General features: G+C 37.9%; 1 protein-coding gene across 1 annotated transcript; it reads left to right on the top strand.

The window, feature by feature from the left end:
• Positions 1-657: 657 nt before the first annotated feature.
• On the top strand, positions 658-109,348 carry VCAN (versican). The gene is made up of 15 exons (XM_056112474.1): positions 658-895; positions 14,641-14,716; positions 21,232-21,609; positions 24,773-24,947; positions 25,153-25,280; positions 39,277-39,570; positions 46,249-48,873; positions 65,043-70,208; positions 73,767-73,880; positions 76,516-76,629; positions 82,543-82,701; positions 84,192-84,274; positions 102,586-102,730; positions 107,032-107,214; positions 107,353-109,348. Exons 2-15 carry the CDS (start codon positions 14,647-14,649, stop codon positions 107,478-107,480), a joined length of 9,762 nt encoding a protein of 3,253 aa, XP_055968449.1. The 5' UTR covers positions 658-895; positions 14,641-14,646; the 3' UTR covers positions 107,481-109,348.
• The last annotated feature ends 12,548 nt before the right edge of the window (positions 109,349-121,896 follow it).

Here is a 121,896-nt window from a genome sequence, read left to right as displayed (position 1 = left end):
AAGACGTAAGCCTGACACTTCCCTCCAATGGGCCGGGGAGGCTCAGTGGTTGCGTAAACACGCTAGAACCAAGTTCTTTACTGGTTTAACAGACTTTTCTGTAGCTCGACAAAGGAACTCTGATGGTACTCAATTGTCTGGTGCTGGCCCGCTGCGCCGGAGCCCCGGGGCTCCTTTCCCCAACCCAGAACTGGCTGCGCAGGGGGGCGGGGAAGTGGGGGTGGGGAAGGGGAGGGAAGGCTGGGGTTTCCGTGCGCCCCGCGCGCTCTTACTCGGTGAGTCGCTGAATGGGGAGCGCTTGTGTCCCCAAGCCGATTGGTACTCTTGGCCGGGAAGAGACGCCGCGAGGTGGGAGTGCCTGGAGAGGGAGGCAGGCGGTCCCTGCCTTTCCGCCCCTCTGCCTGCTTTCCCAGCCTGGGCTCTCAGGAGTGGCTGGAGCTGCCGAGCGCTTCGGGAGCTCGTGAATGAACCCTCCTCCTCTTCCTCCTCCTCCTCCTCCACCACCACCACCACCTCCTCCTCCTCCTCCTTCTCCTCCTCCTCCTCCTCCTTGCCGAGTCTCCTCCTCGGTGCTGACGGTACAGTGATATAATGATGATGGGTGTCACAACCCGTATTTGAACTTGCAGGCGAGCTGACCCAAGTCTTTCTGGGGAAGAACTCCAGGCGGGCGGGCGCAACAGCGGCCAACAGTAGGTGCTGGGGACAGACGCTGGGGCCGCGATCTGCATCCAGCCCCGCATCCTCCCGCATCCTCCAGCACTGTCCCGCACCATCCGCGCACCTTCCCCAGGCCACCGCATTTCCTATGTGACCCGCCCCTGCAACGCCGAGTCCCTTCGCGTAGCGCTGCGGTGAATTCTTATCCCTAAACTGCAATAAGCCTCCTTCCAAGGTAATCACGTTTCTTTTGTTTTCGCCTTATAAAAACTTATGGGGAGTGGGGGTGGGGGAGAGCGAGCTTTGTGGGGGAACAGTATATTGCAATTAGCAGAAGGCTTTTGCAGCGGCAGAGAGAAGTAGTTTGTAAAGGCGAAGTTGAGGGGATATATACATTGAAAAAAATGCAGGTAACTTTCAGAAGGACGTTTTAAGAGGAGTAGAGAGGGACCATGGTGCTGAAAAGGATCCAGACAAAAGAAGCTAGGGGTGGGGTAAGGTGGGTAAAGGAGGACAAATGGAATTGGGGGGGGGGGGGGTAGGGGATTGTAAAGAACCCTGGAAAAGTCGTGGTGCCTTGGGGTAGTGAAGAGGGAGGGACCCCAGGCATCTTGAGACTTAATTTTTGTTGTTAACCTGCTAGAGGCAAAAGTTTGAATGGGGACTCAGGAGACTTGCAGACTTAAAAGTCTCCGAAACCTCCCCGGTGCAGGCCACCTGGTTCCTGGCCCGTGGTGTGTGGTCAGTGGCCAGCGTTCCTGGAAAGCTCGGGGGAAGCCCCTGACAGGGTAAGCCGGCGCCCCGGCAGCACGGGACCTGCACGGGCGTGACCCCCCTCTTCCCGCAGCGGTCTGGGAGCAGGAGGTCTGGCTGAGGGTGGCTGCAGAGTACCAAGGCGTGGTTTTTTGTGTCACTTGGGGGCTGTCAAGGTCTTCTTCCCCCGGCGCCCCTGGGTTCTTTTGTCCTGCGCTCGGTGCGCTGGGGCCGACCCGCAGCGAGCAAGGGCTGGGGGTGGGGTTGTTGGAGCGCTGCGGAGGTCTGGGAGGCCCCTGGGCGGGAAAAGCCTGTCCTGAACCAGCTGGCATGTGCGAGAATTTTATCTCACCCCAAGAGCGAAGTGGAGTCTTTCTGTTCGATCTCAGAGAGCGAACCAGAGCCCCGAGCCCTCTCTAGACAAAGGTGGTGAAGGGATTCGAATCCGGGGCCTTTAGAATAGCCCTCCAGACCGGGTGTCTGCACTCCACCTTTCTTTCCCCATTTCCCCACCTCCTCCCCTTTCTCGGTCCGAGTTGAGCAACTTTATTGGCGAGTCTAGAGGCTGCGAAAAGCGTGTTCCGGGAGCCCTTGGGGGACACCCGGGGCTGGAGTGTCCAGCCGCCCTGCGGAGGCGTGGGCGCTGCCTGCGGGCTGGGGGGTTGGGGGGGAGGAGAGGTCCGGGCGGTCCCCGCTAACTTTGTGTCACTAATCGTGGAGCAGTCCGTGTGTGAGGGAGACGAGAGCAGGGCTGGAAACTAGTGTCATCGCCTAAAGTATTCTCCCTCGGGTCCAGCTGCGGCCGCGCAACTCGGGCGAGCTCCTGGGAGATGCTGCGGAGGGAGGAGAAATGTGCAGGGCGCCTGGAGCCACGTCCCGCCGCGTGCTCTCTGCGCCCCTTTTCTCATCTTTGTCTCTCCCTGTCTCCATCTTCTCTGCCTCTCTCCCCCTCGCCCAGACTCTGCTCTGTCTTTATCCTGCGTCCCCTCCCCCACGGCTGACAAATGAATGGTTAGTGTGAAATCCCCGCCGCCTGGGTCCGCCGAGGCGGGCAGGAGAGGGAGGAGCCCACGAGGCGCAGCGCTCCTGGGCTCCGCCCACAGGCTCCGACTGCGGGACCGTGAAGCCCCGACGTCTAGGAAATAGGGCGTTTTTATGGTGGATGTGGGCGCCCTCTGACGGTGAAACTGAGCAGGGAGGAGAGAAAGGAACCCCCCTTCCACAAATCCTGGAAGCGCGATCACAGCCTTAGTGTCTAAGGATCGAGGACTGTAGCTTCCCTTTTCCCGTTAGGTTTGTTTTCCGAATCTGTAACATAAATCTGGGTGTTTGGTGGATCCAGAAAGGATAGGTAGATATAGCTACAGATAGAGAGATCTCTCTCTATTTTTGTGCCGATAGCATAAGTATCTTATCCCAATGGATAACGCACATGATTAGGGTCAATGGGGGTGGGAGGGCCTTGATACTCTAGAGTACGTATCTTAAGAAAAAAAGAATATTATATATTTAAAATATATATTTTACTGTATTTTAATATATATTATACTGTATTTTATATATATACTGTATTATATATGTATACTGTATTTTAATATATATATATTTGCTTTTTTACTTTTGCAAATCTTACTAAGACTTGAAAGCCTTTTGAATTCGATGCCAGGGCTCCGCAGAAGAAGCCCTCTAAAATTTTTTTTTATTTTTTTTTTACAGTTGTAGATTTACAATTTTTTGTGCTTGGGTTTCAATTATACAATGATCAGATACCCATCCCTCCACCAGTGCCCGGTTTTCACCACCATGGATAATATCCCTCCCACCCCCATCCCCCCATCCCCCCCCCCCCCCTCTGTGGCAGGGCAATCCCCTGTGTTCTCTCTCTCCGTTTGGGTGTTGTGGTCTGCAAAAGAGGCATTGAGTGGCAAACATGTTCAGTCCATAGTCTACTTTCGACATGCATCTCCCCCTCCTGGGAGGATCCTCCAAACATCCTTTATTTGGTGCTCCCTTCTCTATCTGAACTGGAAGGCCTCTAAAATTTAAACTTCCCCGGGGCAATCACGTTTCCTTCTACTTAGCACGAAATTTAAACTTCCTCAATTTCACCATACCCCTAGAATGTGGAAATTTGGGAAAAGAGGGCGCCAGGAGGAAAAAGAAGAGAAAGGAAGGTTGCCCGGAGTATGAAAGATACCGGGATGGGGGCAGATGCGAGAAAACACCTTGGAAAAGGGCGGAAGGGGGGATTCCGAGGGTTGGAACTTAATTTCCCTTCTCCTTGTATGCTAGACTTTAAAATCAGCGGTAACGGTCCTCACTGAGGTTCCGTGGCGGGATGCAAACGCAGGGAAGAAACGTGCCCCTGAGAGGGGCCAGGACCATCGGCTAGCCGCCCAGCTTGCAAGGAGGCAGGAAGCGCAGAGGGCTTCCCCGAAACACCAGGGCACTCCAGACGCCGCCACGTGGGCCGCGGCGGCCGCTCCCCGCCCGAGACGGGCGTGACCGTCGGGCCCCGGCACAGCTGCACTGCGGAGCGAGGAGTCTGCGCGTCCCCCGCTGCTGGCCGCGCGCCCCAGGCGGCCCCGCCCAGAGCCCCGGGGGCGTGGCTTGGCGCCACCCTGGGAACCCGAGCGCACCCGCATCGCGGGGACTCCCTCGTGACACGCGAGGGTGAGACGCATGCAGATGACTAGTTCTGGATTCTCGCGAGTAGTGGGAGAGGCAGAGGGCATGTTGCCGTTCTAGAGGGGCAAAGTGAAAATCCACCACGAAAAAAACTGGTTGGCAAACGAAGTGAGCCGAGTTTGTCTTGGACTCCTATTGACTTCTAAAACGTTTAAGTCCATTTAAAGACGATTTATAGTCAGTTGCAGGATAATCACTTTCTAGACGGTCCAGAAGGGCTCTTCGAGGCAGAATAAATGATTGGCATTTGGCAGGGACTGGTCAGAATCCATGGGCTCAGATCATAAAGGACTAGGGACTCAGATCCCTGTGCATCTGGAGATTTGTTTGTTTGTTTGTTTCTTGGCCACACCTGACGCTACTCAGGCTCTTAGTTCAGGGATCACTCCTGGAGGGCTCTGGCATCAGGACCTTTTTTAAAAATAGATTTTTAAATCGAATCACTAGGAGATAGACCTTATAAAGCTGTTTATAATTAGGTTTCAGTCATATAGTGTTCCAACACCCATTCCTCCACAGTGTACATTTGCCTGCACCAGTGTTCCCAGTTTTCGGCCCCCTAGAACATGCCTCTGGTTTTCTTCTCTCTGTCCCTCTGTCTCTGCCTCTATCTCTGTCTCTCTGTCTCTGTCTCTGTCTCTGTCTCTCCCTACTCCCTCTCCTGTCACTCCTTTTGGGCATTGTACTTTGCAATACAGATACTGAAAGGTTATCATGCATATGGCATCATAGTTTTAATACAGCCATATAGTGCAAACTCAGCACACAGTTATTAGATGACAGAGCAGTTGACACATGCGCGTGACACAGACTAGGTAGGAGCCAGCATTTAGAGTATCATTTGTAAACTCCCTTTATTTAGGAAGAATGGAGTTCTAGTAATCTTTTCAATCGCGAGTTCTAATATCTAATTGATTGCGCTTTTTCTTTCTTTTTGGTTTCTTCTAAAAGCTGTGACTTAAATTATTTTAAGTACCGGTTGGCAATTATGTCAAAACTCTCATGAAAAATTCACATAACGTCCTAAAATAGCATGTTGTGTGTTTAATATACAATTAATAAGGCACCAATAGAAGCAACAGCTAGTTTTCTGAAACAGAATTTGTTCCCAGTTTGGGAAGCCTGTAATTTGATAAGAGTATATTACCAAACTGAATCTCTCAGACGCTGACATAAGGCTAAGAGCTGGGAGCTCTTAGGTAAAGAAAGGATTGTTTTACAATTGTATATGCTTGTCTGGACTAATACTGCAAAGAGTTCCAATGGATTCCAGTGTGATTGAGCAATTGCTTCCTCCAGCAGGAAGTCAACAGTCCTTAATCTTTTTGTGGGCGGTGGGAAAAGGGATGAGATTCAAGACAATCACTGTTTAAGATTTATATGAGTTCAAAGTTTTGTTTTTCTTAGGAGATAAAAAAAACTAAAAGTAATTCCTAACTTGTATTTCCTGCTTAAAAAAAAATAAAGTTTGAAAAGAATCCCCTAGATTTACATGTTTACAGAGGTGGGTTTATTCTTTTTCTCTGTGCTTGTAATCTGGAGGAGAATGCCTCTGATAGCCGAGATAACTGTATCTGCACACTTTTAAGTTCTATTTGGAAAGGACCTAGAAAGCTGACTTAAGGGTAGATATGATTACTGCTAAGATATAGTCATTGTTGGCCTTTTCCTTATGTTATTTTGCTTAAGTATTTTGTGGTTAGTAAATGGTCACTAATTGACCCTTAGAACTTTTGAGAGCACAGATATGAACCTGTGTGGTGTCTCTCAGCCTTATTTAAGTATGCTCTCTTTTCTTAGTGGGATTTGAATACTTTTATTTCATTATGAACAAAGACCACTAGATATTGAATTTAAAATTAGATATAGTCCTGTAACTGATCAAAATTTCTCAAGACAGTGTTTCTTTCAAAGAAAACAGATTACTAACAGAGGTAGGCTGTTATTTTCTCATCAACCTTGAGAAATTACTAGGACACACTAATATTACTGTTGGGGTCTACTTTCTCTGAATTGAGAAAACATGTTGATTGATGTATAGTTCTGCACTTTTCCAGAAAACACAGGTCCTATATTTTCTGATATGGAATTAGAACAAGGGAAGTAGAGATAAATGTTTTGGACAAGCTCACCTTAATTAGTAGATTTTTGTCAGTTCCTTTGGTAACTTAGATTTAGTAAATTGCATATATACATTATGGATGGTTGTGTTTAAGTGGTCAGTGAAATGTACATTTTTTTTGGCAGGGGGTCACACCTGGCGATGCACAGGGGTTACTCCTGGCTCTGCACTCAGGAACTATCCCTGGCAGTGCTCAGGGGACCATATGGGATGCTGGGAAGCGAACCTGGGTTGGCCGCGTGCAAGACAAACGCCCTACCTGCTGTGGTATTGCTCCAGCCCGGAAATGTACTTTTTTTTTTTGCTTTTTGGGTCGGTCACACCCGGCGATTCTCAGGGGTTACTTCTGGCTCATGCACTCAGGAATTGCTCCTGGCGGTGCTCGGGGAACCATGTGGGATGCTGGGAATCGAACCTGGGTCGACCATGTTGGCTGCGTGCAAGGCAAACGCCCTACCCGCTGTGCTATCGCTCCAGCCCCTGAAATGTACTTTTGATTTATGGTGTGGCTTAATGACCAAAAAAAAAAAAAAGCCCAACCCAGAAATAGACTCAACTGTACATAGAAAATCATTGTGAAACATGTATTCAATAGAAGATTTAGGGATTAACTATTAGGTCTACTAAAAATCCAAGTCAAAATATATCCAGTCTTTTATGAAAAAATTAATATGAATCAAGTATAATGGTAGGGAATGACATTTATAAAACATGAATAAAGGAAAAGATAGAATTTTTGAAACAACAAGTTAGGAATAGAGAAACCCATTTTTTGCATAACATAAAATCTAGATACCATATTTGAAAAGATTAAGGGGCCATGAGACAGCATAGCAGTTCTGGTGCAAGCTAGGCCAAAACATTTTATATTCTCCATGAGGGGCTGTATTTTTGAGGGAATCCCAAGCGGTACTCAGGGAACCATGACCTCTCCCAGTAATACGTGGCCAACCAGGCGAGGCAGTTTAGTAGCAGTGTCAGAGGATGCAAAGCTGTTTGTGTTCTGGAGAAGTGAGGTCCTCAAGGGCCACCTCAGTGCTGCTCAGAGGGTCTCCAGCACTGGGCCCTGTGGTGCTAATGGAGGCATGTAGTAGTGAGGTTCGGGCTTACCTCTGGTGCATGCCAAAATATGCCCCTGACCTCTGACCTATCTCCATAGAGAAAACAATGTACCCAGTGGTGTAGATAACATGAATATAATTATTTGAAAAATGGGCATATTCATTCAACAAATATTTACAAGGTTCTCTGCATTATGGTTACTGCAATGAAGAAAACATCAAAGACTATTCTTCTAAAATTTATATTAATGTGGGTAGAGGAAGTAAATTATATATATGTGTGCATGTATACACACACATATATGCACTTATATATAAATAACATGTGTGCACATTCAAAATGGTGATATGTGCTATGAAGAAAATAGAACTTGTAAAGGAAATATATGCAGTGATTTTTAAGTTGAGTTATGAGGAAGAAGTTTTTTTAGGCAGAGAACAGAGCAGTACTAAAGGGCAGTAGCATGAAAAGACTAACCTCTTCTTCAGAATCAGCATCCGGTAGTAGGTGAGTGATAAACTCACATGACACCTTTACTCTTGGGAAGTAAACTACTGAGATTCCATGTATTAACTGTGATTTTTTTCTCTGCATTATGGCCATTTCTCTTGTAAGAAAGCACCTAGAGCAATTTTTTAAGGAATATTCATTGCATCCACTCTGGGGCCTTGGTAACCTAGACAATTCGTTGTCCAGGGTTACTAATTTGAAGACTGGAAGACCAAACCATTATGTCTGCTTCCTTAAGTCACCCTTTGCTCAGTGGGGTTTCCCAAAGATGAAGGGAGAATACTAAATGTGTGTTTACTAGAACATTGACTCTCTCTGAGGCAGCCATCCTGGCCTGACCCTTATCAACTTTGCGGACATTTGTCATGGATAGAAGTTCTGTTGACCTTGTCTCATGTCTCCGAGGCAATTAAACAGTCTCAGTCAGCTGTGCTTTGATTGTTCAGTGACTTTCTCCTCTCATTGATTTCACAGGAGTGAAAGCTAAAAATAGACACTGCCTCTCATATCTCCTAGGTTTTCCTAAGCAGACAGACTTGTTATCACAAACAGATTACACTTACAAGACAGACCCGGAAGAGCAGAGGAATATAAATGGGGATTGAAATGGTGTTAAAAACAAAGAAAGAGACTTTAGAAACACTTCACTTTTAGCAATTTCAGTGCAGAGGGCAAATAGTGTTACATAATGACCAAGAGCTTGGACATAAAGTCAAGAAAATCTGAGAAGTAGGATGAATGCCCATGAATTCCCAGAAACTGGTGATGGTAGTTCTGAGGCAGCTGAGGTCAATAAAAACTCTGAAATATTTAGAATATGGAACTGGGGTTGTTAGATCTGATTTTCTCAATGAAGACAGAGATCTTTGACTTAGAGAATATATGGAATTTTGATATTCAAATACATTTATGCAATTATATAACAAGTGTATATATTTAAATAAATATGATGACTGCTTATTATATGTAAATAATAAATGAATGGTTTCTCCTTTGTATTTTTCATGTACTATCTTCCTTTCCAATCTTGTCTTAGAGGCAACTTTAGGAAATGTGATGAGCCTAACTATTACATAAATGAGGGATCATTTTCTCATTTCCTGGGGTAGGGGTCTGGGATCTGGACATTGTTGTATGAATGAAGTAGGGCACAAAGTTAGACTTTGGACCAATACCTTGGGGAAATTCAGTAGTGGATCACATTTTTCCTTCTGTTTTTGTTATGAGATGTATACTGTTGTATATTAACTAGCATCCCATATTATTGAATTAAGGTAATTATTGAACTGAACTACTTAAATGTATTTCAGTTATTATTCTACTTACACATATTTTTAAAGCATCACTGTCATTTTGCTTTCATTCAGAGTAAGTTTCTGAGAAGGAAATGAAAGCATTGGTCATGTACTTGGTGTATAAATATCCTCAAGGGTCTACTGTGAACCTGGCATTGTGGAAACATTCTGAGAATCAGTAAGGTGAAGATTATACTAGTGCTGGCTTCCAGAAGAAGATATTCTCTCTATTCTAGAGAGAAGATAAAGCATGTAAAATAAATAATACTTTAAAACAAATAGCAATGACATTTAAGTCACTTTGCCATAATAATAAATTTGTATACTGAAGGTACCGACAGAGGAACAAAGGCATGCGGGTCCTGGGGCTGAGATCTCCAAGCCTGCTCGGATTGGGGCTGAGCATCCTCCACCCAGATCCTCCACATTCCAGTAGGCAGGGGTCACACCCACCAACTGGCCCTCTGGCGCTGTGTAATCCCATCAACGGCCAAGACCCAGAGACTATAAAACCCAGCTCCCGAAGTGCGAGGCCGCATTGGTGGCTGCGCGACATCTTATTATCTCACTCTTACTTTGGACAACCTGGCAGGGTACCAAATGTAACCTGCCCAAACAGCAGAGTCTGGCCAACTCCCTGTGGCATACCCAATATGCCATATACCAGTAACAATGATGGATCTCATTCACCTAACCCTGAAAGAGCCTTGAATATGGCACTTTTTAAAAAATTCTAAGGGCTAGGACGAAGGAGACGTTACTGGGGCCTGCTTGAGGCAATCGACGAACAACAGGATGGTCGTGATCATGATACTGATAATATGGTATTAATCCAATGTATAATTTTCAAATCCAAGAACTTTGTATACCTTTCTTTTTACTCTTTGTGATATGAAACCAGGAAAATGTTATTTGTAGAAGACCTAAATTAGTAGCAACAACATCTATAATAACAAATACTGAACACTGAAATGCTATATATTACTGTTATATTTAATGTAAATTATTTTATTATCACAATTGCTCTAATAATTAAGTGCTAATTTTAACTATTAAAAAGCTACGAGAATGAGGAAGTTAGCAGCCTAGTCAGAACCACAGAGTTTAAGTAGAGGATAAAGAACTAGAATTGAGGGCTATTTAAAAGTGGAGCCAGATTTTTAGCACTAGGTTTTCAAAGTTTCCTCAAGAAAGGAAGAAAATAATTGAGAAGATGTTTCCTTTCTTTTTATTTATTTTTTTGGGGGGGCGGGGAGAGTGGTCACACCCAGCGGTGCTCAGGACTTACTCTTGGCACTGCACTCAAAAATTACTCTTGGAGATAGAGAAGGGACCACCAAGTAAAGGGTGCTTGGAGAGCCTGCTCAGGATGGAAAATGTGTGCTGAAAGTAGACTATAGACTGAATGATGACCACTCAGTACCTCTATTGCAAACCACAACATCCAGAGAGAGAGAGAGAGGAGAGAGCGCAAAAGGGAATGCCCTGCCACAGAGGCGGGTTGGGCGGGGATAGGGCTGGTGGGAGGAAAACTGGGATCATTGGTGGTGAGAATGGACACTGGTGGAGGGATGGGAACTCGAACATTGTATGACTGAAATGTAAGAACAAAAGTTTGCAAAATTGTAACTGTACCTCATGGTGATTCATTATAAATTAAAATATATATGTATATGTATATTTTGAATACTCAAAAAAAGAGGAAAAAAATTTTCCTCTTTTTTTTTTTTACTCATGATGGTGCTCGTGATACTGTTTAGGATGCTACGGATTGAACCCCCATATAAGCAAGTGCCCAACTCACTGGACTATGACCGTGGCCCCGACAAGACATTTTTTTGAAGTGCAATATGGCTTGCTATTTATAAACCCAATATAAGAAAGTTTTGTTACTTGAATTCAATTCCTGAAACTGTAGCACTGTCCTCCTGTTCTTCATCTATTTGCTTGAGTGGGCCCAGTAATGTCTTCATTGTGAGACTTGTTACTGTGTTTGGCATATCGAATACTTCATGAGTAGCTTGCAGGCTTTGCCGTGTGAACGAGATACTCTCAGTAGCTTGCTGGGCTCTCCGAGAGGGACAGAGCACTTGAACCTGGGCCGACCGGGTTGGCTGCGTGCAAGGCAAACGCCCTACCCACTGTGCTATCGCTCCAGCCCTCAATTAATAAATAATAAATGTATTATCTTTAAAACTTCTTATGATCCAACTTAAAATTCAGTTTTTTTTTTAAACTTCAAATATAGGCATATGAAACTGGTCTATTTACTGTCACCTGAATTACTGTAATGATATTGTACGTAAATGTATATTCCCTTTTGTGATAACTTACAGGAAATTCAGACATGTAGAAAACTAAGTTTCCCAGTTAATGTTTAATAACCTATTAATATATCCTAACTATATGATAAACATAATTGTCAAGGCTACTTAAAGATTATCAGCTGCAATCTTTTATTGTGATTATAAACAACCTATACTTGGAAAACATGAGATTTATAATGTGTCAGATTTCTTAAATAATCTTCAGGAGCTATAATAATTTTACGATTCTGGGGTTGAAAAGAAAGTCAAAGGGTGAGGTGCTTGCCTGGCATCTGAGCCCTGGTTTGATCCCTGGCACCACTATACTTCAAGCCTCTCTAGGAGTGATCCCTGAGCACAAAGCTAGGAGCAAGACCTAGGCACTGTCAGGTATGGCCCTTAAACAAAATAATAAATTTTATTATTTATTTTTTTAATTTATCATTTATTAAATAAAATTAAATTTCATTTATTAGAGATGTTCAAAAAATTATTTCAGAGCATACATAATGTAATCAAAAGGAAATTTTTAATTTTAATTTTCTGATTCTTCTCAGCATCATCTTGGGTATCTTATGCCCTCAAGAGTACAAGATAGGGGCTGGAATGATAGCACAGCGGGTAGGGCTTTTCCCTTACACGCGGTCGACCCGGGTTCCATTCCCAGAATCTCATATGGTCCCCTGAGCACCGCCAGGGGTAATTCCTGAGTGCAGAGCCAGGAGTGACCCCTGTGCATTTCCAGGTGTGAACCAAAAAACAAAACAAAACAAAACAAAAAGAGTACAAGATAGTTACAAGTTTCAAGAGAAATATTCTCTCGTAATAATATCTATTGAAAAAAAACAAACAGATTTTCACTTTTTTTTCCTCTTTTTTTTAAAAGAAGTTTTATTGGATCACCATGAGATACAGTTACAAATTTTCATGGTTGCATTTTATTCAAACTGCTTGAGCACCCATTCCTCCACCAGTGCACATTTTCCATCACCATTGTTCCCAGTGTCCCACCCACTACCCACACCCCACCCCACTCTCTGCCTCTGTGGCAGGTAAAATCCTTCCTGCTCTATCTGGTTTTGGGCATTGTGATTTGCAATACAGATACTAAGAGGTCATCATGTTTGGTCCTTGGTTTCCTTTCAGCACACATCTCCGATCCCTCCGATCATCATTTACTTAGTGGTTCCTTCTCTGTTCCGAATGCCTTTTCCCCCAGCATATGGGGCCGGCTTCCAAACCATGGTGTGATCCTCCTGGCCCTTATCTCCACTGTCCTTAGGTGTTAGTCTTATATTATGCTACTTTATATTCCACAAATGAGTGCCATCATTCTATGTCTGTCCTTCTCTTTCTGACTAATTTCACTTAGCGTGATACTCTCTATGTCCATCCACTTATATGCGAATTCCATGATTTCATCTCTTCTAATAGTCACATAGTATTCCACTGTGTAGATGTACCAGAATTTCTTTAACCTAATTATCTGTTCTCAGGCACTCTGTTTTTTTTTCCAGACTCTGGCTATTGTAAACTGTGCTGCAATGAACATACAAGTGCAGATATCATTTCTACTCTAATTTTTTTCATCTCCAGAATATATTCCCAGGAGTTAGTATTGCTGGGTAATATGAAAGCTCAATTTCTAGTTTTTGGAGGAATGTCCATATTGTTTTCCAAAAAGGCTGGACCAGTCGGCATTCCCACCAGCAATGAATGAGGGACCCTTTCTCCCCGCAATTTTTTTCTCTTCTTAAGATGAATACACATTTCCAAGAAAAGCTTGCCCTCCTATCCCCAATGATCCTTTTAAACAGCATTTTTCAACTAGTGGGCTATATCGCTGCTATGGACCATCAGGATATTCCAAGGGGACCAGAGGTAAAAATAATGTAAATGCGGTTCACGGCAAAAGACAAGTGGTCCTACTATAGAACAAGGGATGACCGGAAGTAAAAAAACTTGAAAGGGAGCCACGATTCGAAAAAAGATTGAGAAAAACTACTTTTAAGTACATATCCTTTATATATATATGTGTGTGTATACATATATATATACACACAAATATATGTATCTGTATATACACACATATATAGTTTATATGAAGGAACAAAGATAATAAAATTGGAATTAGAGATTTGTCATAAAGATGGAAAGGTGGTACTCAGGTAGCCACAGAATACTATAAGTTGCTGGGAAAGGAACATCTGTGAAAATTAAATAATCTGAGATTTTTTTCTGAGTTTGGCTCTTTGATTTCTAGATGATCCTCAAATAACTATTACTTCTTTTCCTTATAATAATTACTTCATGGGAATTCAAGCTAGAAGAGACCATTCTCAGAGCTACACTGTTCTGTCTTACCCAAATTCATACAGTATTCTATGGACAAAGACAGAGCCAGGTTAGAGTTTCAATATAGAAGATACTCTGTGTGTGTGTGTGTGTGTGTGTGTGTGTGTGTGTGTGTGTGTGTGTGTGATGTATAGATATCTAATTACACAATACATTTTTTTGGATTTTTCTTTTTTGGGGGGCTCATACCCGCCAATGCTCAGGGGTTACTCCTGGCTCTGCACTCAGTATCACTCCTGGTGGTACTCAAGGAACCAGGAGTGAGACTGAGTGCAGAGCCAGGAGTATGGGATGCTGGAGATCGAACCCAGGTTGACTGCATGAAAGGCAAATGCCCTACCCGCTGTACTATCAGTCCAGCCCCTACACAATACATTTTGTTTGTTTAGTCTCCTAGAACTTAATTTGATGGTGTGCTTTTAAAAGTCTGCTGAGGTCTTTATTCTGTTTTGTGGCCTCCCTACTTCACATTCAAGGCAAATCCCTTTTAGTATCTTAACTACTCATCACCTTCTCTTATTTCATCCTCGACCAAGCTTCCTGTTTCTAAATAGACTTTGTGGTCACTACTCCCTCTTTGTGCTGGCGAATAGCCACTATTTACTTATATTGTGGTCTTTGTTATTCTTCCTGCAACCTATTCAGTTGTGGTTGCACATTGTAATATGTATCCACATCAGGCTTTGGAATTACTTTGGTAACTCTTACATGAATGAGTAGATTGTTGGCATAACTTCTGTTGTAAGTCCCCTCCATTTTTATGAGATGCTGCTTCATGTACTGTTGTACTCTTGTTATTCCTGTACATACAGTGCACAAATACCATGTAATTTATCACACCCCAACGGCAAATCTGAATGCTTATTTACTTTACTTTTTTCATTTCTAGGACAAGATGTTGGTAAATATAAAAATCATCTTATGGATATGCTCTATCTTAATAACAACCAATTCCCAACAAAATGGTGAGTTTGGCAACAATTTCTTTGGTGTGTTATTAAAATAAAATTTTAATTACTGAGTGGGAGCGATAGGTAGAGATTAATTTGGGAGCTTGAGTGATATTACACCAGGGAGCACGCTTGACTTGTGCAAGGCTAACCAGAGTTTGATCCTGGCATTCCATGTGGTTCCCCAAGCCCCACCTGGAGTGATATCTGAGCGCAGAGCCAGAAGTAAGCCCTGAGCACTACCAGGTGTGGCCCCCAAACAAAAATAAACTAACAAACAAGATTAAATTGTTTTCTATTCAATGCTGATTAAGCTAATAATGGTATTAGGCTGAAAACTAATTAGGCAGAAGTTTGAATAAATTAATCAAGTCAAAATAATGAATCAGATGCTGTCAAAGCATGTGTGTTTTCTCAGTTGCATCCCCACTGCATGTGGATTAATATATGTCATGGATTCTATTTTAAGATTCCATCTTAATACTACTGAAGTATTTTCTGTTAAAAAATGCTATAAAAGTCTCTGGAAAATAGAGTTTGAGAAGAACTAAGAAGATTAAAGAAGATTGGCAATTACTATTCTGTCTCTTTTATAAGAAAAGTAGTGAAGGATCCCTAAGGAATAAGTCAACCCTCCACTTGAAACTGAATTAGACTTCATACTTAGAACAAGGAAATTACTCAAAAAGGCAATGCAGAGAAATACATGTGGCACAGCTCTACATCACATTTAATTATAATAAATATATCATTGTTATTTGAATTTTGGGGCCATTGTCCATGGAAGTTGGAGCCAGCTTCTGGATGGTTCTGTGGTTACTACTGTGCAGATTGGTGCAGGAGAGTGAACTGAGGTCGGACGCATGCAAGGCAAATGCATTACCCACTATACTATTTCTTCATATAATATTTTAAGAGTATAAATATCAAGCAATATATATACTATTTATTAGTAGGCTTTGCAATAATTATTATATACAAGTAGTCCATTTTGTCTTAATTCTCCAATGAGATAGTTTTTTTCATTCTCCTTGTTTGGCAGAGGAGGACACTGTCATATCAAAGCTCACCTACCTAATGTAGAAACTGTACAGTAATTTGGTAACAGCATAGAGGGCAACACAGCCAGTCTAGTCCCATGGACCATGATTATTAGGAGAAATAATTAGTTTGGGGTCAGTTTCAGAGTTATTTTTTTATATAAGGAACAAATATTGAAAACATAAAGCTCCCATTTGTCAAACAATTGTCAAGTTCATAGAGATGTGCAGATGTAAATTTGTTTTATTCAGTTCAAATGCTTTAATCTTAACCTCTGTACTTTAAAGTTAAATCTTTAAGTTTTCTCCATTTATTTCTATCGACTCAAAAGGTCATTAACTAACATTAAGGAACATCTTATCTACTGGTTATTGGTTTTAACTCACAAAAAACACTTTGCTTTAGCTATATGGATTATATTTAATATTTAATGTTGACCAAATTATTGAGTGTTCTTCCAATTTTGATAAATGGAGTCACATTTCCATGAGTAACTGAACAAAAGTACTGTGTTTACTACTTGACAGAGTGATAAATTCCCATCTTTTCAATTGGACATTTGGTCAAGTCTTTATATAGTTGGTCAAATTGTGTAGTTAGAATTTATATCATACTTTCTTTTTAGAATTTACTGACAGAGAGAAGATTAATAATGAATGATCCATTAATTAAAGATTTCTCCCTTTACTCACTTTCAAACTCAAGCCCATCTGGTGAGAGCAGTGAATTTTGTCTTAGCATGCTTTTTGTTACTTGCATTGTCAGAGTTTCAGACAAGTTCTTGCAGGTAGCAGGGTTGTCATTGTTTTTATAAATAATGCACAGTCTAAACATTATGCTTTGAACTACTAAATTTCTTTACTAAAATATTTAGACTTAGTGGACTTAGACTTAGTTCTTGTGATTCATGGCATTAAAACCCAAGACATTGTACACAAAAGACTTGACCACACAGTTTTTTTTTTGTTAATCCTGTTGCTAAGACTGGGTTCTATATCACTTTATATTTATATACAGCTGAAGCTTTTAATTTTCTTATAGCTATAAACATCCAGAACAATAAATGCTTTTGGGAAATTTGCCTTGAGACATCACTTTGTTCCAATATATAACTGAGTAGTTCTGTAAGTTTCAGAAAGCTCATGATCAGATAGATTAGACTGATCATTTTTTTCTTTTTTCCCTTCCTTCCTTCCTTTCTTCCTTCCTTCCTTCCTTCCTTCCTTCCTTCCTTCCTTCCTTCCTTCCTTCCTTGCTTCCTTCCTTCCTTCTCTTCCTCTCTCCCTCCCTTCCTCCCTCCCTCCCTCACTCCCTTCCTTCCTCCCTTCTTCCCTTCCTTTCTTCCTCTATCCCTCCCTTGCCCCTCCCCCTCTCTCTATTCTTCCTCCCTCCCTACTTCCCTCTCTCCCTTCCTTCCCTCCTTCCTTCCCTTCCCTCCCTCCCTCCCTCCCTCCCTCCCTTCCTCCCTCCCTCCTTTTCTCCCTCTTTTCTTTTCTTTTCTTTTCTTTTCTTTTCTTTCTTCTTTGTCATAGTATTTTCACTTCTTTGTTTCTTGGGACTACTGGCAAAAAATACAAAATTTTAAAAAAATTCTTTCACAAAATAATGAAATCCTCTTAAGAGGAATATGAGGGGCTGGAGAGATAGCACAGCGGGTAGGGCGTTTGCCTTGCACGCGGCTGACCCAGGTTCAATTCCCAGCATCCCATATGGTCCCCTGAGCACCGCCAGGAGTAACTCCTGAGTGCAGAGCCAGGAGTAACCCCTGTGCATCGCCAGGTGTGACCCAAAAAGCAAAAAAAAAAAAAAAAAAAAAAAAAAAAAAAGAGGAATATGAGTCAAGTTTGAATTACTTTCCACAGACGATCCCAGCGGGATTTACCAATTTATATGAAAGATCATGAGTAAACAATAGGTTTAAGTTTAGAGAGAAATTTGGAAAATAAGTTGAGAGGGACCCGGGCAGACAATTTAAAGGACTAAAGTGGTGCATTATGTGCTAGGTTTGATCCCTGACACACCACATCATGGTTTCCCTATCCCTCCTCCCCCCTTCCCCCCTCCCCCCTCACTGTACAACCTCTACCTCACCATCTTGAACCCCACCAGGTATAGCCACGGTGGTCCCAGCACCATTGGGCCTAAGCAGCACCACATTGTTGGGCTAAACATTAAACTATCAGACCTGCCCTGCTGAGCCAACTACTGCAAGGGCTGGCCCAGAGGACTTCTGACATTGCTTGGGAACCCCAGAGAAAAATACTGTGGTCAAGACTGAAAAGGAACAAACATTAAGAATTTTCTTTGTTTGTTTGTTTTGGTTTTGGACCATACTCAGCAGTGCTCAGGGCTTACTCCTGGCTCTTTGCTCAGGGGTCACTCCTGGTGGTACTCAGGGGACCCTATGTGGTTCCAGGAATCAAACCCTGCTCTGCCACATGCAAAGCAAACACTTTACCCACAGTACTTCTTTCTGGCCCCTAAGACTAAGAATTCTTACAGAATTTAATTTAGGATTGCAGGAAGAACTCGATAAATACCAAATATAAAAAATTCTTTGATTATATCTAAAAAGACATGTGATATGACCCAGGTCTAACTGGCAAGCTGGTAACATTTGTGTTACTTCTTTTTAATGAACCAATCTTACTAAGGGATTGAATGAGCCACATTCTGAGGGTGAATTTTAAGTAAGAAATTTTATTTTGTAAACCAAGGAGACCATTACAAATAGATGTATTCTAACTTGCTGTTAGAGTACAAAAGGCTAATGGCTTTAACATTTTAAAGATTAGCTTAGTACTGTTAATAGCAAACTTCATTTTTATTTAACCTTGTTAAGTGTCTTAATCCCATTTTGTTAAACTATAGATTAATAAAATGATAAGCACACAACCATTACAAATTTGGAATGTTAGTGATTTCTAGCACAAATACAACAAACATAATATTGTATTAATTTAAATTTGTGGAATATAAAATATTCTGTATGCCAGTGTTCTTGAAGAAAAAGGAAATATCAATTTGGGATTTTTTTTCTTTTTGGTCACACCCAGCGATTCTCAGGGGTTACTCCTGTCTCTGCACTCATGAATTACTCCTGGCAGTGCTTGGGTGCTTGGGGGGACCATATGGGATGCCAGGGATCGAACCCAGGTCAGCTGTGTGCAAGGCAAATGCCCTACCCTCTTGCCTTTGGGATTATTTTTTAATAGTAAAAAGAACATTTTTTTCTTAAAAACACAGCTCATTTATAATATATTCCTACAATATTCAAAGTTTTCTATCCCTAATTAAATCTACAGGTCTACATTGATAGCTCTGTCATTTCTGATGCATATTGATATTGACATTGACACCTATCACTTGCCATATGCCACTCCTTCACATATCACCATCGATACCGTAAATATTAGATTTGCATTATTTTGTTAATTGACACTACTATCCTACTCCAGAGGCTTCTGTTAGCTTTTTCACTGTAGTCACATCAGATGGGAGTTGATTGTGTATTGTTATGATCAACACATTGTCAAACTAATTAGTAAAGAGTTAGAAATAGGCAAAGAAGAGGGGGATGGGATCTAGACTCCTATAAAAGGGAAAAGGACATTCAACAGATTGATATTTTCAGAGGATTAAGCGAACAGAAGCAAACTCTCCCAATGCCCCCTAACATATAATCAAGAGGTAGTGTTTCACTGCAAAGTGACGGCTGCTGGATTTGTCTTTATGATGAAAGGCTTGGTTCAAACGCAGAACCAAAGCAGGTCCTTCAAGTGTCAGACTTCCCCCTGTCCGTGTCTACTTAAGTACTTTAAAAAATTTTCTCCTCCTCTTTGAACTTTTTTTTTCATTTCCTCTATGGTAATGCATCAGTTATCTTAACAAACATTTTTCATGTCTAACCTGTAGACATAAGTTTTAATTTCATCTGCCTTTCTGATCACCAGCCTAGCTAGACTTTCAAATCTGTATTTCCTGCCCTGTCCTCCTCATGAAGAGTCACTCTGTTTTTATTAGCACCAGATACCAGCAGTGCTAAACAATGTCAATGAAATAATACTCCTGGCAAGGTCAAACTACCCCACCCTTACTTTCTATGTTATTTGAACTATGATTTAATAAGTACATGACTGAGGTCTTACTTTTCCATTAAAGAATTAGGCTGTCTATATTATATCTCCTAATTATCAAAGTGATATTTTGTAACTTAGAACTAGTATAAAGCATTAAAATTTTGTACAAAATTGTACTTCTCGGAGCTGCTTTCAAGCTGCTTTTTGGTAAACTTTATTTCCTTTCCCAGTCATTTTTTTCCCTTACATAATCACTTGCATTTTTATGCTGAAGACCTTTAGTGAATCACATGTTAAAGATTAATCTATCACTGTGTCCTGCATTTCTTAACTGTTCTGTTAATGTTATGCATTTAGAAAATCACCAAGCTTGTCCTTCCTTCCTTCCTTCCTTCCTTCCTTCCTTCCTTCCTTCCTTCCTTCCTTCCTTCCTTCCTTCTTCTTCTCTCTTACTTCCTGTTTACACTTTGTAAGTTTCATTTGTACATCTTTACACCAAAATATCTGTTTATACATACTACTCTGCTGTCCAAAGTCGGTTTTCCCACTACTACCTTGTAGTAGAACTTTAGCTATTCTACCTTCCCTCTCCTCCTTGTTTTTGGCAATCACTATTCTGTTTCAGAATCTAGGATTGTCCAACTGTTCTTTTGTTTTCTTTATTTTTCACCTAAGTGAAATCATATGTTGCCTTTTTTTGGACTCAGTTATTTCACTTAACTTGAAATATAAATTCTTTGAGTATAAATCTCTCAAGGTTCTCATAATGCCTCTATTTCATCTTATAGCTGAGCAGTATTTTACTGTGTATTTATTTATACCATATCTCCTTTATCCCATCACCTATCAGTGAATACTTAAATTGTTTCCACATCTAGCTATTGTTGACAGTGTTGCAATAAACATAAGAGTGCAACTATCTTTTCAAATTAGTGTTTTCATGTTCTTTGGACAAATGCCCAGTGGTGAAATTGCTGGATCATAAAGCAGTATAGCAGTATATATTTGTTTTTTTGGAACCTCCCCACTCTTTTTAAGAGTGGCTGCATCAATTTACGTTCACATGGATACTCCTCCAAACCTGAATTATTGACTCTAGTTTGCCCTCATATTTTGCCTTTGACTGATTGGTTTCTTATATGTGCCTTATTACTTTTAATTTAGTTTGTTTCTGTGATATATTCGTTACAAATACTTAAAAACAAATTCCATTTTTAGGTATAGAAATGAGCACTATAAGTCCTTACCTTTGTTATAAAACATTACTGAAATTGCATGCTATTTTCTACATAAAGCCATTTTTATTGTGTTCCTATTTAAAGATGTCACTTTAAGGGCTTCTTATCAACTCATCTATTTAACTCAGTTAATTTTTTAAGAACCACTAATTTTATTTTATTTTTCTCATAGACAAAGTGGGGAAAAGCCCAACTGTTAAGGCCTCCCTCTCTGGAAAAGTTGACCTTCCGTGCCATTTTTCAACCATGCCAAACTTACCATCCAGTTATAACACCACTAATGAACTTCTTCGAATCAAATGGTCTAAGATTGAAGTGGACAAAAATGGGAAAGATTTAAAGGAGACCACTGTGTTTGTTGTCCAAAATGGAAATGTCAAGATCGGGGATGACTACAAAGACAGAGTGTTGGTGCCGACACTTCTGGAGGATGGAGGTGATGCCACACTCACCATGCTCAAAGTGCGTGCAAGTGATGCAGGTCTCTACCGCTGTGATGTCATGTATGGACTTGAGGACACACAACACACTGTATCATTGGCTGTAGAAGGTAAGTTTGTCTTAAATATTTAAGAAGATAGTATATGTTGATACCTGGTTCAATAAGTTTAGTAACTGGCGAGGGTTTGAACAAAAGGTAAAAATATGCATCAATCCAGAAATTCATGATTTTCATCAAAAATTAACTGTTATTTTTTTTGAGGGGGCCAAGACAGGTGATTTGGGAAGCAGCAATTTTACTGAGTGTAATATACTACCAGTAATAAATATCTCAAGACAGGGTTTAAAGTATCATTATTCACTATTATCAGTGATTACTTGCTTTACTGTAAAGACTGATCTACAGTTTGTTTTAATTTTTGTGCATGTGTGTTTATAGGCATAAGCACGTGCACATGTCATACAAACAGAAAATGTTTTCCTTCTTATTCTCATTCTTATAGAATTATTAAAATTGTTGCATTTGTTTTTAAGAAATATAAATTCTCTCTAACTAACACTGGTGAAATAATACACTTGGTTAATTTAAACAATGTTAAATACCATTGCCTTAAAAGAACTAGGGCTAAATAAACATTTTAATTGGATTATAAAAAGAAGTCACATATCTTTAAAGGTTGATATGTTATAAGTTATACATTAAGTCTTACAAAAGACACGTTTTAGTTTTATACCCCTTCCAGAAGAAGTTTCTTTGTCATTTGAACTTAGAGACAAAGCAAAAAAAAAAAATTGTTTTAATTGGGTACACACAAGCCATAGCTCTTGGAAGCATGATATTTGGCAAGTTATTAAGCAAAGTTTTAATAACCAGGCATGATAGAACAGATTTCCCTTCCTACCCTCCATTTCCCTATAAAATATTTTCCTTTTAGAAATACATACAAAGGGCTTTATTAAAACATTCTAGCATAGCCAAAGGGAAATACTTTGAATTTTAGATGCAACACATTAACTTTCTGAATTTTTTTTGCATTCAGGATCTATTTTTCACTTAAAAAAATCCAGTTGTATATTATCTACACAGCAACTAATTCTCCTAGGGCCTTCTAACATTCTTATTAATATTAGTGAAACATTATTTCATTTTATTGTTATTTTTCTCTCCATACATATGCACACCTATGTATACAAGTATTGTATATATATTATATATATACACATCAACTCTGTATTATATATACACTAAAAACTTCTATGTAAATGTTTTAAAAATTCTAATAGAAGTTTTCCAATTTCTTAGTATTTTCATAATTAAAGAATTAATCATGGCACCTTGGCCCCAGAGATAATGAAAATTCTCCACTTCAATCTTTTACTCCCCATGAGGTCTTAAAATTGTTTCAACAATTGCAAAAACAATACAGTCTACTTTTTCTGCCTTGGTCATGAAAGCTCCTTTATCGTTTATCTTCTTTTACTGCATTTCTTCAATACACATAAATCAGCAAGAAAATGATTTGAATCTCTAATGATTATCAAATTTAAAACCATTCAAATTTTTATTCTAAGTTATAGAGATCTTTATGAATTACTTCTGATACTTAGCAGATAGCACGATATATATTTCCTATTTTAGAGCATTTGTTAAAGGTACACATTGATTTTATGTGCACTTGATCTATCGTGGAAGAGAGAGAATCTCAGAATGGACACGTGGGAAATAATCTTCTTATAGCTAAGAGGTAAACTCTGGGGAAATTATTAGGAATAAAAAGAGAGTGGAAGGTATCTTGGAAATCAAAACTGCATAAACAAAAGGTAGTATTAAGTGATAGGACTTTTAATAAAATCTCATCCCATAAGACCCAGTTGCATTAAGTGTCTTCTACACTTTTGTTTGCATGACTCGCTTTGCAGACGTTTAGAAATAAGTTAACATCTATAATCTAGTTACATAGAAATGCTTTTGTTGAAGTAGGAGAGGATCCATGGCTGTGCTCCTCACCAACTCTTTCTTCCTTCAGTTTAAGTAAGAATCACTGAAGGCCAGAGAGACACATTGTCTAGTTATCTTGCCTTGCATACAGCTGACCCAGGTTTGATCTCAGGCATCACACACATAATTTCCCTTGAGCACCACCTGAGTTCTCTGAGCACAAGCCAAGAATAAACCCTGAGGTGAGCTAGGTATGACCTCACAGCTAAAACAGAATCAAACAAGAACCATTCGTTTAGCAACTCCTAAACTAAAAGAAAGTAGAATTTGGGGCAAACACCAGAATGAATAATTTCTTCTTGAGGAGTTTGGAGAACTTCAAGCGTTCTGTGATATAAGAATTATACATTTCATCTGTCTTAGAAGATACACGAAGTTTTGCTTGTAAAATAATGATTAAGAAAAACATATACTATTCTATAACCTTTCTTGCATTTTTCAAAAATTGAGTCACAGTGAAACACAGTTATAAAGCTGTTCATGATCTAGTTTCAGTCATACCGTGATCTAACACCTAGCCCTCCACCACTGTCCATTTCCCACCTTCAACTACCCCAGTTTCCCTCTCACCATACTACCCCTTCCCCCAGCCTGCCTCTATGGATCTCTCTCTTCTCTCTCTCTCTCTCTCTCTCTCTTTCTCTCTCCTTTTAGGCATATAGTTTGCAATACAGATACTGAGATGTATCTTGTTTGTTCCTTTACTTTCATCACTCAGTTCTTATCCAGAATGATCATTTCCAAGAAATTAAATCATGGGTTGTACATGATTAAGGAAGATAATTGGAAGTGAAGCAAGAATTCTCACGATTCTGTGTTCTTTCTAGCTTAGCATATTGTCGTTGGAGGTGAAATTCTTAGAGTCTTATATATACAAAAATGTAAAATATCTTATGAGCACTTTTGAAACTGGTGAAATATATTTTGGCTGTGCTGGTGTTAAATATTAACTCAATAGTACCTTCTGTTTTTACTTTCAAATGTAGCAGTTAAGAAACATAAAATGACATTTGCAGTTCATGTTTTTTTTCTTTCTTTTTATATTTTTTATTGGTTTGGGCTTACCATTAGTGGTATGGGAGACCATGCAATGGCGGGGAGTGAGCCTCACATCATAATTTATTGAAAAAGGCTGCTGCTATGGAGAATGTACAAGCAGATTAACTTGCTCTGGGTTCTATCATATCCAGGAAGACCAGGAAAGGAGACAAGAGGGAATCTAGTATGAAGGGACATTTGTACAGACTTGGAATGGTTTGCTCTGTCTTTGCAGGAGTTGTATTTCACTATCGGGCAGCCACCAGCAGGTACACTCTGAACTTTGAAAGCGCCAAACAAACCTGTTTGGATGTTGGGGCAGTGATCGCCACCCCAGAACAGCTCTATGCAGCCTATGAGGATGGGTTTGAGCAGTGTGATGCAGGCTGGCTCTCTGATCAGACTGTGAGGTGAGAGGTTTGAAAACGACAAGCTGACTCTATTTGTCTGTCTGTCTGTCTGTCTGTCAGCCTGCCTGTCTGCGTGTCTGTCTGTCTATCTGTCTGTCTATCTATCTATCTATCTATCTATCTATCTATCTATCTATCTATCATCTATCTATTTCTTTTTTCAGTTAAAATAAAGTGATCCTTATTAGCTCTTTATTTCCCCCAGATATCCTATCCGGGCCCCTCGTGTAGGGTGTTATGGAGATATGATGGGGAAGCAGGGAGTCCGGACTTATGGATTTCGCTCACCTCATGAAACTTATGATGTGTATTGCTACGTGGACAATCTGGATGGTAAGGTGTTTAAATTTCTCTAACTGCATTGCGATTCACCAGATTGACAAAAGATGGTAGCTCAGTGGTAGTGCACATGTCCCAAATGTGTGAAATCCAGTGCCTGACATCACAAAAACAGCTGCAACAACTAAATAACTGGGTGTAAAAGAACAATTACATTACCAATATCTCTAGCAAGCATTTTAATATGTTTGTGCTCTGAGAAATGATTTGGATGTTAGGTGGCTTATTAGTTATGATTCAATAACAGAACATTGTTCCTAAGAAATTAAGAATATAGTATAGGAATCTAAAAATTAAGACTCATTAGTCATCAATGGGGCTGGAGCTATAGCACAGCGGGTAGGGCGTTCGCCTTACACGCAGCCAACATGGCCGACCCGAGTTCGATTCCTCCGCCCCTCTCAGAGAGCCCGGCAAGCTACCGAGAGTATTCGATATGCCAGACACAGTAACAACAAAGTCTCCAATGGAGATGTTACTGGACCCGCTCGAGCAAATCGACGATCAACGGGAGGGCCTTTCCCTTTACCTTTTAGTCATCAATATTAGGAAGTTTAATCTGTATTTCCTGGCATGGTAGATTTGGAGAACTTTGTGAGTATTTAGTGTAGAGTAAGGTGATTAAAGAGCTGAGGAGATTGGTTGAAGGACTGGGTCATTAGGCGTGCTAAAGACAATGCTGAGTGAACACTTTTACTTTGTTCCTTGTTATGAAGAACTGAATGGATGGATTTCCAGCTTTGTCACTTACTTGTGAGATCCTAGGACTCTCTCTGGGAGTTTTCTTAAATTTAGATTTATATCTAAGGTATTTTAGTATAACATTTTCTTGACTGCTGTGTTTGACTTAACATTACTTTGATGGATGTAGAGAACAGAAGGGAATGGATCCTTTTACAATGAAGGGTGGCAATACCCAATAATACAAGAGAAGGAGGACTAGGCCTCTACGGGTGAAGCTCAATGCTCAGTGACTATTCTAGTGATGCTGGGGAGTAAATCTGGGTTGGCTGTGTGTGCAAGGCCAGTGCCTTAAACATTGTACTGTCTTTCTGATCTCCAAGAGTTGATCTTGAGTCATTGTAGTTTACACTGAGATTTCCTGACTAGGGGCTCTCATCTTTCTCAAGATTAGTTCTACATATGTGGTATTTAACTGTACTCTCGATGTTTTATAGTCATCAAATGCTAAATGCTATGTAGATGCTCAGGTTGACTCTTAAAATGAAAGAAGTTTATACCATATAATCTATAGACTAGTTCATAGATAGGTTTTGTTCGTTTGTTTGAAGAATTAGTGATGTGAATCCTCCCTGGGCTTTAAAATTCCTATGTTTATTGGAAGAATTTCTTACATACAGTGGTTCAGCAGATGAAATTTTGATTCTAGGTAACAGGAGAAACTGTTTCAAAAAAATTTTTTTTTTCAAAAAATAGTTTCTAAAAGAAACTTTCCATCTCCTGTGATGCTGAGACTTGATGAATACTTTTAATTATTCTTTGTTGAATCATAAATGTGGATTCTTTTTGGAAAAAACTTATTTTTACCAAGATACTGTGATTGTTCATATTAGAGTTATTTCAGGCATACTGTGTTCCAACACATCTTTAACCTTGATGACATCTATTTTTCTTTGGTTTTTTGTACTTTTGGTGCCATATCTAAAGAAAAAAAAATCCAAATCTCAGACATGAAGTTTTTTTTTTATTATTTTGGTTTTCTGGGAGCAAAAAAAAAAAAAAAAACCCAGCTCCCGGAAGAGAGCAGCGCAGAGTCTCCTGCCCCCGGGCCTGGCTGTCCTCACCGGGGCCCCTTGGAGGGGAGCAGGTTGAGTTTTCCTCCCCTCCCGATCAGGGCTCCGGCAGCTGAAGACCTCCAGAACCTGCCACCACCATGCTGAGACCACTCTCTGCACACATGAAGGTACCGGTAGGGGAACAAAGGCATGCGGGTCCGGGGGCTGAGATCTCCAAGGCTACTCGGATTGGGGCTGAGCATCCTCCACCCAGATCCTCTAAATTCCAGTAGGCAGGGGTCACACCCACCAACTGGCCCCCTGGCGCCATGTAATCCCATCTACAGCCAAGACTCAGAGACTATAAAACCCAGCTCCCAGAAGCATGCGGCCACATTGGTGGCCGCGTGACATCTTATCATCTCATTCCTACTTTGGACAAACTGACAAGCTATCGAATGTAACCTGCCCACACAGCAGAGTCTGGCAAACTCCTCGTGGCGTACCCAATATGCCAAATACCAGTAACAATGAAGGGTCTCATTCTCCTAACTCTGAAAGAGCCTTGAATATGGCACTTTTTAAAAAATCTCAGGGCTAGGACAAAGGAGACGTTACTGGGACCTGCTCGAGGCAATTGACGAATAACAGGATGGTTGTGATCGTGATCGTTATTTTGGTTTTTGGGGCAGGGGGTGCTGGTCAGAGTTTACTCCTGACTTTGCGCTCAGGCATCACTCTTGGTAAGCTGGGGGACCATATGAGATTTTGGGGATCAAACCCAGGGTCAGCCACATGTAAGGCAAGTGCCCTATCTGCTGTACTGTCACACATTCCAATGCATAAGCCATACTTTTGCTTTGGGAGAGTTATTTTTGTGTGTGTGTGTGCCAAGACTCAAACCCAGTTTCACATACATGCAAGGCAAATGTTTTACTGCTTAGCCCTTGGAATTTTTTTGTTACTGTTTTTTATTAATTTTTAAAAAATTTATTAACTTGAATAAAATAATTTATTAAAACCACTGTAAAAACAATTTATTAAGAAAACTGTTCTTTCCTTTTTTAATGAATTTGGTACCTTATTGAAAATTATTTGATCAGAGAAATGCTCACTGCTGAAGGAATGGGTGTGGCAACATTGCTTGACTGAGATTTGATCATGAACTGTATATTTCACAGTGATTTCAATGAAAAAATTTGATCATACACATAGGCTTACTTCTGAAGTTTCTATTTTATTCCATTGACATATATCTGTCCTTATATACCACATGTTTTTGATTACTACTGCTTTGTATCAATTTTGAAATTAAAAAGTATAAGACCTGCATCAGTGTTCTTTTTCAAAATTGCTTTAGTTATCTCTGTCCTTTGAGTTTCCACAGGAATTGTAGAACCAGCATGTCAATTTCTATCAAAAAAATCCAGCTAGGAGTTCTATACTAATTGCACAAAATATAGATAAATGTAAAGTGAATGTTTAGCTTAATATTGAATTTTAGTTATAAATATGGAATATTTTTCTTCTTTTCAGATTTTGAATTTTTTTCAAAAATGTTGTGTTGCTTTCTAAGCTTACATTCTGCAGCAGTATTCTTTTTGGTACAACTCTAACTTGAACTAAAAAGGGTTTTTTAACCCCTCAAGTTTATAGAAAGCAACTGCCAGATACACAATAATCTTATTTCTTATATCCTTCAACTTTTACTGAATTTATTAGTTTGAATTGAATCAATAGAATTTTTTTTACACAGTCTTTTTCACTTCTATGATTTATTTCTTAAATAAATAAAAATGCCTTGATATAAGCTCCCTGACACGTCTGTTACTTATTTGTATCAACGTTTTCATTAAGATTCTCCTGAAGTTCTGAATGAAAGCTTCTTTGGAAATATAATGGTTATTAGCGATAGCACAGCGGTAGGGTGTTTGCCTTGCACGCAGCCAACATGGCCGACCCTAGTTTGATTCCTCCGCCCCTCTCGGAGAGCCCGGCAAGCTACCGAGAGTATCTCGCCCGCACGGCAGAGCCTGGCAAGCTCCCCGTGACGTATTCGATATGCCAAACACAGTAACAACAAAGTCTCCAATGGCGATGTTACTGGGCCCGCTCGAGCAAATCGATGATCAACGGGAGGGCCTTTACCTTTACCTTTTTAGTGTCTTTTGTGAGAAGTTTAAAAAATTATCTGAAAAGCAAGAAAACTACATTAAGTCTACTGTGCTCACCTGTTTCTGTACTGTGCCTATCACACCATATAGCTATTCAGTTTCTTACATGTATATTTTTGAATTTAAATTTTGTTATTTTCAAGATAATATGGTAACATAGGGTCAATGTTTAGCCATTGGTCAAAGTTGCTGTACTATCAGGATACCAGCAGACTTTCAAAGCCTGGTACCATGGTCATTAGACACCTAGAAAAGGTTTAGACCCTCTCTCTTTTTTTTCAATTTTTTTCAATTTTTATTTTTTATTAGTGAAACACCATGAGGTACAGTTGTAGACTTACAAATTTTTGTGCTTGGATTTCAATTATACAATGATCAAATACCTATCCCTCCACCAGTGCCTATTTTCCACCAGCACGGGTCCTAGTATCCCTCCCCGCCAATCTCCCCCCCCCCCCCATCCCTTTCTGCCTCTGTGTCAGGGCATTCCCTTTTGTTCTCTCTCTCCTTTTGGGTGTTGTGGTTTGCAAAAGAGGCATTGAGTGGCAATCATGTTCAGTCTATAGTCTACTTTCAGCATGCTTCTCCCATCCTGGGAGGATCCTCCCAACACCCTTTATTTGGTGCTTCCTTCTCTATCTGAGCTGCCTTTTCCCCTAGTGTGCGGCTGGCCTCCAAGCTATGGAGTAAACCTCCTGGTACTAATCTCGGCTATTCTTTGGTGTTTGTCTCCTATTTTGTTACTTTATGTTCCCCAGAAGAATGCAGTCTTTCTATGTCTGTCCCTCTCTTTCTGACTCATTTTGCTTAGCATGATACTTTCCATGTACTACCACTTATATGTAAATTTCATGACTTCATCTTTTCTAACAGCTGCATACTACTCCACTGTGTAGATGTACCAAAGTTTATTTAACCAGTCATCTGTTCTCGAGCACTCAGGTTTTTTCCAGATTCTGGCTATTGTAAAGAGTGCTGCAAGGAACAAACAAGTGCAGATGTCACTTTGACTATACTTTTTTGCCTCTCTGGGATATTAGACCCTCTCTCTTGCTCTAAAATCTTACTGCGGTCAGTGAGAGAGAATGAGGTCAGACACCTTGAAAATGATAAAAATCTTTACATTTTAAACATTTAAATCTTTAAATCCTTCAAGTTAAGATATGTGAGAGCTTTTGGAATAATACAGTGAGAAAGATGTGGATTCTTTTCTCGCTGAATATTACTTGATCTAAAGAATGTTAGCTTACTATCTAAGAAGAGTAATGATAGTTCTGTAATACATGGAAGTTACAAATGTTCAAGACCAAGGTCTAAGGCTACCTTTTACTTCTAAATTGTCCTAAACCAAGTAAGAAACTTGAAAGGTGTTGCCCCATTGTTTACTTAAGTACTGTTTTGGCCCGAATATCAAGGAAATGTAAAAAGGCTTACAAATCTTGAACTTCCCTATTGTGGAAAAAATTCAGGGAGTGCTGTTTGCAAACGATCAAAGGAAATCATGATTTTAGTTGATAAGAAATAATTTTCAGGCCAGACAGTTCAAAACAGAAAGGCTATGAGCACAAATAAACAAAAGACACATAAACATTTATTACTTCACCCAGCAAATATACCCAGCTGGAAAATAGTAATGAGATCTTGGCTTTGCCTACTACAGAAAACAGGGGAGGAAGGAATTGAATAATTACCTATGAACTGCTGATGTAAATTACCCTTTTCAACATGGTGATTATAAAAGAAAGAAAGACCCTAGCTTTCCCCTAGACCAGGGGATTTTAATTTTTCTGAATTGCTCCTGTATATAAACTCTAGCTTTTGAACACCACTGGGTCATTTTTAATGTTTTGATTTGTTTCATCGTCGCTTGTTTTTCCAGTATGTCATTTTTAAGTTTGCCAAAAAGTATCTTTTCCATTTAGCACACAGAAGTGTGGAAAAGAGCATGCATGGTCCAATTTCCAGAGAGTCTTGCCTCAGTTAGTTTTCAAATTACAATATTGCTTTTCTTAATATTTTTGGAGGTGCTCATTCCCAAGTTTAAGGTATTTGTAGAATGTCACCAGATATTAAATTCTCACCAGATATCCCCTGCCGTTTCATCTGGGATTTTCCTGGAAAGTTGAAATAACTGGCATCACTCAAAGCCAAAAGCATTATTTTAACTGGAAATTTGTGAAAATATGGGTTGGTAGGTTACATATATGTTTCTTTTTTTTGTTCCTTTTTTTTCACATATGTTTCTTATACAAAATTTTCTACGTGTGAAATCCCCTTTAATGTACTGAATTATATCTCATTTATGTACTAATATTCAACTACATATATAAACCTCAAGGAATTCTTTTAACTTGATATTTTAAGTATTGCATCATTTTCTGTAAATAAAAGATATTTTGTATATTTTCCCTGATATTTTAGCTGTTTTTAAATTAAATAGCCTTTCATAGGTTGATACTTACAAAATATGCTTCAAATATATCTGTACTCTAGTTACAAATTTGATAATGAATAACACATAGAATAATGGACAGCTGCTTTGATGAGCCTACCTCAGGAGCTTAAGAGCAGATTCATTGTCAACTTAGAAAAATGATGCTGGGGTCTGGAGAAATAAATAGAGTGGTTAGGGTGCTTGCCTTGCACCTAGAGGACCTACATTTAAGTTCCAGCACCAATATGGGCCACGAACACTGCCAGTAGAGATGTTTGAGCACAGAGCCAGGAGTAAGTCCTGCGCACTGCCAAATGTGACTTAACCACCCCATCCTCATGTCCCTCCCCAAACGAAAAGAAAGTGATGCTGTATTTCCAAGAGGGTAACCATCCAGTAAATTGTAAATGTGTAAAATTATTCAGTTGTGAGTATTCAGGGGTAAGAGCATTATCTGATCCTATGCTATTCCTCTCTTCTATTCTAAGCATCTTCTCACTCTATGGTGCTGTGATTAAAGTTGGAAGGAACTTTTAATTCTTATATTAGGTCAAAAAAAATCTTTAGGATAACCTCAGGGTAGGATTTATATAATCTGATCAATTAAGTCCTTCTAAGAGAAAGTAAGCCAAATGCAGTGTTGCTTGATTTCCCTGATTTCTGTTCCCTTGATTCTTAATTTGGTTTAATTTCTGAACTTCAGATTTTATCTTTGCCTCTTCTTAATGATTATTCACTTATTAACTAGGCTATGAGTTATAATACTGCTGCTGGCCCAGACTTAATTTCTACCAAATTACATTAATGCTATTCATGGCACACTGTTATTTAGAAATATATAATTTTTAAACATTTTTCTTTTACATTTATTTATTTATTTATTTGTTTGTTTTTATTAGTGAAACACCATGAGGTACAGTTGTAAACTTACAAACTTTCATGCTTGGATTTTAGTTATACAATGATCGAGTACCCATCTCTCCACCAGTGCCCATTCTCCACCATCAATGATCCGAGTAGCCCTCCAACCCCCCCACCCAATCCCCCCCACTTCGCCTCTGTGACAGGGCATTCCCTTTTGTTCTCTCTTTCCTTTAGGGTGTTGTAGTTTGCAATAGAGGTATTGAGTAGCCATTGTGTTTGGTCTATAGTTTACTTTCAGCACGCATCTCATATCCCGAGTGAGTCCTCCAAACATCCTTTACTTGGTGTTGCCTTCTCTATCTGAGCTGCCCTTTCTCCCAGCATGTGCTGCTGGCTTCCAGGCTGTGGAGCAGACCTCCTGGTACCTCTCTCAACTATTCTTGGGTGTTCGACCCCCAGAAACATAATTTGACTGGTAAATCGTTTCAATGAATTTTAAAATTGAAAAGTAGATCAACAGAAATGTTGAATATGTCAACCTCTTAACAAATATTGTTTCCAGAAGTGGTCAGTGTTGAGTGAAAAATCTGTAGTTTTCTATGGGATAAGGTTGAAATCTTGGCATCTATAATTTATTACTCAGGAGAAAAAGTTCTGCTCTTGTCTACTGTATCTTGGTTGACGGCTTGTAGAATAAACATCTTCTTAAAAATGAGCTCCTTCTGTACTTGCTGTAATTGGATTAAATATCATCTTAGACCTTTCATTGGGAACTTTCCTGTAGTCGCAGATCCCTTTGCTCTCTCACAGTTTTTGACTACATCCTGGGAAGCAATGAGCTTCACATGTTTTTTGCTTGGCACTCTCTAGGTTTTTTTTTTTTTTCTGTCATTTAAACACAATTTTTGTTGGTTTTCTTTTTTTTTTTCCCTTTATTTAATTTTTTTTTTAAAGTTGTAGATTTACAATTTTTTGTGCTTTGGTTTCAATTATACAATGATCAGATACCCATCCCTCCACCAGTGCCCATTTTCCACCACCACGGATAATATCCCTCCCACCCCCATCCCCCCATCCCCCCTGTCTCTGTGGCAGGGCAATCCCCTGTGTTCTTCTCTCCTTTTGGGTGTTGTGGTCTGCAAAAGAGGCATTGTCTCTAGGTTTTTGACCCCTGCTTTGACTCCTCTGGTTATCGGGCTACTTCCAATGATCTTGGCTAAGACACTATGCAGACTAAGGAATACTTAATTCAAGTTATACTTGTTATGAATCAATGGAAATTCCTCCTTTTGACAGAAACATCCACCTGTCTTGAGCAGTGTTTCTCAAACCGCTACATAAAGTACACCTTTGAACTGTTAACAAGGATTCTATAAAAAATTGGTGTTTCCTGATCAAATGATTCAGCAAATCATGACTTCTTTTTGGGCCGTTATTCTGTGTTATTGGTCCTGTGGTCCTGTCCTCCCATTGTTCATCAATTTGCTCGAGAGGACCCAGTAACATCTTCATTGGAGACTTTGTTGTTACTGTGTTTGGCATCTCGAATACATCACGGGTAGTGTGTTATTAATATCAACAAATATTATAGTAATGGATTATTAATTAGTGAAAAAAATGTCAGAAGCTGGTCATATGACTTGGATTTATTTTCTAAAGGCATGTTTTAGATCCTCTTCTTTTGTGGTGGAGGGAGACCTACTCATATTTCAAAGGCCTACAGTATTCAATAAAGGACACTTCTGGAAACTATATTCTTAGAATTTTCACCATCAGTTGGCAATCTTCCTGATCCACATCTTTAGCAAAAGCTCATAAAAGTTCCTTTCTGACTTAAACAGTAGATCATCTACAATCATATTATGTTGGATTAAAAAAAATCAAAGGATTATCTGATTAAAATCAAATCAGAGTCCCAATGAATTAAAAAAATACTTGCCAAAGGTTATTTTAGTTTTGTTAATAAAAGATAAAAAAAAGTTTTAGAAGTGGAGAACACTTAAAACACATTTAATTACTGCTGTTTCTGTATTAATTATTGATTTATAGTTTTTGTTCTTTCTTTTTCCTTGTTTGGGATTCAGTATAAAAGTGATGCCAGATTTTTCTGACATAATGTACAAAAGTAGAAGATAAGACTGGACTTAATATTTTCATTTGTGTACACAGGAAAAGCAAAATTTAACTTATTACTCTGCCTATAGATGTTTATCCTAAAAGCTCCAAAATTGGAAAAGATAATCCCACAGTGTAGATACTTCTCTTTATTTTTTGAAGTGGGAAGGTAATTTTCACATTAAACAGAAAAGATTTAGGAAGATGTATTTATTTTGGAAAATAACTAAAGAGAATATTTTTTCTTATTATTATGAAACAAATATAATTACATCATATATAATGACAGGTCCTACTTTAGCTTTATAGATAATTTCTTTCAATTTCTACTTTAAACTCAATGCCACTTAAATTCTTCTTTTATGCAATCATATTACAGGAGACCCAATGGTATTGTCTCTTTCAATATGTTTTTTTTTTTAAAATTTTAAAGTCATTTTTGTTGTGGTACCAGAATTTATAATACTGTTAATCATACTTTTAATGCATCACTGTCACTGTCACTGTCCTCCGTTGTTCATCGATTTTCTTGAGTGGGCCCAGTAACGTCTCCATTGCGAGACTTCGTTGTTACTGTGTTTGGCATATTGAATAGGTCACAGAGAGCTTGTCAGGCATTGCCGTGTGGGCAAGCTACTCTCAGTAGCTTGCCGGGCTCTCCGAGAGGGGTGGAGGAATCGAACTCGGGTAGGCCATGTTGGCTGTGTGCAAGGCAAATGCCTTACCCGTTGTGCTATTGCTCCAGCCCACTTTTCATGCATAATAAGTCCAATACCACACCCTTCATCTTTCAACATATTTAAAATACTTGTTTTTGCCCCCTAGTCTGAAAAGTTTTTATATAAAAAAAAAGAAAGACAGGTGTCTTGGTGATAAAAAAATTAATCAAAAGTAACGCCATTATGCTATGATTAATTATATTGATAGAAGTGTATTCCCAGAGCAATCAAATATGATATAGTTTGATAGTCTAATTTAACAATTGTTTCTATATGACAAATTCTGTTAAGTAGATTGTCATTGGTAAGGGAATTCTTTTTAACCAACTTGTACCTTCTTTAAACTTTCTTTTTCTTCTTTTTTTTCATTTTGGGTCACATCCAGCGATGTACAGGGATCACTCTTGACGGTGCTCAAGGGACCATATGGGATGCTGGGAATCGAACTCGGGTCAGCAGCATGCAAGGCAAATGCCTTACCCACTGTGCTGTCGTTCCAGCCCCTTAAACTTTCTTTTTAATACTCAAAACACATTTGCTCTTTAAAATAAGGACATTATTTACCCATGTATACATGCTGCAATTTTCACTTATTAGCCCTTTGGTCTGGTTATATTTGAATAAATGATCTCTCCACAAAATAAACTATTATTACTGTTTGGAGAACAGCAAAAATAGTTTTGCTTTGCTCAGTCTATTACCTTTCTTTTTCTCTGCTCTGGTTGTCTGATCACTCACTTTACTTAAAGAAGCAGTGGTTTTGCTTCTTGTAGGCAAATCCATAATGTAAGAAAGAAAGGCAATCAAAAAAAAAAACATTCCAGGGCTGAAGCGATAGCGCAGTGGATGTGTCGTTTGCTTTGCACGCTGCTGACCCGAGTTCGATTCTCAGCATCCCTTATGGTCCCCTGAGCACAGCCAGGAGTAATTACTGAGTACATGAGCCAGGAGAAACCCCTGTGTACCTGTGTATCGCTGGGTGTGACTCATAAAAAGAAAAAAAAAGACCCAAAACATTCCAGCTGGTCTCCTGCCCTCTTTCACGCTTGCATTCCTTTCCGACCTAAGTACAATACTAAGGTGAATGAGCCTGCTAGAGAGGCTCTTTCTCTGTCTCTCCCTACATCCTTTTAGCTAAATCCATGTAGGCAAGATGATTTACCTGGCAAATTACAGTTATTCAAAATTCTGCAGCAATTCAATTTTGTTTGATGTGCAACTTGGAATGGATGGAAGAAAAATTTTTTCTTTTTTTTTTTTAATGAAGGTGGGAGGCAGAGCAGGAGGGGATGGTAGTGTTGGGCCACACCTAGGATGCTGAGGTAGTATATCTGAGTATGCTCAGGGATCACTTGGAGTTCAGGGGACTTTATGTGGTGCAAGGGATCAAACTGGTGTCTGCTCAAGCACTATAACCATTGTATTATCTTTCTCTACCTCTGCACCATGTTTTCTTAAATGGAACCTGAGATGAAGAGCCAGGGAGAGAGTTCAAAGGGGGTAGGTTAAAGGGATATACATGATAAACTTTCAGTATCTATATTGAAAACCATAATGCCCAAAATGAGAGAGAGAGAGAGAGAGAGAGAGAGAGAGAGAGAGAGAGAGAGAGAGAGAGAGAGAAGAGGTCCCAGGCATAGAGGCAGACGGTGGTGGGGGTGGTTTGGAGGAGAGGAAGGGAAACTGGGGGACATTGGTGCTAGGAAATTACACTGGTGGATGGGTGGGTATTGGAATATTGTATGACTGAAACTCAATCGTGAACAGCTTTGTAATGCTCTATCTCATGGTGATTCAATAAAAAAAATTTAAAAAAACAAAAAACAAAAATCAAACAAACAAAAAAGAAATATTACGGAGCTTATAATAGTATGGAATTGCTAGTGTCACTTGTATATATTTAAAATTGATTATGGAAGGAATCTCTACAGGGGTAGTAGGAACTTCAGTTTTTAGAATGTGTCTTTGAATATGAAATGTTGTCCTCTGCTGGTCTGGATAATTGAAGACAAAAACCTATCCATTTTTACCTTTAGTTTATTTTTACCAATCAGGTAAAAGTCATTTTTCTTTTTCCTTCTTCAAATAGCCCTTACTGAGAATTGGCCTAGTTTCATCAGTAGCGATTTAATTGAGTGAGAAAAGCTGATATGTGTGATTTGGCTGTTTTTCTTGTGACTAATTTCTCTTGTTTTATAAAGCTATCACACATTCAGAAAGAATAATGACTTTATTCCTTTTCAACTATTGCTTGTTCCATCTGGATTGAGTCAGGTGAATATCTGAACAATGAGAGCTCTTGAGCTGTAGTTGACTAACACATCACAGACTCTGAGAGCAGCTGTGGTGAGACGGAAACAGCCGCCCCAAGAGGGAACTAACAATATTTTTGCCTTCTTTCTACTCTTTTCTCATTCCTGCTCTGTTTCCTTAGATGCTCTCTAATCGTGCCTCTGACTTTTGACCACTTGTGTACCTATGTGAATGCATCATTTATGTGGCATTGACTTTATCTCAACTAATTGTTTGGGTAGTTACCCAAATAAAATCCCAGTTTACAAACTCTTTGACATTCTCAGAATATTTCATTGCGACACCTCCCATGCTGATGAACATCCTCTGATTATTATAAATGTCTCACCTTTCTTGATTAGTAAATAAGTGACATAAAGTTCTCTCTAATTCAGCCAGAGGTCCTGTTACTTGTGTTTTCTTCCTGAGAATGGGAAAAAGGTCACTCTGATAGGCAGACAGGCCACAAAAGTTACTTATTTGGGGCACAGCAAATAGAAAAATGTGGCTTTCCTTAAGGGGACTTTATTGATTGTCTGGTTGAGTGGGATCTGATGCTATCCCTATTCCCTCTCAGCCTTGGTCATACACTAGATCTGATATGCATAATTCTCATGGCTGTTGTGTACCTCCGAAAGGGTGACAGAAAATAGTACTCCATCCTGCTTCCATCCCTTTCCATTATTTATTTATTTATTTATTATTATTATTTTTAATGAAACACTGTGAGGTACAGTTACAGATTTACAAACTTTTTTGCTTACATTTCATTCATACAATGATCGAGTATCCATCCCTCCACCAGTGCCCATTCTCCGCCACCAATAATCCTAGTATTTCTCCCCCCTTACCCCCCATCCCTACCTCCTCTGTGGCTGGCGCTTTCCCTTTTATTATCTCTCTCCTTTAGGGCGTTGTGGTTTACAATGCAAGTATTAAGTGTCCATCATGTTTGGTCTGTAGGCTACTTTCAGCATGCATCTCCCATCCTAAGCAGGCCCTCCAAGCACCCTTTACTTGGTGGTTCCTTCTCTATCTGAGCTGCCTTTTCCCCTAGCATGTGAGGCCAGCTTCCAAGCTGTGGAGCAGTTCTCCTGGTCCTTATCTCTACTATCCTTGCATCCCTTTCCATTTTGAAATGGCCTTTGTGATAGTTTAACATAGCTTTTTCTTTTCTAGTATGGCATGCTAGTAAGTTGATTCCAGGTCCTTCCTTTAAGGACCACCACAACAAAGTATTTCTAGGAGGTACATATGGATAGATGATGAAACTTTACTGATGTGTTTTTAATTTTCATTTTATTATTTATTAAAGTTATTAAAGTTATTTTAAAATAATTGACTTTAGTATAGGTAAGATGGTTACAATAGTGTTAAATTATGTGATACTGATGTATAAAACTACTGCACCTCATAGCCACCAAAGTGTCCACCACTCCCTACCCATACTGTGCCTATGTTATCTTGTATATTATTTATTTGGAATCATGTGTATCTATCAGTTAAAATAACAAAACCTGTCATTTTAATTTTCTGCTTCAAAATTCAGAAACTACCACTTTACCATAAGAAAAATGATGACTTCCTTCTCCCTGTGTCCCAGAGCACAAAGGAATGAACAATTAAACTTAAGGCTTTTCCCCTTTATTCTTCTAGGTGATGTTTACCACATCACTGGTCCCAATAAATTCACCTTTGAGGAGGCCAAAGAAGAGTGTGAAAACCAGGACGGGCGGCTGGCGACGGTGGGAGAGCTCCACGCAGCTTGGAGGAACGGCCTAGACCAGTGCGACTATGGGTGGCTGTCAGACTCCAGCGTGCGCCACCCTGTGACTGTGGCCAAGGCTCAGTGTGGAGGTGGTTTAATTGGGGTGAGAACCCTGTATCGTTTTGAGAACCAGACAGGCTTTCCTCCCCCTGATAGCAGATTTGATGCCTACTGCTATAAAAGTAAGTATTTGACTTCTTTTTTTTAAAAAAAATTACAGATTCAAAAAACTACTTCAAAAGCAGTCATTGATATTCAGTTGGCCATTGGAATAGCTTCCATGTTTTGCAGTGAGTGCTCAGAGTGATAAACATTAATGGCTTTGAAAAGCAAACAAATGGAACAGAAGCTGTGTGGGTAGGGTTTGCAGGCATAGCTCAACAGTAGAACATGTAGAACATTGCCTTGTCTGGGTGAGACATGGGGTTGGATGCCCAGCACTGCAAACTACAAACAGAAAGACTTCAGAAAGAATAGATTTAGGATAGGTTATTTGTATAGGAAAGTAGAGGGGAATTTGACAAACAGTTCTTTGAATGGAATGAGAAAATATCAGGTTAGGGCCTTACCTATGCCCTTGAATCACTTAAAATATTTCTGGGTAGTTATTTTATATTAATTGTAGTCAAACAATTAGATTGTTTGTGTTATATTCAATATTACAAAGCTGTTGGTGGCTGAGTTAAATCCTTGAATTCTGTTTCTTGTATCTTCATGTGTAATCACTCTTTAAAGTGACAGAGAATTTAAATTTTAGTAATTGCAGGTGAGTATTTGGAACTGACATGAATGACCGTGGCTTATAAAAATGAACCATATAATGTATATATATATACAAAATTTCTACTCTTCTCATTTTATTTTAAGCAACAGAAATAAGTGCCTTCTAATATGGTTATCATATTGAAATATATGTTCTTTTCTGGAATAATATTAAAAGGCTATATTTCAGTTAGGCATAGTACTTAAAATTCATTGTTAAGTTATATTCTCCAATATTTATGGTACAGTTATTTATTTTCAGATATCCTTAAATTATTTTCAGAGGAGTAGTTATATGATACAATCTCATGCTTGCAGAATTTTTAATTAAACACTCAAACAAGCAAGAAAGTCTGTAGTCTTATTGTGAAGTTTGCTTTGGGTCCTACATCATGCCAGCTGAATAAAGATTCCCTAGAATTTTTGGTGACCCAGTTCAAATTAGCACCCTGTTAACTTTAAAAGTTACTGAATTTTAAAAATCTGTAATTCATGTGAAATGACTATAAAGTATACTACATTTCTGTGTAATTGTTTTCTAAAGTAAAATACACAGATTATTCATCAACCAAAATAACAGAGTTGGATGTCTATACAGTCAGCAAAATAGATGTACTACACAATAGGAGTTAACCCTTTCCATTGTGCTAACACCTATTTTGTGGACTATTTAGAGCTCCAATTCTCTAACTTTGGTTGATTTTGTTTTCAGCTGAGATGACTTGCTTGGATCTTGCCTCCTAAATTCAACTTTCTGAGTGTTAAAACCATCAGTTGTGTATTAGCATGATGCAAGCTTACCAGAAAGAGCCACTGAAAATAATAATTATTGTTCCTAGGCTCTGGAGAAAAACCATCTTTATTTTCAAAAAAACTAATGACAAGAATAGCAAAAACCTCATTCTTAAAAGCACAATATGATAGGCATTTCTTTATTCCGCATTCTCAGAATAGTGACTTTTCAAGTAGTTCAGGCTCTAAAATTAGTTTTTCATTAAGTAACTAAAACAATTAATAAGCAAAATTGGATTGTAGTTTGTGTGTGAGTTAGAAGGGGTTAAGAGGTGAAATTGGGGAAAGATTTTGGCTAACTTGTAGATTATGCTTTATAAAACTTTAGAATTACTCCCTGATGGTAAACTTTAAAGCAAAACCTCTATATAGCCACAAAGAATTTATCTGGATGTATTTTAAATATTTGACTCAAATGAGCAATTCACACGCATGTGTGAAATACCAAGATACTTAGATTCAAATAAAGTAACCACCTACAAAAATCTACATAAAATTTGAACCAAAAGTTGAGGTTTCAGTCCATGATTTCCTCCAATAATAGGCTTTTTACTTTCTCCTAAACTCTATTTCTAAAAGTAATTTCTGAGAATTAAAACTTGTTTTAGTATAGAGATATAGGAATAAAGCCACAGTTTTTCTTGTTTGCTTTGAACAGAATGGGAAGTGTTTTTAAAGCTACCTCGTGGTGAATGAACAAAATTAAATTTCACTTTGTTACAGTTTTTTCCCTTATAAAAATCACATAAGAGAACATTAACCATTACTGACAATAAGTACCATTAGTTTATTCTTATAAAACAGTTCTAGCAGTTTATTGAACATACTCATTCACTTGTCTCTCAGTAACTCTTCCTCCAAAGGAAAAACGTTTCTTGTTTATAGGTCTCACTTTATAAACCCATAATTAGTAAGTGAACTTTCTCAAATCTTTGTTAGTTTTTACTTCTCTCTGCTCAAGATAGATGAGAGCCTATGGTGTAGAAAAAAACCTAAGTATCCATGACTCATATCTATCTTATTTGGTTTGAAATTTACCCTCCCTTCTAATATATGGTCTGTTAATTCTTTTTTTGCACCCTTTACCATAAACTGACCACAGACATCAAAAATTCTTTCTCCTAAATGTTATTTTACAGATGTTCTCTATTGGACCAGGATATGGCCCAAGTGGTCTACCATGAGTCCAATACCTTGAGGGTTAATTTGATCCCCATTTCCACGAAGCCTCCATGATTTAGTATAACCATTGTGGTCCCCAAGTATCACAAGGCTAAACAGACTATTTTTCAAAATGCTCTATGTTTATGATTTAGTGTTAGTACAAATGCTAAAAGACAATTTGTTTTTTTCAGTTTGTGAATTTTTTGGTGGGAAGTTAGGGACCTCCCAGCAGTTCCAAGGAAGCCTGGGCATCCCTGAATGCAGTGCAGTTTGGGCCCTGTGGTGCCAGGGATTACCTGAACAACCCAGGGTGGTGCTCCAAGGTCTCCAGGGCCGTACTTGGTGGTGCTCAGAGGACCATGTGGTGCCAGATATTAAACTGGGTTTGGCTGCATTCAAAGTCTGTAACTTAATCCCTGTACTATATCCCCAGTCCCAAAGAGATGAGTTGAATCTGAATCTTCTTGTTGTAACTTTTACTTTTTCTTTCCAACTCTAAACCCAGAGTCAACTTATTGATTGTTCACTCAATTTGTGAATTTTCCTGACTACAGTTAACTTACATATTACAATTTAATCCAGAGGAACAAATTTAGTTCTGGTCAAAATCTGATTAAAATTTTGACTCAAATTTTAACACAGAGGAACAAATTAGATTTTGGTTAAATGCATGTATTTTGGCTATGAGTTAAATTAACTATCGTGCTGCCAATCAGTTTTTCCTATTTTATTAGGAAAATATGTTTCACACCATACAGTAGAAGCACGGAGATGATAGTTCATAAAATACCCGGAATACAGTGATGTGAAACATCTGTAGCTGACAGCTGCAAAGCTGGAACAGAGCTTTTGTGGGAAAAGAAGCATTCTGATATTTTGTTGTCTTCTTTAATAATATAATTGAAGGGACTCTGGTAGTTCTCCAAGACAGAAACTTCTGCATGCTCCTTCTGGAAGGACACTTTTAGAATAATCTGGAACCATGTTTTTTTACCATTAAAATAACCTTTGTTAATCTAGTGAGATTTTTTCTTAAGATACCTTTTTGTTGCTTTTTCAAGGTTTTTTGGGGAGATGAGGGAGGAGATGGTTCAAATGGCACAATGATGGACACACTAAATTATAATGGGAATCAACTGTTAAACTGATGAAAACGCCATCTGACCCTCAAAGGAAGTCTGAGATTTTTATTTCCAAGTACTAAAATTAATTTACTTAATTATAGGCAGCTTTTGGAATGGGTTCTAAAATTATTATAAATTCTTGTATCTGAAAACAAAATTGTTTAAATCCTGGTAAAGGAGATTCTTTGAGGCATACCTCCTATATTTTTACTATGCTAAAGAGCTAGAGGAATAATAGAGAAGTGGAGTCATAATCAAATCATGTTTAAAGTGATTGAGTTTTTAAAAAATCTGGAGCCTTCATTTTTTATTCATTATAGAGAAATTCTCATGGCACTGTAAAAAATTGCTAGCTCAGAACTTGGGTTGAAATATAGGAAGAACAGATTCACATGCCCTCTGTATCACATCCTCTTAAGTCATCAGCCAAGGATCTACTCAGATGGAAAGAGCAAAATTAGATTTTTAGTTATTATTAATAATAACACGATTACATTTTTTCTAATATTCAGTAATCTGTATTGTTATTATGTTTCTATGGGAACTTTTCTCTGTACGTTCATTTTACTATTTCCCCAAAGAATATAGTTATGAGGCAAACATGATATTTGGCAGTTAAATGAGGTAACCGTTGTGGAATTTCAGAGGATAGAAAATTGAATTAAAATACAATAGTCAAAAAAAACCCACTATAGTCATTGTTTTCTTATGTTATTCATGACTATCAAATACTTGAATATTTCTTACAAGAAATGAATACAGAGCCATCTTTTCTTTGAAAGGCAAGGGAATATATAATATGTTTTATACTTTACATACTTGTTATTCATTTAATTTTGTTTTGGTTTTGAGCCACACCCAGAAGTGTTTATGGGCTACTTCTGACTTAGTGCCTGGGGGTTGTTGCCCTGTTGGTGCTTGAGGAATCATGTTATACCAAGGCCTGAACCTTTATCTGCTGCACCGCCTATCGGTTAATCATATCCCTGGCTCTGAGAGTCCTCTTCTTAACTAGTTTTGTTTCACTAGAATAAGATAAATAGTATGAGAGTTTAAAGAATATATAAACATGCCATAATATAAATGGTCCTTGAGTTTACAAAGACAGGACCAGAGTGATAATATAGCAGGTAGGACACATGTTTGCACACGGCCAACTCAGGTTCGATCTGCACCCCATATAGTCCCCTGAGCACTGCTTGGAGTAATTCCTGAGTTCTGACCCAAGAGTAGCCCTTGAGCATTGCCAGGGTGGCCCAAAATAAAAGAAGGATGACTTTAGGCTTTCAAATTGTCTGGGACTAATCACAGCTAGTAATAGTTCATACTAAACAACAACAAAAAATGAGGCCTATTTTAGGCTTAATCTAATTTTCAGTAAAGTCCAATTATTCTATCAATTTTTAAAATAAAATTCTTTTTTTTAGAGAAGTTTTAAGTTCGTGGTACATAAGTGGAAAGTAGAAATGTCCCATGTGTCCTATGTTCAGACTTATGCGTAGCATTCCCTATTTATCAGCATTGCACATCAGAGTAATATATTAATTGCAGTGAACAAACTCATTTTATCATAATATAGTTACCCAAAGTTTTAGTATAGTTAATCAGAGTTTATAGTTACCATTGGAGTTCATTCTGTCTTGTTCAACTGTGTTCTAGACAAATCTAGAATGATATGAATTTTCCTTTCTGGTATCATACAGACATAGCACCGCTTTTCTAGTATCATACAATTTTACCACTTAATGTCATTGAGTTTTGATAGAGTAGATGGAGCTGAAAGGTCAGTTTTGTTTCCAAGGTTTCCTGTCTATGATTATTAAGTATAGGTGCTAGAGAGCACTTTTATCTGAGACAACAGACATTGCCCATACAACTAACTTTCAAAGTCGTTTAGGAAGCAGCAAAATAGTTTTTCTCACTATGGTTCCTTCTGAATTTAGGGGCAACTATTTTTTTTTTTAATCTGATTGTATGTGTTAGACTATCATCACAGTTTCCCTATAGTGAGAAGGACTTTTGTTGAAAATGCTGTCACTTTTATATGCAGTTTAAATTTCTTTAAACAAGGAAAACTTTTCTTTGTAAATCTGTGGAGGCACTATGATGTAGCATTTTTGATGGCATGCTATTTCTTATTTCCTGAGTATATCCTTTCCGATGTTCCAACTGTTTCCAAGCATCATCTAAATTAGTCAATAGTCACATAAAGTATAGCCTATTGATACTTTACTTCCTGTTCAACATTTGTCTTTCATGTTCAAGTTTAACCTGGAACTGAGTCCTTTAAAATTGCAAACATAGTGTGTAGAACATAGGACAAAATGCCAAGTATCCTCTGCTGAAACATTTTATAATTTGTTAGTAAAAAGGTACACACAACAAAGTTGAAAGAACCAGCAAGACAAATGTTCAACACCTGGAATCAAGTGAAGACTGTTAATAAAAAAAAGTTTTATATCCTGTTTTTATGAAAGTCTCCACATTATGGACAATGTAATGGTTTATATGCCATTCAGTTACATTTGATGTGGCTTTTTGTTGTTTTGCAATTGGATTCACTCCCTATCCCTTGAGACACTCTGCAGCTTGATGGAGAAGGAGAAATCTGAAGTCAGGGTACAGAAGCCTCTAGAATGAGTTCTCCTAGTAGATTTCAAGTTGCTCCATAGTTTCTGATTTAAAAAACCTATCTGCTGTTTCATTATTCTATTTTTTTAATTTCTCCTTATCTTAAAACTATATAATGCTCATCTTCCTTGACCACAAACTTTCATATCTATAGGCAAACCCCATATTTATGGGTTTATTACCCTTACAATATAAATCAAGTCATCAGTTTGTGACTATTAATTGTTCAGTCTTTTGGACTAATTCAAGTGTAGTTTTTATACTCAATTCCATCACAAAACACTTCGACTCACCCCCAAATACCTAGGAACACTTAGCAAACACTGGACGCACAACATTTTTTTATTAGTGACTTGTCTAATCAACTCTTTGAAATTATTTTTCTAGCTAAACAGAATATAACAGAGGCTACAACCATCGAATTTGAAGAAACTGCATCATCCAGTTTTTCCACAGAACTGGTACCTGACAGAACTACACCTTTTATACCTTTAGTCACTGAATTACCTCTCATTACAACAGCATTCCCACCTGTGGGAAACATAATTAATTTTGAACAGAAAACCACAGCTCAAACTGTCACACACAGAGTAGTCACTGAATCACCCTTATCTGCTGCAAGTACCAAAATGCCTTTAGATATGAGCTCCTATTTACCTTCTTTAGCACCTCTTGAAAAACCAGATATATCTGAAATTACGGAACAAGTGCCCCCAAGTTCAACTGTCATCTCTCATCACACTACAGATTCAAGAGATGATATGACAGAAGACATCCAAACTCAAGAATCAGTTACACAAATTGAGCAAATAGAAGTGGGTCCCTTGGTAACATCTATGGAGATCTCAAAGCATCTTCCTTCCCAGGAATCCTCTATAACTGAAACACCATTCAGATCTACAACAATGACCCAGGAATCCAAAACTGAAAAGAAAACAGTAAGCCCCTTTTCTGAAACAGTTGCCACAGATAGCTATGGCTTTACCTTGGGAGGAGATGATGGTGAAGACAGAACATTTACAGTTAGATCTGCTCAGAGCACGTTGGTCTTCAGCCAAATGCCAGAAGTCATAACTGTATCAAAGACTTCAGAAGACACAACCCCCACACAACTGGAGCATTTAGAGTCTGTCTCAACATCTACAGCTGTCCCACCTATAACTATGCCTGGGAGTGATGGATCACCCAGGACCTGGGAGGAGAAAGAAACTAATGGTTTTGACCAGTCTGTGTCCACCACACCTTTGCCGTCACTGCATCAAACGGAAGTTGAATTGCTTCCTTATTCTCATGATAAAAACTTAGTTGGGAGAAAGACCACAATTGTTTATCCCTATCTAGAAACCAAAATGCCACAAGGAAAAGAAAGAACAGAAACAGAAGCAGGGGATTTGGAGGAAGAACTTGTGACAACTCCAATTGGCTTAGAAACCAGTGGCTATCAAGATACTACCAAGTATGATGAGGGTATCACAGCTCAGCATTTGACCCAGAGCACTCAAACTCTAGAGGTGGTCACTGTATCAAAGTGGTCATGGGATGAAGAAAACACAACATCAATGCTTTTAGAACCCACCGAACACACAGGCTCCCCAGAATTGTCCACTGCCTTACTCACCACGGTGGGCATGAGTGAGATGGGTAAAGAAATCCCAAGTTTCACTGAAGATGGAAAGGATGAATTCACTCACATCCCGGATAGTACCCAAACATCACTAGAATCAACTGAGGAAGACACAGAAAGAGCTCCATCTATCACAAGCACGGAGGGCCCTGTTGTTTATCCAACCACAGAAGGGAGTGCTTCTGGTGAAGGGGAAGATGTTGAGGTCTCAAAACCTGCATCTGTTGTGCCTCAATTTTCATTCACTTCAGATGATGAAGGATTAGCATTTGTTAACTACAGTAGTACCCAGGAACCTACTACTTATGTAGATAGTTCTCATACCATTCCTCTTACTGTAGTTCCCAAGACAGAATGGGGAGTATTAGTACCTTCTGTTTCATCAGAAGGTGAAGTTCTAGGTGAGCCCTCTCAAGATATACGTGTCATTGACCAGACTCACTTTCATTCAACAGTTTCTCCAGAAATTTTAAAAACAGCAACAGAAGTTATGCAGGGAACAACTGGAGAATTCCTTTGGAAAGAACAGACTCCCAAGATAACGGTTCCTGCTCTCAGTTCAACTCCTGGAACAACCCAGGAGACAACATCATTTCTGGATGAAACAGACAGTGATGGATCAGCCTATACAGTCTCTGAAGACAGATCGGTGTCAACATCTGAAGGAGTCCCAGGTTTAGAAACAACTCCAGCTGGAAAAATTGACCAGAGTATGTTTTATCCACCTGGGGCTGTCACTGAGCAAAAAGGCAAAAAAGATGAAATCACACTAACCTCAAGCGTGGAGCCAAAGGAATCTTTAAGTGCAGAACCTGAACCAAAAGATAAAATAGAGGGTACTAGTTCAACCCCTTTTAGCATCACTGCTACCGAGTTTATAGAGGAAACCATTACTGAGGAAAGAGAGAAAACATCCCTAGATTATATTGATTTAGGCTCAAGAGTATTTGAAAAGCCCCAAACCACAGAAATTTCAACGATTAAAGCCACAGTTCCAAGTGACACCACCACTTTCTTCAGTTTAGAAGACAAACTTCACACCATTTCAGCTCCCCAACCATCATCAGCGTCCACTGAGAAACCACCTCTCATTGATAGGGAACCAGGTGAAGAAACAACCAGTGATATGATGATCATTGGAGAATCAACATCTTATATCTCTCCTACTCCCCTTGAGGATATTGTAACCAAGGAAACAGAAGCTGATATTGACACTGAGTATTTCACAAGTTCAAGCATTCCTGCTTCACAGCCAACAAGACCACTCATTGCGAACGAGACAGAGGTTTTCAGACCCCAGACACTTTCTACAACGCAACCCTCAGTGGGGACAAAACTTCAACCTGAAATAAATGTTTATATTATTGAGGTCAGAGAAAATAAGACAGGTAAGTCCTTGCTTTCTAGACATACCAATCAAGGCAATCAGCATTTTATCTTGAAAATTACTTTTGGGGAAAAAAATCAACATACCAAATGCTGCCATTAGAAGATATCTGGAGTGTGAAAATTTTCTATGTTTTTAGCTTCATATATTTTACAAGAATTGGAAGAATATGTTAAACAATTTGGAAGAATGTTAGATATGGTTTTATTTTAAAAGTCATAAGAAGCCCTGCTTTGTCATCTAATATAACCAAATCATCGCTGTTACATCACTTGCAAACATGCAGAACAAACTGTTTTAATTTCAGTGTCTTTCCATGCATTACTACTCAAGTGTAGTACTTGACTGTGTTAACATTCCATTGGTCTTTAACTATTAACCTTCAATACTCACGTTGTGAATGGATAAAGCTCTATTGCACTATTGCATAGTTCTAGGATTGACAGAGTGAGATCTAAAAGTTTTCTTAGGTTTTTCTCTCCCAGAATTTTGCAGGTTTAATACGTGATATGTGGGGTATGTAATTGGTCTGTGGTATAAATGTTGTTTTTCACATGGTTGACATTTTAATGCTGTTGTCCTTGAATATTCTAAAGATGTTTTACACTTTTAGAATAAATATGATCTAATTCAGTACTTGGAAATGCTACAGTCCATTGCATCAAGTATAATTTCAGAAGGAGGATATGCCAATAATGTTTTTTTCTTCCCAAACTGAGCACTGTTTATTAATTGCCTTATTTCTAGGAATATTTTTAATTGCTTTATATCTAGGAATATCTGTGATGCCATCTTTCTGCTCATATATTTTATTTATTCTCTGGCAAAATTCTTAAAAACTTTTTTAAACATTGATTAATTCTTTTAATTTTCATTGTTCAACATAACGTAATTCTTCTTAAAGGTGAGACCAAGCCATCTTTTACATTTGGTAAACTGAGTTGAAGCTATATAATGCATTGTAGTTTACCCGTCTTTTGAGGTTTTGTGTGTTGCTTTTTTAATTGAGATCAATGCTTATACTTAAATTGTTATATTATGGTTTTAGTTGGAGGAATACATGAATAACTTCTCATTTTCTTTGAAATAGATAGCTCCAAGAAGTTAAACTACAGAATGTTTCTTGACCTGATTTTTTCTTTTACTCTTAGGGTGTCCTTCCTCCCTTCCTCCCTCCCTTCCTTTCTTCCTTCCTTCCTCCTTTCTTCCTGATGCTATCTTAATGAGAGTGCCCTGTAGTGCACCTGTTGGGACTGGCAGGTAGCTTTGTTGCCAAGAGTGTTGGGTTGCAGTGTTGTAGGTGGAAACTTTTTATGGGTTTCAGTGTGATTGTAGTGTCCTGAATTTTCTCAGTGTCAAAGCCCCTGTGAACAGTGAATAATTGAAAACCACATGCTGAGTATTAAAATTAACTTCTAGGTTCGAAGATTTTCTTGGTAAAGGTACTATTTCCTGGAAGTCATATTTTATTTCACTTGTATTTTTTTTTCTGTAACTGATGTTGGAGAGAGAGGACAGGTTGCCTTGTGGGGAGGAAGACTGCTCTTGGTTGGGCTAAAAAGGATAAGAAGATGCTATTGTGTCACTGTCACTGTCCTCCCATTGTTCATTGATTTGCTCAAGCGGGTCCAACAAAAGTGTGAGACTTGTTACTGTGTTTGGCATATCGGATACGTCGTGGGTATCTTGCCAGGCTTTGCCATGTGGGCGAGATACTCTCAGTAGCTTGCCGGACTCTCCAAGAGGGGTGAAGGAACCAAACTTGGGTTAGCCATGTCAGCCCTGTGCAAGGCAAACTCCCTACCCGCTGTGCTATCGCTTAAGCCCACTATTGTGTAAATAAATGAAATGATAGGAAAGAAATTGCTATCAGCATTGAATTGAAAAATTTTAAAAAATGGATTGACTGACTGTGCAGATGTTTCCCCCAATTTAAATTACTCTCTCATTAGTGTGAATACTAAGGTGAATCAGATAATACAGAAAACAGTAAAAGATGTTCTTCATTAAAAAACTCTTCTAACCAAGAAAGTGGGTGCCAAGGTTAGGATGATCAAATTACCAAAGAAGTGAAATTGAATTCTCCCAGGAAGAATTAGCAGCTCTCAAGGAAAACAAACAAACAAACAAAACAAACTTAATTTATTAGTGGTTATTGAAATGGAAGGTCTAAGTCACCAAACCCAAAAACCCTTTATATAAAGGTGCATATTTATTTATTTGAGTTGTGAACTCAATTCAGCTGGACTGGGAGATATGACTGTTTCCTCTTCTAGTTTTAAAGCATGGGAACATAAATTGCCATCTAATTTTTGTTCAGCATTAAGTAGGTAAAAATTAATCTCATGGTTATCTTGAACAGGACAGGGTGTGTATGGGGGAGAAGGGTAGTGATGGTTATGAGATTGAGAAGCAATGAATCAGATACCTCTGCAGCTAATTCTGTTTCTTCTTCTATTCTTCACCTCTTTCTTCATCCTATATTGCTCTCTCTCATCTTGTTCTTTATTTTATATGTGCAATTCTTGTTGAGTCTAAAAGGATTGTTTATTATCATAAAGTTTACTCAGATCAAATTTCTTACCTCTATAAATTTTATTTGTTTTCCATAAGAAATTTGTTTTTTTTAAAGCATGTTGAACTTAGGCAGTGAATAACCCCAAGCTGATGTTAAAATAATGAGTCTAATGCAGGTGGATATAGTAATAAAAATACATATGTGACTTAAAAACAACATTTTTTAATGCATCAAGGCACATTTTTCCAGACTGGAAAATCCTTGTTAGATGTATGAACTTGCATAAATCTATTCACAAGCTTAAAATCAACTCTCTCCATACTCTATATCCCAGTAAGCACAAATACCACCCAGGCTACACCAAACAAAGACATTTACAATTTATTTTTTTTTCCCGGCTCAGCAAATCATACAAATCTCAATTTTTTTCACTACTCTGAAACAAAACATGCTACTTAGGACACTTTTATGTTTGATTTGCTTAAATGGATCTTAATAGCAATTTAGGGGTTCTGTTGCTGGAGGGAAAATGTAGTTAGCAGTTAAAAAAATCTGAAGGAACTTTTCAGCTCATAAAAGTTTTATGAGCTGAAAATGCTATGGGGTGTACTTAACAGTGGCTCAGGGGATACCAAAAACATGACTCCTGTCTGTTTCAGGAGTAATTTGCACACCTGCATCTTGAAAAATTATTGAACGGTTTTCTTTGTTAGTGTGTATGAAGTCTATGAGGTCTGCGTGGTTTAAGGGTGTAGAAAGAGTTTCCTCAATTCTGAAATTCTCTCTCTCTCTCTGTCTCTCTCTCTTTTAAGGAATACTCTCCTTCCATTCTTATGAACTGTTACAATTTAGTGTAATAGAATTGTGAATGTTTATTAAAACAAGCATACTGTTCTTTTTAAATCAAAGAGTAATTTAGAAATATATTAAATACAAATATTATGGGAATACTCAGAGTTGTAAGCTTAATTAGGTGGTTTTTTTTTTGTTTGTTTTTGTTTTTGTTTTTGTTTTTGCTTTTTTGGTCACACCCAGTGATGCAGGGCTGGAGCGATAGCACAGACTTAGGGTGTTTGCCTTGCACACAGTCAATATGGCCGACCCGAGTTCGATTCCTCCACCCCTCTCGAAGAGCCTGGCAAGCTACCGAGAATATCTCATCCGCTCGGCAAAGCCTGGCAAGCTCCCCGTGACGTATTCGATATGCCAAACACAGTAACAAGTCTCACAATGGAGATGTTACTGGGCCCGCTTGAGCAAATCTATAAATAATGGGAGGACCGTGACCGTGACCGTGAAAGCAAACATAAGAACTATACAGTTTATCGGGTTTACTTGATGTTATTATTTTGACGGGTGCTCTTTTTTGCTAGTTTTATTGTTACAGCTATATAAATCTAAGAGCAAGACCGAAATAAACCCATATTAAACTACGGTAGCAATAATATGAAGATTCTGTTAAAGTTATTTATATAATATTAAAGATTAATGAGATTTTGAGAATAGCAGTTTGAAAGAGATCAATTTGACTTTTAAGTTGGAATTCATTGTTCTAGAAATGGTGCCTATATGATTAATCACTTCTACATTTTTGTTTATACACTGGAGAAGTGTACATAAAGAAAGGTTTACTTGATAAATGTGATATTGAGGAGAGAGGATAAAAGAGAAAGGAAATTGGCCCTGGAAACAGAACAGGTATATCTGCAAGTCTACAATTTATATAATTGATTTTACAAGTTTTATTTTTTGTAAGTTTAAATTTTATTTGTTGGGGCCATGCCCATAGCACTCAGGGCTTAATCACTTCTAAAGGAGCTGGGATGTGGGGATGGGGTAGGGGGATCTGGGGTAGGGGGGTGGGGGCAGGCGTAGGAGGTGTGAATCTAGGGACCAAGGGATAGAATCTAGGTTGGTTGTGTGCTAACTAAACGCCTTCTCTGCTATACTATTGCTTTGGCCCCTATAATTATTTTTTAAATTTTATGCATTTAAAAAATGCATGGGTCTTCACTTTTAAAGATTTATGTAGAAGAATTACTTTCAGATTTAAAAAATAGGGTCAGATTCTTTTCTTCAAACAAAATCTTTATTCAAGATCTCAGTATTTTTTTTTTCTTTTTGGGTCACACCCAGCGTTGCAACAGGGGTTACTCCTAGCTCATGCACTCAGGAATTACTCCTGGTGGTACTCAGGGGATCATATGGGATGCTGGGAATCGAAACTGGGTCGGCCACGTAAAAGTAAACTCCCTACCCGCTGTGCTATCGCTCCATCTCCCGGTCTCTGTATTTTGAACAGATAAAGTAATGATTGCCTAATTTGAGATCTGGAAGTTAGGAACCCCACTTTCTTGGGACTTCTTTGTTGCCTCTGGTGTAGCTACTAAGATTATGTGTACCTCTGAGCACAGCTAGAAAAAAGAATAAAACCGTCTAGATAATCCAAAATAAAACATAAGCAATTACTCATTCCTCAATAAATTGAATTTTGTTTTGCTTTGTTTTGGGATGACACCCAGAAGTGCTCAGGGTTTACTTCTATGTGCTCAGCGGTCACTCCTGGCAGGCTTGGTGGACCAGATGTGGTAATGGTCATTGAATATGGGTCACTCTCAAGCAAGATAAGTATGTTTGTATTATCACTCCAGTTCCAATAAACTGAAATTTTTAATAAAAATATTTTTAAAGGTGCTCTGATTGTCAATACCTTTATCTCATTATAATGATGCACATCTAGTAGCATTTATTGTTGAGTAACTGTAATTCTGAATGAAGCAAATGGAGTGGTCCCTAGGTTCAAAGCCAGGAATGAGCCCTGAGCACAGCCAGGTTTTGCCCAAAAACCAAAGTAAAAAAAATCAAATAAGTTTCTTCTGAGTACATTTGTATGTACAGCACTGCCATGCGCATTACACACACACACACACACACACACACACACACACATCATCTATAGTAGATTTCTAAAATCCTTTATGGAGTTTTAAGTTTATTTACTTTTTAGCAAGCAAAATCATTTTTATAGAAAGAATTTTAGAGAGATGTGAGGTGAGAGAAAGAGAGGTAGGGTAAGGGATAGGAGGAGGATGTTAGCAAGAGGGAACACAGACTTCCTCAGAGTGGAAAAATTCTAGCTGTTTTATTAACTTTTTAACTTAAGAAAAAGTATGTAAGAAATTAGAGCTTTTTTCTTCATAGGTTGAAGTTTCATAATAAAACATATTTTCCCCATAAATTGGCTAAAGGGGATTTTGCTATCTTCTTCCTAACATAACCGAATGGCTATTCTTTCTGAAGATGGCACTTGCAATGATAATTGACTCTTGTTAACAATATAAAAATGGACATAGGGCATTACACAAAACCAAACAGCACTTAACTACTGCTCGCTGTGACCATAAAAGAAAGGAACACCATCCTCCAGTTATTCAAAGGATATCTTTAGGTAGAGACATGACAAGACTAGTTTTCTGACAGACCTAAGAAGAGGTACAAAATGAACATCAGCCATGGGCCACACTTCCAAGGATTCTAAAGATCTACCAGGGAACCAATATTAACCCAACCACATGTAATTGTGTTAGAACACCTTATAATTACATACTAGATAATGTAGTACTATGGATGGCAGGAAAGAATGAAACTATTCCTAAAGCTTAAAGGGAGTTTAATTTGTACTAGTCAACGAAGACAAGAAATATTTCATTAGAAGGACAAAAATTAAGGTGGTTCCTAATGAAGAATAAATTAAAATTGAATTGCTGGTCTAAAGTTATTTGCCAATTGTTTCCAATTCAGATTTACCAGTGGGGCTAGGAAACACGAAGAGTCACCAGTTATTTTTCTGAGTAGGAGTTCTGTAACTGGAGTTACAGAAGCAGGTGGTCAGTTGACATAGTGCAAAGAGCTTTTGGAAACAGACCTGAAATCACTGTCAATGAAGGAATTTGTAGACTGTTTGGTCTTGAATAAACTTATTCATTTTTATATGCCTCAATTGTCACAACATTAAAAATAGATAATGACACTACAAGCTCACCAGATCACTCAGAGGAGAAAACGGAGCCACTTTTAGTCTTGCTAGCCACTACTGTAGACATAGCATATGTTGAATACTCTTTAAGTGACTATAAAGTCCAAGTATTGATCCTGACAGGAGGGGACTGTTTAGTACAAATTCATTCCCTTTAAGCTTTAGGAATGGTTTAATTCTGAACTATATGTAGGAAAATGTATGTATTACACTAACTGAAAAATGAATTCTCTTAAAATTAAAGATAATACAACTCAAGGCATCATATAACTATATAGTTTCTTCTTGACAGCAAATATATCTTTAGAAAGTTGATCCTTTATGGACTGTATTTTTGTGGGGAAATGCTATTTTGGGTACAAATCAGAAGCAGCTGTTGCTCTTATTTAAAATTTAAATATAATATTCTATGATACTCAGGTGTAGAATTCATTAGCTCTCTGCTATTTTTTTTTGCATGTGTGAAAACCAGGCTTATGATTTTGGTAGCCATCAATTTAACTTTGTTCAAAGAAAGAGATTTTTGCAAATTATTGTAATTTTTTCCAGGTACTGGTCCAGCCTCTTCTTTGCATATTCATAGACTGCACAAACATTCCCTGCTGTCTTTCTGATGTTGTCAAGGAAACTCTCCAGTTCTCAACACAGGGATTACATTCTTCTTTCTTCATAGTTCTTAGATCATTCATTTGTGCAATGAATAAAAATTGTATTCACAGGCCCAGACAGTGTTTAGAACTCTCTTTGGTGGTGAGTGGGCATAGGGGGTGTAGCCAAGGGGAAAGATCTGTGATGGTAAGAGAAGCAACAGGGATAAAAGAAAAGGGAAAAGAGATGTTCCCTAAGGTTTCATTTTGACGGGTAAAGCTACAAAGTTTAAATCCTTTTAAAAAGGCATGACCTGTATTGGTCAGTGTATAAAATTTGTTTCATTACAGATAACTTTGTCATATACAAACATAAGAGTTTTGACAAAATGATTGCATGAATTAAACCTCCAGCTGGGTGATAGGTTTTGGAGGAAAAATTTTTTTTCATTTTTATCAGAGTACCTTTAATTTTTAACAATATAGTTGAAACAATAGAGCATGTGAAATATACTCAGCGTAAGAGAATGATATGTGGACAACTGAGGAGAGATTTGTTTGTTTGTTTGTTTATTTATTTATTTATTTATTTTGGTCTTGGAGCCAGACCTGGCGATGCTCAGAGGTTGCTCTTGGCTCTGCATTCAGGAATCACTCTTGTCTGGGGAGACCATATGGGAATCAAACCCAACTGTGTTCAAGACAAGAGCTCTTTCCACTGAACTATTGCTCCAGCCCCAGGAATCTAGTTTATTTCATTCAAAATTGTTATTCCTTACATAGTTCTACTTTTGAAATATTTTGTGTTTTTAAATGCAACCCACATGATTTTGGTAATTGTAAATACTACTGGGAAAATCAAGCTGAAATGACACTTAGACAGGTATCAGCAATGTTCATATTTGGCACATAAATTAATGATACAGCCAGTTTGGTCTAAGGAGTTTTAAAAAATATATTTAGAGGACTGAGGGTTTGAATGGAATATTTATGAAGCATTTAAAATTAGGGGTAGGAAGGCTCCCCTTGAATATAAGTCAGAAGTGGGAAAGAGGAAGATACCGAGAAGCCTAGGGCTGCTGGGATTCAACACAAAGATGCAGAAAATGACTGCAGAGGAGAATTAAAGAATAAATGTGGACTGACCAGGTAGTAGAGCAGTTGAAGAGGTATTCTAGAAAAGATAACAGAAGATTAGTTACATTGGCTTTACAGAAAGCAGTGGCATGATTAAAAATAGTATAGTGTTTGGCAAAACTTAGCTAAGTAATTTTGATAAGAGGATTCGGAAGAGAAACATATGTGTATTTATGAGAAACTTTTTTTTTAAGTCAAAGATTTTACATTTTAAAAATTTGATTCTGATCAAAGAACTTTCTTTTTTCCATGTTAGGATATCTGGCTGTCATGTATGTATCTGTCTGTCTGTCTGTCTATCTATCTATCTATCTATCTATCTATCATACTACCCTATGATTTTTTTTTATTTATTTGTTAAACCTTAAAGGAAACATTTAGGAATCCAAATGTATAGCACAGCGGTAGGGCATTCGCCTTACAAGCGGCCAACACGGCCGACCCGAGTTCGATTCCTCCGCCCCTCTCGGAGAGCCCGGCAAGCTACCGAGAGTATTCGATATGCCAGACACAGTAACAACAAAGTCTCCAATGGAGATGTTACTGGGCCCGCTCGAGCAAATCGACGATCAACGGGAGGGCCTTTACCTTTACCTTTACCTTTACATCTGATTTATATTACACTGGATTTTATTGTTCAGAAAGGCTTAAGTTTCCAAATAATTTCATTGGGCACTCTAGGAAAATCATTACTCTTTAAATTTGTGAACTTTTTAAATCCCATGAACTAAAAGAGCCAACACTCAATGGTATCCCCTTAAACACATTTAGAACAGGTGACTGTATCTAAACATACTCGTTCCACTTAGGTAAAGGTAAAGGTAAAGGTAAAGGCCCTCCCGTTGATCGTCGATTTACTCAAGCGGGCCCAGTAACGTCTCCATTGGAGACTTTGTTGTTACTGTGTCTGGCATACCGAATACTCTCGGTAGCTTGCCGGGCTCTCCGAGAGGGGCGGAGGAATCGAACTCAGAGGAGTAATATTATTAGAGAATAATCTGAATTTGGAAAAAGGGGTGATTTTTATTTATCATTCCCATCACATACCTGCCTCTTGAAAGTGAGATCATCGGAAATGCTTGTGCTGTTTATATACTTACATTGCCCTTTATGGATGTAAAATCCATGCACTGAGCAAAACTGAGTTACTTGCTCAGCAAGAGGCTGTCAGTGTCTGAAAACATGCGGGGGTGGTGCATGAAATGTACCCAGCTTGCCCAGCTAGTGGGGGAAGGGCTCACAGAATGCAGTATTGATTGATATAAATATCATGCACTTTTCCATTATTAAGGCAAAGAAAGGTGCAAAATTATGAGTATCCTGCAAGGGTATTTATATAGAATTTCTAATGTCTTTTCTTTTTAGTTAGTTTTAGTGTTTCAGATATTGAAAATACTGGGGGATTTAGGTGAATGAGGAATCTGGTTGAGGCATCTGGTTGAAGTTCACATTGAGGTAGTTTTCTTGCTTCATGAGATGTGAGCATTTTACTTTAATTAATTAAGAACATATAAAAGGTGAGTGAAGTGGAAGTATTTTTTTTATCTGATTATTAGATCTGTTAAAATGAGTGGGAAGACAGACATTTTACCATTAGTGTTGCTACCTATTTAGATTGTATATTTCTTAAGCGCTTCAGTATGCCTATTGTACTAAAAAATGAGAAAAGAAGATTTTTTTGTTGCACATTAAAATAAGAATTGCTTTAGTGAAGAAGTATAACCCTAATATATTTCTGCTGAGTATACTGGTGAATACTTACATTTAATTAAAGGCTCTTAAATTTTAATTGTAAATTTCCCTCAAGACAACATGAACTTCAGCCAGCTGACTCTGCATCTTAGCATCTATATATTTGTGTCTATAGATATTACTGGGAGACTTGTAATATGTCTACATGACTTTTCCGTGAAGCACTTAAACATACTTGGTGAATAATTTGAGGTCAACTAGTAGTAAAGCTTTGTGTGAAATACCATTTAAAAAAATCTATTAACCACAGTAGCAGTATACTCAAATCAAGCTGTTAAAATACATTCGTATAAACATAGAAAAAATTATATGTACACTGTGTAGAGTTCTGTGGTTTGACTCTTGAAATTCAAATAAAAGTTATATTAGCCTTGGATAAATAAAATCTAAAATAGATCTTATAAGGACTGTTAGTCTAAGAACTCTGGGAATGTTTATTATTCCATTAGACTGCTCTATTAGTACAAAATAGAGCAGATCATGATTTTGGAAAGAGATACCTGCATCCACTAAAACACAGGTGCCCCCTAACCCCCAGTACTTTTCTAGTTTGTAGCAATATTGTTCTAAAAATGGGGTGGTGGATGTGGGTGGAGACAAAAAAGTGAGATGAAGGAATTTCAGACACTAATGAAGGCAAGAGGAACAAATAGAATCATGGTGAGCTAAAGGGAGATAGGACAGATGGAAGAAGAAAACTCACCCGTTTTCTGGGTGAGGGTCTTTAGGTGTGGGAAACCAGCCACACTGAGAAAATGGAACAGATTTTAGAGAATGGAGTATCTGCTGATAGAAAAAATTAACTTCAGAGCACTAGGCAGTTAACATTTCTTTTCACCCACAAACCATATTAAGAGGTCCATTGAAAGCACCAAGAAGTCAATGCATCATATTTCAGGGATGACTGAGTTGTTTAGTTGTGAGAATATTTATTTTAGAAAAAGGAAACAAAATAATTTCAACTCCCATTTCATATCTTCATTCTATTGAAAAATTACCATTAGGTAAACAGTCTTATAATGATCTCAAGTGAGCAGCACTTTATGTACACACACATTTGTATTTTTTTCTCAAACACTATTATCATGTGATAATAGGGTGATTTTTTTTTCAGCTAGGGTTAGCTTTATAAGTGAAGAATTGAAGCTAGGTTTAAAGGTATTCTAAAGGGCAAGTTCTACCAGGTACTTGACAGGTAGGTGGAAGAAAGAAACCTATCTAAATGTAATGTTTGATACATTTGTATTCTGTAAAATCAGAAAGTTTCCTTTAAAGTAGAACAATGAGAATTTAGTAATGTCAGTTTTCTAACCTATTGTAAGAACATAAGTTTCAAGGAGAAATAGGGGGTGAAGAAGGAGGAGAGAGAAAGAAAGAAAAAGCAAGAAACTTGCATGATATTCTTAGGTGTGAGGTCATTAGAAATTTGGTAGATATGTTTGTCAGTATATTTTGTGTTGTTTGTTTCCAAGGAGATAATTTGGATGCATAGTTGTGGCAGTGAACTTAATTTTCATTTAAAATTAAGTCTGAATTTCAGCTGCTTATAAAGTGTATGCAAAGGCTATTTCTCTGCTATCTGTGTTGCAGTCATTAAAATTTTGATATTTGGGGCCAGAGCAGTAGTACAGTTGGTAGGGCACTTGCTTTAAATACAAAAGGTTCTTGGAATATCCTATCAATGATTTTCCTTAATTACCAAATTAAGTAGCCTGTCCTTGCTAATACTATTGGAATATAGTTCAATTAAGTCAGATTCAGTTATTCTCTACAACTTGGTGGGATCTAACTGGTAAAAGGTAAAGGTAAAGGCCCTCCCGTTGATCGTCGATTTGCTCGAGCGGGCCCAGTAACGTCTCCATTGGAGACTTTGTTGTTACTGTGTCTGGCATATCGAATACTCTCGGTAGCTTGCCGGGCTCTCCGAGAGGGGCGGAGGAATCGAACTCGGGTCGGCCATGTTGGCCGCTTGTAAGGCGAACGCCCTACCCACTGTGCTATCACTCCACTTGGGCTGGGCTGGGATCTAACTGAAGCTTGCAAAATCTTTAATTGCTTCAACTTTTGCTTTTTGTGGAGCCATTTTCGTTAGGTATGAATAAAGCTAGACTTTAAGGCGCATCTGTGGGGGGGCTGACAAGGCAGTATGGTAGGTAAAGCACTCACTTTGTATACATTCAACCGTGGTTCTATCCCTGGCACTCAATATGGTTCTCCGAGCCCCACCGGAAGTGATCCTTGAGCAGAGAGTCAGGAATAATCTCTATGCACTGCCAGAAGTGGCCCACAAACAAACAAAAAACCCGTAATATTTAACTTGTTCAGAAACTGAATATACTATATCTAAAGTTCAGTCTTTCAGAGAAATGTTTTGAAATGGTAGTTTGAAATGCTAAGAAAGTTCACAGAGTCTTATGAACAAGACACCCTTATCCAAGTGAAAATAGACTAAGATAGTGTTACATTTTGTTCATTGGAAGTAGCAGTGTAGCACTGTCCTCCCGTTGCCCACTGATTTGCTTGCCTAGTAACATCTCCATTGTGAGACTTCTGGTTACTGTGTTTGGCATATCGAATACATCACAGGGAGCTTGCCAGGCTTTGCAGAGTGGGCAGGATACTCTTCGGTAGCTTGCTGGGCTCTCCCAGAGGGGCGGAAAAATCTAACCCGACTCAGCCAGGCTGGCCGCGTGCAAGGCAAATTCCCTACTGCTGTGCTATCGCTCCAGTCCGTAAGGGAGTAAAATTAGATTAAACAAATGCTAAGATCTTTAACCAGTTTAATAGAGACTAAAGTTAATAGTCAATGGAATAAAATAATGGAGACGTTACTGGGCCCGCTCAAGCAAATCGATGAACAACGGGAGGACAGTGACAGTGACAGTTGAATTCTTAGTTTTTTTTCCCCTAGAAAATAATTTTATTTTAAATTATTCATCCCTCTGTAAAGTATTTAAGTGAACATGGTGACAGATCCTTCTGTCTCTTTGACTGCTGACATCAGATGCATCTTAGTGTCAATGCTTTTCCCACTCATTGTTTTGTATTTGGTTCCTGGAGGTTGAACCCAGGGCCCTTCATAAGTGCTGGGTATATCTCCAGCCCTTCTCCACCTACCTTATTTCTTGAACTTATTAAAGCATTTTCATAAATGGAATACTTAGCTATTGTTATTCACTAATAAGATAAGGGACATGCTTATATAAGTTTTATTTTTTAAAAAAGAACTAATTGCAAAAGTAAGTAATTGATTTCAAAGCCTATGTATCTCTAATAGCTGTGAGTGTTTTTACCCTGTTCCTGGCCAAAATTTTAGTAAATAAACAGTTAGTTATTTCCTAATATTTCTGTGTGTATACCTGGAGAAATTTGGCTGAATAGTTTGTTTTGATCTGTTATTCTGAAAGTAACAAAACATGGTATATAGTCAAAATACTTCATTTAAGACACTTTTAAGTTTGATAAAGATTATATTTCTTATTTGAAATTCTTTATGTATTTAAAGAAAAGATACTACATAAATGTGGTGAATTGTTTGTGATATTTTTGGAAGTGGGGTGGTTTTGGGCCACACCTAGCTGTTCTCGGGGTATACTCCTGACTCTGCACTCAGGGATCACTTCTGGCAGGATGTTGGGGGCCATGGGACATGTCCCAGGTCCACCATGTATAAAGCAAGCACTTTATCTACTGTACTATCTCTCTAGACCTAGTGATACCTCTTAATGTGAACTCTAGTTTTATTCATGCATAATGAAAAGAGTACTATATAAGGCAAGTGTTTAAGCAATTGAAGATTTTGGAAACTCCAGTTAGATCACAAGTAATACAGAATACTGTGAGTCTGGTTTAATTCAACTATATTTCAATAGTATTAGCAATGGCAGACTTCAGCAGAATTAAGCAATAGGTACTTAATTTGCTAAAGATAATTATTGATAGGATCTTTCAAGAATTCTTTACTTAGGTATTTAAAATGTGTCCTCTTGCATGTAGACATATATGTATGCCTATGGTCACACATTATCTTTATAACATAAAGGCAAGCTTCAACACAAACTATATTCAATAATATGAATGTTTTATTGTGTACTTTATAAAAACATGAAAATCATGTACACCATAAGGCACTATAAGGTTAAAGTAACAACTTTAATGAGTAAGCCTATTTCTTTGGTTATTTTATCTTTTGGTAAAGTTATTCCATTGATTATGTTCTCTTACCTTTTGTAAGGCCTTTCATTATTTTCTTAAGTTTTGCAATTAGGAACAATTTTAACATGTCTCAGAATTTATCTGTACCCTATATTTTAAGATAGAGCTGTACATTAATTTTCTTTTTCTTAAAGATTGCAACATTTTTCATTCATTTGAAAACTCATAAGCCTGTATTAAAATAGTTGACCATGGGATGGAGATAGTTTAAATGAAAGTGAGATACGAAAGTCAAATGGGAAAAATAAAAGCACACTTTTCCTAGTTGACTGTGTGTGTGAGTGGGGGGCAGTGGTTAGGGTAAAAGCAATCCAACCCTACAGAAATAGTATTTTATAGAGACAACCCAAAGAAGATGGGACCAAATAAATAATTTTCTTTTTTGTCTCGTGAGTGAAATGGATGCATGCAAACATAGAATAATTCTTCTAGCTCCAGGAATCTTGTTACTTGTATTTGTGGGTTTTTTCCTTAACATAATCTATAGTTAAAATATAAAGAACTGTAAAGATTTTATTGATAGTTCATACATAATTTATAGTTAACACTAACACAAACTCTGTTCTTGTTAACAGAAAGACTGTAAGCAATATTGGTTCCTTAAAGGTTTTTATTTTTATTTTTAGATGTATCAGCAAATGTGATCTGCAATTCCTCATACACTGAGGGGAGGCGGGGAGAGACTTTATACAGTGGGAACAGTGTGTCTTCTTGGGGTGGCTACAGGGATGGCTCCGTCATAATTATTTCTATTCCAAGTTCTCTGGTATCAGTTAAGCATACTTGGCATGAAAAGAGGAAGGTTGTAAATGAATTCCACAGCCAGAATCTTGAGGGAAATGATGCAATCTTTGTGCTCCGTTTTGTTTTCCTTGGGTCCATGCACCCACGGACACATTTTCAGGCGCTGAGGTGGCAGGTAGCATTGGGAGTACAGCAACTGTTTTAATTACCAGAATCTTCCTGTAGAGCAACTGAATTTCATGGTGGTGGGAGTGAGGGTCCAGAGTTTCCTCCTCCCCAAGTCAATTGGTTGGTAACTATGGCAATTTAGAATGTAGAGAATGTTGTGTTTAAAGCATGCTAGTTCGTATATTTAGATGCAGCCCCTGAACTTTCTCTAGAGAAAATATTATTAAAGAAAACTATTCTTGATTCAATCCAGATCACCTCTCATGAAGAATAAATGTGTAAAGGAGCAGAAGGAACTTTTGTTCTGGTACTTTCAGTGAGCTATCCCAGACAGATCACTCATCCCCCTGAACTATCCCAGCAAAGAGCACTCGTGTTCCAGGGGCTTCCTGGTCCTGTTTCAGGATGTGGCTTCGCTGTTAAGTCTTGTCCCACTGTTGCCCCCGAGAAGGAACTGTCCTGAATTTTATAGAGGCTGTAAAGAAATCTCTTAACATTTTTGAAAAAGAGAAAGACTTCAATCAAACAAATTAACACAAAACCAAGAAGGACAAGAAGAATCTCTTCTTATTTCTTTATTGAATACATGATGCTCCTATGCATGATGAAAAATAATCATTTAATTTCTTGGTATGATTTGGTAGATCATCTTAACTGTTTTTCAGTAACAGAAATATGCCTTTTTTTATCATTCCCGTGTTTTATCATTTCAGTGTGTATATCTGATGCCTTGTTTCCTTCAGAGATTGTTATTTTGTTAAACCTGTTGTAATATATAATCTATTTTAGTAATATTATATTGGATCTATTTTTCCTATTGTTAATACAAAACAGCAAATTTGAAGACTGGCAACCATGATGCTTATGGTTCTCACAGGGTGGTGATGCTTAAATGTGCCAAGATTTGAATTCTTCTTTGTGTGTGAGTCTGACCAACCAGCCTTATATCGATTTCTGTCATACACTGTCAAATCTTCTATTTAAGTATTGTGAAAACTCTTTGTTTTTTTCAGGTCGAATGAATGATTTGAGTGTAATTGGTCATCCAATAGATTCAGAATCTAAAGAAGATGAACCTTGTAGTGAAGAGACTGATCCAGAGCATGAACTAATTTTACCTCAGTACATTGAAATAGATTTATACCACAGTGAAGAGGATGAAGAGGAAGAGGAAGACTGTGAAAATGCTACTGATGTAACCACTACTCCATCAGTGCAGTACATAAATGGGAAGCATCTTGTCACTACCCTGCCCAAGGACCCAGAAGTGGCAGAAGCCAGGCGCGGCCAGTTTGAAAGTGTTGCGCCTTCTCAAAATTTTTCAGAAAGCAGTGAAAGTGATACTCATTCATTTATAATAGATGAAAATGGATTGTCTACTGGTCTACAGCCTAATGAATCTATAGAAACAACAGAATCATTTGAAATCCCATGGATACCTGAAATTCAGTCTGAAATACCAGAACATTTTTCCAGTGGTGAGACTGATGCTTTCCCCACAGCTCCATTTCAGGAGCAAGAAACCACAGAGGAGCCAGAATCCATTACAAAGGGAACACCTGAGCTGGATCGTCTGGTACCTGAACACACCAATCCTCCAGCTCTGTTTCCTGAAGAGTATTCAGGAGATGCCACCATTGACCAAGAATCTCTGAAAACTGTCATTTCAAGGGCCACAGAAGTAACATTTGGTGAAGAGGCAGGAAAAAGTGATTCTATCATATATCCTCTAAGTGTAACTTCAAGTTCTCCATCAGCAAATATTTCAGAGGAAGTATCAGTCACCTTAGCAGGAAATTCATGGTCTGATGATCCAGTATCCACCATAGAGAGCTGGATGGAAGCAACCCCTCAACAGATTGTTGAATTCTCAGGGAATCCTTCAGTTCCTGTTCCAGATGGCTCTGGAGAAGCAGAAGAAGATAATAAAGATAAAATCTTCACCATAGAAACTGATTTATCACCAAAAAGTACCACAGACACACTCAAAATCTTAGATACCAGCAATGGCATGATTACAGAAAACCTTTTTAATGTTCCTGTGACCTCTATTTATTCTGTTTCTGAACAAAATTCTGCAGAAGTAGAACCTACCAAATCCGTAAGGGAAACAGACACTTCCACCTGGGTGTTAAGCACATTTCTTGAGGGAAAGACAAGGAAAGATGAGGAAGAAGGATTTACAGGTACATCCTCAACAGTTGAGGTGTTTTCACCTACCCAAAGATCAGACCAATTATTTTTACCCTCTGAACTTGAAAACAAAAATGAAGCTACATCTGGTGATTCACCATTTGTTACCAGGAAAAGTTTTGTGTCCTTGACAACACCCACACAGTCTGAACAGGAAATGTCAAGTTCTCTTCTTGTCTTCACAGAAACAAATGTTTTAGACAATATGGGGACTGAGAGCTCTGAATCCAGGATTAGCAATCAATCTGGTATACTGAAAGGGTTGTCCACTGCATCAGGGAGTCCCTTTATGGAGCACGGATCTGGAGAAGCAGCCACTGACCTAGAAGTGACAACTGTTTCTTCGTTTTCATTACATTTTGAGCCTGAAATTCAGACCAAAAAGGAAGCAGCTGGCACACTGTCACCCCAGGTGGAAAGTGAATTCTCTGTTGAGCCAAAAGGACTAGTTTCAAGTACAGAAGTGGACAGAGAGGCTACTAAAATTCTAAGTCGAACATCTAAAGAAAATCCATTTTCAGAGGGCTCAGGTGCACCTGATTACGAGGCAGAAATTAAGTTCTTTCCTACAGATTTTCCTCTGGAGGAAGATTTTAGTGGTGACTTTAGAGAATATTCAACAGTATCTTACCCCGTTTCAAAAGAAGAAATGGTAGTGCCAGAAGGCTCTGGGCATGCAACACTTAAAGATTTCCAGATTGAGCCGTCTGTAATACCTAGTTCAGATCACATTGATCACATGGCTGACTTGGAAAGAACTGACAGTACCTTAATCAGCACATCAGCCTTCCCTTGGGAAGAGTTCACAGCATCTGCTGAGGGTTCAGGTGAACACTTGGTCTCAATTAGCAGCTCTGTTGAACAAGTGTTTCCCAGTGCGCCGGGATATGTTTTAGGTAAAGATTCACCATCTATTGACCAAGGTTTGGGAGAAGCAGGTTCTATTAACAGCTCTGATAAAAGATCCACAATTTTACCAACAATAGAAACTGAAGATACTGAAGTGAAGTTCTCTGGCACAGTTGTTACGGACTTTCCTCAAACTATGGGGCCAGCCAAATTATGGTCTAGGCAAGAAACTAATCCTGTTAGACAAGGAATGAAAAGTGAAACAGCTTCAGAGGAAATGATTAAAGAACAGAAACAATTTGAATCACTCCAAGGCTCTGTGGCTCCAGAACAAACAAGTTTTGATTCACAAATATTTTCTGAAACAGGACTCAGTACGACAGATTATTCTATGCCATCAACAAAGAAAACTTATGATGCTGTTAAGGAAATTGAAGAGGAAGGGATTTCCTCAATTGATGTCTCTTCAGATCCAGATGTAAAGACCTTGGAACTCTATACTACTCACCCAGGAGTTGAGGAAATAACTCATTTTTTCTTACCTACTACCTCAGTGACTCAGTCTACAGCAGCTGAAAGTGTAATTACAGATTCATTAATCAAAGAGGAAGAAGGTATTAAACCCTTTCCCAAAGTTACAAGACCAACAATTACAGAGTCAGACGGCGATGTTTTATTTTCTGGACTAGGATCAGGAGAAGTCATGTCTACTATAGCATCTGTGAGTTTTCCTGAAACAGAACATACCATTCACACACTATATCCTCTAACTTCTCAAGTGGAGATTTTAGAAACAAGCGTTTTAAGTGATACAGTTGAAGACAATGTAGGAACAGAAAATGTGCCAAATGGTATTAGATCATCCACTAGATCATCCATTACCCAAACAGACAACATCTCTGAAAACATTGAAACTGCATCTAGCATAACTTTACTGAAAAATTTAGGTGACACCAACAAGAAAGAACCCACCAAGGCACCTTTCATTTTCTCCACAGGCACCAAACAGGATCAAAGGCATACTTTCAGCTGGGCAGAAGAAATACAGACTAGTAGACCACAACCTATGACTGAACAAGCTTCTGAGGAGAATTTGTCAGCAGCAGAAACAAAAGAAACAGTAACCTCCCCCACTGAGTATCTGACTAGAACTTATGATCTTGAAATGGCCAAGGGAGTTGAAACATCATCCCCTAAACCTGCTAATTTGTTTTATGAACATTCTGGGGAAGGATCTGGGGAATTTGATATGGTTGATTTAGTTCACACTTTTGGAACTACTCAGGCAACCAGTCAAGGAAATCCTACATTTGTTTCTGATAGATTCTTGGGAAAACATTCTGAAGTGCCAAGTATTGATGGTGCTACTGTTGATGGATTCCCAACAGTTTCAGTGGTGCTACCTCTTCACTCAGAACAGAATGAAAGCTTCTCTGATTCAACTAACACACCCTCAACTACAGTGTCATATGAGAGGTCCCCAGAAGGAATTTCTGGTAGTTTTCAAGACCATTTCAAGGAGTCCACCTTAAAACCTAACCGAAGAAAAGCCACTGAAAATATTATTATAGATCTGGACAAAGAGGACAAAGATTTAATGTTAACAATTACAGAGAATCCCATCCTTGAAATTCTACCTGAACTGACATCAGATAAAAATACTATCATAGATATTGATCACACTAAACCTGTGTATTCAGACATCCTTGGAATGCAAACAGACATAGATTCAGAGGCATCACATGGCACTAATGAAGAAGGCCCTCAAGTTCAAGAGATTTTTGAGACATCTGTTAATCTTTCTTCAACTGAGGAAAACTTTGAGAACTCTGGTGAAATTCCGACTAGTTACAGTCAGGCCATGCATACTGAATTGATGACTTCTGAAGACAGAACCCAATTCGATCCCATGGGCTTTGTCTTCTCCACCAGGATCCCTGTCCCCAGGACAGAAACAGAATTAGATATTTTATTTCCCACAGCATCATCCCTACCTGTTTCTAGTAAGTCTACCACAGTTAATGCAGAGATTGAAGAATCCAAAATTGAAGCAAAAGCTGTAGACGACATCTTTGAATCTAGCACACTATCTGATGGTCAAGCTATTGCTGACCAAAGTGAAATAATATCAACATTGGGCCATTTGGAAAGAACACAGGATGAGTATGAAGAAAAAAAACATGCAAGTCCTTCTTTTCAGCCAGAATTCTCTTCAGGAGCTGAGGAGGCACTGATAGATCCTTCATCCTATGTAAGTATTAGTACTACCCACCTTATGACTCAGAGTTTAACAGAAGCACCCAATGTGATGAAAGGATCCAGTCCCCCAGATAACACAGATAGAACGTCAGAGGTTTATGCTTTTGCAAAGATGACTTCGAATATACCAGCCTCTCCTTTCACTGCCCTTTTAGACCGGGAAACCTCTGAACACACAGGGGATGCCCAGCCAAGTGTTCTGCCAAGTACAGAGGCCAACACTGCACAAATACCTCCAGGAAAACATTCAAATCTTGAAGTACCTTCCAAACCACCTAGTGAAGAGATAACTGAACTTCCCTCTGATTCTCCAAACACAGTATTAGGACTCTTGGAAGACTACAATCAACCTAAGTTATTAGAACAAACAGAAGCTTTGCCCATAGAACTAGTCACTGAAGAAGGAATTGAGATTGTCCCAGATTCCCCCTACAAAGACAATGTTCAACTTTCTAGAGAAACAGTCAAGGTACTTCCTAGCGTTACAACACCTGAGTCTGGAACTGTTGTCACAACTGATGGTGAAATTAAGTTACAAGGTGCTGTGCTGCGGCCATATTCTACTGCTGCTTCTGTGACTTACAAGGTAGAGACTGATGTGCCTGGGACCTCTGAGAGGCCCACAGTTCCTTCTCAGGAAATAAACCTTGAAACACAAGCAATTTTGGTCAAAGGGGTGGATTCCACAGTAGCAGCAACAGAACAACAAGTATCAGTGAGAATTCTTGATTCCAATAGACAGGCAACAGTAAGCCCTGCAGAGTTAAATACTGAGCTTGTGACACCATCATTTCCCCTTCTGGAAAATTCTAATGAAACTGGTTTCCTGCTTGGCATTAATGAAGAGTCAGTGGAAGGCACAGCAGTTTATTTACCAGGTAAGGTCACAGCATTGATAAATCTGTTTCCAAATTTGGAAACAGTCCTTGCTTCTAACATCTCTCTTTTTATATGTATATATATACATATATATATAATTTTTTTATTGTGGTGTTAATTTGGTGAATATTTTTGTGCTGTTCACATGACAACATATAGGCTGTAGTACTGTTTTTGATATATAGAAAAAGTAAGTATAGTTTTATTTCTGGGGTTTATAAGTATTTGTGTTTTTCTGGACTTTAAAAACAACATATAATTGCAATAGAAAAAATTGAAAATTTTTAATGGTGTAAGACTTTGTTTTACTCACAACTAAAGTGTTGATTTGACATCCGTAATTTTAAATCTCACACTTAAAAACACAAATATATTTTTAAAAACTCTCATTAACAGGCAGTAGCAGAGTATGTTAGGCCTTGTGATTCTGTGAGTAGAAAAGAGCTCTAATAATAAATATTTCACAGTTTTTACATACCCAGTATCAGTGCACACCTTTATGTAGTTTCATTTCTTGAGATAGTTTTAACACAATGTCTAGCCATAGTTGATATTCATTCGATGTATAATAATGATCTTGTGGGTTTTTTTTAAACTGAGTAATCAGAAAGCCTGAAGCATTTCTCTGTTTTTTTTTTGTTTTTTTTACTGAGTAATCAGAACGCTGAAATGATAATGTTTCAGTATAAACTATAATTTGAATTTCATCTAAAGAGGCAGGATGGGAGTTTTCAGAGAGGTTCTGTAGCTTGCTAAATGTTGCACAGCTATGCATACAAAAATGTGGCAAAAGTGGTAGGATTTGAACCTTCCTCAACCTGACTCCAAAGCCCATGATAAGTTCTTTCCTTTTCTTTGTTCTGGCTCTTTTGGTCACACCAGTGATGTTCAGGGGTTAGTCCTGGCTCTGCAGTCAGGAATCACTCCTGGTGGTGCTCAGGGGACCATATGGGATGCTGGGGACTGAACCTGGGTTTGCAGTGTACAAGGCAAATGCCCTGTCTGTCGTACAATATATTGCTCAGGCCCCAAAACCCATATAATTTCGCTGCTCTTTGTTGGTTTCCTGTTAGTACAGCATAAAAATGAACCATTTCTATTTATTGATATGTAAACTGGAAAGAGTGGAAGTTTATTTTGTAGAAATTTTTTCCCTTTTAATCTTGCACAATAATGTTGAGAAATCAATATCTTCTAGGAGCTTCATTAAAGTATTAGTAGAAGAAGGTACTGTGGAGTAACCATAACCACTTTCCTGCTTCCTAAGAAAAAAAAACAAAGCAGTACATCAAAGACTGTGTTAGCTGAAGACATTTTATTTTAGTGAAAATGTTGTATGACTTGGCTATACTTTAAATTATTTGATCATATCAACATTATCTTTCGAGTCACTAGTTCTTCAGTTTGATGTACTTTCAGATAGAATAAAATGGCAATACTGTTAGTTTTTATATAGCTTGAAATGTTTTATGAATAAAATTGATCAAATGTTGTTGAAGGATTTTCTGTTTTCACTATTTTATCTCTAAATGATACTCTAGTAACTGAGGTAACATTTATTTGTTTTTATTTATTTATTTTTTTTGGTACAGACCTGACTAAGGTCTTACTCCTGGCTCTGTGCTCAGTGATCACTACTAGAGGATTCAGGGGACCAAATGGGGTGCTGGAGATCATCGGTCGACTGTGTGTTAGGCAAACACCTTCACCACTGTATTATCTTTCCATTCCCAACATTTATTCATTTGTAATTTAATTGAGATATGTTTTAGGTTGGTGAAAAATACAATCTAGAGAAAATACTATTGATAATAATTATGTTCGTTCAGGAAAGATGGGTTTGACAAATGAAATACATACTTATTTTCCAATCCATGTTTACCAAGATTAGAACTTGCGTCTTCACTGCAAAATAAATGTTCCCTTTTAACTAATACTGCAAACAACAGTTCATTTGTGTTGCCTGGTCTATCTGTTCTGGATTCAGTTCCCTACAGCCAGGAAGAATAAAATTAAAATTTTTTAAAAAAGAAAAATACTTTTCTCCTAATCGAAATCTCTTAAAGTTTATAGAAAACCCACATTCTTACCAAGTCCTGTCTTGTACTCTAAGTATGGTGTCCAGCGTCTGTGATGGGAATAACATTAAAACTTCACATTTCTGTGGCAAATAGTTTTATCTAGTACCTTCAAATAATTCTTATCTTGGTTGAACACTGAGAGCAGCATGTGGATTTCTTATTGACTATAGTCTGTCTTATGGGCAATGTATTTTCACAAGCAGGAATTTAGAACTATAAAAGAAGATTTTTTAAAAAATTAAACTAGATGTCGAAGAAGCAGGTGTAAGCATCTGAACCGACATTGTAAAGTTGAACCCCTTATACATCAGAGTGTATGTATCAAGTCCTTTTAGTACACCAGAATTTACTTAACACTCAGAAAGTTTGACCTTTTCCTAGAAAAGGTTCAGTTATCTTTTACAGCAATAGGTCATTTATCCTAATGTCTTTTGAGTATACATTTCATGATTAGACAAATTAATTTTCCTATGTAGATCTTTTGGGATCTTGAGATAATATTCCTGAGATATGAGTTTATTTAATATATAACCTATGTTTTTCAATTGTTTTTTAAGACAACTCTCATTTGAGTTCTTGAATTCGTTAAAATTTAAGCTATTTTGAAAATATATTCTAATAAGCTCATGCAATGAAGAAAATTATCCAAGCGATTTTACAGAATATAAATGTGCAGCAAGTAGTTTAGATCACTGTATTCAGGAAAAAAATGTATTTTAGATAATTTTTTCTTATAATTTTGTGTTTCTGGCATTTATATTTTTCTGCTGGGAATGGCCTTTTTATATATATGTCTTAAAGAGAAAACTGTAATAAAAATCTGGGTCTTATTTTAGGTGAAATTTTTGTGTTGGGGTTTGTTTTTATACAGTAGAGTTTAATCCATGTGTTGCTTTTCTTTAAGTATAGTTTAAAGGAGTACATGTGGAACGTGTTTTTGGAAAAAAAATCATATTAATGTAGCAGAAGACATCTCAGTGCACACTTTCGAAGAAAAAGTTTCTGAGCATTAAGTGGTAAAAGGCAATAATAATTCAAATGATGGTAACAAGCCAGTCTGCTAAAAAGAATGCATGTTTTGTGTATCCAGCCATTTCACATGAACTAACCTCGTTTTAAAGAATACATTTCCATTCACTGTGCACATGTGTAATCATTTTTGACTAAAATCAATTGCCATTATCATGCCAACTAAATCTGCAGTAGTGTATAGTAGTTGCCAGATATTGTACAAAAAATTCTTTTAAAGATAATTATGATTGAATCCAGAAATGAATAGATGCAATTTGTAACAGTTATAATGCCAAGAAACACTCCAGAGATTTAAGTTAATGCTAATTTTTCTGTGTAGACTCTCTAAATTGTTATGGTTAAGTGAAGCTTATATTATGTAATAATAAGTGGCACTTATGCTAAAATACACTGACACTTAGCAATGAACCTAATTTTTTTTTCCTGCTTTCCTGTACATGATAGGAACTGATCGTTGTAAAACAAATCCGTGCCTTAATGGAGGCACCTGTTATCCTACTGAAACTTCCTACGTGTGCACCTGCGTGCCGGGATACAGTGGTGACCAGTGTGAACTAGGTAAGATATTCTTGGCTGAAAGAGTATATGTTTCTGGAAGCTATATTACAGAGAATTTGCATGACCAGGATCAATCTGCGACTGTCAGAGAACAGCATGTAAAGAAAAACTTTTATCTAATTAAAAGATTAAAATCATATCTTTATAGAGTCACTGTCACTGTCACTGTCCTCCTGTTGTTTATCGATTTGCTTGAGCAGGCCCAGTAACATCTCCATCCTGAGACTTGTTGTTACTGTGTTTGGCAAATAGAATATATCAGGGTAGCTTGCCAGGCTTTGCCGCGTGGGCGAGATACTCTAGGTAGCTTGCCGGGCTGTCTGAGACTGGCGGAGGAACGGGCCAGCTGCGCACAAGGCAATTGCTCTACCGCTGTGCTCTTGCAAAATCTTCATAGAATATTTTAAGTAATATCTGGGAAGAAGTGAGAGGTGTTTATTGAATTTTGTTAAACCTAAGACATACAGAGATCAGCTATGTCGGTGTGTGTGTGTGTGTGTGTGTGTGTGTGTGTGTGTGACTGATAGGCATTCCAAATGTCGAGGTGCGTACATATTAACCAAAAAGCAGAAAAGGAATTTGCTGCTCAAATAGACACATTAATAAGCAAGCAGTTTAAATATCAAAATTTCATAGTTAAATTCATTAAATTAAAAATCAGTGAGTTTAGTTTAGTGTTCTGAGACAGCTTGCTCTTCTGATGTGGGGTGAGAAATAACTTTCTTTTGATAGCAGCCTAATGACCTTTACCTTAGAGATGGCTTGAATTCATGAACTCTTCTCTTTTTGGTTCCAAGCAATAAAATTTGACTCTTTATTAAATCAGTTACTTTTACTCCCATTCTTATTTAGTTTTCTATTTATTATTTAAAAAAAAAACTCTAGTTTTTATATACTTTAATGTAAAACTCATCTCTGAGAAAAGAAATGATGCAGTATATTGGAAAGATGTTCCTTCTGGAAGTAGCTTGATGGTTTCCTCATAATGACTATTAAAAATGTTCACAGGTAACACTTTATATTAAATAAAAATGTTTGGTGGAATGTTTCCAATATTCATGTTAAAAGATCATTTGCCTTAAAAAAGTAAAGGAGCTTGTAAGCTCAATTCATGTTATAACATGAATAGAGGAAAAACTATGTAATATTTAAGGAAAAATTACATTTTAAATGGAGATGCATGAAATACAATATATAAGCATACCAGCATCTATCTGTTCCCAAATCTGCTTTAATTTAAATCAATTAAAATAACATAATGAATCAGTGTATATGAAACTATACACTGAACAAAGCTAACTGATACACAGAGACCACAAACTACAGAATGCGCTTGCATTCTGCCTTTATGTTTGCTTACTTATGTGCTTCTAGGAGAGAAGCATATTGGCAAAGAAAATACTAGAAATTTGTTTGGATCCCAAAGATCCTAATTCCACTGCACTGAATAGTTTTAATTCTTACTAATATTGGGTGATTCTGGGACTTGAGCATGCAGCAGAATCAACTGGAGGGTTGGGTAAAGCACAGGTTTTTGTTCCCAGACTCTGAGTATCTGCTGCATACCTGGGCCTGGGTAGGCCAGGGAACATGTATTTTTCACGTTCTTCAGCAGTGCTGATGCTGCTCCTGTAGGAACTACACTTTGAGAATCTCTGCCCCAGAGAGTTGGGTTCACTGGAAGGTTTTTGAAGCCAAAAATTAAAAGTCCTGTAATGATGTCTAAAGAAGCAGAGGAAAAAGATGTGTTATTTCAGGAAGCTCCCAGTGGCACTGAGGCCAGTATCACAGTTTCAGTATTCCCTATGTGGTGTACATAGAGCATGAGCTAGGCCTGCAAGTGAAAGCACTGTAGCACTGTCCTTCCGTTCTTCATCAATTTCCTCGAGCTGGCACCAGTTACGTCTCACAACAAATTGTGAGACTTGTTGTTACTGTTTTTGGCATATCGAATATGCCATGGGGAGTTTGCCAGGCTTTGCCGTGTGGGCGAGATACTCTGGGTAGCTTGCTGGGCACTCCGAGAGGGGTGGAGGAATCGAACCCAGGTCGGCCGCATGCAAGGGAAATACCCTACCCACTGTGCTATTGCTCCAGCCAGCAAGTGAAAAGAGCTAGGGAAAATCTATCAGTTGTAGGTCCATCTAAAAGCATGCGGTTCCTCCAAAAGTACTGTAGACAATGACCCTCCTCAATAGTATTGCAACTGTTCCTAGGAATGTGAACTTTAGCATTTGAAACACTATTTTACTTCTGAAATTCAGATTAAAAAAGAATTATTTTCTTTAGCATAATTATTCCCTCAATACAAGACTTGTACTAAAAATATATTTTTTTAAAAATTAAATTTCAGGATCCTTTAGCACATAGGTCATTTGCTTGCACACAGCTGGCCCGGGTTTGACTCTGGCACTCCATATGTTCACCTGAGCAGCACCAAGAGTGATCCTTGAGTGCTGAGTCATGAGTAAGCCTTGAGCACTGCTGGGTGTGGCCCCCAAACAAAACAAAACAAATCAAAACAAAAATTGAAATTCCAAATGAATAAACCCTAGTGTTTTATCTGTAATAATGTCCTAAATAGTTTTTGACCTTATTTGACAATTCTTCTATAACTTTTTAAATTTTATTTTAGATTTTGATGAATGTCACTCTAACCCCTGTCGCAATGGAGCCACATGCATCGATGGGTTTAATACATTCAGATGTCTCTGCCTTCCAAGCTATGTTGGTGCACTTTGTGAACAAGGTCAGACTTAATGTGTAACATTTATAATAATTCATATTGATTCTTCAAGTGTTGCTTCCAGAATGCTTTTTGTTATGATGATTTTGATGTTTTAGTATTTTTAACTAGGCTGTGTCTTCTGTACTACAAAGAAAATTCAAATTAGCTTTCCATTAGGTAACTTTATTTACCTTTATTATTTATTTATTTATTTATTTATTATTTAACTCACAATATCCAAAGAGTACCTTGAGTTGGTGGGCTATTGTTATTTTGCTCATAGAATGGAATTGCAGACAGGCACATTAAATTCAGCGTAATGACCTCTAGCCAATAAAAAATATATTGTTGGTATTCACGCTGGGGAAAAACTAGGCACGGACCTTTATGCATGTGACTTATACAAAGGTGTACTTCATTGTTAATCGCCTTTATCAACCTCTTCCTCCCAAACATTTGAGAACTGATTTATATTTTTGCAACAATTGCTGAAAAATGAGTTGTATTTAGTTTTACCTTAGCAAACACTAGATAAAAAATACTGAAAATCCACTTATCGGGTAATGTTTCTCCTATGGAAGCATCTGCATTTTTTGACTGCAAGAAAGGCTTATGTTGCTCTTTGCTGGAATCTCATGGTCCCTATAATTTGTATTTTATGGTCAACCTAAGAGTATATTCTGAGTGGTAAATGGTACACAGAAACAGATTGGATGCCCATCGTACTCAACTTAGAACATTAATTTCCTCTACATAAAGTCCTGCAGTGGTTTTGCTTTGACAAAAGTGCTTAGTGCCAAGCTTCCACTCCACCAGACACATTGAAAATATATTAGACACTCAAACACATAAGTCTGGCCCCACATTCTGTTTTGCAATGTTAATCCAGACTTCATCACAGTTAAGGAAAAACTAAAAGGAGCCTATTGAATTGTCAACTGATGCAATTGGGGAATGGCTCAGTTTTTAGGATCATTTTTTTCTCTTTATTGCTTGGGATGTATGTCTTAGAATTTTTGAAAGTTTAATATAAGGCCCTCTTCTTAAAAGAAAACAAGAAATCAGATGCTATTTGTTTAAAGAAAAAAATATGTCAAGGGTTTCAACTACATTTAATTGATTCTAGATTTCCTTATTTCCATGAACAAAGAATATTTTTTTAGAAAGTGTTTCATCATCAAGCATTAGTTGAACACCTACTATATTCCAGGTTCTCCTTTGCAAACTGGAGGTAAGGGCTCTGAACAAAGCAAAATCGCCAGTTTAGTTGATTCTGCATGATGAATTGGCAGGGAATAGAGAAAAAGTGATAGTTATTCAATATATTCTATAGTTTACCAAATGCTTGCAGGTGGATCATTTTGATTGGTTGACACAGTACTTCTGTGTTAAGTGGGTCAGAAATTGAGGCTCAGTGAAGAAAAGTGAGGTTCTCAAGGTCACACAGCTAGTAAGTTAAAGAATGGGCAAAGTCAAAGACAGTTGAAATGAAAAACATGAGTACTGGCCTTCAGTAGGAATATTGTGACTGGAGGAGGGAGAATGGAGAGGTCAAGGATGGAAACTCTAAGATAATGATGGAGGGAAGTGGTCACTCTTAAGGAGGATGGGGTTGTTGAAGGTAAGTTGACATGCCTCTTACCCTGTCAGTGACCGTTTAGTAAACCACAGTGCCTAAAACAATGATATTACTGTTATAGAGGCAGGCAGCATGGTGGGACGGAAACTGGGGACATTGGTGAATGTAGTAGACCCTCGTGAAGGCAGTGATGCTGGAACATTGTATGCCTGAAACTCAATCATGGATAATTTTGTAATTCACATCACTCAGTCGAAAAAAAGAAAGAGTACACAAAGTGAACCTACGTAGTCTTTTCTGGTTTTTGTTTGTTTGGGGCCACACAGGCAGTTAGTGTTTGCTCCTGGCTCTGCATTAGGGATCATTCCTGGTTGTGCTCAGAAGGACCATATGTGGTGGCAGGGATCGAACCCCACTGGGCATGTACAAGGAAAGCTCCTTACCTGCTGTACTACCTCTATGGTCCCTGTGTGATCTTTAAATATCCAGATTTTTCTTACTATCTTCATACTTATTGTTAAAATCTCAAAATTAAGCTTATTATGTATATGTTCATCTGATGAATTCAGTGTTAACAGGCCCTTCTAAGGGACTTTAGGGTCAGCTACTTTTTTCCACTCTTAAAAAATTAATAAAAATTATAACTATGTATCTCACTATGATTCAATTAAAAAATAAATTAATTAGAAAACAAAGCTAGAAAGCTGGGTTGGGACATAAGACCAGGATTAGGTCCACATGTTTTTCATAAACAGAGTCCCAGTTGGATTCCTAATACTAGATTGTTCCTGAACTTTACTGGATATATCCCTGGAGTCTCCAGAGCACCATGGGGGGTGGGGAGGGAGATAGGGGGATAGGGGGCAGTGTCTAGGGCAGGGAGGGGCAAACTTGGTGATCTTCAGAACTTGCAGACTCCTAATAGCACCGCATCTTTCGGCTCCAGCAATGAACTCCTGGCAAAGTACCATTGAAAGTAGACCATGGATTATCTGAGCATTTTTTTGGAGGTTCCCCTAACTAGTTTGAAAAAGAATAAGAGTAAAAACAACAGCAACGACAAAACATTACAAAATCAGTGGAATCCTAGCAAATAAAATTCGAGTTTTCTACCCCACCCCCAAAAATTACTAAATAAAATTTGTTTTTCTTTCATTTCTGGTGCCCTGTAATTTAATGACCTCGTTCCCTTCCCCCCATTAAAAATCGTAAAGCAATTTTAACATTTACCCATGTTACTTGGCTAGAACAATTCCTCCAGTCTTATTAGCAGATGCAGCTGTGTGCCTGTGATTTATTGCCAGGACAGCGAAATATTTTTTTTCCTCTTTTCAGGTTGCCTAAGAACAAATGTTTTCTTCATTAACAGCCGTACTATTGTCTAAACAGTTTTTCCATCCAATTTTTGTTGATGACTGTCACTGTTTCTTCAGCTGACCTTTTCTCTAGTCTGCATTAGTAACTTCGCAATTCCCAGTAACTCTGGGGCAGGATACACATTTTCCCTGAAACAATAATCTGTAAAATCCAAAAGAGGATCTTCGGACAGTTTAGAACACACAGATTGGTCCCAACCAAAGCTTTCCAGAGAGAAATACTTATAAGCGTTGACAATTTCTTAAAGCTTGATAATCATGCCTGAGGTGTTAGAAACATTAGCTATGTAGCACAAAGGAATGAATGTTTGAGTGGCACTGTTTCAGCCAGAGCTTCAGCTTCTGAGATCATAAATCGGACATGTATTTCCCCACATATCCCTTGTTTTGCACATAGGCAAAGCTTGCTCTGTGGGTTTTGTAGTATAACTTGTACGCCTTCAAAATCTTAAAGTACAAGGTCTATTTCTATAGATCCGATGATTGTTAAGACAGTGTTATCCAGAAAGCCACTTTTTAAAAATGTGTAGCACATTCTTTTTAGGTAAGATTGAAAAGTCAGAATTCTGATACCTCCTATCTGCACAGCATCCTCAAAGATGTGGCTTGACCCAGTCCTTCGTTGTATATTTATGAAATTTATGAATACTAAAAATTAAAGTGAGCTAGTTGGCTGTTTTGCTTTCTCAAAGTTAAAAAGTCACTCTGTATTATTTGCACATATAATTGTTTGGAAGACCTGGTTTAGATAGTACAGATGATAAATTGTCCCTATTTAGCTTTAGCAGAAACTCTGATCATGCATTTTAGATCGGTACTTGAATGAGCACCTACTAGCTGAGAAAGGCACTGTAGCAAGTCGATGTGTAGTCAGGCACATAAATTATATTTTTAGATTCAACGTCTTTGTATACCTAAGAGGGAAAAAAAACTAATAATAATCACTTTTAATAAAAAATAAGACACCAAATGAGACCAGAAGCATTTGGATTTACATCAAATAAAGCAGATTGTATGGGGAATTTTTTTCCCTAATATATTATTCAATACTCAGGATTCCTCTGGAATCTTAAACTGAGTGTTTCAAAGTAAATGATTATATTCAAGGTGAAGGAGAGATTTGCTGACACAGTATAATATTTGATTTTGGCAGTGGGTGTTATAAAAATGTTCTTAATTTTCCTCCCCTATAGAAGAATACCTTCATATATGAAGATCTGTTCCTTTCCACTTCCTCACATGTTACTCTAAATCCTTCATTGTGAACCTCCCAAAAGGAAAATTGCTACATCCAAGTAGCTAAAATATGATTCACTCTTGGACACAAAGCGCTTTTCTGTCTTGGCTTCCCAAGCAATGCTCAGGGAGCCTTGTCGTTGCTCCCAATCACAGCGTGGCTGCACAGGCCTCATGGCCCTACACTCTGGCCTAGTGACACCATGCCATTCTTCCAGGCAGCCACCGGGAACACCCCAAAGGTGCTGGGGGCACACGTGATGCTAGACATCAAACTCCTGCCTGCCAGTCATGTGCTCCAGCCCTTTAAGTTTTTCCCTGGACCACAGAAAGCTCCTTTTATACCAAATCATTTAGCTGTGCCTTGGGTCATTTCCTATGAGATTTGGTGATCTCCAAACAACACTTTAGTGAAACTCCAAACTTCCAGTGCGCATTATTTAAACCAATTAGTCAGCTGGCTGTAACTAAACAACAGGCCTGATAGACTAAACTGAAATAAAACTGCTTCCAGAGATAAGCTACATCTGCTGTGGGACTATGATCTAAGTCACTGAAGCCAGAGAAAAATTGTTTCTCGTCTTATATATTTCTTCAAAATTATAGAAAAAGGGACAGTTTGATTTTTAGTTTGACCACCAGGTAAACAAGTGTTTATTTGTTTGAGACAATTTCCCTCCTCTACCAACCCACCCCTCAGTAAAATTAGGAATGATTGTTAGGTAATCAGTAAGTTTGGGGGGGACTTAAAATTTGTAAACTTGGCAAACTTTCAGCTTTTACATGTAATTTGGTCAAGTTATGTTGTGAGATAGATTTTGTGAATATCAAAATTATTCCTATTAACCATTATTTGAAACATATAATTAAATCCCATGTTTGAATCGGTGGTCTGAGGGAAGATTACCAATGGGAATATGATCTTAGAAGCAAACTTTTCTCTTGTTAAGTGTAGAAAAGTGACAATAATAGAGGAATTGTGGAAGTTTAGATATTCTTGAAAAGAATTTTCCTCACATCAGAACAGTTATAATGTGTGTATTGCAAAAGAGGGAGAAAAAGATATTTCTATATGGGTATATAGCTGTATATGAATATAGATTGATGAGCAAGAAGTGTTAAAGAACTTCAGGTATTCCATTCTTAATAACTTAAAATTCTGGAGATCTGCATTGGGAGTTACCTTATTCCCACTCCTTTGGGGAAGAGGGCACCAGTCTTGGCTACTTTCCAGAAGCTGCCTACATTTCCTTCTGTAAATCTCCTCTGACAAGAACCTGTGGCCACCCAGCTATCACCCTGGGAAGTAGGAAACAACTGGCCTTTGAAGTCCCTGTGCAAACAAAGCACTCATATTCCTGTTAGCCAGGATTCTTATCTTATCATTTGAATGATTCTCTTTAGGAAAGTTGTGTCGGTCAGGAATTTGCCGGAATGGCTGGACAGACACTGCAGACCAAGATTTTGGCTCTCTCCGCTACCAGAAGGAGACAGAAGTTTTTCCTTCTGTTGAAATTGGCTTCAATCAAGGAAATTACAAAAAAGCCACTGCCCCCTTCATGTCACAGGAATCAGTGGCGCTCTTTTTATAATAATTTTCCTTGTCAACTGGGTCCATATTTCATGAATCTGTTACTTCAAGACACTGCATTGTTACTAGCTTGGTCTTTTATTAACACCTGCCTGTACAGGTTAAGCTTGAATGAGGAAGGTGAATTTAATAAGTCCCTTGTTTCTTCGCAGACACTGAGACTTGTGACTACGGCTGGCACAAATTTCAAGGGCAATGCTACAAATACTTTGCCCATCGACGCACGTGGGATGCAGCTGAAAGAGAATGCCGTCTGCAGGGTGCCCATCTCACCAGTATTCTGTCTCATGAGGAACAAATGTTTGTGAATCGTATGTACCAAGTCTACAGTTTCCTGAAATTCCCTTCTTTCTTACCACAGGCTCAGCTCTCTTGTATCTAAGGAAAAGAATTAGCTTTTCCAGTTGTCATTAATTTTACTACATCCCTTCTCTCTGAATGACTTGGAATCTTCTGAGTCCTCTCTCTGCCTAGGGAAACATTCAGCTATGACCTAGGAACATTGCTTGGGTGTGCAGCTATAATCAATGAGCAGTGTGTTATAGGTTGTGATATGAACTTACTAGTTGATCTTTTTTTCAACTGATCAATGGCTATTTATCATTGATCAATATAATTATCCTGGTTACCTTTGTGGTCTCGATTTGAGTATGGGAATAAGTTGTTTAAAGTTCGGGAAATTATTTTTAATTTTTAGGACACTAATTAGAAACATGTTATTAATAGCACCTCCATCTTTTACTCTGAATGTAATTGGTTCTTATCCAAGTTTCTTATAATTCTTAGACCAGAGGTTTCCATTTTTTTTTGTTTTCTGCCCCCTTTTAAGAAAAACCGAAAACCATGCAGTGCCCTCCTGAAAAATCTTCTTTCTTTACGTGAACATATAGAAGACACACTCAATACTATTGTGACACTTCTTGGATTATTCCAGTATACAAGAAATTGGGCTTCATATGAATCAATGAAGACTGAAAACTAATGCAACTTAATATCAGACCTTTTTTTTTTTTTGCCCACCCCATGGTGTTCAGGGCTTACTCCAGGCTCTGCACTTAGAGATCACTACTGGCTTGCTCAGAGGGACACACAGGGTGCTGTGCAATGCAAACTCCCAACCCGCTGCACTTTTGCTCAGGCCCTTTAGTATTCAAAATTTTAATATAACTCCTCAAAGAATATTATAGCAAAAGGCAGCTGGCTCTTCTTTGGTAGCAAGCATGGAGAAAGTCTTTGCTCATAATACATTGCTTGATGTTCTATTAATTATGTTCTCATGATGCCTACTATCTTAGGAATTTGACTTGTTAGTTTTCAATCTGTATAAAAGTTCATGTAACTTTCATGTTAGAAATTATGACTCGTATTATAAGAAATTATTTTTGAGGGTGATTTTGTAAAACACTGGTTCACTGTATACTTTCAGAAAGTACATAACTTCCACTGTGAGACTCACAGGAATATGATGCCACAGTTTATTGAGTGGGTTACTGGATTTTTGTTAATGGCACAATGTAGAAAAATAGATCTTATCATTAGATAAGTAATCATAAAATAACTAAAATAAAAATAATTGAGGTAATTATGTCTGAGGATGCTTCACAAAACTTGCAAGCTAGCTTTTTATTTCAAAGCACATTGGGAAAAGACAGATAAATCATGAAACTTTTTACAGGTAATGTAACAAGATAACTATCCAGAAGAGAATGCATGATTCACTTAAAAAAAAAGTTTTCTTTGATGCATGTCATCCATAAGTGGGAAAGTTAATAAAATATCTGTGTTGTTTCCCTTCTCTTAGGCTTAGGCCATGATTATCAGTGGATAGGCCTCAATGACAAGATGTTTGAACATGATTTCCGTTGGACTGATGGCAGCTCACTGGTAAGTTGCTAATAAAAATGATACAAATTCTAAGAACTCAGGACTGTGCACTGATTGTATGTAGCAGAGTGTATGTCAGACTGGAGAGGAGGTAAATGACTTGCTCAGGGTCACTCATAAGAGAGGCATTAGCAGAGACTTCTATTCAAACTGATCCATCTAGGGAGTTACTACAGTTATTGTAATACAGAGTTCATGAGATTAACACTGAACAAGAAAATTGCATGATCAATCAGAATTGCCTTAGATCTGTTTATCAGATAGTTACCTTTGTTACTGCTTCTAAGCAAAAAAAAATGAATAAATGCAAGAGAACAGGCCTTAAAAATTACCTTTCATTCTTACATAATTACACTGGAAATCTGCTATATGGCGTGACACTTTTGTGGGGGAATTGCTCCCAAAAAGTGATCAGGAAGTTTCAGGAGACTACTGACAGCAAGGCACACAGGATGCAATTCTACTCAGGCCCTGTATTTCCAGGGATAAGTGGATAGTGCTGCATGGGGGCAGACTGGCACATACCCTTGATGCTCACATCCTCCAGGCATATAATCAGATTTGCTTTGGGGAATGGAATGAGGGTTCGATGTATGCTACATAAACTCTAACTATTGTACAAGTTCTGGCCCAAATGTGGCTCATTTTATCTAAGAAAAAATAGCTCATTTTTCTTTCACCTTAAGAAAAATTGATGAATTACGATCTTGTGAGTTTCCGTTCTTTAAAACTTCTGATCACTTCAATCATTTTTCTTTAGCTTTGTTTACTTTCTTACCAAACGAAGTGACTTAGAAATACTGGCTAGCTCCTGCAGTAGGCTGGAATAAGTTTCTTCAGGAAACTCTCAAGACAGATGAAGCTGTTTTGATTCACTACAAATAAATTCATGAGTCCAATTCATTAAGAATTGGCTATATTGGTGCTTCTAGATGCTAGCTGCTTATTAGAATCAACTGAGGGGTGCCATTAACTGCCCAGGCCTCAGGCCAGATTAATTAAAGGAGAAGCTCTGAATGTCTCCCAGGTGATTCTAAAATGCAGCCAAATTTGGGATACACTGAGCTAGACCTGACGTGTAAATTAAATTCTAAATTGAATAAATAAGAGTAAACATTGAAATTAATCTTTGGTCTCTTTTTATGAGTTACTTTGGTGCTTAAATTTCTCTCGCTAGCTGCCACTTTGGGGAGTTAATGAGTTTGGCAAAGTGTAAGACTCATCCTAGAAAGGATGCCAAAATAATCTCTGCTTTTGGAAGTTTACTCTGTCTAGGAAAGTTTCTTGGATCTTCTGAACATCCTTCTCAGTTCATCTCTGTGCTATGCTAAAGCATTTTGCATTTGTTTTATCCCATACAACAACTTTCAGGAAATCTTTCTGTGTTTTGCAGGGAATGGAATAGAAGGTTAGCTAGGCTGAGCTGTTTACACAGAGTCACAATGCTATGAAGTGGTCAGGTTGTATTAGAACCATCAGGCTGGCCTCCATAGCCACAGGTCTTCTTCTTAGAAAGAATATTTTCTAATTATTGTGGACAGCTAAACCTTGAAAATAGATTGGTTACCATTTGTCATTTAATATATGCTATATGTAGACATTTATACACAATTACACACCAAAAACAAATGAATTGTCCCTTGTCTAATGTATATTTAATTCCTATAGAATAAGTTGGGCTTCCTTAATGCTCACTATTAAATATTCTTCCACAAACTTTCCACAAAAATATCCTATGAACACTGCAGGTCTGTGTGAATTCCCCACTCTGATATAGGAGCCAGAACGCCAGGAACTCAGGTGGCACCTCTGGCAGGACTTAGATGTACCTTGCACGCCGAGACTAGGGTTTATCTTAAAGTGTACCTGTTGGCTGGGTGCCTGTATATTCAGGCTCTGGGCCCAGACTAACTCACTTGGCTAGGTATAGCGTATGCAAATTCTGCCATTGGGTAAGTACTGAACTGACTGGGTCACACCTCAACAGCTTCTGATTGGTTGTGAAGAATTTATCTGTGAGTTTCTTCTTAGCATCCTGTGCTTCTCTGTGCTTTTACTGTTTTCTCTTCTTTAGCTATTTTGCTCTTCAAAGGACTGGGTTTTTATGTGCTTTTTCTTCTCACAGTGTCTTGAATAAGGCTGGTCAATAAAGCAGTATTGGTGTACTGTAGGCACCTCTGTGAGGACTGTAGACACCTTCTAACATTTCTCTTCCCTGCCCGGTGTCATTTAAGTGTGGGTCACTCATTCAAGTGGGGAGGGGTCATCATTCCATTACACTGAAGCAAGTCAACTAATTGGAGTGGTGGGGAGGAGAAGTAACTGTCCATTTATTTTTAATGAACTGGGAATATCTTTTTTTTCCTTTGTGGGTCACACCCGGTGATGCACAGGGGTTACTCCTGACTCTTCACTCAGGAATTACTCCTGGCGGTGCTCAGGGGACAATATGGGATGCTGGGAATCACGGTTCAGCCGTGTGCAAGGCAAACCCCCTACCCCGCTGTGCTATCTCCCCAGCCCCCCTCTTTTTAAAAAAATAACCAGTCTTTTTGTAGTCTAGTCTGGTCTCAAATTTGATTAAATAAATGATCACTACATTTTGTGAAGAAGGAAGGACTGATATTTCTCTGACATACTCTGGCTTACTAAGGAGAAAGCAGCAAGTAAAATTTCAGTTTGGAGAAGGCAGGAAATGCATTCCATAAACAGGCAAAGTTCATCAAAGAAATGGCATGAGTCAGTGTAGAAGAAACTCAGGTCCTTGGTTTCTTCTTAAACCACTCTTTGTATTAAACAAAGTGTGCTAAGGAGAATCCTTTGACTAAGAACATTTTGGACCAGAAAAGAACATCTGCCCAGCACTCTCTCTCCCTCCCATTTGACTGATCTTTGTCCCACTTGCCTGCCTTTTTAACCACCAGTTCCTCTATCCTTCCTTCCCAGAACAACCTAGGTGTGTCTTAACACGTTTGTAGTTCTCTCCTCAACCACCATCCTTTTAACGTGTTCCACATGTGTGCAGACATTTGAATAATATAGTTCCCCTTTGTCTTACTGTTTACTTCAAGTGTCTTGCTTTTGAAAATAGCCCTACTAGTAAATTCTTCAACAGGAAGAGCAGTATCTGCTTACCCTTGGAAATGATCTTAACTTGACTGTGTGCAGTTTTAAGGACTTTGTTTATGTTTTAGAGTGATTTTGCACCCTTTCATTTTTTGGTTGGATTTACTAGAGTTTACACATCTTGGGAGGTAGAGTAGTTTTAAAACAAAAAATAACCTTTAATCTTTGTAACATATTATTTTTTGTTACTCAGTAGTATTATTCAGTAAAAACAAGTATCTTTGTATTAGGTTTAGTTTGTAAGCTCATTGAAGTAATCGAGCTTCACTTCAAATAATCTTGCAAGATGACTGTATCATATTTAAGATGATTATGCTTATAGCTATATTAGTTCAGTTTATATTCTTATACTAAATTAATGATGTTTGCTAGACAAGTTATTTAAATTGAACTTCTTCAACTTTTAATCCATTCTGCATTATTTGATTAGAGCGTTGGTACCATTCATTAATAAAATATCAAATGCTTTTGCTACATCTTAAGAATATTCCTTGTCACTTAAATTGGGTGCTTTCTGAATAGATTTACAAAAGTATAATCATGAATAAAATAGCTCACATTTTACCCCTTTGGTTTAAATTAAGGTCATTTTCTTTGAACACATTCACTTTATCACTTGGTTTTCTGCTAACAAGTTATTCTTTAACTTGACTATTGATGTGAAATGCCCCAACTGCTTGAATAGAAGTCCTGACAAGTTCAGTAATGAATTACTTCACTTGTCACCAAGTTATGTCTTCAAAGACACTAAGTTAAACTATCCAAGTTAAATACACATTAAAGCTAGCAAACTTAAACAAATGCTTCTTATCTAGCTTCTATACTGTGAGCTGACTTTTAAGTTCTTTCCTTAACCAATTGTTAAATGAATGACTAGTCTGAAGTCTTTTTTCTCAGATCAGTTTTTCAGTACCTGTGACCCTTTTCTCCCTCACTGTGACCTCTTGTTCCTCCCTTCTTCTCATTCTTCAATGTCTTTCTACAGCCTTCAATATAAAGTTCTAATTATTAGCCTGGCACACTGAGTCTATCAACTCCATCTGCCACTTTTTAAGCTCTGTCACCTCAGAATAATCAGTTCCTAGAATAAGACATGATATGACCCCTGTGGGCCTCTGCTTACTCTTGATGCTTACCTAATGCTTAGAATGTTCTTGTTTCTTGCCCTAATTTCACTGAATAAACCTACAAATACTTAGTGTGCCAAGAGACTCCTTCCACAAGGTCTTGCTGGCTGGGTGTGACTAAATCTTCTCTCTGTATTTCTGCAGCCCTTCTCAACCCATTCCTACTCTACTCCTTCCCTGGCACGGATGGAGCAGGGATTCACTTGGGCTTTGTTTTCTTAGCAAGAGTGGTTGACAGGGGGAAAAAGAGAAACTTTCTTTTTTACATGTTTTTGGAATGATAATATTTATACATTGTTCAACCAGCTCTATTATCTTTCGACAGTTGAAATAAATAGTTAATGTTTTGGCTCAATCTCTTCCTAACATTCCTGTGTATTCCTTTGTGACATTTTTTTTTTCTTTTGAGCTTCCCAAAAGGTGCTCAGGGGGTCAGCTCACCAGCTATTTTTGGCCAACCCATCCAGAGGTTCCATGTGAGCACGTGAGCACGTGGGAGGGTGTGATGTTCAGGGGATTATCTGGGCCATCCTGGCAGTGCTCAGAGACCTACAGAACCACACCTGACTGGCTGTTCTCTCGGAACCCTGTGGGGCTGAGGATTGAATGGGGGTAGTCCTCATGCAAGAATGTCCCTTAATCCTTGTACTGTCTCTTACCCTAATCTTTATGAAACTTTCTATTTATTTAAGTATTGTAGAAGCTGGGGGCATGGTTTCTTCATAGAGCGCCGGCTTCTACTAAATGTATTTCCAATACCATGTGTGTGCGTGTGCGCACGCGCACACACACACACACACACACACACACACACACGTGCAGTTTTTTTAAAATTTAGCCTTGAGCCAAGATAAAAACTATTAAAACACAATAGAATAGCCTTCAATTATGTTAAACAGGAAAAAATTTTTTCAAATCAGAAGTAAAGAGCTAAAGATAAGGCGTCTTGAAAAAGTTATTAACCAAAGGACTACAGATAACTTTATTGGAAGTGATTTTAATTTCATCTCAGGACATTCTAAGAATACATTTAAAATAAATGTTGGGAAGAAAAAAGTGTGAAATAAAAGCCAACCTCTGCCACCACAGGCTTGTTATATCAGGGTAGCTTCTTTATGATGTTTTAAGAAATCAATGATTGCACAAACTTTTAGGAAAGTATTTCCCTCCTCAAGAGAGGAGCATATTCTGTCAATCTGCATCCTAAAGAAAAATAACCTATACAAATATAATTTACATTTATCTACCTATGAACTTCTTAGAAAAATTATTTGAACAACTTGTAAACTATAGACAACAGTGTGTCCCTGAATAGCACAATTAGGGGGCTGTTAGAAACTGTGTTAATCATAGCACTTTTAAAATAAGACTCCCAGCCCAGGGTTTAAAATCAGCTTGTAGAGACTTAAAGCAGTTTACCCTCTTGCTCTCTCTGAGTCTCCTCTCTTTATACCACTCCACCCTCCCCTGCCCCCTGCTGCCCCTGAAAAAAATTCTCACCAGGGCAATTCTCCATGATCTGTATTAGGCCCTTTCCTTTGTCACCTTATATGAATTCCACACTAACCCCCCCCCACCCCCACCCCCGCTGCTGGCAATCAGAGGCTGTTCCTTCAGAGGAATATCTTACCTTCAGAACTTTGTCAGGAGGACCAGGACGGAGTAGAACTGACAATCCAGTTATTATTATTATTATTATTTAAACATTCGAGGAGCCTTTAGAAAGTTTGGTTTATTTGGAAACGACAACAACAAATAAACAACATAGAAAGTGCCAACTTTGCTCTCAGATGTATTTTTTTAAGAAAAATTTTCTCTCCCTCTTCAGCCTTTTGACTTCAGCTGTCTCTACTCTGCACCAATATTGAACCCTGTGAGATTCTGGCTTGTCAGCTTTCTGGGAATGAGTTAAGACTCTCTCTCTCTCTCTACTGTACTGTTTGGAAAAGGCAGGGAGATGTTTTCTCCTCAGCATTTTTCTGAATCTAGTCAGAAAATTTTTAAACAAGTTCCTAAATCACAGATCCGTAAATGTCTTATTTTGTAGCTCTAATCAACTGATCTTGACCCTTGAGACATCTAATATAAATTTTTAAAAAGGCCTGTTTTACTGAAAACAAAACAAAACAACAACCCACTTAAAAGTTTTTCTGGAGATAAACGAATTTGCTTCCCCCTCCCTTCCACGCACTCACTCATCAGTTTTGATAAACTTGGGCAAGCTTTGGCAAGTTGGTGCAGCAAGGCTTCAAGACCCCCCACATGCCCTCCAGTTTGAGTTGATTCATGAAAAGAGCCAGATTGGTGGTGGGTTTGACTTTAAATCCAGAGATCTTTTTTTTTCTCCATAAATAAACACATCAGTCTGTCAAGCAAAGTCTTGTGAGAAAAAGCAGCTTTCTAAAAGATAGAAACAATCAAGAAATAGCCCTTAACTCAGGAAGGGACTCCTCAAAGAGGGAAATGGAGTAACAAATTACAGGCTGGTAAACCATTATTCTTTTTTCTGCAGCAATGTATCATTATTACCACTTTATAAACACAAAGGTTTCTGTCCTCCTTTTCCTCCCACATGTCTTAGCCCTTGCAAAGAGACTCACCAGTTTTACTAATTTCCAGTGTTTTCTAAACTTCTTTGTAGGATTATACATGATTTGGCAGAAAACAGTGTAGAATAATACAACTTCCTACTCCCCACTTCAATTTTGCTATTTCTACCTGAACACCTTAAAAGAAGGCTCTTTGTAAAGGATTTTCAGATGAATATAGTTGGCTAGGGTGTGGTTTTATATTCCAAATCGAATGGCACTTTGCTGTGAACAAGTCACACTGCGCACGGAGATTAATTTTATTATGTTAAATCTTACAGGTTTCATTCTATTAACCTAAAAGCCAAAGAAAATATATACTGTTTCCTTATCCTTTAATACATTACTCATGAATGGAAGAATTCTGTCTCTTTTCTGTAAAAGACCACTGAGCTCTTAATGAAAAATTTCACTTGTGTTTGTGGTTCAGTTTGATTTGAAACCAAGAACTCTTTCTTCCGACTCTGTGTGTGAAATCTTATGAGTCATAGAGTAGCTTTAGAGTACAAAACCCTTCTCTCCACCTTGCCTTTAACTTAAGGGCAGAAAACTAGCTAGTGTTGGCCAAACAGCTGGAAAAACAGTATTTACCCATCCTTGGGAAACCATTTCATACTTGACTAGATTATCCTAAAAGCAAAAAGAAAGAAAATTGAATAACGTCGTCATTCCTTCATACAGATTTCTCAACAGCACCCACAAAAAGAGTTTAAAATCACATACAGATATTTAAATGTAATTGCAAATTAGTTTCAGACATGCATTGAAGAAGGCTCAATAGAAGTGAGGTTTGGCAGTCACACATTTGGATCCTTAGCGCTTCCTCAGTGCAAACAAGCTTGGTGGGGAAGGAACCCACTGGCACCATTCATGAGGGGGCTAAATGCAGAGACTCTGGGGGCTTTCTGCCTGGGATCAGTCTGCAAGGGGTCTCACAGTGGGAGTCGCTCTCATCCTTCAGAAAACTCAGCTGATAATTACAGCTTTGTAGGGCAGTGAGCTCACAGCATTACACAAGATTAGTGCTGTGCTGTGCTTCAGAGCTGGCTAGATCAGCGCTCCTGCACCAAGATTTGCCAGCTTGGAAAATAATGGGCATATTGCCACTTTCACAACTATCAGGAGAACCCAAATTAGTTTTTCTTCCCTTCAGCATACTTATGTTTGGAGGCTCTGACTCCAGGCTGCCAGCCTAGAGCCTGGACACCAAAACAAACGTTCCTTTCTCCTTTCAAACAAAGCTGCTTTTTTCCCCCTTCTAGTTGTCCATCAGCAAATTACTCTGTTCAGCTCAAAGACAACAGCAAAACCATACCCTTCCTTAAGACATAAATAAATAAGGGCCAGGGCCAGGGGATCCTGAAGCAAGTACTGCGATCAAAAGAGAGTCTATCTCTACCTCACATGGAGCTTATTTTGCCCCTAACCAGTTAAAAACTAAAACAGAGTCCAATGTACCCCATCCCACCCTGGAGATTGTCAATAAATGCCTATTATGTGCTACAGACATCCAGGGGGGGAAAGGCATTTTGAGAGCAAATGTTTTGATTTCTGTAATATGTAGCCTCACAGCCTTTGAGATAACCACTTGACATGTGTTAGGAAAGAGGCTGGGGTTTGCCCTGTGTGACTATTCTGAGCTCTTTTATTTAGAGAAAAGATGATGTCTTATCAGCATGTGTTTCAAATGGGGAAACCTTGGAGAGTTTTCTACTGGGAGTTTGATCAAGGTTTGTGGTTATCTGCTTATTCTTGCTATCAGCCTCCTTGGATTTTATTTGAGCTTTGGGAATGAGGTAAGGCATTGTTGGACCTAAGTGATAAAAGGAGTTTACATGGAGAAAACTCATAGAGGTATTCAGTTAAGTTTTCACTTAAAAATACACTCTGAATTCTATTATAGACATTCATGTGTGCACATAACTGTTTGTGTATGACCTACTCTGTTCTGAGGTTTTAGGTGGGTATTATAACAGTTTATTTTATCGAGGTAATGTTAGTTTACCTTATAAGTACCCTTGAAACATGGATGAGGGTCTGGATAAATAGTACAGCAGGCAGGGCACTTGCCATACTGGCAGCTTCCCTGGGCTTGATCGATCTCTGGTCCCCAGAGTCTGCCAGGACTGATCCCTGAGCGCAGAGCCAAGAGTAAAACCCAAACAATTCTGGGTGTGACCTCAAACCAAAAACTTAGCGAACAAGTACATGTTTATATATTTTGGGGTACACATTACTGAAGGGAGAGGATCCAACCCAGAACCACTGGGTTCCAGTGGTGGGGTGGAGAGTGTTATAGTTGAGATGATAGTAAAGTGAGTTTATAAAGAGAGCAAAGTGGTCAGATTGACACAAGGTTGTCAGAGAGAGGGGGAGGGCAGGCAGTCAGGCACACACACATACACACACATACACATCCCTTCTATCACACTCTTGGGCATTGTCTATCTTTGGGCTGCATAGGTGGAAAGATTCTACTTTCTTCAGATTAGTTAATTTTGGCCTTGAGTGAGCAGGAGATGTGCAGCCAATTCTGGAAAGGGAATAAATTGTCTATTAAATATTCTGTGCCAGTCATAAGGAGGATGGGAGATTGTATAAAAATGATTGGAGGGGTCGAAGCGATAGCACAGCGGGTAGGGTGTTTGCCTTGCATGCGGCCGATCCGAATTCGATCCCCGGCACCCTATATGGTCCCCCAAGCACTACCGGAGTAATTCCTGAGTGCAGAGCCAGGATTGACCCCTGAACATTGTTGGGTGTGACCCAAAAGCAAAAAATAAAAAAAAAAAAGATTGGCGCCTATCCTGGGAAAGAGTGGCTAGACTAGTTCTAGGAATTGGGCAGCAGACTGGAGTGACAGTGGGGACAGTTGAGTCTCCTGGGCACAGCTGATTGGACTAGTAGGGAAGGTCTCGGCTTCAATTCACAGCATCCCATATGGTTCCCCGAGCACCCCCAGGAGTAATTCCTGAGTGCATGAGCCAGGAGAAACCCCTGTGCAATGCCAGGTGTGACCCAAAAAGCAAAAAAAAAAAAAAGAGTATAGGAAATAATCAGTTTGGTAAATACTGTTTAGCTGAGGTGCACCTAGAAACATACTTTTGGAGTATAATATGGACACAGTGATTTTCTTTGCAACTTATAGAGATGGAAGGCTATCACCACCTAGTGGCTATATTATGTTTTGCGTCTCAGAACTTCACATTTTCAGGACTTCATACAATTCTTTGTTAAGTTCCTATGCTTTGAGCTTCAAAATTCTAGTTTTAAAAAAAAAATATTTTGTGAGCATGAAAATCAAATCTTAGATGAAATTATTTTTAATGCAAATGAAGCGCAAACATGGAGTCACATGCTTAGCAAAATTGTAGCAAACTGAAGTGTTGAATTAGAACCCATCTTTGCTGTAACTTTGCAACTTCTACAGGAAGAGAAAGTGCTGGAAAGGTTTCCTGCGTGTCCCCGTGATATGTGAATCTAGATAACACTTCTGGTTTTATATTTTACAGTCAATTAAATTAGTAGTATTTGTAGAAAGGGAGGAGTAGATAAAGAGTTGTGAGTGCACCACTATTCCCAGCTGTAGCTCAAAGTGCTAGCCCATTATCCCAACTGTTACAATGTTTCTATGTAACAGCGGGGCTTCATCGAACAAATGTCAAGAATGGCTTTTTAAAATGGAATGTGTGGGCTTAACTGTTAAATATGCTTGGAAAAGAAAATGTAAGGCTTTCAAAGCAAGGAGCCTTCAATTGGCCATTTAAGATGATCTAAATTACAGTGAGTAGTAAATAATTAATAAAAGTAGTAAATAAATAGTAAATAAACTACAAAAACAGTAGTTTAATTTATACTTTTAAAATGGCACATATTTGAACTATACTTAAGGGTTTGTCAAGAGTGTAAGATATATTTGATTAGTTCTCAAATATCGCATCTCAAGGATTTTGTTGCTATCTATTCTTCTAATGTTTTAACTATTTTGGAACTTCCCTACTCTACATTTTCTGAGACTGTGAGATTTTATCTACTACACAGTTCTGTGAAAACGGTTGTCCACAACAATGTTAGATTAACCCTCTTCCACTGTGCCCTGTGCATATGTGTGTGTATGTGTGTGAGAGAGAGAGACAGACAGACCAGACAGATACACAGAGAGATTTTTTTTTAATTTATGACTTTCAAAAAGATGAGCTTTACTTTTGTCTAATGCCTGTAAAAATTTTTTTTTCAGTACAGAGGAAAAGAAAATGATTATAAATACATTACAGGAGTAATGTCTGTTGATATTTAAGTTGACACTTATCCAATCATAAAATGATAAAATGATAAAATCTTAATGAATAGCATTGAGATGGGTCAGATATCATGGAGAAATGTCAGCTGTAAATGGAGTTTTGATAAAATCAGTTTCTTTGGAAATTTCTCAATTTTAAGATGCTGATAAAGGGGTTTTTAAAAACAAATGATGGTCTGGTAATTTTTTTTTCTCTAGTATAACATGTAGGGGGACCTTTCATTTCAGAATTTTTGCTTCATAATTGTTATTCTATTTGAAAGACAAAAATAGCAGAAAAATACCATTTTTAAATGTTATTTAGAGGGTAAGAGTAAATCATTTAGGACTGGGAATGTGACTTAAGTGGTAGAGCACATGTTCAAGGCCTTCGGTCTAATCTTTGGCATCAATGTTCCCTCAAGCATATGTTGGAATTCACAGCAGTAGGGACAGTAAACACACAGGTACATTGTTTATGATCCAAGAAATTTCCTCATTGTAGTATTTAATTTTTACCATCCAATTTGCAAATGTTTTCTCATAAGTCAACTTGCTTTTATTGTAAAGGACCGGCCAGAATGTGGTGGTTGCCCCATAACTGGCTGGTAACTGCCTTTAATAGAAGGCAAAGCTTGAAGCAGAATTCAAGTAAGTTAAGTTTTAAAACCAAAGAGAAATTTCTGCCTTATTTCTAAGTGTAATTATTTCTAAAATAATGCCTTTTTAGCCATGGTTGGGGGGTGGATGGGCGGAAGCAATACATCTATCTCTGCCTAAGTAAAATATCAGTTAATTATATGTTTCTCAGTTTGATTTGTTCAAAACTGTGACTCATCCGCTGAGGTATTTGGGCCATTGATCATGACTGTGTGGTGTGTTTTTTTAAAGATTGAAGATTCTATAGTATTCCTGAATGACACGTGGAACTCCTAGACTCCACTTAAATCAGAGACTCACCTTAAAAAGGTTCAAGCCTTATCTAAATTTAGTATTGTTGAGAGCTTTCCCAGAAAGTCTGTTCCCTTCATGCTCTGACCTGTGTTTTCTTTCTCTCTCTTTATCTCCTCTCTGTCTCTGTCTCTCTCTCCTCCCCACCTTGTTTCCTGAATCTAATTGAATGCTTTTTAAGGGCAAGTTTTGAGAGGGTAACTCTTGACACATTCTGTTTATTTTATTTTATTTTGGTTTTTGGACCGCATCTGGTGTTTCTCAGGGTTTTCTCCTGGCTTTACACTCAGGTATCACTTCTGGTGGTGTTGGGGAGGCACCATATGGGGTGCTGTAGGTTGAACCCGGGTCTATCATTTTCTGTTCATTTTTATTCCTTCCCCAATTATAAAGCCTACCAGTCTTTCTAGTCCTTCCTCTACCTTTATTTATGTGCCTAACTCTCTTCTGTCCACGTAATCTTAGTTCTTTTGCCACAATGTCCGTTTATTTATTTTTATCTTGTCTTTTCTTCAGTTTTATATTCTTACATTGCACATATGGGCAAACTCGTTCTTTATCTGTTTTTTTCTCTCTGATTTTCTTTGCTTCATCTATTAAATACCCTGGAGCACCTTTCATTTTGCTGCAAATGGCAAAATGTCCTCTTTTCAGAAAGAGATGAACAGTACTCTGTTGTGTATATATACCAAATGTTCTTTGTCTAATCCTCTATGAGGAAACTGCTTTCATTTAGAATAAGAGAGATGAGTTCAGTCCCTCTTGGATTGTTGAGCTGAGGGTAGTCTCTGAGGGCTTTTAGCAGCTTGAAGTCCCATGAATGCCAGAAGACATGCATGAGAGTCCTCCCCTCTTATATTAACTTGAGGCAGAAATAGCTTGTAATTCTTTTTTATTTTGATTTTGGAGACCACACCCAGTGGTGGTAGGGGGCTGTTCTTGTCTCGGTGCCACGGTCACTCCTGGTAGTACTCAGGAAACCAATTCTAAAGGACCACGAGGTGCCCGATATTGATCTGGGGTGGGCTGGGTACAGGACAAATTCTTTAATCCCTGAACTGTCTCTCTCGTTCAGAAACAACCTTGATGATAATCAAATATAGATTATTTGGAACAAAACAGTCTGAGCATTTATAAAGTTTGTTAGATTCATTAGTTTGTTAGATTCTAATGAACAACTTTAGTCTGTTCTTAGTTTTCCCTTCAATATTATTAGAATTGCTTCAAAATGAGTGCTCTGGCTTGTGGAGATGAGTTTCATGGACTTAACTGCTGGAATTTGGACAGAGTTTTAAAATATAATGTTATGCTTTTGGCTATTGACTGGTTTGAATCCAACTGGGGGGAAAAAGCTAGAAAACAAATGCTGAAAAGTTACTAAATCCAATTTAATTGATACAGGTGTCTGTTTATTCACTTTGTTTTTATTTTATTTGGGGGCCACACCCGGCTGTGCTCAGGGACTATTTCTGGCGATGCTCAGGCAACCATATGTGATTCCAGAGATCAAAACCAGGTTGACTGTGTGCAAGATCCCTTCCCATTGTACTATTTCTCTGTCCCCACTAAATTAAAAAAAAAAGGCAGAACAATGGGTATTTGATCTGATTCTAACATATTATAACATTATCATCTATTGTATGGAACCAGTTTCTTATCAGTCACAATATTACACTCAATAAAATAGAAGTTATATCTGAGTTTGCTTTTTTTCCTACATCAAATAATTGAGTTTCATGTCACACTTTGCTATCAGAAGAAATAAAAACATAAAAGTAATTTAGGATTTTCCTTCCAGGCAAAAGAGTGATCTAATCTTTGACTCTGGAGGAAGCAACAAAAGTGGGGGTGGGAGTGGGGGTTTGGGATGGGAAAAGTTAGATTCTGAGGCCCGATAAACATTAAAAGGCAGGGACAGCATTTGCTTTTGCCAATGGCATTAAAATATATTCTCCCAAAACCATGATGTTTCTTTCGAAAAAAAATTTTAGTTTGTTCATCTACCTCTATAAAATGATTCATCTAGGATAAAATTACCCAGAATGTTTGCTTGTAATCCCAAAGAGAATGGAGGAGTTTTTTTTTTTCCTGTTCATTTAGTATCCCATATTTCTGGCTATGTGAGAGACTTTGTTATATTCTGACGTTTCTTGAGCTAAGATTTCTTCTTAACAGTGTACTTCAGTGAAAATATATATTGCTAAATCCAAAGCTGAAGGTTTATTTTTATACTCTTTCTCCCAGCAAGTGATGTTAAGTAAGACTGTAAAGAATTTCGGAGGAAACAAAGAAAGTTGTTCAGAAAGCTGGGGTTTCCTTTGCTAAGTCAGTTTGGCAATAACATGGAGCAAAATCAAAGCACCCTTGCCAAAATAAATCCTCACAATGGAGCTATCAGATATGAGGTAATAGTGTGACATGCCTGTGGGTATTTGACATTCTTGTAAAAACCACAGTCCTAGAGTTTGGTCCTGCACCATTAAGCCACAGTGCTGCCAAGCAACAACACAGAACACACGTTTTAAATCACTGATGCAAGCCAAATGTAATTTCCACCAAAAGCAGTGAAATCTTCTGCCAGAGGTATGAGGCTGGGCCTTTTAAGCACCAGGAATTACTTCTATGACATGGAATCTGACTCTCGTGTCAGTGTAAAAATGGAACATTATTATTCAGATCAGGATGCAAAGCAGAGGGTAGTCAAGTGAATTGGGAAAGTGATATTTATGGAAGTTAGAGTTTTAAAAAATGGCAGGCTAAGAAATTTGTAAGTCCTTTCTAATAGTTGTATAGGTCATCTCTGAATTTTCATTTTACCGATTCAAAGAATGGTTCATACTCACTCTAGGAAATTTATAAAATACATAAGAATATATAGGAAAAAAGAATATATAGGAAAAAATGTTCTCTGGATCTCGTTTTACTGAAGTATAAGCTTCATAATGTTTTGCTTTTCTTTTGGACTTTTATATACACAGGCAGACATTCATATAAGTACAGTTGCACTGAGAATATGTGTAAAATTTTGACCATTGTGGAGTACTATGTAGCTCTTAGAAAAGATGAAGTCATGAAATTTACATACAAGTGGTACAATATGGAAAGTATCATGCTAAGCGAAATGAGTCAGAAAGAGAGGGATAGACATAGAAAGATTGCATTCATCTGGGGGATATAAAGTAACAAAGTATGAGATTAATACCCAAGAATAGCTGAGATCAGCACCAGGACGATTACTCCATAACTTAGAGGCCAGCGGGTATCCTAGAGGAAAGGGCAGTTCAGATAGAGAAGGGAGCACCAAATAAAGGATGTTTGGAGGATCCTTCCAGGAGGGGAGATGCATGTCGAAAGTAGACTATAGACTGAACATGTTTGCCACTCAATGCCTCTTTTGCAGACCACAACACCCAAACGGAGAGAGAGAACACAGGGGATTGCCCTGCCACAGAGACAGGGGGGATGGGGGGATGGGGGTGGGAGGGATATTATCCATGGTGGTGGAAAATGGGCACTGGTGGAGGGATGGGTATCTGATCATTGTATAATTGAAACCAAAGCACAAAAAATTGTAAATCTACAACTTTAAAAAAAATAAAATAAAATAAAGGGGAAAAAATATTTTGACCATTGTATCATTTTAGCATTTTGCTTTATAGTTTTAACTTAATACTGCTTTTACAATTTTCCATATCCTATACTCTTAAAGGGTTGGAGCTATAACAAAGAGGGTAGGGCGTTTGTCTTGCATGCGACTGACCCGCTGCTGACCCGGGTTTGATTCCTCCGCTCCATCCCTCTCGGAGAGCCCAGCAAGTTAGCGAGAGTATCCCGCCTTCACAGCAGAGCCTGGCAAGCTCCCCGTGTTGTATTCGATACGCCAAAAACAGTAACAAGTCTCACAATGGAGATGTTACTGGTGCCTGTTCGAGCAACTTAATGAACAATGGGAGAATAGTACTACAGTGCTATACTCTTAAAGCTATCTTTCTCATAATAATTTAATGCATTTTCTTCACAGGTTGCTTTTCATTTACTGTTAGTATTTTAAATACAATATTGTTTCTCACTCAGATTATATTTTAGTAAAGAATTCTGGTAGAATAATGAAGTCCAAGAGCAGGAACTTTTGAGACATTTTATTTCCAATGTTTTTCCTATTGTTTTTATATACTTCCAGTTGGTCATGTATGTGATTCTTGTTTAACCTGTGATTTGCCAGAAGCACCTTAATGCCTGTTGTATTAGTCCCCTTGATGGAAATTTTATTTTTTCATTTACTTATATTTTGGTTTTTGAATCATACCCAGCTGTAATCAGGGTTTACTACTAGCTCTGTCATCAAGGGACCACATGAGGTATCAGGGATTGAAGCACGCTACACTTTCTCTGTGCTATATGACCCCTGGTTGTCAGTTTTAAGCTAATGAGACACTGAACAGAGACCAGAGCTCTGGGTGCGTTCTTTAAGGTCAAAATTGTTTATATTCTTCCCAAGTTATTGTACTTACCAAGTACCTGAGACTGATGAGCTGCTTTCACGTGGCCGACCCGGGTTCCCTCTCAGAGAGCCCGGCAAGCTGATGAGAGTATCCCACCTACATGGCAGAGCCTGACAAGCTCCCCGTGGCATATTCGATATGCCAAAAACAGAAACAACAAGTCTCAAAATAGAGATGCTACTGGTGCCCACTTGAGCAAATTGATGAACAATGAGAGGACAGTGCTACAGCGCTACTACCTGGGAGAGAAGTTCATCCATAACAGGTGTTAAATGTTTTTTTTCTGATTGAAGACAAAAGATGTTTCTCATTATATGATCATTTCTCAGAGTTGGAAACAATAGATAACATCTAAAGATACAAATAAATAATCAATACAAAATATTTATTCAAGAAAAAATTTTAAAATTGTCTCAAAATTATTTTAAAAAAGCAAATATATATGTATATTTGTAGTAAAGTGTATTTTAAAAGTTTCATTTATATCAGTGATTATAATGCTCATATTAAGAGAAAACAACTTCCAGGATAGATGATAACTCAACAGTGGGGCATATAAGAATCACATTTAAAATCTAGAAAAGTTGAATAAAAAGTGAAAGGTGAAAGTGTTTGGGGTTAACTTGGAAAAAAACTTCACTTTTTTAACAAAATAAATAAATTTGATAAAAATACTTTAAATAAGACAAAGAAAGATGGATTGTTTTGATAAATATGAAAAAGAAAAACTTTATTTCACTATAACTAAATTAAATTATATTTGCATAAATAAAAGATAATGGGAAATCATAACGGAATGATAAGTTTATGTATTGTTTTCCCATTTTCACTGCCATTAGTGGTGGTAAAATTTATATTAATAAGATTTTTAGGTAAAGACTTATATTAATAAGTTATATAAACTTATTATATTAATAACTTATATTAATAAGTTATATAAACTTATATTAATAAGATTTTTAGGAGCTGGAGCGATAGCACAGCGGGTAGGGTGTTCGCCTTACAAGCGGCCAACATGGCCGACCCGAGTTCGATTCCTCCGCCCCTCTCGGAGAGCCTGGCAAGCTACCGAGAGTATTGGATATGCCAGACACAGTAACAACAAAGTCTCCAATGGAGACGTTACTGGGCCCGCTCGAGCAAATCGACGATCAACGGGAGGGCCTTTACCTTTACCTTTAAGTTTTTTTAGATTACTATATTCAGAAATGTAGCTATGCAGAATACAATTCCTTAGATATAGCTCACTGCCAAAGATTAAAAGACACATTAAAGAGATTTTTTTTGGGGGGGGTTTAGGGCCACACCTTGTGATATTGAGATTTTTCTTCTGGTTTTGTGCTCAGGAATCATTTCTGGTAGAGTTTGGGGAACCATATATGCTGTCAGGGATCGAACTCAGTGTCTCTTTGGCTCCAAAACAGACTTTGACATATGTGTATTTGTCTTCTCAGAGTGTAAGAGTATTTTATATTTTTCTCATCTATAAAATTTCTGTATTTGAAACTGAGGAGGGAATCTTGCTACCTTTAACTAGCAGCATAAACATGAGCTAATTCGTTGTTTTTTCTTTGGATCTCAACATCAAGATGTAAAATCGTTTTACCACCAAAAGCATTTCAGATTAGTTCATCAACAGAAATCGTTGAAGCTATTCTATTTCAGATGCCATTACCTTATGTATTGTGTTATTCACTACTATCAAGTAAATAAGTGTATTTTTCATCCACTTTCATAGCAATATGAGAACTGGAGACCCAACCAGCCAGATAGCTTCTTTTCTGCTGGAGAAGACTGTGTGGTCATCATTTGGCATGAGAATGGCCAGTGGAATGACGTCCCCTGCAATTACCATCTCACCTATACCTGCAAGAAAGGAACAGGTAATGTAGTTAACTAGCATTTAAACTGTAAAGTGAGTAAAGTGAGTTCAGAAAGATTAAGCTTCATTCATTAAATCACAAACTTCTTACCCTCTTTGCTATGAAGTATTTCATTGTTCAGATACAAGAGAAAAAAATGTTTTCAGTAATGTATTTCACCTTAGATTTCAGGTACTTGAGTTAACAGAGTAACATTTTGTAGTAAAACTCCCTAGTAGAATTTTAAGAGTAAAACAGTTGCCATGCCAAGAGCCATATTTATTTTGATGAGTGTTAAATCACTTGTCAATATTTAAAATTTGACCTACATTACAAAATAATCTAGTTTCAATGAAAAAATTAAGAAAAGCATGTACCCTTTGGCTCATATTGATACTTGTCCACGATTTGAAGTGTTTAGGCTTGAAAACCACTGCTTTCTCTCCTGGGGGCTGTGAGCTTCAGGTCACCATGGACTTTCACATTTTCCTTTGTATTTAACAGCCTGGTCTCCGTGGGCATTTTTACTTTTTTTTTTTTTTTTTGCTTTTGCTTTTTGGGTCACACCGGGAGATGCACAGGAGTTACTCCTGTCTCATGCACTCAGGAATCACTTCTGGGGGTGCTCCAGGGACCATATGGGATGCTGGGAATCGAAACTGGCTTGACCGTGTGCAAGGCAAATGCCCTACCCTCTGTGCTGTCGCTCCAGGCCTGCATTTTTACTTTTTGCCCTCAAAAGTTTACTGTATGTTTATGAACTAATGGGACCAAAAAAGTCATTCCCATGACTGTCATGAATGCCTTCAAGATATCAAATAGAAACGTTTATTGTTCCATAAATTCCATTATGGAATATAAACTCCATAATGAGGTTAACTTAGTTAACATTAAACAGATAAAATTAAGAAGACTAATTTTTAAAAATATGTATCTATGTGTTGAATTTTTAAGGCACACTGTTCTGACATCTTTCACAAACAGAGACTCCTTAAACATTAAAAAATGTGTTTGCAATTGATAGTGATGTGAAAGCATGAATATCCCAGCTCTAGATCTCTACTTTGCCTCAAGCAAGTGTACAAAGTACACAGACAAAATGTAAATAATTAATTTGGTGTCTATTCATATTTTTATACCAGATGTCTTTAAATATAAAAGTAATATAAAGTACACACTGTAAGTATTTTAGAAAAATTAAAAATTTAAAGATTAAAAAAATTAAACACCAATGACAAATTCTATTAAAATAATAGAATATTTAAGATACACAAAGCTCCGATGAAACTCTGCTTTTAACTGTGGCAATTTTACACTGAAATTCTTTTATCTAGAGTAGAATTTATTCTAAATATCCGTACTATATAAGCAGCTTTCCTAACTATGTGCATTACTTCAACAATTCTGTGACTGGATTTTCAAAATCCACTAGAATTCCTGTGTCTAGTGTAAAATGTCTTTAATGAACTGTTTGTCTCTATCAAAAAGTCACGTCATTGTCGTCTTAGCTCTCTAAATAGCCCTGGGAGTCATGTTTTTCATTTTATATCCAAACACTCATTTATTTCCCATGTTCTATTTCCTAAAGAAGAGTCTTCACAATAGAAGGATAATAGTTAATACTTTGTTGAGGGGGCCTGGCTGATGCATTCATTATGTTTAACAGTGTCTCTGCCCTCTATGGACCAATTCAAGCCACCTCTTTCTCCAGGGTTCATCCGCCTCATCTGCTTTGTGATAACCATAATAATTTCTAGACATTGTTACATGCTCCCTGGGGAGATAAGGAAAGGAGAAAAACTGCCCCAGGTGGAGAATGTATTGCTCTATGGCTAAAAGGGATTCACAAAACAGTTAACATACTTGACTTTTCCCTTTGGGAAAAGAGTTTAAATTGTTGGAATTATTCCATTAAAGGAGAAAAATAAAACAAAAAAGAAACAAATTGATCTTTTGTTTCATCTCCCTATTGTCTGGTTTTTATTTATGTAGACTTAACTCTTTTTTGATCAGTACTCTGGGGAGCAGTATACATTTTTTAAATGACTGTAGATTTTTATTAAAGATTCTCACTTCTTTTATTTCAGTTATTTTTAGACACAGAAACCTATGTGCTTTATTTTTATGGAATATTTGTAAATGAAAATAATGGTATATACAAAAACAGTTTTTTAAAAAACAACTTAATATATACTATGTAAATACATTTAATATATCATAAACTATAATCTCATCTAAATTATTTATTCCCTGGTTCCTACCAGAAATAATGACTCGATTGCTTTAGATTCTTCTTTATTATTACTATATAAGCTTGCATTGATACAAAACTGTTGTATATTTTTCAACTTTATTCTGTGTGAATTTTGTGCCTTGCTCTTTTCGTCCAGTATTGTGTTTGTGAGGTGTATCCATGTTGATGCATGTTGCTGCATGTCATGATTTTTGCTGTTGTATAGCATTTCATTGAATGACTATACAACACTTTGTTCACCAGTTCTTAATTGTGGGCAGTTGGGCTGTAGTCAGTGTTTTTGTTTTTATAAACAATGTTTCTATGAATCTTTTGGAATATGTTCCTGGTAGACTTTTCTGAGTTTTCATAGGGTATTTTTCCAGGAGTGAAGTTGCTGAGTCATAGTCTATACTATCTTCAAAATTGCTAGAAAATGCCAAATTATTTTCCAAATGGTTGTACCAGTTTGTACTCCCACCAGCAATGTGTGAGAGATCCTGTACTCTACATCTTCTCCAACATTGGGTATTATCGGACTTTGAAATTTTTGCAAATCTGGTGGGTATGAAATACTATCTATCACTTGTCATTTCATTTATACTGCATCCTTTTTACCCCATTATCTTTTCATATACTTACATGTTATTTATAACTCTTATTTTGTAAAATTTCTTTTCCTGTATTTTGCTTGTTTTCTTAAAATGTGCTACTTCTTTAATTGTAGAAGTTCTTTTTATATACTGATGACTAATCCTTGACACTTAAATTATGTTCTAAATATATTCTCCCAGGTTGTACTATTTTTATTATGAAACTATGACTCTTTTAGTAAGCAAAATGTTCATTTTGTTTCATTTTTCCTTCATGGCTATTTTTTTAATATTAATCATCTACTCTAGTCATCAAGATATTCTATGCTTTTAAAAGTGTTTTACAGTTTTGCTCTCTCTCTGTATATATATATATATATACACATATATATATATATACACACACACACACACATATATACCTTTATACCATCCTAACTGGTTTTCCATGTATTGTCTGAGGTAAGGAACCAAGTCAAGATTTTAAAATTTGAATACCCCTTACTTCAAGTGAAAAAGCTACTTTGTTCCCTCTGCTCTTCTATGTTGCTTCTGTGAAATAATAAGCGTTTATGTGTGGATCTATTCCTGGTCCGTTTGTCTGCATTCACCAATATACATACTGAATTGTTCATAAATTATTCGTCCATATCATGCATAGTTTTAAAATAAATATTATTTCCCCTCACAGTTATAAGGACAACTTATAATTTGTCAGAATAGCACATAATCAAGTCTAGTACATAAACTAATTTTAATCCAGTTATCATTGCTATAATACATCTAATACTCAGTTTTATTTGTATCTTGGTATAGTCTTTTCATATTACAATAAAAATGTATCCAGGTATCCAGATGTAGTTATCTATGAATCATATACATTGTATAATTTATCCTTTGACTGTGGCAATATTATAGACAGTATATTTATCCATAACTATAGTATATATAAATTATATAACTATGATATGTGGTTATGTGATATTACAAACTATGGCATAATAATTTTCAATAATTATTATAACTTTTCCAGTGAGTTTACAATAGTAATAATAAATTAGTTACAAATCAATTATTGCTAAAAGTAAAAATGAGGGATAAGTAGATACTCTGGGACAATGATAAAGAAAGACAACACCAACAAGTCATGCACTGACATGAAGTAGTTGCTTTTAAATAGTTTTTAAAATTGGATTTTTGCAGAAAAGTGGCCCTGTTAGATGGATAAAAGAATGTCTGACCATTTAATTTAATGAAACATAATTTAAATTGTGTTTATTTCTTTAATGAAACACAATTTAAATGGCATAATCTGGGATTTAAACTAGACCTAGGACCTAAATATTTGATTCTTCTCTTAATATCATCTTTAATTTCTAACTCTAAATTATTGTTTTTCTAGAGGTACTTTATTGGGTATCATAGAGAGAGAAAGATATTGCTACTATTGTAAATATTTAGATTATTTGGAAATAACTCAATTTGCTTTTCTTTAGTTGCTTGCGGCCAGCCCCCCGTTGTAGAAAATGCCAAGACTTTTGGAAAGATGAAACCTCGTTATGAAATCAACTCCCTGATTAGATATCACTGCAAAGATGGTTTCATTCAACGCCACCTTCCAACTATTCGTTGTTTAGGAAATGGAAGATGGGCTCTGCCTAAAATTACCTGCATGAACCGTAAGTGGTACTTTAGAAAGAATGGACAACCGTGCTCTAACGACTACTAGACACCCTCATTTACAACTTCGTCAGTTTAGGGTATGGAGCAAGTAATATTGTTGTGTTTTCTTTCTTTCTTTCTTTCCTTCCATGTAGCATCTGCATACCAAAGGACTTATTCTAAGAAATACTTTAAAAACTCCTCATCAGCAAATGACAATTCAATAAATACATCAAAACATGATCACCGTTGGAGTCGGAGGTGGCAGGAGTCCAGGCGCTGAGCCCTAAAATGGCGAACATGTGTTTTCATCATTTCAGCCAAAGTCCTAACTTCTTGTGCCTTTCTTATCACCTCGAGAAGTATTATCAGTTGGTTTGGATTTTGGACCACTGTCCAGCCATTTTGGGTTGCTGTGCACTCCAAATATTTTAACTGAAAGTGTTGACATTCAAAAAAAAAAAAAGAAGGCAAACAAATGAGAGAAAATGAGGGGAGAAAGGAACCATTTCCAGCCTTTTTTTTTAAGAAGTTTTTTTATTTGTCTCCAATGCAATACCATTTTATAATGTATACCAGCCTACTGTACTATTTAAAAAGCTCAATTTCAGCATCAATGTCAATGTAAATAAGATGATTTAATGTTGATTTTAATCCTGTATATAAAATAAGAAGTCACCTTGAGTTCAGGCATATTTAATGATGATTATGGGACCCTTTGCGGTCTTTAATCATTGGTTCGGCTGCTTTTTGTAGTGTGTTTAGGCTGGAAATGGTTTCATTTGCTCCTTGACCATCAGCAAGACAGAGAACAGCTTTTCTCGGAACTAACAAATGCAGTATCCCAGTCACTGTGCCATCCTCACCATTGGTGCAGGTTGCTTCTGTGTATTGCTGAAGACTTGCTAACGGAATCCTGATGGAATTAGGGACTGCAATGTGGAACTCTTCTTTGCCGCAACCCTTTCTCTTCACTTACAAGAAAGGCTGAATGGAGGACTTTTCTATCACCAGGAGCATTTTTTTAGGGGTCAAAGTGCTAATTATTAACTCAACCAGGTCTACTTTTTAATGGTTTTCCTAACACTAACTCACAAAGTTACAGATCTACACTTTCAAATGGATCTAGACCTAGGGCTCTGGAGGGTGGGGGGATTGTTGAAACAACAACAAAGAAAGAAATTTTGTATATATAACCATTTTAATCTTTTATAAAGTTTTGAATGTTCATGTATGAATGCTGCAGCTGTGAAGCATACATAAATAAATGAAGTAAGCCATACTGATTTAATTTATTGGATGTTATTTTCGCCCCCCCCCACCATGCCCCCAACTGCAACCTGAAAACTGACATAGTATGGTAGTTATTTTTCAGTGTTTTTGTATTTCCCTCACAAAGTTTGGAACTATAATCTAGGTATTTTGTCCCCGATTGAATGATGTGATAGATCAACTGCATCAAGTATTTGTTACAAGAGTGGAAAAGTATATAGTTTTCAGCAAATCGTGTTTGCCCATTCTAAGCAAGGGGCATATATTTAGAAATAGCGTGGACATTTCTTCCTTGTTAGGTGGAGTGTATGTATGTATATTCTCTTTATCTTTTCCCACTCTGTTTTCTCCCATGTATTTGAATAAAGTGACTGCTGATGATAACCTTGAATCATTATCCACTTACTTTGAATGCTTAAAAGAAAATCTGTAATGGAAAGAAGACATTTAGTAGTCTTTGTCCAATTTCAGCCAGAATGACATTAAGAAAAGAAGACAACAAATAAAATGCAAGCAGCAAAAAGCACACCCAACAACAATATTTTTTTTCTTCATGAAAACTCCTTTGGGTAGGAAGGAGCAACTGTAGCAACAATCACATATACTGTCTTTAAGCAAGTTCCCTTGGTTGTGCTGCATTAGTGCAATCTACCATTAGGTGTCCGTGAGCACAGAGCAACAGGGTGTTGAATATTTAGGTTTTACTTTTTTTTTCCCCTTCTTTCATTACAATGCACATAATACATTCCTGTATTTATATTATAACATGTATAGTGTAAAATGTGAATGACTGTCTTTTTTTGTGAATGAAATCAAAAATCTTTGTAACTTTTTATATATGCTTTTGTTTCACCAAAGAAACCTAAAATCCTTCTTGTACTATCCTGTGACTGGTCTGGTTATTTACTTTAAATTCTAATATGCACCATCATTTTTACTTTCTGGTTCCATATAGGAGACAAACTGCTTGACTTAAAAGAAATGACATAGTGGCTAGCAGAGAGATGATGAAGTGCTTGCAAAAATTAAAATAGCAACTTTGATACTGTTTTTGCCTATGTGTTTATGCATTAATCTCAAACAAGAAAAAATAGGAAAGGAAAAATGATACCTCACTTTTACACACTTTTTATGAACTATGAACCAGGCCAAGTGTTTTATGTACGAGATGGGAGCATGACAGTATCTGTCTTAATGATGAGAGATCAAGCATATGGAACTGAGATCATTTGTCCAGAATTACTGAATTAGCTTGTAGTGGATATAATTAATCTTCATAGTTTGCCCTACCCGCTGTGCTGGAGCGATAGCACAGCGGGTAGGGCGTTCGCCTTACAAGCGGCCAACATGGCTGACCCGAGTTCGATTCCTCCGCCCCTCTCGGAGAGCCCGGCAAGCTACCGAGAGTATTTGATATGCCAGACACAGTAACAACAAAGTCTCCAATGGAGACGTTACTGGGCCCGCTCGAGCAAATCGAAGATCAACGGGAGGGCCTTTACCTTTACCTTTTAGTTTGCATGGTATTCTAAAATAAATAAATAAATAAAATACTATGTTCCCAATTGGTATACATTTAGAAGGATAATTTACTAATTAGCAGATCATGTATGAGTAATAACTGTAGCAATATCCAGTAGCTATTAGATTTCAAAAATAACGTGTGTCCATCCATCCATCCATCCATTTCTTCACTTTTAATTTATTCTATAATTTAGAACCTGCTATATAGCAGGAACTGTACTAAGTTCTGGTGCATAAGCAATGAATGATTTAAACAGATTTCTCCTCACATTAAGGTTTTATATTGTACGTATCCATGGCAATAATTTTACAGAATACTCTATTTAATATCTTTATTAATAATTTGGAAGAACAACTCTGTTATCTGTTTTTGCAGTTGTACAGAAGGACAGAGATGACTTTTGAGTATTTTGAAGATCTGAAAAGATAGTACAGTGATAAGGCTCGTAACTTGCTTATGGCAACCTAGGTTTGATCCCTAGCACCCCATTTCGTTCCCTGAGCACTGCTAAAAATGATTCCTGAGTGTAAAGCCAGGAGTAACTCTTGAGAATTTTGCTGGGGGTGGCCCCAGAACCAAGCAAAAAAATATTTTGAGGTTTCTTATATGCACTATTAAAAAGACATGGAAGTTGGCATGAATAGATGCACTAAAAAAGATTTTTTTCTTACTGAATATCTTCTTTAATGTGTAGTTTGAAGCATTTTTTTATGCAAAATCTTATCCAAAATTTACTAAAGGGAATATTCAAGAATTTGCATCAACTTGTGTCTATGCACTATTTTTTATATAATTATAAATTTGTCAAGTATGCTTTTATTGACCCAGATGCAAATAATGGAGTCTCTGGCATGTGTTATTATCCAGAATACTGGGAGAGAGGAAGAAATTGGAATTTGCTCTTCTCAAGCCAGTTTTATATCCATTTCTAAGGGCTGCCTTGCTTACCAGATTATTTCTCACCTTAAGGACTCTTTAAGAAGAGGTGATCTCCTAAGGAAAAGGGAAAAAATTAGCAAATTTTTTTAGAGAGGGATGCATTACTTTAATGTGATAAAAATAACACATTAAATATGTTAACACATTAAATTTGTTAATCTTAAGAGAATGTTCAGGACACTACAGAGAGTAGAAACTAGATCAACTCTGAGCTATTTTCTAGACGTTATACTGTGTAAAATAAAGTTGGAGTTTGGAAATGTGAAGAAAGTACGTAATGCACTACTAAAAATTTTCAGAGCTGATTTTGTGCACCCCCTAAAAAATCTACAGGATAATACATTTTATTTGTTTGTTTTGGGCCACACCCAGTAATGCTCAGGGTTACTCCTGGCTCTGCACTCAGGAATTACTACTGGCAGTGCACGGGGGACCATACGGGATGCCCGGGTACATGCAAAGCATACGCCTTACCCACTGTAATATCAGTTTGGCTTCAGAGAATCCTTTTTTTTTTTTTAGGTAAAAAAAGGCAAGCAGTTAAGAATCAAAGATAATTTTTTAATTATTTTTTATTGTTTCTTTTGAAATCCCCTCAAAATATGTATGCAGTGACATTTCTTTTGAAACCAAAAAGGCCAATGTGATGCTTTATACTATTTGAGCATCCTTATTTATTTATTTATTCATTCATTCATTCTACTCTGTTACAGTTCCCATTTAGTCACCAGATAAGAATTTACCCAAATGATTTTTTTATTTGAAAAAAAATCTAGAGAGAAAATTTATAAAGGATGTACACACACATTATTTGAAGAACCGTGATTTACAATACTCCTAATGATGGAATTTTGTGCGCTCATTTTTCCAACACCACACCCAGGATGTTTCTCGCCTTCCACCAGCTCACCAATCTTGTGTGGCTGTCTCCTACCGCATCGTAGTAAACTCAGTTCTACACCAGTTCTCATATTCTGCTGTCTTTGATCATTTTTATAAAGATCTTTGAATGAGTCATTCAAGATTGTATAATCTTTTCCCATTATTACTCATTTCTGTATGTTTGGATCCCAGTTAGGTAATAAAAAGCAAATGCCAAACAAGAACAAGAATGACTTTTGTTGCGGTATTTATAGAATAAGCAAAGCCTGTGTTTTAATTGGAATTTAATTCCAAGTTCTGTCTGAGTCCATCAAATAATGCCTGCCGAAGATGCAAAATTTACTCCGTTAAGGCAACATGTCTTAGGTGATTTTTTTTTTTGTCTTTAAAATTAAAAATTCAAACTAAACATCAATTAAGTTTTAAGTTGTCAACAAAAATTTTTATTATTAAGTTATACAATTTTAAAGAGTATTATTTTGGCATATTTTAAACATTGCTTTCATAAAACAAACTTGTAGCATCATTCTCAAATATATTCAGTATAATCTAAATACCATAGTGATTTGTTGTTAACTAAAAAATAATCTTGAACAAATATACTCCTTAAAGGAACATTTTATACTTTTTTATGTTTTCTTTGGAATTAAAAAGATGATTTCCCCTAAAAAGTTGGGGTGGGGGATTGGGACCACACCTGGCAGTGTTGCGGTGCTACTCCAGCTCTGTACTCAGGGCTCATGCCCAGCATTGTTCAGAGAACCACGTGCCTCCAAGGGTCTTTCCTAGGATTTACTCATGCAAGCCATGTGAATATTGTTTTGAGCCATCTCTCTGCCAAAGAAATTTTTTCTAAACATTATGTACTTTATGCAAACATGTACAATATATACATAAGATTAAATTCCACTGGCAAAACTAGCAAGCATATTGATCTACAAGAATATTTTACCTACAATGTGAATTATTTTTTCTTGTGAACATAAACACACAAAGGTTTAATATGAATGGAATCATCCTTTTAGTTTACTGACATAGAATTAGTTAAAACAATACACAAATGGTAAGAATTTATTCAAAATATATCTCAATAAAATGATAAAGGGCTTTTCTCAGTTTACATTTCCTTGAGTAAAGCTGTTTAAAAGTAGAAATTGCCACAATTTAACATCAATTGTATCATTGTTTTGTCTTTACATATTGAATCTGCATCAAAAAGCAGATGGAAAGGATAGTTTCATTACACAATGCTACTTATTTTTAACCGCTTACTGAATTACCTGTCAAAAATCAAGCAATAATCTATCAAAGGTTATTACATTTGCCATCTTAATAAACTGCCTCATTAAACTCTTTGAGGTAGCAGCTGACTTTATAAAGACTTTATATGTATACTGTTATCAGTGCCATTTATTTTGACAAGTTCTTTTGTTTGTTCATAGTTTTTACATTTCATGTCAGTGCATATTAAGACTAGGATGAATGAGAGGTACTCTGAGGTAACTGTTATTTAGATAGTGGGAAAAGAATATATTAAGCGTTTGGTTGTCAAAATGTCATCCTAGGAGTAACAGCATTAACATTGCCTAGAACTTAGAAGAACTACAAATCCAGGCTGGAAAGATAGTAAAGTGGGTAGGATGTTTACCTTACATGGAGCTGGGTTAAGTCCCAAGCACCCCTTAAAGTCCTCTGATCACATCAGGAATGATCCCTGAGCATAGCACTGAGAACAGTTGTGCCCATACTCCCCCTAGGAAAAAGAAATGCAATTCTCAGAACCTATTCTATTTATTCATATTTGAAGGAAGTGATTTACAGTTCTGTTCACGAGAGGGTTTCTTATATACAATGTTCAATATCACACCCATTGCCAGAGTGTTTCATCCCTTCACCATTGTCCAGAGACCCCTGCCTCGGTAAGCTCAGTTCTGTAAAATAATTCTCAATTTCACTTTTTTTGACCTTGTGTTAGTCCCTTTGTATTCCATATATGAAAGATAATGATTCTGATGTGTTTCAAAGTTTATAAGAACTGGTGTAGGGGCTGGAGCAATAGCACAGCGGGTAGGTCGTTTGCCTTGCACGTGGCCGATTCAATTCCCAGCATCCCATATGGTCCCCTGAACACTGCCAGAGGTAATTCCTGAGCACAGAGCCAGGAGTAACCCCTGTGCATTGCCGGTGTGACCCTAAAAGCAAAAAAAAAAAACTGGTGTAAAGAAGATGAAAAAGTAGAGCTAGATGCCTCCATTATAGACCTCTTAGGCAGGTGAGTTTTGGGAAAGTAGCCAGATAAATATAAATTGCAGAAGTTGCTATATGTGTTCAGGTTCTTCTTGGTTTTCTTTGCCTGTTCTTATTCTTTTTTTTTTTAATTTTATTAAATCACCATGAGATAGTTATAAACTTTCATGTTTGGTTACAATCACACAATGATCAAACACCCATCTCTCCACTGGTGCACATTCCTCACCACCACTATCCCTGGTATAACCCCCCTTTCCCACCCTCCGTCTGCCTCCATGGCAGACATGGTTCCTCATAATCTCTCTCTACTTTTGGGCATTATGGTTTGCAATACAGACCCTGAGAGGTTATCATGTTTGGTCCTTTATCTACTTTATACACATATCTCCCATCCTGACTGGTTCCTCTGGCCATCTTTTTCTTAGTGATCCCTTCTCTATTCAGCTGCCTTCTCCCCTTTGCTCATGAGGCAGGCTTCCAGCTATGGAGCAATTTATCTGTCTCGTGTATCTACTGTCCTTAGGTGTCAGCCTCATGTTATGTTGTTTTATACTCCACAAATGAATACAGTCCTTCTATGTCTGTCCCTCTCTTTCTGACTCATTTCACTTAGCATGATACTCTCCATGTCTATCCACTTATAAGCAAAGTTCATCACTTCTTCTCTCCTGACAGCTGCATAGTATTCCATTGTGTAGATGTACCAAAGTTTCTTTAACCAGTCACCTGTTTTAGGGCACTCAGGTTTTTTCCAGACTCTGGCTATTGTGAACAGTGCAGCAATGAACATATAGGTACAGATGTCATTTCTACTGTGCTTTTTTGCATCCTCAGGATATATTCCCAGAAGTGGTATTGTGGGGTCATATGGAAGCTCCATTTCTAGTTTTTGAAGGACTATTCATATTGTTTTCCAGAAAGGCTGGACTAGTGGGCATTCCCACCAACAGTGAAAGAGTGTCCCTTTTCCCCCACATCCATGACAGGACTGGTTGCTTTTTCTTTTGAATGTGTGCCAGTCTCTGTGGTGTGAGATAATATCTCATTGTTGTTTTGATTTTCATCTTACCTGACTTTCCTATGGCTTTGACCACCTCTTCCACTGTGCAAACTTCCATATCTCATTTCTTTTGTGTGGTAGGTATCTATTCTGCTGGTGAGATTTTGTAGGCATATTAATTCTATGTTTCAATGTAAATTTCTCACAGTATCTACATATTTTTTAAACTAAAATTTTAAAATTTTGGACTTCCAATTTCATGTTTTGAGTCAATTCTACTTTTTAAAAGTCTCAGAATTATTCTCTTCTGTTTTATACCCATATTCACTAATATAGTGATAATATCTTTAGATGTTTCACTTTCAAAATAATCTTTTACATTAATGTATTCTTTTTTAATGTACAATAATAATCTTGACATTTCCCAGTTCACCATTTCAAAATGAATCACCTACTGAGTAAAGTCCAATTTTAAACTCATAATGAAATGCTCTGGAGGGAAAAGGTAGCCCTTTGATCGAGATATTATGTGCTTAAAAAGAATGAAAATAACCAATTTAGAAATATAAAGTAAATCACCATAAAATTTGTTTTCTTCTTTTTAATTAATTTGGTTTGGCTTCTTGATCAGTTTCTGACCAAAAGTTGAAGTCCCCAGGTATATGAGGGAGAACTGGAAGAACAGAAAAGCTAGCTGACTTAGTAGAATATAGTCTTGTCTTACCTTTCTTCTGCTTGAGGCCCCATGAGACTGACTGTAGACTGCTCCTAAGATTTCAGCCTTGGATGAAAACACATCAGAGTGATAAATACTCTTCACAATCTTTGGTCCAAGGTTATCTCATTACAAATTGTGATTTCTTTAAAATGTCCCCCTTTGTAATAGTTCTTTCAACTGCCTTCAAACACATCCAGTTTCATTATGCTGTTTCCTGCCTGCTTCTGATTGACAAAGCATTTTTAAATGCATTTCTTCCTGGACATTATGGAAATGACTTGGCTCATATCAGTCACCACACTGATTCCTTTGCATTTCTTAGTACATTCTTTTTTTAAAATTTGGTGCCATACATGGGGGTGCTCAGGGTTTGCTTTTGGCTCTTTGTTCAGTGGTCACTCCTGTGGTGCTCAGGGGACCACATGATAGTGTTGGATATCAAACTTGGGCCAGCCTCTTGCAAAGCAAGCCCCTTTATCTGTTGTACTAGCTCTGTAGATCCTATAACATCTTATTCTGTGCTTTTGAGAGGTTAAATCCTTAGTTTTTCACAACCGTTAAACACTAAAGTGTTGAGCAGCCAGGCATTTTTCTGCCTCTGGTATGAATAATCATGGCCACACTACAGGCTCATTAGTCATGAGGCTATGTTCTCTATCTTAAATTTCCAAGCTAAAATGCATTATGTTTCAGCTTAAGGTCACAGTCAAGGCAGTTTTCAAAGCTTGTTTTCTAAGTAACAAAGATCAGAAGTCTAGTTATGCATGTGCACAAGTTTCTCTGAGACTAAGCTCCACTATTTCTGAACCTTTGTGAGTAATTCATGGGGCAAGTGGGAAGAGAAGGAAAAGAAAATTGCTACAGTTTTTTCCTCCTATTTTTTTAATTTTTGGTGTGCCAGGAGACCACACCTTGTAGCTCTCAGTGCTTACTTCTGGCTCTGTCCTGTGGAATTGTTCCTGATGTGCTCGGAGAATCATGTGGGGTGTCAGGGATTGAACCTGGGATTGCTTCGTGCAAGGCAAGTGTCTTACCCACTGTACTATTGCTCAGGCCCAGTTGCCATATCTTTTAGTTTCTCTCAACGGAGGAGGCATTTTCCTTATTATTTTTAAAAATAAAAATAATATGCCAGAAGGTCTTCAAATTATATACATTTAAAACCAGTTTCTGACTGCACGAGTTGGAAAAAGGAGTCACGGAATTGCTCTGCATTAAGCATTTACATTACTGTCTTCTCTTACAAAATGTGCATTTTTTAAATTAGACCTCTGTATTAAGAAACATTCAGTAAATTTTCTTTGGTATCTTGACTGCAACAACTGGAAAATTATTGTCAAAAGAATTTTCTTTTTTTTTGCTTTTTGGGTCACATCCAGCGATGCTCAGGGGTTACTCCTGGCTCTGCACTCAGGGACTACTCTTGGCAGTGCTTGGAGGACCATATGGGATGCCAGGGACTGAACTCGAGTGGACCACATGCAAAGCAAATGCCGTCCTACCTGCTGCACAATCCTATGGTCCCAAGGAATTTTTTTTTGCACTGGAAAAGGAAACTAGTTTCAGCAGCCTGATGGTAGATATTGCTGAAGTTAAAGAAACCTCTAGAAGAGATTGATGGAGAAGTCTAGAAACTGTGGAGGTAGTCTAACTGGGAAAAAACCGTTTCAAGTGTTGCGCTGTTGCTCACAAATATATTTCTTCTCTTTTCGAGTGCAGTTCATCTTTATTATGGTGTATGACCCTGTGAGGGACCTGTAGGGTCTGGATACTGACCAGCTCGGCTTTCCATCACTAAGGATAGACCCAGAGACCCGAAAACAAGACCTTTCATCTCTCCCAGTCAGACAGGGTTGTGGGCATAGGGAGTGGAGTGCGGACTATTAGTTAAACCTGGGTTGGCCTGTTGGAGAAAGGAAAGACGATGATGGTCTAGATCGCTGTGCTAGGTTATTCCTTGAGCTCATGGAGTTCAACTCTGCAGAAAGAGAAGTCTCTGGGAGGAAGCAAGTGGCCGCTGCAGAGCAACAGTTGCGGCTCTTTAAGGTTGTATAGGTTCTGGGAGCTGTTCCCAAACTCTGCCTCCGTGAAAGGGCCATCCTCTGTTAGTTCAGCAGAATGGGATTGGACAAAGATTCCGAGCATAAAAGCATTGGCACTGAGCATTATAGGATTGGCCCAGGCGGTCAGTGTGGGTTCACAGCACAGAAGCAATGACCTGAAGGAAGATGTTGAGGTTCATGTAAATGTCAGTGGTGTGGAAACATGGTGAGTGGAAGACCCTGGTGAACCTGGACAAGCAAACTGAATTAATTGCAGGGTTCGTGCTGCGACACAACGTATTTCTCCATTTTGTGTTTTTTGGGGGAAGGGGACACACCCGGCAATGCTCAGGGATTACTCCTGGCTCTGTGCTCAGGGATCACATCTAGCGGCACTCAGGGGGACATATGGGATAATGAGCATCGAACGCAGGTCAGCCTCGTGTAAGGCAAAGGCCTTACTTTACTGTACCTCTCGTCGTACAAATCATTTATTGCTCTCCTTCAAATTTACCTTATGCATGCAAATAGCACCCCCAACTCCTTGCAATTGCTAGGGCACAAACAGCAGCCTTAGATTTGTGTTTTCTTTTTGAAAAGGGCATGGGAGGCCAAATAAGTTTAAGATCCTTTGTTCTAGAATCATACAACTGGAACCCAAGGTTTGGCCAGTCCCAGAGTGGTAAGTTAAGTGGATTGTTTTTGAACTAGGATAGTGTCAGTGGAATGTTTGGGAAAAGGAGTCTGCTAAAATTTATATGTGTATGTAAATTTAAATATACAGATTCAAGTAATGTGATCCTGGAAAATGTTGCTATAGCACTATATCACTTTTTTTTTTTAATGTAGGAGTACTGCTATTTATTCAGCCACTAATTAGGCTGATTGAATTGGGCATGAACTCCATCTTACTTTTTTTTCATTTTTTATAATCTTATTTATTGAATCACTGTGAGAGCAGTTACAAAGCTTTTGGGTTTAAGTCTTGGTCATACAATGAAACACCTGTACCTTCACCAGTGCCCATTCTCCACCACCAAAAATCCCAGTATGCCCCCATCCCATACCCTCCCCCTACATGTGGGGCAGATAATTTCCACATTACTCTCTCTCTACTATGATTACATTCAATGTTTTGACACCTGATCCACCATTATTATTTGGGATTTTACCCCAACACTCAGATCCACCAGAAAGGCAACAGTATATGATTTTGTTTTCTATTGCTGGTTATGAATAACATATGATGTCATGCGGCTACAGTAGTAGCTGCGTGATTTTGAAATTCAGAAATTTTAACAATTAAATCTGGAAGGATTTTTGCCAAAACATGCTGGGTTCCAAGATTTGTTCCTGATCTCCGGGATCATGACCTTTTAGCAGCTTGATCGGGAGCCAGAGAGGTCGTTTGTGGGCGGCAACTCAGGGTCTTGTTGGAATGAGGAGGAAAGGGCCGGATGTACCCCCATCCCATGAGGCCCCGTGTGTTTTGTCACTGAGGATCCAAACATGACTGTCCATGTTTGGAGCAGGTGGAGGGACAGCACCCTTTTCCCCCTTGGGTGGCCAGTGACAGTAACCTACTGCGCGATCCGGACACATTTCTGCCAAAAGCCGCTGGGTTTCGAGATTTGTTTCTGAGTCTCTGGGATCATGGCTGTTAAGCAGATTGATCAAGAGCCAGAGAGGTCGTTCGTGGACGGCAACTAGGGATCTCATTGGGACAGGGAGGAAAGGGCCGGCTCCACCACCATCCCGTGAGGCCCTGTATGTCTTGTCACTGCGAGCCCAAATCTGACTGTCCAGTGGCCTCTGGAGGATGGGGGCCACTGGGACGCCAGGGGGAGCAGGCAAAGCCATGAAACCTATTCCCACCTGGGGTGGCCCAGTGTCGGTAACCTACTGCAGGGACCTGACGCATCTTTGCCAAAAGCCGTTGGGTTTTGAGATTTGTTTCTGAGTCTCTGGGATCATGGCCATTAAGCAGTTCAATCAGGAACCAGAGTTCGATCAGGAACCAGAGAGCCATGCCTCCAAATATATAGCTGAGCCAGAGGTGGTTTGTGGGTGTGTCTCCCACATACCTAACTTTTGGCCATTTACTTTCTTGGTAAACTTTACCGCAAGTTTTTTGGGTCTGGCCAAAGGCACAGCAGCAATTTTGGGGTATCTGGAAGTCTGAAGGCACCATTAGGCTGCTGATGCACTCGCCTCACAGCTGCAAATTGACCTCCTGGCGGCACCATACCTTCACTATAGCACATTAGTATGTGTTAAAACTAAGTCAGGAAACATTTGCACGATATAGGCTTTCTTGTAATGAACATCTGAAGTATTCAGTATGTGACAATACTTGAATTTTTAACTTTGATCTATTTGAATGAATGCAAACATACTTTCATTTTGTGTAAGTATATGTAGAACAAAAAGCAATTTGGAGTTTAAACAGTAGTATCATAAGGAAAATGATCAAAGCAACCCAGAAAAACAAGGAGAGGAAAACTAGCCACATAATTCCAGAAGAACAAGAGTAATACAACAATATATTGGTTTGGGGAAAGAATTTGGGAAAGGAGGTTTCTGGGATTTTAGAGATTGTGCTAATTTAGCTTGAAAAAAGACACGTCATTAAAAAGTATACATTTGGATTTGGCGATGCTATCATTATGAAAGGAGGAAAACAATTATAACATTTATCATATGGAGTTGAACAAATAGAAATACTACCAAAAATTCATGCACAAAAGAGAACACACTATATTTAAATATACAGATGTCAAGTAACTAGAACTCTTTGAAACTCACCAATTTAGTGAGGGCAAATGTCTGACAAGGGGTTAACAATTTCAGATTGCATATGGGTCTAAAAGAGGTAGAATACAATGAAAGTTTGAAAACACAAAAATAATGGTTGCACCAACCCATAAAGGAAGAGGCTCAGAGAAATGCTGAAATAATTGAAAATGAACTCTGCTAGAGCTGGAACATATGTCCAGACTGAAAACACCATGGGGCATGGATGATAATTGTTTATTGAATCATGACATGAGTCATAACTCTGTTAGACAGCATGAAAATACCTTTAGGTATTTGGAAAATTATGAAATTCTTTTTTGTTATTGCTAACTTATCTAAGTAACACCTGTTCATGGTAAATATTTTGGAAAATGCAGAACAAGAGAGAGAATATTTCATTTGAGATTACATATTGGGGGGGGGTCACACCCGGCAATGCACAGGGGTTACTCCTGACTTTGCACTTAGAAATTACTCCTGGCAGAGCTCAGGGGATCATGTGGGATGCTGGGGATCAAACTTGGGTCAACCGCATGCAAGGCAATAGTCCTACCTGCTGTACTATCACTCCAGTCCCTGAAATTACATTTTTAGTTCACTGATGAATGTTCTTCATATGAGTACTCACTAATGAATATTCAATAGCTATGCGGAGAAAGTCTTCTGTATTGGATACATATCCCTGTTTTCAATGGTCTACCATTTCTTTGTTTCTTTTCGCGAGAATAGAATTCTCGATTGCTGAGATTGATGAGAAACCTGCTTAAACTCACGGCAGTGGCCGGGGGCAACATACTAAATAATTGCATACTGATGCTACTAAGCATATTGAAACTATGACAGAAGTCTCTATCTCCTGGCCACAGGCGCATCAAGAACCTATCATGTTGTATTTATTAAGTAGTCTAACTAGCAGCATCAAAAGCAGAGACCACACACAATGGAGTGAAGCCATTTGACTGTCTTTGTCTTCCCCTATCTTTGATATAGATATATGTTATCCACATCTGTCTGCTTCTAAGTTGGTAGTTAAATAGTTTATAACATTGGAGTATTTAATGATAAGGATATGTTGTAAAAAATGCATTGGACAATTTTTCTTGTGATCACATTCTGTGTGAACTCATAGTGTGTAGTTACACAGAGCTAGTGTAGCTTATTGCACACCTAAGCTATGACATGGCCCATTGGAACACCTTCATATGTAATCTGTCACTGGGACTGAAATGTTACTAAGTGACATATGACTGACTCTACAGGGACTATTAGGATTTT

This window comes from Sorex fumeus, unplaced genomic scaffold (genome assembly GCF_029834395.1).
Source record: "Sorex fumeus unplaced genomic scaffold, SorFum_2.1 ptg000018l, whole genome shotgun sequence".
NCBI classification, from domain to species: Eukaryota; Metazoa; Chordata; class Mammalia; order Eulipotyphla; family Soricidae; genus Sorex; species Sorex fumeus.
The sequence above is the reverse complement of the archived record's forward strand: the minus strand, read 5'-3'. Positions and strand labels throughout refer to the sequence as shown.

Coding starts and splice junctions, on each gene's coding strand:
- VCAN (XM_056112474.1), top strand. CDS start 14,647: ATGTTGGTAAATATAAAAATCATCTTATGGATATGCTCTATCTTAATA. Junction 14,717..21,231: donor AACCAATTCCCAACAAAATG/GTGAGTTTGGCA, acceptor TTTTTCTCATAG/ACAAAGTGGGGAAAAGCCCA. Junction 82,702..84,191: donor GGAACAAATGTTTGTGAATC/GTATGTACCAAG, acceptor CCCTTCTCTTAG/GCTTAGGCCATGATTATCAG.